Raw genomic sequence first — 121896 nt, 5'->3', positions numbered from 1 at the left:
ATATATATATATATATAATGGATAACATTCCAGAAGGTCCTGAACCTGAATCCGGTGCCTCACCTGAAGCTAGCCCAGCAAAGAAAGGAAAAATTAAAGGTAAAGGTAAAGGTAAAGGTAAAGGATCACCCAAGGCTAAACGAAGTCCAAAAGCATCACCAAAAGCATCACCAAAAGCTTCTCCAAGGGCATCTCCAAAAGCATCTCCGAAAGCTTCACCAAAAGCTTCACCGAAAACATCACCAAAAGCAGCGCGTAAAGGGACACCCAAACGAAAGCAAAAATCTGCTGGTGAGTATCAGACTGGGTAGAGGAAGGGAGGGGGGACAGCTTGCACGTAGAGGAGAAATGGTTTTTTTTAGTGAAGTTTGTGTATATTTTATTGCAGATTCTCAGTGATTGTCTGTACTATCAGGACTTTTCAAACCTTTTCCTTTCACTTTTCTGAAGAAATTTTTATGTGAACCTGGATATATAGTTATATAAAAAGGTATACAAATCAAACATTTACGGATAATATATCATAAAGAAAATTATTTTAAAACAATTCATTGGTATACCTATACCATTTAAAACAGATGAAAATGAACTGGTATAATAATGAGATATGTGTATTTGTTTATGTTCACATTAATAATGAAATCTTGGCAGAATATTTTATACTGCATGATGTAGAGTGTCTTCAACATTTTTCATACCATACTGGCATCCAGCCCTATACTTCGTTGACTCTCCTTTTTTCTCTATATTTAGGGACCACGATGGGGTGTTTGGGGGGTTCTTACCTACAAATTAAAAGGTCCCGTATTGCACAGTAGGCCATGTGCCTGAAACAGAGCCATACCTACTTTCCTCTTGTTCTCATAATGGTTTCATAGAATCACCAAATCACAGAGTTGGAGGAGACCCCAAGGGCCATCCAGTCCAACCTCTTATTGTCTTTTTTTTTAAATTTTATTCATTTTTATAAGATTTTCCATTACAGTGAAAGAGGGAGAACAATCATCATGATAGAAAGATATGAAATTTTGGACAGACCGTGAGGGAAAGACAGAAAGGGAAGGAAGAAATGAGGAGCAGGGTAGAAATGGTAGAGGAAGGTAGGGGGAGGGTAAAGGGTAGACATGTGTGCATTTGCTTCCGTTCAGTCCACAGAGGAGTAATCAACTCACTATATAGTTCTTTTCATTCCAGTTAAGATTCCTGTTCTTCTTGCCCATAGAACCTTATATGTCCAATTTAATTTTATCTTTCAAGTATTCTCCCAGGTATTTCCAATAAGTTTGTTTAGCCTTACTCTGGTCCTCTAATTGATACGAAAGTCTATCTGAGTCCTTAAAAGGAGCCAACCTCCTATTGTCAAGCAGGAACAACCAGTCAAGGCCCTCCTAATAGACTGCAATCCAGTCTCTGTTTAAAAGCCTCTAGAGCAGTGGTTCTCAACCTGTGAGTCGCCAGATGTTTTGGCCTTCAACTCCCAGAAATCCTAACAGCTGGTAAACTGGCTGGGATTTCTGTGAGTTTTAGGCCAAAACACCTGGGGCAGGCCTGTAGCGGGGCGGGGGTGTTAGGGGTTCAACCCTCCCCCCAAATTTTTCAGGTTAAAAAACCCTACTTTTTGGCTACTTTTGGCCTTACTAACCTTGCATACCTTGTATCTTATACCTTTTATGGAGCAATAAGGGACTTTGGACTATATTAAAAATGTTGTTGTTGTGTTATCGAACTACTCTTCATGATTTGCTAAAAAAAGTTTCAACCCCACCCCCCCACCCCCAATTTTTTTTTCTGGTTACGGCCCTGGGTAACCCACAGGTTGAAAACCACTGCTCCAGAAAAAGTCCTAAATCTATAGTCCTAGATCTATAGCAAGTTTCATTTGTTTTTTAAATCACTTTAACAACTTAGCTAGACTTAAAAAGTCTAGCTATTTGGCGAGACTAGTTACAATTATTTTGCAAATTCAGACTATAATTGCCAGCATTGTAATGTTAGTTTCTGTTTTGGTCACATTGAGAATATTGTGTGTCTAATTGCCATTCCTCTGTCTGAAGAAGGGGGGATATTAGCAGTCTAAATCAGCAAAGTACTAGAGCATTATCAGAAAAAGGAGGGGCTGAAGTGTCTGGACATTTTCTTTTAATTTGGAGAAGATAGAAATTCTTGGACGGTGGACAGATTTTGTAATTATGAACAGAAAGGGGATTTCCCACCCAACCCCATGTCATAATGCTAGGATGAACCAGATAAGAGAAGAAAATTATATTTTACAGATGGATTTTTCTACTTTTTGGTAATAAGATCGCTTCTATAGTTTAGGATTTAGATGGTAAAGGAGCTTTCAAAAAACATCTTTCGACTATTCAAAGGCTGCTATCTGGATAGCTCAGAGGTGGCATGATGACACGATTCCTCCACCTCTTTCTGCTATTGTCATTTCTAAATTGCCTAAATTGCACTGTACACAGAGCAGTATTGTACCTGGAAGTAATATCGTAAGTTATAGTTACAACATGTAAATTCTAGATGTTTTCAAGAATTATCTTTCACGAGATTTTTTAGACATGGCAATATCGACCAGGCATGGGCCGTCCAGGTGTTTTGGACTTCAACTCCCACAATTCCAAACGGCCACAGGCCCCTTCCAGCTTAAGGGGAAAAGGAAAGGGCCTGAGATTGTTAGTAATTGTGGGGGTTGAAGTCCAAAACACCTGGCTCAAGTTTGCCGGTGCCTGGTATAGACCATTGATCTGATGCTGCAGGACTCGTTTTCCGTTCTTATATTGAGACCACTTTTTCTCATTTCAGCCAAAAAAGAAGATGAATCCGATCTGTCTATGGCAAGCATGGGTAAGTTTTATGAGTGACAACAGATTTTGAAGACTAGTGTTCAGAATGCATGGAGGCCATCAGTAATGTGGAAATTGGGGAGGTGGCCTTTCTCTTCTCTAGCTGCAGGAGGGGGGCATGGAATCAATAAAACACAACACTGCAGAAAGTCTGAGGACTTTTGGAGACCAGGATTCAAATCCCAGCTCAGCCATAGAAGCCCACTGGGCAACCTTGGGCAAGATGCATTTATTCCAGTCCTAGTAAAGGCCAATGTCAAACCCTCTCCGAGACCTGAAAACTCTCTGATAATGTCACCATAAGTCTGACTCGACTTGAAGGTACATAATAGCATTTTTTTTTCTGTGTGTCAGGAGCGACTTGAGAGACTGTAAGTCGCTTCTGGTACGAGAGAATTGGCCGTCTGCAAGGACATTGCCCAGGGGATGCCTAGATGTTTGATGTTTTACCATCCTTGTGGGAGGCTTCTCTCATGTTCCTGCAAGGGGAGCTGGAGCTGACAGAGAGAGCTCAACCCGCTCTCCTCAGATTTGAACTGCTAACCTGTCAGTCAGCAGTCCTGCTGATACAAGGGTTTAACCCATTGTGTTACTGGGGGCTCCTAATGGCAAAGATTACAAGCATTTTCATAGTAATGGTGCTGCATGTAGCAAATTTGTTGTTATGTTTCACTTTAAAAGCAAACAAACTACAAACAACATTGTAAACGCCTTCATCTTGTGAAATTATTTTGGTCAGCCATCCGAGTGTGAGGAATTTCTCATTCCCTTTCAGAGTTCAGTGAATAACTGCAGTGCAGCAGGTACAAGGAAAGGCCAGAAATGAAAAGAGCTTAAAGGATTTATCAAATGTAACATATTACATTATAGATGTTTGCTGAGGGATTTAGATTCCTGGATGAGAGAGATTAAAATAGGATTTATTGTTTTGTCAGTTCTACAACAGGATTTTGAAGGAGTGGATACACCCTTGAAGCATGTGTACCTAAGCTGATCAGTATTCTCTAATTTAAAATTAATTTGGCTCCATAAATAGCCTCAAATATGTTTATCTGTAGTTCATTCTCTCGGAAACATCCAATCAGAACCCAACTGGAAACCATTACCTAAAGGACCTTTGCATTGGACTCTTATATCTATGTCTTTTAATGTATATGTTTAAATGGTCTTATGTTTTATCTATGTACTGTATTTTAACTGTTTTGTACCCTGCCTCGAGCTATGAGGAAAGGCAGTTGTTATTATTATTATTATCTTCTTCATCACCACCACTACACTACCAACACAGTCATAATCAATGGTTGGCTCACCAAGTACAATATGGCAACAGATAGCCTGTGTGCATTGCATTCTGCATCCATTCATTAGGATGGAAGACCAATGAGGGTAACCATGGGCAAAAGTGACTAAGACTTCTGCACCTTTAATAGTTGATTAGAATATTGGATTTCAGTCAATTTATTTTGCAGGCTACATCTCTTCTAAGTATCTTTCTCCATGTAGGAATTAAAGGTGCTCCAGAAACTTAGACTCAACACATATAGGAGGCAATCTATCCACCCATTACAGGCCACACAGAGTACTTTGCAGTTTGAAAATGTGCCACGCATAATTTATTTAGTTCTATACAACATCTGATCTAGCTGCAGGTGTCCCAAGGTAAAGTCTTGTTGTCAGTTTGCACCAATAACGGGAACATAAACTTCTCACACCATGGCTAGAAAGAGAAGGCAAATGGAGTAATATAATATCACTTTTCAGCAGCATGTCATTTTTGGGTGTTGAGAACCTAAATAAAAGGAGAAGCATGAGGGAAAATGGAGCATAATACTTCCATGAACCTTAGGAAGTATACTATAGATCTTATGCCGTGGTTTCTTTTGCTCATTTGGTCTCAAAGCTGCTACAACTTCCTTTTGCATATTTATATTCTAGTCTAGGGGTCCCCAAACTAAGGCCTGTGGGCCAGATGCAGCTTTCTAAAGTCATTGACCTGCCCCCCACCCTAAACTTTAGACAGGATCGCCCTAACTCTGAAACAACATGAAAGTTCACAACAACAGTTCTAATTACCTTGACTATCTTATCAGCCAAAAGTAGGCCCTCACTTCCCACTGAGGACCCCTATTCTAGTCCCACTCACATCATGTAACATTTTTCAGTGTTTCCCGGATATATGACTAATCTATTATGTCTCCACATATCAATATGCTTGTACATCTTCCATATATGCCATTTTTTTAGCATGCCAAGAATTTCCTTTAGAAGATTTCCTAGAGAAGGCCAGCTGAAAAGAACAAGCATTCCAGATTCTATCTAGGATTCATTCTAACTACTGTTCCTTTATGATATCTTTAAGTTGCATCTTGTAATATCTTTAAGATGCTTTAACATTGAAAATGCCAATATATGTAATAAAAGACAGCAAGATAATTTTGTGTATAAATTAAAAGTACAATGAAGCCATGCTCTTTTAATTAACAACTGAAACTTCAGTAAAGTTGGGCAGGAAGCTCAGCAACCTAAGAACCACAACTGAGAAATCCCTCTTCTGACTGGCCAGTAAATTGCATCTTTGATGGTGATGGAATAAGTACAGGGTTGGATCTAATGTTTTTGTCCTCTTCACAGAAGGGACATATATTCATAGAAGGAAAACTTCACACATGAAAGAAGCAGGAACAGAAAACTCTTTTTGCAAATGGAACAAAAACATTGGAAGCCAGCTATTGTTTGCAAATTTCACCAATGCTGCTATAAACATTCAACAGTCATTTTATTCCAGCTGGTTGCATATAACCAGTTCATTGTGAATTCCAAGTTGTAGCTCTTAATCTTCCATTAAATATATAAAATAATGTTTATACAGTTTAGTTGTCCAAGATCTTTTTGCTTGTCATAAAGTCTGTCTGAGAACTTTATCAGAGTATAGAATTATTCTGGAGCATAAGGCAAACCTCATCAAAATACCTGCTGAATTATTTGAAACTAATTTTGTTGTAGGCAGTATATATGAAATATGAGGAGATTATTGTTATATGTAACAAAATCAACAAGATACTGCTATGAAAAGTATGTCTTGGTTTAATTTTCATATTTTTTTCTAGTAATATGATATCAGTCCTTCATTTAGTCTTTCAGAAATGCTTTGAAATTTTTAGACTAGTTGTGACATTGTACTTGAAATGCAGTATGAGAAGATTTTTATATTGCTTATTTTATCAGGTCACCCAGAAATCTTCCCTTTGGTCCTTACTGAAAAAACCCAGGAAATATTTAACTGCCGGGCTGACAAAGATGTCACAGCTGAAAATCCTCATAAACTTGTGAAAAAAGAGGACATCATTAATGATATGAAGGCAAGAGCTGCCATTTCTGACTTCCACCCAATCAAAAAAATTATCTTGGTAAGTTGCCCTTCCTTTCAGATAAATATCACAAAATCTTCTTCTCTTTGAATGTCTCAAAGTAGGGCACTGCATCAAGGGGATAAGGATGGTGAGCCCAGGAGATTAAAGAAAATCCAGAGAAAACTTCCAACTGGCTGACCTTTTTGAAGAATTCAGTATTCAGCATGGGATGAGTAATGATGACCTAAAAAGAAATATTATTGGGGAAAGTTAATTATTTTTGTACTACCAGGACCCCTAGCTAGGTTGACCAATGGCTGTACTGGTTATGGGTTCTAGGTCCATAATAATAATAATAATAATAATAATAATAATAATAATAATAATAATAAAAAATCTATTTTACCCGCCTTTCCCCATGGCTTGAGGTGGGTTACAATAACAATGTTATAAGTAAAAACATGGACACTGCAAAAATTCAACAAGTATACATATTTCTAAAAAAGATCCACATTAAAACTACTTTGCTAGAAAATAAATATAACAGTACACAAAACAGACATCAAACAAAGAACACAAGTTTAAGATTCATAGTTAAAAACTGCGGAGGCCTCTCCAGAAGAGATGTCTCTTTAGATGGTTTTTAAATTCCGACTGCTGATCTACTTGTCAGAGCTCTCCTGGCAGGTCATTCCAGAGTCTTGGGATGGCCGATGAGAAAGTCCTCTAGTTGGTGATCACCAGTCGAGTTCTGGGAGGCTGGAGCAGATGCCCCACAGAGGACCTCAATATTTAGGGCAGATTGTACAGGAGAAGGTGATTCTGAAGGTAACCTGGACCCAACATATGTAGGGCACTAAAGGTCAAAACCAACACTTTGTACTTTGCCCAGAAACTAATTGGCAGCCAGTGGAGTGACCTAAGGATAGGTGTGATGTGCTCACTCCTAGATGTTCCTGTAACCAATATGGTTGCTGTATTTTGAATCAACTGGAGTTTCTGCACTTGGTACAAAGGTAGCCCAATGTAAAATGCATTGCAGAAGTCCAACCTTAAGGTTACGAACACATGTACTACCATCTTTAGGTCTTCCAAATCTAGGAAGGGGCATAGCTGGCATATTAACCACAGCTGGTAGTAAGGGCTGTCTTTTGGAGAGATGGATCCAGGAGCACTCCCAAGCTGCAAACACAATCTTTCAGGAGGAGTGTAACCCCATCCAGAACTGGTTTACACACCTCCATCCCCAGATTAGGATCCTTGATAGCAAACACCTCTGTTTTGTCTGGATTCAATTTTATTTTTTTCCTCATCCAGCCCCTGACCTCCTCCAAGCATTAATTCAGAGGAGACATGCTATCCTTAGCTGATGCTGTTTTGGAAGGCATGCAGAAATCTATCTGGGTGTCATCATCATACTGATAATGCCCTGCACCATGCCTATGGATGATCTCTCCCAGCAGCTTCATGTAAATATTAAAGAGCATTGAAGATAGAATGGTACCTTGTGGGATACCATATAGCAGCTCTGCTTTGGAGGAGAAGCTATCCCCAAGCCCCATCATCTGAAACCTGCCTGAGCGGTACGACCAGAACCACTGCAACACAGTGCCTCCAATGCCCAGCCCTCCCAAGCATTTCAGAAGGATACCATAGTCAATGTTATAAAAGGCTGCTGAGAGATCTAGAAGCACCATCAGGGACATGCTCCCCCTGTTGGTGTTGAGATAGAGATAATCCACTAAGGTGACCATAGCAGTCTCAACTCCGTGTCCTGCTCTCTGTGTCCTGCTCTGAAGCTGGTTTGAAATAGGTCAAGGAAGTGTGTGTTATCCAAGACTGCCTGGAGTTGGAGGACAACTGCCTTCTCATTCACCTTGCCCAAAAGGAGAGGTTAGACACTGGTTTGTAATTATTAAGGTCCAGGGAGGATTTCTTCAGCAGTGGTCTAACTACTGCTTCTATTAAACAAAAATTCCCTTTCCTGAGAGATGCATTAATAATGTCTTGTATTTGAGATCAAATTGCAACTCCTCCCTGGATGACCAGCTAAAAGGGATAGGGATCAAGAAAGCAGGTTGTCCTCCTTACTTACTCAAGTGGCTTGTTCACATCAACAGTACTCACCAATTGAAACCAATCCAGTGTAATTCCACTTGTAGAGTTACTGGACACTTCATTGTTGACTTCTCCTCCAATGGCATCATCTAATTTATTTATTTATTTGCTATATTTATATACCGCCGTTTCTCAGCCTAGCCGGCGACTCAACGCGGTTTACAACATAATATAACAATCAACAATATACAGTTAAAAGCATAAAAAAACATAAAAAACATAAAAACACAATTCATACATCAATACCAATCCAGTTCGACTCTTAACTAAAAACGTGATCCAGTTCGTCATCCATATTGCCAGTCGTTTAGTCAGTTACCATTCGTTGTATTGGGTTAACCAAATGCCTGCTTAAACATCCAGGTCTTCAATCTTCTTCGGAATATCATCAATGAAGGGGCTGATCTTACCTCCAAGGGCAGGGCGTTCCATAGCCGCGGGGCCACCACAGAAAAGGCCCTGTCTCTCGTACCCGCCAGCCGCACCTGTGAAGCAGGCGGGATAGAGAGCAGGGCCTCCCCAGAAGATCTTAGGGTCCTGGCGGGCTGATAGGCCGAGATACGTTCGGATAGGTAAGTTGGGCCAGAACCGTTTAGGGCTTTAAAGGCCAACGCCAGCACTTTGAATTGAGCCCGGTAGCAGATCGGCAGCCAGTGGAGCTGGTGCAGCAGAGGAGTTGTATGCTCCCTGCGCTCCGCTCCCGTTAGTATCATGGCTGCCGAACGTTGGACTAGTTGGAGCTTCCGGGCCGTCTTCAAAGGCAACCCCAGGTAGAGAGCGTTGCAGTAGTCCAAACGGGATGTAACCAGAGCGTGGACTACCGTGGCCAAGTCAGACTTCCCAAGGTACGGGCGCAGTTGGCGCACGAGTTTTAGCTGTGCGAATGCTCCCCTGGTCACCGCCGAAACCTGGGGCTCCAGGCTCAGCGATGAGTCCAGGATCACACCCAAACTGAGAACCTGCGTCTTCAGGGGGAGTGCGACCCCATCCTACACAGGCTGTAACCCTATACCCTGTTCGGCCTTGCGACTGACCAGGAGTACCTCTGTCTTGTCTGGATTCAATTTCAATTTGTTCGCCCCCATCCAGACCGTCACAGCGGCCAAGCACCGGTTCAGGACCTCGACAGCCTCCTTAGTAGCAGGTGGAAAGGAGTGACAGAGTTGGACATCATCCGCGTACAGATGACATCGCACTCCGAAACTCCGGATGATCTCACCCAGCGGCTTCATGTAGATGTTAAACAACATGGGAGACAATATTGAGCCCTGAGGAACCCCACAAGACAAAGGTTGTGGGGTTGAACAGGAGTCTCCCAGTAACACCTTCTGAGACCGACCCTCGAGGAATGAGCGGAGCCACTGTAAAACAGTTCCTCCAAGACCCATTCCCGCGAGGCGTCTCAGAAGGATACCGTGGTCGATGGTATCGAAGGCCGCTGAGAGGTCCAGAAGCACCAACAGGGACACACTCCCCCTGTCGAGCTCCCGGCGCAGATCATCCATTAAGGCGACCAAGGCTGTCTCAGTACCATGCCCCGGCCTGAAGCCAGACTGTGCCGGATCCAGATAATCCGTGTCTACCAAGAATGCCTGGAGTTGTGAGGCCACCACACGTTCCAGGACTTTGCCCAAAAAGGGGAGATTGGAAACAGGCCGGAAGTTGACGAATTGAGTGGGGTCCAGTGATGGTTTTTTCAACAGCGGTTTTATTACAGCTTGCTTTAAGCTGGCTGGAAAGATGCCTTCCCGGAGGGAGGCATTAAACACCACCTTCACCCACTCGGCCAATCCCCCTCTGGCCTCCTTCAGAAGCCAGGATGGGCAGGGGTCTAGGATGCATGTGGTAGCTCTCATTCCTCCAAGCACCTTGTCCACATCCTCGGATTGAACCAATTGAAATGAATCCATCAAAACCGGACAAGCAGATGCTCGTGTTACATCCTCAGAGACTGCCGTTAATATGGTGTCCAGACCAGAGCGGATCAAAGCGACTTTGTCTGCAAAGAACTGAGCAAAGGCTTCACAGCGAGCTGCCGAGTCATCAGGGCACCCATCCTGAATGGTGGGTTTTAACAGGCCTCTGACAACTCGGAACAGTTCAGCCGGACGGTTCTTTGCAGACGCAATAGTGGCCGCAAAGAAGGTCTTCTTTGCGACTTTTATTGCCGCGGCATATGCCCTTAAGAAGGACATAAACCGTGTTCGATTTGGCTCGCTCGGATTCGAACGCCACACGCTCTCTAGTTCCCTCTTCTTTCGCTTCAACGCTGCCAGCTCCTCAGTGAACCAAGGAGCTGGTTTAGCTCGGCTACTTGAGAGGGGACGTTCTGGAGCGATCGTGTTTATTGCCCTAGTCATCTCCCCATTCCAGAGAGCGACCAGGGCATCAACAGGATCACCAACCGAGGCGGCGGGAAATTCCCCAAGAGCCGTCAGGAATCCATCCGGATCCATAAGCCTCCTGGGGCGGACCAACTTAATGGGTCCTCCACCTCTGCAGAGGTTAGGGGGTGCAGTTAATCTAAAGCTGACCACCTGGTGGTCGGTCCATGGCAACGGAGAGATGGATAACTCCTCAACACCACCACCTTCCTCCCATCCCTGGCAGAAAACCAAGTCCAATGTATGTCCAGCACTGTGGGTGGGGCCAGATACCTGTTGGGACAGCCCCATGGTTGCCATGGTAGACATGAAGTCCTGAGCCGCTCCCGATAGGGTGGTCTCAGCGTGGACATTGAAGTCCCCCAGCACAAGCAGCCGCTGGGACTCCAATGCCAGGTCCGAGATCACCCCCGCTAGCTCAGTCAGGGAGTCTGTAGTGCAGCGAGGTGGACGGTACACTAACAGAATCCCTAATCTGTCCCGGTCACCCACCCTCAGGTGGACGCATTCAAAATTTGTTGACTGCGGGATGGGGGCCCTGGTCAGAAGAATGGAGTCTCTATAGATCACTGCAACCCCGCCTCCCCGCCCCCCGGATCTTGGTTGGTGCTGCACGGAGAAACCTGGCGGGCAAAGCTGGGTCAAATTCACACCTCCAGCTTCGTCCAGCCAGGTCTCCGTGATGCACGCCAGATCTGCCCGTTCATCCAGGATTAAATCCTGGATGAAAGCTGTTTTGCCATTGACAGATCTGGCGTTCAACAGCACCACCCTCAATCCGGGGGGACCGCCGACCTGGTTACACCAATTCACCATATCAGGAGACCGAGTTGGAGTTACTAATGTTGTTGTACGATCCCTAGGCCGAATTCGAGGTCTCCTTTTCCCGTATCTCCCCATCCCCACCACGACTTCTATGGGGGCTCCCCGACCAATGGAACACCCTCCCTCCTCCATGACGCAGTCTACCTTCCTATTTTCACCCCATGCTTCACTGCTGGTTATATGATTTATCACCGGTTTAACTCGCACTGAGATCTCCAATTCACTCCCCTCCTTACCTCTCCCGCAGGCAGCTAACAGCAGTGTTACAAGATACCAGGAGATCGGAACTAGCATGGGTGGTAGATGTTAGCAGTCTCAATAAAGCTACCAAAGTTCATAAAGTGCAGCTTGTGGTTGTATAAATCTTACAGTTCTTAAAGTGCAAAGGAGGATAGTAACACTCACACTAAAGCTACCAAAGTTCTTAAAGTGCAGCCAGTGGTTGTAGCAACCTCCCAGGTCTTAAAGTGCAAAAGGTTATTGAGATTGTTCTAAAGTGCTAAAATAAGGTGCGTCATGGAGGAACCCCAATTTCAGAAGCTAGGGACTAGCACCTGGATAGTAACCAATACAGTACAGGATAACAATTTAAAGTGCTAAAGGATTAAGGTGCTGATAATATAAAGTGCTAGAATTGTACAAAATAACAGCACCACCTAATCTGTTGGTAGAGATGTTAAGACACACAAAATCAAGGCAATGAACGACTGAAAATGGATCAAAAGGTGGATTGGTATTGGTCCTTCCGGAGATAAAGTTAGTGTCCGCAAAGATGATCAACGGCCGAAATCGGCCCGATGGTAAAGGATGGACACGCAGGTGGACAGCACAGTAACTTGAACAGCACAGCGGTCGGCACAATAGATTGAACAGCACAGGTGGTCAGCACAATAGATAGTTAGTCAGCACACGTCGGACAACCAAGGTCGGTCAGCACAGCATTGGCCTAAAGTTGGTAGCGTCGATGGCATACACAGTTTGGCCCCAGTGATGCTCTGGAGGGCTCCGGTCGACTAATCTGTGGTTTGGGAGGGAGCGTGCTCGGACCCAACTAGAGGTGGGCCTCGCTCCACCTCCACTCTTCTCTTCTGGGGAGCCGACTCGCACGGCTGAAGCAGCCAGATGTCCGAGGCTGCAGCTGGAACGCAAACTGGCTGGGCCGAGCAGGAGGGGGCGGCGTGGGTGAAAACAGCCCTCTCGGAGGTCAGTCTGCCAACCCGCTGGGCAGCCAAGCAGCCGAACAAAGCCTCCACTTCTCCGTCCAGGTACAACGTCCAAGCTAAGATTATCGAAGCTGGAGACTGGAGGGTGTAAGGGGGTCCAGAAGGGGTCCAGTAGCTGGGAGGTAGGGAGCTTGGGGCCAACAATGGCGGTGGCTCAGTTGTCTTCTCCTTTCCTCCTTCCCCGTTTGTTCGTCTTCTTTCTCCGACGCTCCCCGAACAGGTCTCCAAGCTCACTTTCGTGACCCTGGGAATTACTGTTTGTGTGGGGGGCGGTTTTTTTTTAGGAGTCCAAAAGGGGGAATAGAGCCAGAATAAGGTAAATTGAGGCCCCTCTCTTACCCCGGGAAGAAGGTTCGCTGCTTCTAAGTCTGCTCTTATGCAAAGGATTTTATTAAAAGCACCACAGTGGGCTGCTGAAGGTTCTAGCAATGGGTTCAGAGGGGAGGGAACCTGGGTTAAGCCTCTCAGCACTCTGAACAGCTCAGCTGGGCATTAATCTGCAGGCGCAATGCGTGCAGAGAAGAAAGCTTTCTTTGCTGCACATTTTGCCACCTTAAAGGAGCAAAGGTGCCCTCTATACCATGTCTTGATGCATAAAAGTTGAGTTTTTCACCATCTGCGCTCCAGTCTTTTTCCCAACTCTGGAAAGAGGTCAGCTGGCCTTAGCTGTCCAAGGAAGTCTCCGTTTCTGAAACAGGGCTAGATGAAAAATAACAGCTGATAAGTCTTCAAACTAATCAACATTAAAATAAAGTCCACTTGAAATCTTGAATTGTTTGTAATTACACAGGATTACCCTGGAGAAGAACTTCTGATCATATTTGATAGAGAGCTAAAATATGGACAGAGCTTTTATCTTATTGGAACGGAAGAGGCCAAGGAGAGTATTTTGAATGTAAGTCATTTTGAAACTGCATTGACATTTATTCCACATATGCCTGATAGCAATCTTGTGAGTAGAAATTGTTGAGACTGATATGATGTAAGACCACTTGAATAGTTTGTTTATTTGTATTTATTAAATATTTGTGCACCATCACTTTTGCAATTATTTCCCCTGACAGCCTCCAGAGGAAGAGGAAGATGAAGGAGAAGCTAAAGAGGGGGTCCAAGAAGAATATGTTTATAAGCCTCCAGTGCGCAAACCTTGGATTTCTCTGGGAAGTGAGAAGGAAATTGAAGAAGAATCATTTAAGGAATCAAGAAAAATGGTCAGAACTCTTACCTATATTATTCAGTCCTAATGTATCTGATATCTTGTTGAGCAATTACAAATATGAAACCTAGACTTATACATTAACCATTTGGTATTCATGTTTGCGGTTGTGGTAAGATTTGGAGTGTTGGGTCAGGGGATTATACAAAGTTGCACATTTTAACTAATACAATGGTGCAAGGTCTTGGCCATGTATTGTATGTCTACATTAAACAAGAGTATTGCAGGCATTACTTCAGAAAGTTATAAGGAATAGCAATATTTCTTTGATTATCCCACCCATATCTGCACCTCAGAGTTTCCCACATGAGAAGGAGGGTGCTGTTGCAGTTATATCCTGCTTGTAGGTTTCCCACAGACAATTGGTTAGTCACTGTGTGAATGTAAGGCTCAACTAACCAGCCCTTTTGGTCCGATCCAACACTGCTCTTCTGCGGTTCTCAGGGTTTGATTTCATGAGCCACAAAGAGAACTGAACAATAAGGCATCTTCAAAAGTGTGAATCAATTCTTAGAAAAATCCATGTGATGATTTACAGAAGAGAGATTTTAGATATATTCTTCAAAATATGGCCGGAATACTTGGAAACCCCCCAAACTTCTATAACAAATATATCCTCAAGATAATCAAAATAGCCTATATAGATTCTCTCTACCTACACTTGACTTTTCAGTATTTTGTTATATTAATCTTCTCTCTGCTGATAATTGTATACTTATTTGTATTTTAGAAGTCATCCTGCATGACATAATGGGATAGATTTGTCTTCAGTTTACAACCCTCCAGCTTGATTAGCTTTGAATAGCCTTGCAGCTTCAAAGCCTGGCTGCTTCCTGTTTGTGGAAATTTGAAGCTGCAAGGCTATTCAATGCTAATCAAGCTCTGCAATGCTAACACCTCCAACAAAGGATTCTCCCAGATTGGAAACATCCAGGCTTTGAAGCTGCAAGTCCATTCAGTGCTAATCAAGGTGGCCAATTGCAACATTCACACTTGCTTCAAACAAGTGTGCTTTCTCCCACCCTGGACATTCCACAAATATATAAACCCAATTTGCCTGGTTCCCAACAGCCCTCACAACCTCTGAGGATGCCTACCACAGATGTGGGCAAAATGTTAGGAGATAATGCTTCTGCAACATGACAATACAGCCCAGAAAACTCACAGCAACCCAGTGATTCTGGCCATGAAAGCCTTCAACAATGGAAGTAAACAGATTATTAAAAAGAGCAATCAAAAATAAGATAAAGAACCCTTACAATGCTGTTGTCAAACCATAATTCATCGAACAGACATTTCTGCAAGAAAAAATCCATTAAAAATATTTCCATTGAAATTGCAGATTAAGTACATGATATCTCGTCTACACAAAGAATTTGGAGCTCGGATTAAATTCCATAACAGAAATGCAACAACTGATAAACAAGGCTATGTGGAGTGTACATCTTATCAAGACAAAAACTTCAGTATTCGACAGCTTGAGAAACATCTAGCTATACAGGTAGTCCCAGAAGAAAGAGAGACAGGAACTCAGACAAAATGGTAAGGCTGAGACCTATAAAATCCCATTTTAATAATAATAAAGAAAATAATGTCTGTATTAATTAAGGACCAAATTAATTTTCATCCAATTCAGTTCAGTTTTGAGGCTTTGGTTGATTTTAGCTTGGGTTTTAGAGGGCTTTCATACCCGCATCATCAGCAAACAATGCTATCCAGTTGAGAATGTGCAAGTGAGAAACATAAATCAGACTAAGCATTAACAAGGAGATGTGCCATATAAAGAAGGATTGCCTGCCAAATGTTGTTGGGCTGTAACTCCCAATAGCCCTTGTCAGCTTAGTCAATGGTGAAGAACGCAGGGACTCTTGCATTCAATGACATCTAAGGAGCGGGTTGCAGAAAACACACAATTGATGTAAAGTATCTGTTCCTGGCCTAAGTGTTGTCAATGCCTCTTTTATCTGTCAGATACTTCTCAAGTTTATTTCATCTCCTTTAGGACCTACCCCCGAAATGCAACCACGCAGTATCATCCTAGACTATTTTCAGATGAGGAAAGGGATAAATATTTGTTGTCAGAAGAGCTGAAAAACTTTACCCTAGATGTGGCTCTCAGGTTAGTATCACACTCTTGTTATGTTCAGAACTGTAAGCACGGTTTCATACAATTTCACAAAATGGCTTGATCATGCATAAATGGGCTACAGCTGACCCATTCAATCAGTTGCTGAATGGTGAGTTGACACATAGGTAAATCTTATTGATTCAATGGGTCACTTTTTCAATCTTTAACCTTTGTGAAATATGGGACTATTTCAGTTTGAGGGACTCTTAATTGATTCTGCACCAGTGGTTCCCAACTTTTTTTGACTAGGGACCACTTGATCAGGCACCACTTTGACCAGGAAACACTCTCCAACATTAGTACCAAAAGGGTCATAAATCAGTTTTGGTCAACTTGAGATTTGGTTTGGTTATTTTGGGTGCTGATTCAGAAAAGAACATTGGATAGACCACATCAAGGTCTATCAAGACTGTGGCAAGCTGGCTGGGAGTCAGCTGCATTAAAATCACTACTGACCGAAAGGTCATGAGTTCAAAGCCAGCCCAGGTTGGAGTGAGCTTCTGACCAATTTGTGTAGCTTGTTGTCGACCTTTGCAACCTGAAAGACAGTTGCATCTGTCAAGTAGGAAATTTAGGTACTGCTTATGGCTAATTTAACTAAATTTACCACATGCAAAGAATGAGGAAGTACTTCATCAGTGTCACAAATGGACAGTGAAGCGACAGCTCTCCTGGTGGCCAGAATCCCCTCATGAAAAAGGTGGAATGTTAAATAGCCCCTGTGTGTCTGTCTATATGTGGTGTATCTATGAAATTGAATATTTGCCATGTATATGTACATTGTAATCTGCCCTGAGTCCCCTGCGGGGTGAGAAGGGCGGAATAGAAATACTGTAAATAAATAAATAAATAAATAAATAAATAAATAAATAAAATCAGCTCTAGTTTCTGATACAGAACATATGCCATCCAGTAGTCGCCATCTGCTCGCCCACAAAAAACATATTTAATAATTTAGAGCTGATGTGGTATGTCCAAGGTGGCTGGTCAGCAACAGGAAAGGAGTGGCAGGCAGCATGAAAGGAGCAGAAATAAAATTTTAAAAAAAATTAAAAAAAAAAGGAAGGAGGCTCGTGGGCCACATTTTGGTGGTCAGCAGCTCACAAGTTAAGATTGGTTTAGAGTTGCACCACTATTTAGATTGGTTTAGCGTTACATCAGTCTGTGGGTATCTATATAACACATGCTGGCTGATGCGATTCAGTCTATACAACACATGCAGGCTGATGCATCTGATCTCTGACAGCTCTACTTCTTGGATCCTCACCATTTGACTGGCCAAGGGAGCTTGGGGGAAACGGAAGGAGGCTTCGCTTCTCCCAAGCTTCCTTGCTGGTCACATGGGGAGGGATCAGGACATAGAACTGCTAGAGATCAAGTACATCCTTCTTTTTTCTATATTTTGAAGGAAAAATCCTGAGTGCTCTCAAGAACCCTACCACCACATGGTTATGAACCATTTTTGGAAAACTCTTTTTTGGAAAACCCATGTGCTGGATGAATCAAAGGATATCAAACCAAGTGGTGGTATGGACAAATGCATAACAGCATGTGTGTTGTCATGGATTTACGGATAATGATGCATCAGATTTAACCTCTCAGTGTGTACTCACAAGTGCAAATTAGATAGTTGTATAATGCATTCTTGGTCTTTGTAGCTTTGACATGTAGATCCAGCCTAGGTGGTGTGTAGGAAAAAAATCTGCCCGCATCTGTGGGAAACAAATGTCAGCCAAAGTTGATGGTAATGAGTTAGATGGGCTAATGCTGTGACTCAGCTTGATGCAGCTTCCTGTGTTCCTTTGACAAGTAGCATCTGATGTTTATTTTTTTTATTTACTCATACACAGAACCGAAGTAGCACTGCAACAAAACGAGATCATGAATGCCTTTTATGATGACTGGAAAGCCCTTGCAGAAGACGAAACTGGCTTTGTGGGCAAGGCAGATGTTTACCTGAAGGAATTTCAGTCCTTTACAGATCTCCATTTTCTCAAGGATAGAACTGTTAGTTGCATCTGCTGGCATCCAACTATTTATGGTAATTTTCAGTTCATTATTAGAAACATAATAAGATGCATTTTGGAATTTTTACAAGGATTGATTTGTCAATGAAAAATTAATTTGTCTTGAGATGAGAAAGATTTAATAACAATGTTATACTATACTAGCTGTCCCCTGCCATGCGTTGCTGTGGCCTAGTCTGTTGATCTGGAAAATAAAGTAATGAGAAACTCTTGGTTTCTAATATATGTTATTTCTTTATGGGCTTGTGGGTAAACAGAATTTCTTGCTGTTTCTTTGTCAGTGTTGATGTGGAGAGTGTCTGGTTTGCCCACCCTGGAACATGCAAGATATCATTGTCCTTCTTTAAGGGTCCCTTTCAAATCTATGATACTATATCTGTGTGTGTGTGAATCATATCTATCTATCTATCTATCTATCTATCTATCTATCTATATCGATGGCTGGATGGATCTTTGTCAGGAGGACTTCGATTACGTTTTCTTGCCCTGATGAAGGGAGTTGGATTGAATGGCCTTAAGTATTTTCTGTTGGTCATGGGGGTTCTTTGTGGGAAGTTTGTTCCAATTCTGTCGTTCGTGGGGTTCAGAATGCTCTTTGATTTTAGGTGAACTGTGAATCCCAGTGACTACAACTCCCTAATGTCAAGGTCCATTTCCCCCAAACTCCATCTGTGTTCATATTTGGGCGTATTGAGTGCTTGTGCCAAGTTTGGTCCAGATCCATCATTGTTTGAGTCCACAGTGCTCTCTGGATGTAGGTGAACTACAACTCCCAAACTCAAGGTCAATGCCCACCAAACCTTTCCAGTATTTTCTGTTGGTTATGGGAGTTCTGTGTACCAAGTTTGGTTCAATTCCATCATTGATGGACTTCAGAATGCTCTTTGATTGTAGGCGAACTATAAATCCCAGCAACTACAACTCCCAAATGACAAAATCATAATTTTTGAGTGACGGTCACTCCTTGTGTAGTGAGACATTTTGTTGCTGAATTTGGTGTGATTTCGTTCATTGGTTCTTTTGTTTTTAAGGTACTCATTATGCACAGAGCATTTATATATATATATATAGATGTAACAGATAATATTTGATAACATCTCTAACCAGGTTGCAGCAGTAGAAATGTATGAAATGCAAGTGAAATTGAGTGGTTACATCTGTGGTTTCTGCTTCAGTTCAGTTATGTCTTAAGAGGCAAAACACATGTTGCCTTGAATGTTACACTGCCATTGTGTGACACAGGGCACTGAAAGCTCCTCTTTCCTTGTTTGATTGCCTTCCTTGGGAAGAAAACCTAAAATATTTGGTGCTTTCTTTTACAGAGAGATAATTAATAGGAGCATGATGAAGGCTTATACCAGCAAATAACACATTTTTAGACTAAAGGGGATTTTCTTTTCTCTAAACACTATACCATGCCTGTGTGCCATCATAGCTGCCATTTGAGATTGATTGATTGATTTATCGTGTCAGGCAACCAAACAGTTGTATTGCATTTTTGACAGAACAAACAAACATACAAAAGACACAGAGTTTGCAAGCTTGGTAGTTGATTAAATGTCCTTTGACCAGTATCTGGCCACTTGGAGTGCTTCTGGTGTTGCCGCAAGAAGGTCCTCCAGTGTGCATGTAGCAGGACTCAGGTTGCATTGCAGCAGGTGGTTAGTGGTTTGCTCTTCTCCACACTCGTATGTCGTGGATTCCACTTTGTGGCCCCATTTCTGAAGGTTGGCTCTGCATCTCGTGGTGCCAGAGCGCAGTCTGTTCAGCGCCTTTCAAGTTGCCCAGTCTTCTGTGTGCCCAGGGGGTAGTCTCTCACTGGGTATCAGCCATTGATTGAGGCTCTGGGTTTGAGCCTGCAACTTTTGGACTCATTTGAGATGTTTAGAAATGACATTTCATAATTCTCCATCTCTAGAGAGGAATTTGAAGCTTTTTTCTGATTTGAGGTTCTCCTCTTCCCAAATTATATTATGTGGTACAATGTTTGCCTCAGTTTTAAGAAACATGGCAGTGCTTTTTCCCCCTCAGGGATCTCTGAAGTTTGTGGGGTGGGCACTGAGAGTTGGTGGTACAAGTGCCAACCCATCATCTATAGATTGCAATCTCTGCTGATGAGTTTCAAGCCTTCTTGATAACAGCTCAGATGGATCCACTCAGAAACACTTGAATATGAGTGAGTCTAGCATTTAGAAACAAACTACATCTGCTCCAAAAACCAAAAAACATTTAGTTTGTGGGTTGAGGGCTGCCTAAACATATGGAAGCATGTGATCTTATAAACAAAGAGCAAAAGAATATTTCAAAACACAAATCTCCCAATTGAGCCTGACAAGAATATGTTAACATGAAGGCACATGGCACCCCTAAGTGTCAGGACAGCAAGAAAAGGAAGCTGGGCCTTTTAACAATTTATAATTGGGTATTGTAGGCTCCTTCTACACTGCCATATAAAATCCAGATTAACTACTTGAACTAGATTATATGGCAGTGTAGACTCATATAATACAGTTCAAAGCAGATAATGTGGGTTATCTGCTTTGATAATTTGGGTTATATAGCAGTGTACAAGGGGCCTTAGAGAAGGAGGGAAAGGAAAGGGAGAGATTTTGGGGGTGAAAAGTTCCTCTGGGCTACAGAGTGGTATCTGTTTCCTCACTTGGCAGACTTGCTCCTCCATGCAAAACTTCTAAAATGATGCAACTCAGACCTGCCTTCTAATGCTATGTATCCCAATGGAGGAAACATGGAGGGGTGCAGGAAGTTGAGGCAGTATTACCTTCCTTTCCTAAAATGTTCACTTCTGAGAAGAATAAAAGGCATGCTTATCAAATGTGCAGATCATACCAAATTGGGAGGGGTAACTAATACACTAGAGGACAGAATGTCTTAATAAATTAGAGAGCTTGGCCAAAACTACACTCCTTACAAAAATTTTACTGTTCCAGATTGGTGCCAGCAATTAATAGCGTCATTTCTCTTATGGCCTAACATCTGCTTTATATAATAACAGATAATTATTTATAACTCCTCCTTTATTTTTTTTCCGTGTCAGGAGCAACTTGAGAAACTGCAAGTTGTTTCTGGTGTGAGAAAATTGGCCGTCTGCAAGGGTGTTTCCCATGGAATGCCCAGATGTTTTGATGTTTTACCATCCTTGTGGGAGGCTTCTCTCAGGTCCCCGCATAGGAAGCTGGAGCTGACAGAGGAAGCTCATCTGCGCTCTCCCAGGATTCAAACATCTGACCTGTCAGTCTTCAGTCCTTCTGGCACAAGGGTTTAACCCATTGCACAGGGGGCTCCATACCCTCCCTGTTATAATATTCAAACTCGAAATAAGACAGTGAGGCTGACTGGGAGTAGGTTCAGTACAGAGGGAAGAAGGGAGAGCTTTCTAATAATGTTTTATTGAGTTACTGAATTCAACCCAAGAAGCATTGATGAGTGTTAGCATTGAATATGCAACTCTTCTAAAAGTGCTTTGCTAATTATTTCTGACTCTGCCCATTTGGGATTTGACTTTGGATGTGACATTAAAAGACCCAAATGAAGAAAAAAACAACCCTACGTCATTGTTGCAAGTAGAATTTTATTTTATCTTTGACCAGGGATCATTGCAGTGGCAGTAACAGAACGCCTCAGTTATGAAGACCGAGTGCAACAATCTGGGAAATTACTCTTGTGGAAAGCACCAATTCTGTTTTGGAGTTTTACAGATCCTATTCACCCTCAGGTATTGAATAAAAGCACTTTCATGTTTCAGAGGTGTTTGAACAACAAAGCAGCAATCAAATGCAACATAAAGCTGTACTCAGATCTGACATATATATATTTCTTACCCGCTGTTTTTGATAAATATATTTTCTAGCTAATGCTGGAATGCCCTGAAGATATCTACTGCTTTGAGTTTTCTCCAAGTAATCCCAACATCATTGCAGGAGGCTGTATGAATGGACAGGTATGAAATCTATTCATTTTCCCTTCGTTCTCTTTCTTATATTTACACTTTCTACCTATGGTGTCTATATCTAGTAGTAGAAGAACATGATGCAGACATTATAGAGAATGTCATTGTATATAATGGGACTTCAGCATCCATGGATTTTGATATCGATTAGGTGTCCTGGATCCAAACCCTATCAGGTACCAATGGCCCACTGTATATTAAACTCTTCTATGGTGCACCTGAAGTTTAGATTAACTCTAAACTTTTATATCAGATGTTTCAAGATGAGTAAAATGTGTGTTAGGTCTTCCGGATTATCACGTAAGACCACTCAGAGATGTAGAACTTTTTAAAAACTCTTTGTTTTCTCACTCCAAAACTCCAGAATACATTGTCACATATAACCTGAACAAACCCACATTGTACAATGCATTCTGTAGAAGAGACACAGTTCAGCCTTCTTTCACGCAGCAAACATGTCAGCCAAGCAGAGCAATTTACCAGCTAAGGTCTCAACCTCTCTCTTTCCCCCTTCTAGATTGTACTGTGGGACATTACAGAATACGAAGAGAGGTTGCAAAATGCAAGGTCAGGCACAAGCAAAAGCACCACAATTAATATGGTTAGTACCTAATTCCATTTATCATTCATGTAATGAACTTCCTAATGACTGTTTGCCATTTTTGAATGATTCACACAAGGCACAAATGAATTAAACCACCAATTAATCTGAAGGCTCATTCTGTTGGACCCAGATGGAAGAATTAAAATAGACTTATACTCCATATCAATTATCTCTTTTGTGAAAGTTGGAAAAGTAATTGCTTGGGTCATAAATTAACAGAATAATCCCAATTGTATCTATTCAGAATAGATGGGAAATTTTACCATTGGAAAAAAAGCCTCTTTTTTTTTTGTTTTGTTTTGTTTTTTTGTTTTTTGCAGTGTGTTGTTGAAGGCTTTCATGGCCAGAACCACTGGGTTGCTGTGAGTTTCCCGGGCTGTATGGCCATGTTCCAGAAGCATTCTCTCCTGATGTTTCACGCACATCTATGGCAGGCATTCTCAGAGGTTGAGGACCCCTCAAACTCACAGCAACCCTTTATACAATCTTAATTTTTAAGCACTGCTATCTGCATTTCCTTGCTGTGTTTATAGTGCTAATAGTTTTGTTGTAGTCTCAATGTACATTTTACAGTTTTAAACTTTCCAGATTGTTGTATCTTGGAAGCATAAATAATTATGGACATTTTAGAAATAAATAAATAATGAAAAATACAGTCATTGTTACACATTTGATGGGGATGGGGACATAAGATCACCACAAAAGTGAAAAATCCCAAATTAAAAAATGATGTTTTTTCAGTAAAATATTTCTGGAAATTGCTAGGACTATGGTCAGCTTGTGGTGGAGGTTGACCATGGACTTGCACTGGAGGAGCTAGAGGTGCTAGAGCAAACATATTACAGCAATCCATGCATAATCAAATCTGCAAAAGTCAAACTGGCAAATCAGAGGTCTAACTGTATTCTAACAATATACTGTTCTTCCTTGCTCTGAGGGACCCAGAAGACTTCTAACAACATGGCATGTAAGCAAGTCAGAGGACTTGAGACTCTGGATTATCCATAGAGTAAACTGAAATAAGATATTCAACCCCAATTTTCTGTTTTACTGGGTGTGATTTATACACCAGAATTGACTGGGCATGAGAACTTCAGAGAATGGCTTTATAATTATACAAAAAGTAACTAAATCATATGATAGCTAGCTCTTTCGTAAGTACTAAAAAATTTTGTTCAATTCTAGCCAAGTTTCATGCTGGAGCAACAAGCTGCGAAGGAGCCACACATGGTGCGATATTGTGCAGTCTCATCTATAGAATATGGCCATAAAATGGTAATAACGGATATACACTGGCTGCCAGATTTGTTTGAGGTAAGATGTAACTATTAATAATATCATATTTGTGTGAGTAATGGATAAAATGCACTTACAATGAGCAGCTTAATACTAACGGAAACATAAGAGTTGGGATTAGGCACAATCCTCTTGTGGCTGATCTCAGATATATTGTGACAGAGCAACTTGCCAACTGAGCTACTCTGCTGGCAAAGATCTACCAACAAAAGTGGGCAAAGAAAGGATGGAGCAAGGGATAGACTCAGGGCGTCATCACACAAAAGGGAAAAGTGGGCGATAACGTATTCTTCTCATTGACTTCTATAGCGTTCTATCTTGAAAGAAGGTAGTGAATTTGCTCACATAGGATGTGCCTCTACCCATTTCTAGTTAAACTGTGCACATCATTCTTCATCACACATATATCCCCCTTTAAAAAATGTTGTAGCTGCACAATTTCAAACATTTGAAATTTTGCAATTGCACAATTATGGAAAAAAAATCTCTCTCCCCCTCCCTGCCCTCCTTGTGATGTGGACACTCCTGGATGACAGAAAGGAAGGAGGTGGTTGTTGTTTCCTCCCATTCCATTGTCCATGGAGTGCACATGCCACAGATTTCTTTCATTTTTTTTAAAAAAGTGAAATTGCAGAATTTCACATATTTGATATTTCACCATAATAGCAACAAAAAAGGAGGAAAAATTATTTACCAGCCCTGTGTCCAGTGAATGGACATAGAAAAAGCATTGAGGGACATGAAAAGACCACCCACAGGCATGCTCATATTGAAACATCAGAAAACAGGCCGAAAATGAGGAAATACACAATTTCCCATCCCACAGAAAAATACCAATTTCTAAGCGTTTCTAATAGGGAGACAAGTGGAGTTGATTCTAGCCCTTCTTTAAAATCTACCAGTTTCCACACACTGCAGAGGCGGTTCCACAGGAAACCCACAGTAAGGCTTTTGTGACATTTGATGGGATCCATGGGATTTTGTCTTTGAAGTGTGTAGAAACAGAGGCCACCCTCCATGTGATGAAGTCTTCAGTCAGACCAAGCACAAACCACTCCCTGAATATAGTATGACTTGGCTCCATCATTTTACTACCTCGGTTTTGAGTGGATCTTCTGCTGGAATTGGGGATGATGGGTGATTGCAAACTACACCTAGCAGTTGTGCATTCCATCTTGGAATGCTAAATACTATTTCGTTTGCTCTTTTCTTAGCTCAATAGAATGGGCACTGTGTTCGAAAACAGAGCTGGAGTTTCTGTACAACTTGCAACCTGTTCACCTGACTGGTAATATTTTTAAGATTTATTATACTGTCCTCACTTGGCAATAAACTCTCCAATATTAGTCTAATAATTAACTGTGCATTTGTATATTCTCTCACCAACCCTCTTTGTGGTCTGTTTACTTTAACACTTACACTGAAACTGATAACATCTGCACATGGAAAAAGCAACAACAATTTCTTTCATGCCACATAAGGATATCGCTTTCATACTACTTCAGCTGCCTTGGCTCTGTGCTATAGAAACTAGAAATTTTTAATTTCATTGAGTATTTAGAATTGTTCACCAGAGAAATGTAGTGGTTACCAAACTATACATCTCAAAGAGCCATAGAATTCAGTGTTGGCAGTTACTAAGCATATAGTGTTGGCAGTTATTAAGCATATAGTGCTATAATGGGATTACAGTAGCTCAGTTTCAATTGGTGAGTACTGTTGATGTGGACTAGACACTGGGGTAATTCAGGAGGACAACCTGCTTTCTTGATTCCTGTCTCTCTTGGCTGGTTGTCCAGGGAGGAGATTAAATCTCATGTACAAGAAATTGTCAATGCATCTCTTAGCAAAGGGAATTTTCCCTCTTGTTTAAAAGTAGCAGTATTTAGACTACTCCTGTAAAAGCCTTCCCTGGATCCCCAGGATCTTAGTAACTACAGATCCTCCACCTCCAGGCAGTATTGGATGACACGCACTTCCTTGACCCATTTCAAACTGGCTTCAGAGCAGGAGACGGAGGTGAGACTGCTATGGTCACCTTAGGGCCTTTCCACACAGCCCTCTATCCCAGAATATCAAGGCAGAAAATCCCACAATATCTGCTTTGAACTGAGTTATCTGAGTCCAACTCAGATAATGTGGGATTTTCTGTCTTGATATTCTGGGATATAGGGCTTTGTGGAAGGGCCCTTAGTGGATGATCTCCATCTAAACACTGAGAAGGGGTGTGTGTCTCTGTTGGTGCTTTTAGATCTCTCCATGGCTTTTCATACCATTGGCCATGGCATCCTTCTGGAATGCCTGGGGATTGGCGATTGGAGGCACTGTGCTACAGTGGTTCCGGTTATACCTCTCAGGTAGGTTCCAGATGGTAGCACTTGGGGATAGCTGCTCCTCAAAAAAGAAGCTGTTATGTGGTATCCCACAAGGTGCCATTTTATTCCCCATCCTTTTAAGCATTTACATGAAACAGCTGGAGGACATCATTCAGAGGCATGAGGCGGGGTGCTATCAGTTCATTGATGATACCCAAATATGGAATAGTTCTCCATGCCTTCCGAAACATGGAGCTAAAGATTTGTGTGTCTCCTCTGAATGAATGCCTGAAGGAGGTAATGGGCTGATATCTAATTCACAAATATCAGATATATAGCAGTAAAAGAAAACTTCTTGTTCTTTGCTGTTGTTATTTGGATTACAAAGTCTTACAAACAGAGAGGAAATCAAAGTTATTCACTACCAGAACAAAAATAAAAATGGGACATCTTGCAAGTGTCCATCAGGAAAATATTTCATAAAAGAATAAAATGGGTCATAGAAATGAGTACTAGTATATCCTCCTTAAGGAAAACTTCCTCGCTACCTAGCTTTCAAGCTAGCCATGCAGTCCTTACCATTCCCTCGTTGATTTTCTGCAGCATTGTCTATTTTTGGGATCTTCGAGCACATAGACCTACTGGCCAATCTTCAACTGAGAAGAAAAAAGATGAGAAGATACTTGCCCCTTTACCAGATGTACCTCTTACGTTTAAACATCTAGACCTTGTCTGGAGGCCTCTCCTTAAGGTATGGGGCTGCAAGGAATTTGGGAAGAGCAATGAAGATGTGTTGGTGACTGTCCTGCCCCCACACAAGCTGCTTGTAGGGAACAGATTGGAAACTACACAGAGGAACAGTAAACAAGGATTTAATGACTAATAAGAAGTTCTAACCCCCTCTCCTCCCGGATATAACTTACAAAGTCCTTGTGAAGAGAGGCAGAGTCCTTGCCAAACTGAGGTTTTTGACTACTTATCTTCTCTTGTTGTCTCTTTTCTAGTTGTCTCTTTTCTTATTATTCCTGTCTCTGAAATAACTCTGCTGCTTGACTTGAAATGACTCCGACCTTGACGTGCTACTTGTGATCCTGTCCAGTCTTCCTCTCTTTTTACCTTCCAATTGTAAAATAGCAAATTCTCAGAGGGACTACTTACTTACTTACTTACTTACTTACTTACTTATTTAAGCAATCCCTCATTGTCCGAGTAGGATAATCCTCCAGGGTGGGTCCGTAGGTGATTGTGGAGCCCTATTCTTGACCTGCATCTTCTCCCACAGTGAGGGCATTGGTTTCCAGGTGGAAGGCCTTCCTCTCGGCACGTTTCTCTCTTTCGCCCTCCATTTGGCCTCTTCAAATTCTGCAGCACTGCTGGTCACAGCTGACTTCCAGCTGGAGCACTCAAGGGCCAGGGCTTCCCAGTTCTCAGTGTCTATGCCACAGTTCAGTATCATTTTCAGGATCTGTTCTTTTCTGGGCACATTTTTAAAAAACGTAGCCACACAATTTTTCCATGGACATTTCCATTTCTATGTGTTCTGTATATTCTGAACAGGTAACCCTGGCCAAGACAGATACGGGTGCAGAATACAGCCCAACAAAAATTAGCCTCAAAGAAGAGCATTATCACACTAAAATTCAAGGTAATTTGTTTTTACATTTCATGTTTTTCAAATTGCATAGACTGAACAAGGCAGTTAAAAATTCTTTTACTGACCCTATATTTACTAACGCATTTTGGTGAGCAAAAGGAAATGTTTGATTATGCAGCTTTGCTATGGCAGTAATTGTGTCCACTTTATTTTGAAGATAAAACACAGCCACAGGTCAAACCAGAGACAACTACAGAAAAGGTTCCTTATAGTGAGATACAGCCCACATCAATGAAACCTCTTAAGCTATTGGAAAATATTACCAGCAGCTTTTTCGTTGGGACTGAAGTAAGTTGTTTTTTGGAGTAAAAAATACTGTTAATGACAAGAAACGTTTGGAGACTGTGGGATAATATGTCTCTGCGAAGAAATACTTAATGAACTGTCCAATAAATTATTAACCTGAATCAAGGGAGGATATTGGAAATACAGGTTTCTATTACTACTCTTTGTAGTTCTCTCCAGAACTGTAATGTTACTGAAGTCCCAGAGTTGCAAGCATTCAACTTACAAATGACTCGTAGTTAAGAACACGGGTTATTTATTTATTTATCGTGTCAGAAGTGAACCGAGGGAACAGTTGTAATGTATTTTAAAACACAAACAAAGTTAAAAAATCTTGGCATTATACTAAATGACCTTTGATCAGTAGCTGGCCGCTTGGGTTGCCTCTGGTGTTGCTATAAGAAGGTCCTCCATTGTGCATGTGGCAGGGCTCAGGCTGCAATGTAATAGGTGGTCTGTGGTTTGGTCTTCTCCACACCCGCATGTCGTAGACTCCACTTTAAAGCCCCATTTCTTAAGGTTAGAGCTGCATCTCATGGTCCCAGGGCGAAGTCTGTTCATCACCTTCCAAGTCACCCAGCCTTCTTGTGCCCAGGAGGGAGTTTCTCATTCGGTATCAGCCATGGCTTGAGGTTCCGGGTTTTAGCCTCCCCGCAGGATCATAACACATCCAGGCATTCCCTGGGGAATGTCTTTGTAGACAGCTGATTCTCTCACAACCAGAAGTGATTTGCAGCATGCAATCAAGAACAGAGGTGAGACAACAGGAAGTGAGAGAAATCTACTGCTCAGAATGGAAATTCATTCCTTGAAAGAGTTATAATGAGGAAAAGATGTCTTCACTGAAGCTTTGTCACCAATCCTTATTTCTACAACATGCTAATTTTTTCAAAATCCAGTTATCACAGGAACGGAAAATAAGGTGAAATCTTCTGAACAGGGCCACAGACAGCCAAACAAACACCACAGGGGTGTTAACCCTACCTTATACTACCTAAAGCTTGCATATATATATGGATGGAGTTACACTTTAAAAAAAATTGTTCAAACTTACAAATTCAGCTTAAGAACAAACCTACAGAGTCTATCTTGCTTGTAGCCTGGGGACTGCCTGTACGCCAATTTCAAGCATTTAAATCCAAACAGGAACATTTATTGGTAAGCATATGGAGATAGATCACTACTCATATGCAATTTCAGCAATGAAATGAAAAAATACACATAGTCTAAAGTGTGTTGTTAGAGGTTACTTAGAATCATCCTCCAATCACTTGCATTAGGTCACTATGGGTGATGCAATGGGTTAAATCCTTGTGCTGGCTGAACTGCTGACCTGAAGGTTGGTGGTTCAACTCCATGAGATAGAGTAAGCTCCCATCTGTCAGCTCCAGCTTACCATGTGTGTTACCTCCCACAGGATGGTAACACATCCAGGCGTCCCCTGGTCAACGTCCTTGCAGACAGCCAATTCTCTCACACCAGAAATGACTTGCAATTTGTCAAGTCACTTCTGACATGATTTTAAAAACTATAGTAGTTTGATATAGTTATGTAGTTTAACTGCCATAGTTCCATCCTTTGGAATCCTGGAATGTGTAATTTAGTGAGTTATCTAGACTTCTCTAGAGAGTGTTCCCTTGAACTACAACTCTAAATCTCTCTGGCAGATGCTACCAAGTACCTCAGGTAATTACAAATCTGAAGATACAATAGAATGGAGCCATGGGAGTATCAAGTTTCATAACTGTACATTATACACAGAAGTATAATGCGCAGCAGTTCACCTTGGTCGATCTGTTTTGGTTTCTTATTAATAGAGATCTCAGGACATATTTCTCACGTAGGGACTCTGTCTATGATTTCATCAGGACAGTGGAGTGTTGGGGAAGTAGTTGAGAGCTTGAGAAAGTTATTGTTTGGGCTGCAGCTTCCCAAATTCCCAGCCAGCATGGTCACTGTCTTTTCGGATTTATACCCTAAGACAGTGTGTATGGTTCAAAATGAAGTTCTGACCCGAAGGTTCATGTTGAGATTGTCTCAGATGAAAAGATCCCTTTGTGATGGCAGCATTCCCATCAAGTTGGTAGAACAAAGGGGCCCCTTATGTTTGCTCTGGATTTGATCCCTGTTTTAAGAAAGCAAAACAAAACATGACAGAAATCATTCCTTTGCCTAAGTTTATCTCTCTTGCCCAGAAACACAAAGCGTCCAAGCCAAAACATTGTTTTTTAAAAAATCACATAATGTTATCAAAGTCTTTCATGGCTGGAATCACTGTGTTGCTGTGAGTTTTCTGGGCTGTATGGCCATGTTCCAGAAGCATTCTCTCCTGATGTTTCACCCACATCTGTGGCAAGCATGCTCAGAGGTTGTGAGGTCTTTTGGAAACCAGACAAGTGAGGTTTATATATCTGTGAAATGTCCAGGGTGGGAGAAAGAACTCTTGTCTGCTTTAAACAATCAAACAGTTTACTCCATTATCATGTCTGGTTGCTGATGACACGATAAATAAATAAACTCCATTATCAGGTTTTTAGTCCAAATACACCTAATAATATTAAAGCAATGCAGGAAACAAGTTCTGATTTGCAAACATTTTTACCAGTTCAAAAGAGATCAAATATTGACTTTAAAAGATGAGCAGTGTTTCTGCATTTATTTCTCTATTGCACCGTCTTTCTTTCTTTGGTGATCTTACAGGACGGTGAAATTCTTTGTTCAGACTGGAAGATGGAAAGAGATGGAGATTCAGGAAGGCTACTTAGTACGTTTTATGTTTCTCAACACAGAGATTGCTGGGAGACCAGAGTCGTGATCATTTCATAGGCGAAGACTAAGAGTTCACATGCATCATAGATACTCATGTTCTTCAAAGGTTGCATACAATGACATTTTGAACCAGTGTTAAAAATGACTTTGCTGAAATTAGCAAAATTGCAAGTATGAAGCTGGAAGTCAGGCAAGAATCAACTCTTAAAAGCAGGGTGTTTTGGAAATTGCTTGAACCCTCATTCCCAAAAGCCCCTATCAGTCTGGCCAGTGGTAAGAGAAGATGCAGCATAACAGAGCAGGATGATTTGGCATCTGAAGGGAGACACGACCCCCAGACAGTTCTTACAAATATCAGCACTGGAGACCATGCACAGGAAGAATGGTCTTGGTGGTGCAATGGATTAAACCCTTGTGCCAAAAAGACTGAAGACCACAGGTTGCAGGTTCAAATCCAGGGAGAGTGCGAATGAGCTCCCTCTGTCAGCTCCAGCTCCTCATTTGGGGACATGAGAGAAGCCTCCCACAAGGATAGTAAAACATCAAAACATCTGGGTGTTCCCTGGGCAATGTACTTGTAGACGGCCAATACTCTCACACAATACTCTGCAGTATCTCAAGTCACTTCTGACAGGAAGAATGTAAAAAGCATCAGTCTTAACAAAGAAAAACTGTGTTAAGTCTGTGACTGTTACTATTGGAATCAGTAAAATGAAATTATCAATACATTTTTCGTGAACAAGGGATAAATAACTATTGCTATTGATTAGACATACACAAGGCTGTTTTTCTCTTTCTTAGTGAAGGGGAAGGAGGCTGAGAGCTCTTCAGATAGGCTGAAGGAGTAATTCACTACACATAGGTTAAGCCCTCATGATAACCTGATTGAGATAGGAAAGAAAAGTCCTTCTAGATTGCTCCTTCAGCCTCCTTAGAATGGCCATTTACAATGAGTGTCAACCTTTCATATCTTACTGACCATTTTATAGGTTGCAGGTAGGAAACTCTCATCTTGGTTGCATTAAATAGTTTACTTCTTCCTTCCATAAGGCCAGAAGCCAAGCAACGTACATATCATTCATGATGGACTTGTGCACACTGTACAGAGGTCCCCGTTTTTCAAAGACATCATTCTCACAGTCGGAGGCTGGAATTTTGCAATCTGGAAAGAAGGCGTTACGGTACATTGCTCTGGAGTAGTAATATCTTTAGAGGGGTGCATGGGGGTAGGGTGGGGGTTACAAACCACACTGTGTAACACTAAAATGACTGTCCAAACGTTTTTTGTATGATGTTTTAGTAGAAATGTATTGTTTTTTATGAAAAAAGTCCCTATAGTTAAATATAACCACCAAACTAGGCTGCCAAACATTTTGAACTATCAGAACAACTCTTTATCAGAAGAACACTGATTTATTTAACTATTACCCTTATGAATAGGACAGTTCTTAGATGGAAATTTGATCAAATATTTTGTTATTTAGCCCTTTATGTGTATGTGGGGTTTTAATTTTGCATTGCTCAATAAGAATTCCAACATTTTAAAGGAGTGTATAGTTTTATATTTCCTAATATCAATAAGAATTTTGATACACACGTCTCTTATTTCATCATAAAGTGCTGGAGCCCCCAATGGTGCAATGGGTTAAACCCTTGTGCCAGCATGACTGCTGCCTAAAAGGTCAGCAGTTCGATTTCAGGGAGTGGAGTGAGCTCCCATCTGTCAGCTCCAGCTCCTCATGCAGGGACATGAGGGAAGCCTCCCACAGGATGGTACAACATCTGGATGTTCCCTGGGCAATGTCTCTGCAGACGGTCAACTGTCTCACACCAGAAGCGACTTGGAGTTTCTTTAGTCACTCCTGACATTAAAAAAAAATCTTAGCGTGTTGAACCTGTGGACAATCAGAATATGTCATTTCTGTTCTGCTATATCATGATTCACAAAAAATGAAAAGAAAATATGCCTCACTGTGGTTGGGCCACAAAGTAACTTGGTAAAGAAAAGCAATAATTCGTAAAGATTTTTTTTTTGTGGTCATGTGGTTTGTTCAGTAAAGGAGTCTGATGTATGATCCATCTCTCCTTCCTCTTTTGTTAGCATACAACTCCAAAACATGTGAAATATCTGAGTTTGGGAATCACTGACTTATGGTATCCTATTAATGAAAGATCTCCAGGATAGTGTGTTGTCAACAAGCTGGCTATATGTGTTGTCAAAGGCTTTCATGGCTGTAATCATGGGTTGCTGTGTGTTTTTTGGGCTGCATGGCAAGCTCCAGAAGCATTCTCTCCTGATGTTTTATCCACATCTATGGCAGACATCCTCAGACCTTTCAGCCTCTGAGAATGCCTGCCATAGATGTGGGTGAAACATCAGGAAATAATGCTTTTGGAACATGGCCATACAGCCTGGAAAACCCACAGCAACCAAGCCAGCTATAGTCTGCATATATGCAGCTATGGCTTCCTTCATTGAATCAGCCCACTTCTATTGTGATGTTCCTGTTTTTCTACTGCCTTGAATTTTACGAACTATTAATTTAAAATGGTGGGTAAGTGTTCACATTCTAGAATACCAGAACACATGTTGATGGAGAATATTAAGAGAACAATTTCTATGTATATTCATTTTTTACTTTGATTTTCTGTTTTGGATTAAGAGTGGGCCACTCCTTGAGTCAAGCTGCACAGCCAAGAGATACACTGCTGGGCACTGGTCCTTATCAAGACCAGGCGTCTTTTTCATTGGAAGAGAGGATGGAAACATTGACATTTGGGACCTCTTGGAGAAAACTCATGAGCCATCTCAGACCCAAAATGTCTGCATCACACTGATTACTTACATCAAGCCCTGGTTTTACTCTTGTATGTCTGGACTGTATTTTTTATTTTGCTTCTCTGATTGTAACTTTGCAATGTCTTTAGTACAGGAAGGCTGTTATCCTGTTAGTGTCATGGACAGAGGTGTAAGTCAGCTTTCATGCCTATGCATGTCTCTCTTAGGTCAATGTAGGGTTGGTTTTCCCTTCCTCTACCTTCCCACCAACCAATGTTCCCTTCTGGACTCCCAACCCAGCCATTCTATTCCTGGTGCAGAGCAGTGAGTGACTGAAGGAGTATCTGGCAATATCCTTAAAGCCAGATACAAAATGATTACATCATCCATTGAAACATCCATAGGACTTCAGTGAAATTCAGTGAAGGATGTAATCATTCCAAGTGTGGTTACAGGTTCATAGCCAGATGTATCTCTAGTGCCCCAACACTCTCACCAGGTACAAAAGAGCCATAGGTTCCAGCTTATATGTCCAAATGTGTCTACCTCTATGAACCATCTCGGAAGTTAAGATCATCTGGGGAGGCCCCACTCTCAATCCCATTACCCTCGCTGGTGTGACTGGTGGGGATGACAGACAGGGTCTTCTTGGTGGTGGCCCCTCGGCTATGGAACTCCCTCCCCAGAGAAATTGGATCAGCTCCTTCCCTCCTGACCTTGAGAAAGAAAGTAAAGACATGGTTGTGGGACCAAGCATTTCCACAGTGATTCCTAGTGCAATGAGTAATGCAAGTGACAATTGGAATGGCTTCTGGAATATGCTTTTGGGCTGTCTGATTTTAAGTAATTGTTTTAAGTGATATGTTTTCATTATGAGATTTTAAAGTATATGTTGTTTTATTTTTATAAGTACTCTAGCCATTGGATTGTGACTTTGTCATGAGCCATCCTGAGTCCCCTTTGGGGTGAGAAAGGTGGGATATAAATATGGTAGATAAATAAATAAACTGTGGTAGATCTAGGGATCTAGCCGGCACAATATTGTTCCATGTGCACGACTACTATGCTACAGTGGACCATATAGAATTGTAGCCAAAAGGAGAAATCACCAATTAGCAAAAATGTGTTTTAAAAAAAGATAAAACCATTTCCAATGATACACATCAGTGCCAAATTCTTAGACTGGGAATATTAGTTGCATGGTCTATATTTGAAAATAACCGCTACCTGTATTAGGATTCTAGTTCAATGAGCTTTAAGCAAGAGACACTTAGGGACAGCAAATTCAGGTGGGGAGGATGCCATTTGTACTTGAAAAACTTTAGTTGGCCAGAATAAGTCAAATTATTTATTCTCAAAGTGAACATTTTATGATCTCTTTGTTAATTGTCACATTTACTGGCCTCAAATATTTGGCACCATTGTTGTTGTTTCATGATTGTCTGTAATGTCATCCTCTGTCTTCTCTTACAGCAAAGCAACACTTTCTAGCAGTATCGGATGACTTTGGTACTCTACATATTTTAGAAATTTCATGGACATTAAGCCATCCTTCCAGCAATGAGGTTTGTAACCTGTTCCACAAGGTCTTGGTGCTGTTGGAGTCGTGGATCATGGAAGGGATTTCACATGGGCTTTCTGGGCATTTCAGGTCGCAGTTTGCATGGCCATCTTGTGGCAGTCTATTGTATAGCAAAGATGTGACGCATTTTTGGACAACAGATAAAAGGTATAAAAGTTGCCAGCAATTTTCAGCAACTGGAAAAAATGGCTGAAGTAGGATCAGATAAGGACTATTTTAGGATACAAAGTTATGTGTTGGATGGGAAGCATGGCTTCACCACTGTTTGTCCCCTGAACAAATTCCCAGCAGCTGCAGTTGTAGGAGAACCACACACAAGGTGCTTCCAGATAATTATCTACCTTGTATCACATGGAAATTTAGAAAGGTTTAGCCTGTAACATTTGCCATTTTAAATCTTCTCCTTTCCTACTCCGTCTTTTTTACTTTCCATGTGAAGTCTCTTCAAGAAGTGCAAACTGAATAGCAACAGAATGACTTTTGGATGGAAGCAGTAGGAAGTGCCCATCAGGAAGCACCCAAAGTCTTTTATTTAGCCAGAAATTCAGTCATGCTTATTAATTAAGAGCCCTGCAAACTGTTTTTTTAAGGCAGGGGGTTTAATATTGACTGAGAAGAAGGGGTTAGAACTATGCTTGGGAGTCATCCAACTGCTCTTTTGCACTTGAGGTGGATGTATTGCACTGGAAGATATAATATACCTCTGTGGACAATGCCACAAAAAGTAAATACTTGGGTTGTTGTAGGTTTTTCCGGGCTATATGGCCATGTTCTAGAGGCATTTCTGAGGATGCTTGCCATAGATGCGGGCGAAAAGTCAGGAGAAAATGCCTCTAGAACATGGCCATATAGCCCGGAAAAACCTACAACAACCCAGTGATTCCGGCCATGAAAGCCTTCAACAATACAGTAAATACTTGAGCATAACTAGAAGTTAAATCATCTACAAGATATTGGGCAAGTGGGCTTATTAACAAAAGACCATCCTCATAAATGCACAGCAGAGTAACTTAAACGGTTCTGGTCCGGCTTACCTATCCAAACGTATCACTCCTTATGAACTATCTAGGACTTTAAGATCGTCTGAGGAGGCCCTGCTCTCGATCCCGCCTTCCTCACAGACACGTTTGGCGGGGACAAGAGACAGGGCCTTCTCAGCGGTGGCCCCTCGGCTATGGAACGCCCTCCCTAGGGATATAAGATCAGCTCCCTCCTTTCTAACATTACGCAAGATGGTCAAGACCTGGTTTTTCGAGCAGGCTTTTACTACTGGAGCATAATTAGATGAAAATGAATCATGGGATGCTTGACAATGTAATTGGATCACGATTTCAGTAAGGAGACGTTGAGGATTTGTTTTATGGATATTATTATTTTTATATTTTTAATGTTGAACTGTTTCTATAACTGTTTTATAATTGTTTTTAACTGAATCCTGATATTGTTTTGGCATCGAATAGCTGTTGATTGTGAACCACCTTGAGTCGCCTCTGGCTGAGTAAGGCAGTATACAAATGCAGTAAATAAATAAATAAATAAATAAAAAAATTTCAGCGTGGCCCAGTTCAAGTAACCCAAAGTGATAAAAAGAACAAAAACACACAAACCAATGGTTATCTCTTCCAAGGTTTCCATGACACAAATAAAGTTCAATCTTCATATTGGAGTTTTACATACGACAGCCTTCTCATATTGAGGCTTACCTCACAGAGAGGCTTCTCTCACACATTAAGGCCTACCTCACACTGTGAGGCCTTCTCATAGATTAAGCCCTTTCTTCTACTGAGGCAAACGAACACAGAGGCCTACTAATCTACAGGCACACCTGCTTATATAGAAGTGCAGCTTTTGCTGAGTCATTGCATCCACTTAACGCTTTTAGTGCTTGACTCACATGTTTGTAATTAAAAATACTTGTTAATAACTAATATTTCTGACACAAGATTCCAGTTGTAAGCCTCCCAGATGGATTGAATGGTGGCAGTGTTGTTTCTGTTGCTATATATTTAGTCAGTCATAATGTAAGTTACTCTGGGAACCTCAGCGTTCCAGTGTTCTTTATTACTTTGAGAGAGAAGTCAACCACCTGAAGTTTCGTGAGCAGCGGAAAGAATTCAGAGAGCAAGAAAGAGCGGCCCTGGAGCATGAAAAAACATTGAGGAAAATGGTAAGATATTCTTAAGAGGCTCAAAACAATGTTGTTAAAAGCTAACACACTTAAGATGTTGGATCCTTGACTATTGGTCCAGTATGGAAAGATCTCAATTCTTGATTTTACAAACAACATTGTCCTAGAGCTGGTTCACATAGCCGTGAGTTCATGGGTTTCTCCCAACCAAAGATTTATAGCTTTAGGGTTGCATTCAAAGCCAATTAGTTGTTTGTTTCTCAGCACAAGGCTTCCTATAATAAGAGGCATTCTCATGGAACGTCTTTGATTATTCTTCTTATTTGTATTTTACAAAATGTAATGTCTGCTAATGTAATGTCTTAGGAAAACACAGGAATCACCCACTTTGTGTGGGAAACTGGGATATTTGGACTTTTGAGTGGGTGTCAGGAGTACTCTCACCATACGGCTGGTGTATGGATCTGCAACTATTTCCAGAAGATGAAATGATGTGGCAAAAATAAAAATAACTCACCCAAAAATCTAACGCTAGGTAAAAGTGGGCTCTGAATTCATAACAAGAACCTACCATTTTCTGATATGTTTTGTAGACACCAAAGAGATACTACACCGCAACCCAACAACAAAAATACCTTATTTTAAAGAGAACTCTCCTTATATTCTGTCATGCACTGTTCTGACTATTCACAAAATTTCATCTAGTCCTCAATGATGGCAAGAATTATATAAAAAAGACTATCTTACTTACTTAGGTGATCCCTCATTGTCTTGGTGGTGGGTCTGTAGGTGACTGTGGAGCCCTATTCTTGACCCGTATGTTCTTCCACAGTGAGGGCATCCGTTTCCAGATGGAAGGCCGTTCTGGTCAGGGTTGGCTTGATGCACCTTCATTTTGGCACATTTCTCTCTTTCACCCTCCATTCATGCATCTTTGAATTCCGCAGCACTGCTGGTCACAGCTGACCTCCAGTTAGAGTGCTCAAAGGCTCAAAGGCTAGGGCTTCCCAGTTCTCAGTGTCTATGCCATAGTTTTTAAGGTTGGCTTTGAGCCCATCTTTAAATCTCCAAAACGACTATCAAGTACTCTGGGACTAGAGGTAGAGGATGCAAGTAGAGCATATTTAGCCATTGGTCCTTAGTTCATGGAAGATCCTACTCACACCTACAAATTGCTGTTGAGATAACATTGTAGATTGCATTTAATCTTTCTTGTTTAAATAACTGTAAAGAAAAATTAATGGTCTAAATACTGGCAATCTTTGGAGGCCCCCGTCTTCCAACATTTCACAGGACACATGTTGCCAAGGAACATCCAAGGATGGTCAAGATGATAAAGGTTAATACAAAGGGTGACTACAAGCGAGAAGAGTGTGCATCACTTTGCTCTTGCCTAAGCCTCCTCTCTCCCTTCTGAGTTAACTGGGAACGCAATAGTATGCATTTTAAGCTCAATATTACAGCAGTGGAAGTAAATCAGAGACAAATGGGAAAAGTGAGAGGAGAGAGAAATTTACTTTTTAAAACAGCTGAAAGAGTGGAGTGACAGAAGATTATTCAGGATTCTCAGAACCGTTGGAAGGTGTCTTTTCCCACATGCAGTGAAGGATGATAATAATGATAAGGTAAAGGTTTCCTCTGACATTAATTCTAGTCGAGTCCGACTGGGGGGTGGTGCTCACCTCCATTTCTAAGCCGAAGAGTCATGTGGCCAGCATGACTGCATGGAGCGCTGTTACCTTCCCGCCAAGGTGGTACCTATTTATCTACTCACATTTGCATGTTTTCCAACTGCTAGGTTGGCAGAAGCTGGGGCTAACAGTGGGAGCTCACCCTGCTCCCTGGATTCGAACCGCCAGCCTTTCAGTCAGCAAGTTCAGCAGCTCAGCAGTTTAACTTGCTGCACCACCAAGGAGCCCAATGATAATTATAATCAATTTATTCCTTACTCGGCTCTCCTAGTGGCTCGAGACAGGTTACGACATTGCCAAAAGACACACACAATCGTCTAAAAACATTTTACAAAATACACATATTAAAACATATTTACACAAAATACATATTAAAATACACTGAACAAAGTTTAAACATAAGACAGAAGTTTAAAATTGGTGATTAAAACTAGCTGGGTAGCTAGAAAGGATGGATCTGGTTTACTTCTAAAATGTTGCTGGGTGTTTTAGAAGCAGAGTTCTCTCCAGGGACATCAGATACTTCCTTCAATGTTCTTGTCGATAACACTGAGTACTTTTCCTTCACTTGCAGAGACCACCTGGTGGCCAACGATCGAGAGAATTAATGGAAGAAAAAACCCAACAAGACTATGTTGATTATTTGGAACTAGAAAAGTCTGTTCTTACACGACTTGGACAACTGAAGGGACCGGATAAATATAGCCCATCAAGAACTGGTTAAATTTGTGACTAACTGTTCTTGTATTCAGTCTTCCACAATATATTTAGCATTACTGTGATCCAAAGACACGTGAAGGGATAGTAATTTGAAATACTGGTTTAGGAATCTACAGGGAGGCAATACTCACTGCCCTTCCCCTTTGCTAGCCGTTTTTAGCTTGTTTCACATTGGGCATTGCCCAGAATCCCAAATAAAAGAGGGAGCTGTATGTTGTTCTTCCTTACTTTGCAATAGGTGTTATAAATGTACAAGTAGGCAATCATTAATGTATTATTCAGTTGTGTATTTATAATAAAAGCAAACCTTTTTGCATTGTGGTTGAGTAGTATTTAATACAAATAGCACATAGACTCATCATTATATAGTCACACCTATAAAGTAAAGACAGGAAAGAAAGGGATTTTCTAGCCGCCCAAAACTGATATTAGCCATCCGTTTTTGTCCAGACTTGTGAGGGGGGTTGTATGCAACACAGTCAGGGTCAGCCTTGAACTGAGTCCTTGCCTTGACCACTAAATTCAGCCACTCAGCAGCTTCCTGTTTGTTGAATATAATATAGTGTAGTGCTTTGGGTATTGGACTAGGACTCTGGCTTAAATCCCTACTTGGTCATGGAAGCCTCTTAAGTGACCTTAAGCAAGTCACACTTTTTCGGTCTTAGAAGAAAGCAAAGAAAGCATTTCTGAATTCAAGAAAATTCCAAAATTATAGTGTCACCATGCATTGGAAATGACTTGGAGGCACACAACAACTCTCTCCGGTTAGCTTTACTATATAGTAGAGTCTCACAACCTTCACTCATCCAACGTTCTGTATTATCCAACGCAGTCTGCTTCCAGCATTGCAGTGTTCAATACATTGCAATGTTTTGGTGCTAAATTCATAAATACGGTAATTACTATATAACATTACCGTGTATTGAACTGCTTTTTCTGTCAATTTGTTGTAAAACATGTTGTTTTGAAGCTTAATTTGTAAAATCATAAGGTCTCACACATTATTTTTGAAATGTAACTTTATTCTGTCCTCCCTACCAAGAAATGTAATTTGTGGCAGTAGATGGCAGGAGATGGAAGAAAGTACTCTCCTGTACTTTCTTCCATCTCCTGCCATCTATTGTCACAAATTACATTTCTTGGTAGGGAGGACTGAATAAAGTTATATTTCAAAAATAATGTGTGAGACCTTAGTGCCATAATGTTTCTAGTTATGGACTAACAAAGTAGCTACTAGTAAAGTAAACTTTCTAGCTACCTATTGAAAGGACACCAACCCACAAATGTGCATGGAAAATGCCATACTTTTGGTCTCTGATACTGTCCCCATCTGGGATCTCCTGCCCAATAGTGCAGGCAGGTTGACGTATGCAATGTGCCACCAAATCTAATGTGCACCTCCATTTTAGTGATGTAATTTAGCAGCAGCAGCAGCAGCAGCAGCAGCAGCAGCAGAAGCAGAAGCAGAAGAAGAAGAAGAAGAAGAAGAAGAAGAAGAAGAAGAAGAAGTGTGCATTAGATAGATTTGAGTACATATGGTACTATATAGCTGCATTCTATAGAATCATGGGATCTGTGAGTCCTCAGCTTGAATGTTTTCAATTGTGCATTTCACTGCCTTATAGGAAGGCAATCTTGCTTACTTATTCTGGCTCTAATTTTTATACGTTCCACAGTAAGCATGAAACCAGAGCGTAGCTTCATAACAGCAGCTGCTTAATGACTTATTTCCATTTGAAGAAAAGAATGCCAAATTTGGCAAAGCACAAGATTTCTCTGGCAGAGACTTCGACATTCCTCATGAAACTACAAATCCTAGGATTCCAGAGGATATAGCCATGCAAAGGGTGTAGAATGAAAGCGCTTTAGACAGTATTTACCATGTTCTCATATACATAGTGAGAGGCAGTAAGAGGCAAAAAAAAAAAAAGGATCTTTTCCTGCCCCTATTCTCCACTCCAATGATAATTTAGGTAATTGCTGCTCTCATCTGTAAAACAAAAATAATTTCACTCCTTATTATTACAAAGGACCATGTGCATCCATTTGTCCTTGTACTACTGGCTGGCCCTTAACACTGGAGGTTTGTGGCCTGGCAATTGAGCTACCAGATGTGTCCCAAGCTTATCAGATTTAGAGATTTATGCTGTAAAAATCCCGAGAATCTACTTTGGCACTGGAAGTTTCAAGCTATTTTTAAAATACCCAGGCAAAGCCATTTTTCTTTTACTTTTTCAAACAAAGCTGGACCACAAAGCATTTTTTTCTGCAACCTTTGCAAAAAAAAAAAAAGACTCCCAAAGGATCCAAAGAATGAATTCAAAGGTCTAGCTCAAATGAATAAATATGTGGAGATTCCTGTCTAATCATTTGGGGTTAGGAGAGAGGCTGGAGCAATAAATCTGGGCTTCATTGTGCCTAATAACAAGGAGAGACTGAGATAGAGGGCATCATTTAGTCATCTTGATCAAATCTCCCAGGGCATCATATGGAGAAACTATCCCAAACATTTTAGAGAGACACTTCTGTAAAGTAGGACTTAAGTGCAATTGGCTGTGTGTGAATTTAAGAAGTGGGTTGGGAATATTCATGTGCATTTGGAGTAAACCTTGATCTGTTTCGTGTCCCAGTTTTGAGAGTGGCACCCAATCAGTTTCGACTGAGCCTGCCAAAATCGGGGCAGCGGGGGGGGGGGATTTATTTTCGGGTTTTGGTGCTGAAAGATCTTTTTTTCCTGCCCATTATTGGGGTGGGGGCTGCCTACCCGGGCTCCCCTTCCCAGCATGTACTTTTGAATGGGGTTTGTCTCACCATCTCAGGAGTTGAAGGGCTCAATGGCTGGGGCTGAAGACCCATCACATTTGCTGCCAGTGGCCTTGCTCCGCAATGTGTCCAAAGTGCCTGGACCTGCAAGGGCTTTCAGCCAAGCACCGAGAAGGGGTGCTCCTTATTTGGTGCTCTGCTGCAGGCTGTGCCAGGCATGGGTGCATAGGCCCAAAGCCTACACCCATGGGCCCAAAGCGCTCAAACCTGGCAGGTAAAGAGTGCTCCTTACTCAGCATTCGGCTGCACTTTGGACCTAAATGCATGACAATAAATCCAAAAAGCAGGCTTGGAACTGGTACCCGCTCCTGCCTGCCTTTTGTATCAAGTTTATTTTTGTTCCAGGAGAGGCCTTCCCATTCCGTGCCATCCAAATGGATGGAATGAAACGGAAACACAAATTTCGGACCCATGACTAGTAGGGAAGAAAGTAGCCAGCATGTGAAAAGAATGGCAAACGAAAAGTTAAAGAGCACATACGGCTTCCAATTGTAGATTGTAGCTCTAAGCATACAGGAAGTGCCATTAACATTAAATAAAGCAACTTGGCTCTTGGGGAATGCATTAGAACTGAAAGATTGTATAGAGACAGAAAAGTCAGAGAATGGCTATTCATTCTATATAAAATAAACAGTGAGGTGACAGACAGGCAGGGAAGGATAGCCAAGGAAAGGGATGGAAAGCAAAGGAAAAGGAGGCACAACACTCCATCAGGGTGGGCAAGAGGTGACCCCAGGTCTACGTGTTTTCTCCCAAAGTTGTTTTTATATCCCCAGACTGTGCAGTCTCCTGGAAGACTACGAGTGCAGAATTCACAGCAAATCTTATACCACAACTTCTGTTTCTTAGCTAGTTTCAAAGGTATCACAAGATCCTTCTGCATACTGATACCTCAAACTAACTTCATTACCATATATACGGTAATCAAGTTAGTCTGAGATATCAGTATGCAGATGTAAAAGTCAACATGAATAAATCGGGGAAGTTTTGGATTTTGATGTGACTTGTGAATGTCATTGAAAGCTCCAACATGGCCTTGAGTCCAGCCACCCCTGGCTTCCAACACCATTATTGCCCCACCTAGGCATTAAAAAGGTTAGAAGTGGTGTCATGGCGGAGAGAGTAGAGGGGTCAGTGCATCTTTTAGGCTCTTTTTAAGACAGATTAAGTAGTCACCTTTCACCGCTTTACTTCGAGAAAGGAAAGGCTCTTTTGTATAAGAGTTGACCTGCAGTACTCACGTTGCCACACAGATAAGTTGACCCATGTTTTGGGGTTGATTTTTAAAGTATAACTTTAACTTATACATGAGTATCTAGGATATGTCTTTGATTTCTACTCATATTGCAAGAAAGACTTGACCAGGGACCACTTGAACAGGGATCGCTCTCCAACATTAGTACCAAAAGGATTATGAATCAGTTTTTGGTCAACTTTAGATTCAATTTGATTATTTGGGGTGTTGATTCAGAAAATGGCATTGGATAGACCACATCAGTTCTAGCTTCTGATACAGAAAATATGCCATCCAGTAGTCACCATCTGCTCGCCCACAGAAAGCCATATTTAGTAAACTAGAGCTGATGTGGTAGCAGTAATCTTTTGTGGGTAGTCAGGCTCTCCCCTCCTGACATCCTCGTTGCCTTGGCACTATAAGAGGGTTTTGTGAGACCAGTTGCTCTCATTGCCACATGATTTCAAGGCAACAATGTAGTAATGGTGAGGCCACGGACCATATTTTTGTTCTTGTGGACAACTGGTGGTCCACAGACCACAAGTTGGGAACCAATGCTTTAAATTGTGGTTGCCATCAGTCTCAGTAAGCTCTGGCTAAAAGGGATAGCAATGAAATCACTCCAAAAACTTGCACAAGCGATAGATCCTTCACTGTTCCAGGTCAACATCATGACACTGAATTGGGAGTCCTGAAAAATTAATAATTTCTCTTTTAATATGATCTTTGAAACCAGACACATGTAGAAATCACCAAGCACTATCTCTTCAAATAATTGCAACATTTTGCAAAATACAATCCATTTTTATTTTTATTTCATGTTTTATTCAGAATTAACATTTATAGTTCAAAAATAATCCACTTCCTGTACACATACTTAAAAAAATACATCAGCTTATCAATAAATGTTTCAGGTTAAAATTTATGTTTTAAAACAGTACCATAATTATTGAATGAATGCATGTGTGTATTGCCACATTAATAATAAATTAATAGAAGGAGACTGGACAAAATGATGACATATCTATTTAGAGGTACATGAGGCAAAAACTGTGCACCAAATTCAGTCATCCTATGGTAAATAAATAACTAAAAATAACAATAATCAGACAATATATAGGAACAAGATAAATAGCACTTGAACCAGGGCCACAAGAAATGAAAGGGGTTGATAGTGTCATATGAAAAAAGCAAATTAAATTCTACAGTGTAGAGGAGGGTGCATTTCAAAATGTTCTAGAAAAGTTCACGAGGTCCCTGGCTAACCAGTGTTTATAAAAGATTGCTGTTTAAAGCACTTACTCACCTGCATTACAAAACCAGATTTCTTTTATGAGGCAACTGGTTGTATAATTTTTATTGCTTGGATCTTATTGCTGAACCAAAGACAAAGGTTGAGTTTTCATTTAGACTTGCATAAGATTTGAGTTTGCTTTGGTTAACTAATAAAATATTAAACATTTTTGAGCAAATTCAATAAGGGTTTATCACATTGACCCTTCCAAGGGCAAGGCTAACAAGGTGCCAATACTCACTTTTGACAAGTTAAAACTGTAAATCCATCATCTTTATACTGAATACATTTAATATTTCTGAAATTAAAGCAAAAACTACAAGCTTCAAATGTCTTTAGGGTTTTAGATGTATTATGCTTTAAAAGGCACACTTTCAAACAGACTGAAACAGCTACCCGTTCCCCCTAGAACTCTCTTAGCTCATATATCTGCCAATGATATAACAAGAACTAGGCTATTTAGCAGAGGCAACAGAGTAACTATATTGCTGCTGGATACTATATGATCTCCTTTCAAACATGGTTGGGCAAATGAAGAGCTGACCAATGTGAATTTTGGCACCTAACAGAATGGCAACATGAGGCTTGCATGTATGTATATACAAGTTGAGCATCCGTCATCCAGAAATCTGAAATCCAAAATACTCCAAAATCCAAAACTGTCCACATGTGTTGCTAAGATGATGATGCCTTTACTTTCTGACAGTTCAATATACACAAACTTTGTTTCATACGCAAAATTATAAAATGACCTCCAGACCATATAAATGAGGTGCATATGAAATATTGATTAATTTCATGTTTAGACCTGGGTAGCATTGCCAAGGCATCTCATGTTGTGTATACAAATATTCCAAAATCTGAAAAGGTCCAAAATACAGAACACTTCTGCTCTCAAGCATTTCAAAAAAAGGGATGTTCAACTTGTAGTCACAAACAAGCATACTACATGCATTTCAACTGAACACAAACATGCATATATCCATCTAATTTCTAATCTGTAAAATCAATACACTTTTCTGTCTGAGATACATATAATTTTGTAGTTAGGCACTGCACAAACAAGTAATAAATCCTAAGACCTATCCTATCTGCTTGTGAAGGTAGGGCACATGATCACCTGAAGATGTGTTCCCACACTCTGTGTCTTCTGTGTACACAGCTACTCCCTCTGACTACAAAATACTCTATCTGCAGATTCATAAGGGCTGACAGCTCCAAGAATCCGATGGTCAATATGGCCATTGACTATGCTGGAAACTGTAGTCCTAAAAAGTAACTTTTCCAACTCTAACCAGCAGCAAGTCTGAACATATAAAATGTTACCCTAAATTGTCTACTAAGAGTGCCAGTCTAGACCCACTTTCCTATTAAGGCGTAGGCAATATTGAGTTTAGCAAGGCATAACTTCTCAATAATTATGCTTGGAAACATAGCTACAAGTAAGTTATAGCCCGCAAATGCAACACTTCTTCTTTAAGACAGGGAGATTTGGCTGACCTGAACAATGACAAAACTATGTCCTTCTTCAAGATCACATGCAATGGGGTGTTCCCATTGAGAGGGCAATTTTGAGCTGTACCGTTCAGACTAGTCAGCACAAGATAAGGCAAAAGCACTGTATGTGGAAAGATCTTGGGGTTAGGCTGCACATGATCCTGCAGATACATCTATATTATTCAGTCCACTGTTTTAAGTTCTAACAGAAAATAAGTCAGGACTTCAAATCCACAGTGTCTTAAAGTCCACTTTTTCAAAAATGTGTATCTAATGTATCTAATTATCTCAAATAAAGCCAGGGCCACTGATAGCTGCTTGAAACTAAATATATTATTGCTTAGTTTATTGTAAAATTGCATCTAAGATTTAGAAACATCACTAGCATGTTTATTTCTTGGTATGCATTTTAGTGCACCTTTGTGAGCCACTGTAATATAAAACTACGAACTTTGGGGAACAGCCAATCTTATTTTCTCCAGTATCTTTAGGAATGCCTATGATGGTAAAATGAGCCAATAAGAAAATGGTTTGAAAAAGCATACTGCGTTATCTGAACTAATTAAGGTGTTGGACGCTTTGCAACAGGAGTAGGCATTATGAGGTCCTTCAGATGTTGCAGGGCAGCAATTCCCAGAATTCCTCACCTTCGACAAAACTGATTATGGCCGATGGGGATTTGCAAAACAACATCATCTGGAAGAATGTCCTGATTCCCACTGCTGCCTTAAAGAAATGTAAATTAATTCCTGAAAGGCAAATGAGGTGATGTTGCACCAGAGAAAAGTTGCACCAGAGAATCAACTTCTCTCTGGTGCAACATCACCTCATTTGGCAGTCCATCAGATAGACGTCTTTTAGAAATTGTGTTATTATTCAAATCCAATATGCTTTTTTCACAAATACCTATATACAAAGGACATGATCTTTCCAGGGTTGCAAGCACAGGATCTTGTACAGAGAGTCTTGTGTAGGGTGTAACAGAAGCCTTTGTCCACTCTTAAAGATTTTAATTTCTCAGCTGAGATGAGACAAAGAGGACGGGTTATGGGACCTCCTACTATTTCGAACAGCTTGCATCCATGTATGTGCTCTGTGGTAGGAAATGCTATTCCTTATATTTTGTTATGCATAATGTTTTTCCTCCATGTACAAGTGCCATACTGAAAGCAAACCGGACAAAACCCAATGTTTTTAATATATAAATATGTACAAAACAAAAGTTAGAAAAATATTTAATTTTTGCAGTTTTAAATAATTGCTGGAAAGTGTTAATACAGGAATACAATAATATTTGTACAATTAAATTTTTTCATATATATAGATAGATATAAAAAGCATTTTCTTTTCATAGCAGCGTTTGCATTGCAAGTGAAAAAAGGTGTCAAAATATGGCAGAACATGATCTACCTAGAGTTTGTGCTGCATGTAATCACAGAAGCAGCAACATTAATCCTCCCTTCCGGAACAACATCCGTATCAGGGCTAAAGTTTCAGGAACAAGGAGCACTGTTCCTATGTAATGTAGACAGAGATGATGCCTTGCATATCTTGCATAAACTGTCGAAATTTCTTAAGTGCATAGTACTGTGAAGGAGAAGGAGAAATTCTAGAATTGTTTGGCAAGTAATAGCACACCGTTTTAAACCCAGAGGGTCAAGCTGATGCCTTCTTCAAAAGAGAAGGAGGGAAGAGGGAAAGACAGAGCAACAGATGTGTAATGTGACTGCATTAACCCTTAACAGTGGATCCAAGCCACTGCACAATGACATTATTATACTTGCACCTGACCCAAGGTTGCACAGCTTCATCCCCTGTTGAGGGGAAAGGAGCAAGGAAAGAACCTACCAAGAAGGAGCTGGTGCAGAAGGCTATTAATAACGGATGTTGAGCTTGTTTTTATTGAGTTCCCGTTCCAGGTTTCCTATGAGGGTATCAATGCTCTCCTGCAAGTCTTTGAGGTTTACTCGGTGGTTCACAGCCGAGTCCATTGTCTGCATGGTCAAATAAGCCTGGAACGTCTGCTCTTTGGACGTGCAATTGGGGTGTTCAATCAGCTTCTCAGGAACATCAGCTTTGTTGCCATCATCCCCACTTTCCGTATCCTCTGAAGGGACATCATCATAGTCTGCTTCGCTCAGGGCTTCCTTGGGGCTTGCAAAGTAACTCTCCCCACAACCACTCCAGTCTCCAGCATAGCGGTTACTTGAAGGGCTGTCTAGCCTGGCCGTCCTGGACCTCAGGATCCCAGACATCTCTGAACTGCTTAAATTCAACATCTGAGGCCGTTGTTTCTTAGGTCTCAGGTAATTCACTGAGGACTGCTGCTCAGCTGGTGCAGATTCTTTGGCGCCTGAGTGTTGCACTAAGACAAAGAACAGTTGTAATACATTAGTCGAGAAATCAACAGCACAGCATTTACTATGAATTCTGTCCCCTAGTCTCTTCACTACACAGTTTAGAACATGCACTTTATACATGCATACCTGGCAGCCAATACAATCTACTTCATTTGGTTTTGCCACTAGCCAACAGTCTTATATTAGGAGATGAAAAAAGCCTAATAGAAAAAGATCCTATTTTGAAACTACCATGCCTTAGGCTATCTGTAAGAGTCCATCAAACGCTAAGGTGCCTTGATCAACTGTGCAAGTTAATCACAATCCACAACCAAAACACAGATCAAATAAGAGCCAAAGAGCTTCCACAGAAAGCAGGCACAGCAGGCAACATTAAACTAATTGTCAATGTAGTTATTATTCTAGAAAACTGCCCTTTTTTTTAATCCAAATGTGTGCACAGCCAGCTGAAACTTCTCAATGTTTCTTTCTAAGCAGCCATTAACTCCAGGTCAGAGGGAGGAAAAATACACTTCAACACACATTTGGTATTTTTATTACCTGAACTCATGGTTTTTACAGCACAAGAAATTAAGTCTCTCTTCTTGTTACCGGTTTCCTACAGTAAACAGTACAAATGTTTTATTGACCAAAGGGTGCTGCATAGTTCAACGGTAATAGATCTTTGTCCTGTGGATAACTATGATGTACGTACTCTTAACCATATCCTTTTTGTTTCATTTCAGCAACATGACAGCTGCTTTATACAAATGAAAAAAATCACTACTGCTGCCCAGGAAGCTTAAATCTATTTATAGGTTTTGATAAGAGAAGGGGCAAAGGAAGGGCCTTCTAACAGATGGTTGCACAGAAGGCAATCATGGTCTCTTCAAAGCTGGAGAAGTTGAACTCAATCCTCAGATCATAATAAGGGCAGAGGAGCTCCCTAAATTTTGTTACCGCTTGTATTGATACTGTTTTGAGATATCTGTGAGCGAGTGTGCTACAGTTTGGCGATAGTTGAAGTAAATTCAGGGGTAGAAATTGTAGATTTCACTAATCCTCTTGTCCCAAAACTGTCTGCACAATTTTAGAACTGGGTGGGGTGGGTTAGTCCAAGCCTAGAAAATGGTATCTTCAACGTCATGAAGTTAGAAGATAATAAGCAGAGGAGGAATGGATCTTGAATGACATGAAGACCCTAGGAAGAGGGAAAGAGTAGGCTACAATAGGGGTGCAGGCTGATATTTCTTATTCAACCCATATACCTGCTTTTGGAGCTTCGGACATGGTTTGTGTGCCGCATCTGAAACTTACTTTTAACAGGAAGTCAACATGGTCAAACATAAGCCTTTACCACATACTTGACAAATACATTAGTAATCTGATGATTCAGTGCTGTATCTACCTACAATTTTCGGGGAAGGGGTACGCTTCCTATCATTTTCTAAAGTTGCATGTTCAGCCATTTGGCACTCATTTAATATGTTCTTTTCTTTAGTCAAGAACCCAAGAAAAGAAAAAAAATCATAGCTTATTACAGTTCATATGTATTTTGTTTTTTTTTAAATTAGCATTTAAACAAATCTGAAGATAATTCACATTGAAAAGTGATTTATGTATAATTTAAAATATTAAATAAATAAATAAAATATACTCTCCTATGTTCCAAGTGAGGGCAAATGTCTCTGTTTCAAAACTATTTTCATGACAATGTCTACTATTACATTTTATCACTATTTCAACTGTGGAACTTCTTCAAAAAAAAGAGGTCAGGTTAACTCTCATCTTTCTATTTCCAAGAGGACTATGATATTTCTCTATTTATGATAATTCTATTTCTCTCTCGTCCTCAAAGTGGCACATCGAATAAAAATGGACCTCTTGTTCAACAGTGAGTTCTTACTTGTGAAGGTGCTGTTTATTTATTTATTTGATGTATTTATACCCCGTCCTTCTAACCCCGAAGGGGACTTAGAGCGGCCTTATAATGGACAATAATTCAATGCCATGTAAAACAAACATATAATCAAATAAGGTCAAGGAAAAACTTTCTCCCTGACATTAAGTCCAGTCATGTCGACTCTGGGGGTTGGTGCTCATCTTCATTTCTAAGCTGAAGAGCCGATGTTGTCTGTAGACACCTCCAAGGTCATGTGGCCAGCATGACTGCATGGAGCACTGTTACCTTCCCACTGGAGCAGTACCTATTGATCTACTCACATTTGCATGTTTTCGAACTGCCAGGTTGTCAGAAGCTGGGGTTAACAGTGGGAGCTCATGCCACTCCCCGGATTCGAACCTGAAACCTATGAGTTAGCAAGTTCAGTAGCTCAGCGGTTTAACCCACTGCACCACCGGGGACTCCCAATCAAATAAACATACACATGAAAACATAGAATTAAAAACATATAAATATTAAAACAAATTATTAAAACAACACAATTTGAAATCATATTCCAGGAGCCATTCCAGTCATTACTGCACATATTCCAACTTTGCTGATTGCACTGTGTTACTATCTAATTGCTCGGTACCATGGCCATGTTCTTAATTTCTTCCTAAAGTTCAGGAGGGAGGGAGCTGATCTTATTTCACTGGGGAGGAAGTTCCACAGCAGAGGGGCCACCACTGAGAAGGTCCTGTCTCTTCTTCCCACCAGCCACACCTGCGAAGAAGGAGAGCAGGGCTTCCCTAGACCATCTTAACCTCCGAGATGGTTTATAGAGGGAGATACATTTGAACAGGTAAGCTGGGCCAGAACCATTGACTCTTCTTTTATATTTAAATTATTTTGTATCCTTTCAGTTACTAACAATAGAGCCCAGGAATGTAGCGATGAGGACGAGAGAGAAATTGAATTCTTAATAAATATTTTACTCCCCCTAACTTTCTAGCATTACAGTAACTTTAAAAGTCAGTTGAGCATTTAGAAATACAGTTTAGGTATTCAAAGCAAATGGGCAGGCAAAGTGAGCCAAGATAATGTGAGCATAGCAAATGTGAGAAATCTAAGGATGTCAGAAATTGGTGGAATGAAGGAAGATTTAATCTTTACTGGGTGAGCAATGCTCTCATCCTTCCTCATCACAGCTTCAAATCTGTTTAAGCCATTGTGACAATTCTAACAGCCATCAACCGAAGGATATAATTTCATATTTCAAATAAAGTAATCAAAACATTAGTTATAGAAAAGACTTACAAAAAAAAATCAACATTTGTTGTAGTTTGCCAAGGAATCAAATCCTCCACATAACTAGGATGCCACAAGCTGGAACCAAACTTATGAAAGCGTTTATCCTAGCTACCACTTTCTGAGATGATCATGTGAATAAGCTCTCATTTGAGCCGAAATGTCTCCCTGCAGAAATGAGTCTTACTAGATTTATGGAAAGTCTCTTATTAGTCTTTCTGCTTATTTGATGAAAGCGGGGGAGGGAACCTGCACATCAACAAAAGTTCTTCTGTTTAGGCTTTGCTCTCTTAAGGCAAAAGGGTCATGTGTTAAACCTTAAGTGCCAGCTTTGTTATGCTTTTTGACTGAACAAGGATCATGTGTTTTCCATTTATAAAATAAATAAAAACCTAAGGAGCTGAACTAGAGAGCAAGTGCAGTTATCAAGTTTTCCAAATCCATTGGGGGATTAATGCTGGAGAGCCCAGACTCTGGCTCCTTCAGAAGAACAGAGCTCTCTCTCCAATGTTTAATTAAATTTAATGAACTTCAATTTAATTAAAATGTTGAATCTTTAATTAACGTAGACTGCATGGTACCATGCACCCACAGGAGGTTCTGAAAATATCTCCTTTGTGACACTGTTTGTGGTTTGTGTTGTTATTTGTGGTCAGTAAATGAACAGTTACATTGAAGATTCCTTTCCAGAGAAAACCCTCTTCCAAACATTTCATTGTTTATTTATAATTACAATGCATACATCTTGTCAATCAGAAACACAAAGCTTATTCACTATACATCTTATCTTGGGAAAGCATGTGATTTCTTCCAACATCAGGAAAATCCCATATTCTTATTCCTAAACTGACAATCTAGCCACCCTGAATGCAAAGATCTTGAGGGTATAGCTGGAGCAGACTCATGTGCCTTCTCAACGACTTTCTTAAGAATGTAAGAGTAGCTATGCTGGAGGACTAGGCTCAAGATTTCTAACCAGACTATACCCAGCAGATTGGAAAGACCTAGCTTTGGAAAACTTCTAGGTGGAGAGCTCTGTTTGTAAGGGTTCTTTCTGAGAGGATTTAGGAATCACCATTATGGACTGAGTTATGAAGAAACAAGACATACAACAATAGAAGACAGTGGCAGAAGCTCCGAATATCAAGGGCAAAGACAAATAAGAAGACACATGAACATGAACCTCTTCAGAAGATGGACACATGGTGCTAAGAGCCTTGTTTGGAATACACTGTCAGTGGGGATGATTCATGATATTCAGATGTGTGGTTCTAGATGCGTTGGATACATACAGCTTTTAACTTCTGAACTTGGTTGGAATAATATCTTCCCTACCTGGAAAAGATCTTGAGAAATAGTGTGTTGCTAACACACAAAAAGACAGAGACCAAGAGCACACACTTATAATGTTGTTGAACACTGAGTGAACCCAAATGTGGATAGTAAAAAATAATTCATATAACTCTCATTTATATTGTTACACCAGCCAGTTGTACACAGTTACTCGTTTCCTATTGGTATTGTAATGGAATTAGGAATCACTTATTTTATTATGCATCACAATGGGATTACCAGTGGGTAGAACAACGTTAATGAATACTTTAGATAGATTTTTAAAAACCTAATTGCCATAGTTGATGGCAAAACTTGGAATAAGATGAGATCAGCCCAGCTGACCTGCACATGCTACTGCCTTTTAACCCATTCTACCATTGATAAGTATGATCCATTTGTCAAGAGCAAATGGGAAATTGGCCATTCTCTTCTTTTGGATCTGAACAGCCAATTGGATCTCTTAAATCATGCAGAACATCATCCACTACAATTAAGCAATCTAATTAGCCTACTTTATTTGCTATGGTCACTTCTTTGGCTCTTCATCACTACCTGTAACAACCCAACTGAACAGCAATGAATGTTTAGAAATGTCACACATTAGAGGACTATGTGCAATTAAAACATGCAATCCTTGTTAAGCTACCCTCCAGGTATTGACTGGGAGGGGAACAAGGGAACTAAAACATGAGAGCAGGATTGAGCGAAGTGCAACCTTCTGTTTTTGTTGAATTATAGTTCACCTAGCATTCCTCACCAAGTTAGGGCTGATGGGACTTATAGCCCAACAACATCTGGAGGAACACAGATAGTGCCCTGCCACCACAGAGCCTTAATCTTCTTTTTACTTATCACATCTTTTGCAGACCATAAACAACCAGTAGGAGAAACAACTACTCTTGCCATTAAAAAAAATGCTGCTCTGCTTTTCATACAGAAATTCCAAAGGATTATTTCATAAATAATTGAAATAAAAATGAGGACATTATAGGACATAAAATGACAGGGGGGGGGGGGGTTCAATGCAGAGACTAAAGTTGAATTATAGTTCACGAGGAAGTTCAAACCTATCATCATAGTGACCCAAACAAAGATAAACAGATTTTTTTATCCACCCAAGGATTTTACTGGATTACCAGTATTAAGAAGTCTGTATTATTATCATCAGCATTGCTTTTTGAATTATCATTATCACTGCAATGATTTTAAATGTAAGTATCAGCTTGACTGTTACAGTCTACAATTTTGGATTTCAATTTCTTCTGAACTCCTAAATCAGAATATTTCCATCCAGCCACATTAACATGTGAAAACATATATACATTTCACCTAAGGAATTTCATGAAACCAATGCAATGGGACTATGGACTTTGGGGTAAATTAGCTGATCTGTAAGATGAAGGTGCTTTGCTGTTTCTAATGCAAATAAAACTTGTTCTGTGCAATAAGACATTTTACCTGGCCATAACTGGAGTAGGTAATGTAGGACCTCTATGTGTTTTTTGAAATCCAAGGCACTTGCGAGTTCTTCTGAATCAGTGAAAACTCTGTTGTTATGATTGGTTGTTTCCTGGCGCTGGCTCAGTAACACAGGCCCAAAACACACTGCTAAGTTCTGACAGGTCATTCTGTTTACTTCGTGGTATGAAGCCACCAATTTCAGATGGTCCAACAGCATCTTTAGAGTGGCCTTGAAACAAGATAAAATAAAGTTTCATACATCATCATCATCATTATTTGAAACACAACAAGATGAGTCCACAGCAAACAAGATCATTCTGCTGGCTGTTGTATTGGATCACATATCAGACACTTCCCAAGTGTCTAGGACTGTGTGATGTATCAGCGAATAATGTGTGCAGTAAGGTGGTCTTTTGCAGCTGGCAGGTGGTAATTTTGTCAGCACTGATTGTGTTTAAGTGCAGGCCAAGGTCTTTGGGCACTGCACCCAATGTGCTGATCACCAGTGGGCCCACCTTTACTGGCTTGTGCCAGAGTCTTTGCAGTTTGATCTTTTCATCCTCAGGAGTATTGTTCTTTGAATTCTGAATTCAGAAGTCCCAGAGTAGCTTGATGTGTTCATTCTCTGTAACCATTATTATTATTATTATTATTATTATTATTATTATTATTATTATTTGTATGCTGCTTTTTTAACAGAAACTCCAAGTGGAGAACAGTGCTAAAAACAATGCATGTATATGTATATGTTTATGTATATATATATAAGTGTATTTGGTGGGGGGGGGGTGTATACATACACACACAGAGAGACATTCTTATCCTTTCTATAAGTCTACTGAAGTTGGTGAGACAACTTTATTTGGCACCTGTAAATTTCTGAATACTAAAAATGGATCTCATGTTTTTTTTTAAAGTATTAACCATTTTTATTCCTCCCACCTGTTTGAATTTTATACATATACATTCATTCATAAACATTCTGTATTAATGGTTATTTAACTGTAACTCCATGCTGCATAACGTATCCATTTTTCTGTGTTTGGCTACCAAAACTTTTGCAGAAGCAAGTATATTGAAGCTTCCATATTAATTAATGTTGCACTATACCAAAGTCAGGAAGTAACATACGTTCAAAATGATCTCTAAAGGAAGGAACAGTAGTGGAGATTTTAAAAGTTCCTTTTTAGATTACAATTCCCATGATTTCCCCCAGTTTTTCCCCAAGGTCTGATCAATAACTGTATCAAAACTTTAAGCAGAAATCACAATGTTAGATTTTATATATTGTATATTAGATTAGATTTAACCTTAATAACCATTCTTTAGCCCGAGCGGCACCAGGAGCAGTGTGTAGGAGCTTTGGGGGTACAGAAAGCCAACTGGTAAAGACCAAAACTGAAGCTATAATGACCAGAAATAGGTCTCTGGGATTTAAAGTAGGAGTCTTTCCCAGTCCTACCTGGACTTGTTGCATTTTGAACTGAACATAGGCTGTACTGACAAGAGCATGGAAGACTTGCAAGATTACAAAGTAAATAAAATATAATGTTTTCTCTTTAAGATGCCCATCCCAGACTTAAAATCTACAGTACAATCCCATCCCAAAGGTAACAAGGAAAACAATTTGATGTTGGTGTTAAGTAATGCCCATCTTTAATTTAATACTTGGCTAATGTCAAGTAGCAATGAATTATTAACATTCTCATCTTAACCATGTTTACTCAGAAGCAACTCCCATCGATTTCAGTGGAATTTGCTGTTAAAACGTATGTTTAGGACTGAAGCCAAAGCAGAAGGATGAGGAAAGTGTAGGATGCAGAGGGGCTCATAAGTGGTCCTTTCTGTAAGGCTCTGGAGTCAAATAACTGAGAAAAAGTTGCCTCTGTCTAGCTCCCTGTCTATAAAATGGGACAGTGAGTTCCTTTTACCAGAGCCCTTCCGGAAAGAAGGTTAGAATTTCACACTGCAATAAAGTATGTGCTGACGGCATGTAAAATTAATTAAGCAACAGCTTTCAGACAGAGGTGCCTGAAAATTATAGCTGGGCAGAGGGAAAAAGTCACCATCTGGGAGCTTATCAAGTCAATAAAATTATTTTTCCCTGAGATATCCAGGACAAGCACATGACTGTTGACTGATGGTTAAATAATCACTATGTTCCACTTTGCTCAAAATCAATTTGTGTTTCCACCAACAAAGCTGAATAAAACCCTTTTGTTTATTTTTAGTCATTCACATTTTACAGACAGTGCACAATGCCATTCAATTTCGAGAACATTTGAGAATGTATTGCTTGCTATGTGAGGCAAGCATTTATTGGTTGCACACAACTAGCCAAAGTTGAGGTGCTTGACAGGGATCGAAAAAGGAGCACAGATGTCTAAGGTGATCTTATCTTTTAACCCACTGAAGAGGAGCCCCCGGTGGTGCAGTGGGTTAAACCCCTGTGCCGGCAGGACTGAAGACCAACAGGTCGCAGGTTCGAATCCAGGGAGATGCGAATGAGCTCCCTCTATCAGCTACAGCTCCTCATGCGGGGACATGAGAGAAGCCTCCCACAAGGATGATAAAACATCAAATCATCTGGGCATCCCCTGGGCAACGTCCTTGCAGACGGCCAATTCTCTAACACCAGAAGCGACTTGCAGTTTCTCAGGTCGCTCCTGACACGACAAAAAAAAAATCCCCACTGAGGAGGCAAGTCACTATTCTTTTAGCAGCTCCACTCTTTAATAGACTGTGTGATTGTACTCCAGAAGAAGCCCGCCTCTAAAGTCTTCCTTGCCTGAGAAAACCCTATGAAATTCATGGGGGTCACCATAAGTTAAAAAGTGACCCATACATCACTGGCTGCTTCTGGAGCCAAGTATAGTCCCAAACAAATTCTTATAGCCACAGAGGAGAATACAAATGAAAGAATAATAAATAATTACAGCTTGCAATTGGGTATTCTGAATGAGTTGTATCTTTGAAAATGTGGGTTAAAGTTTTAACTATTTCATATCAAGAGGAATTCATCTATTAGAAAGGGCTTGTGCTTCCCTGGGCATCACCAGGCTGATTTGCCTACATCCTGCAGCAATGTTTGTAATCACCCCATTGTAAAATTCGCATAGCTCATTAGTGAGGCCACATGGCTCAATTATAAGCAATGCCAAGAGGAAGATCTGACAATCAGTTGCAACATTCACACTGGCCTCAAACAGACAAGAGTTCTTTCTCCCATCCTGGACATTCCACAGATATATAAACACCACTTGTCTAGTCTCAACAAACCTCACAACCTCTGAGGATACCTGCCATAGATGTGGGTGAAATGTCAGGAGAGAATCCTTCTGGCCATATAGCCTGGAAAATTCACAGCAACCAGGAAGATCTGACATTTTGTAAGCTATCAACTATACATCAACAATACTTACCTTCTCAACCTCTGGGAGGCAGTCTAAGAGAGCCACTGTATGATCAGAATCACTAGGGTCATTCTCACATCCATTGGCTATCATTCTCAAGGGCTTTTTCCCCATGGCATCCAAAACGGCTTCATAAAGTTGTTTGGTTATCAAGGGAGAAGGCAACTCTCTTAAATAATCCTTGAGGACACCTTTATAAGAAATGCAAACAAAGGTCAATGAATATAGTAGAAAGTCATACACCAGCAGGCAACTACGTATGCAAACAGGATCCATATGCAGAGAGTATATGGCAGAGCTTGGAAAAGATATTCAGGAAGGTATTATAATTCCAGCTCTCGAGTCATTATGTAGTCCAAAACATAACATTTCCAGGCTCTGGCACGAGAATGTCACTTTAGGCGCTCCAAGAAACACCACAAGATCTCAAACCAGGAATATGACCAGGTTTCTTTTTTTGCTCACTACCAGATCCTGCAAAAACAAACTACCAAACTGAAAAAAAGCCTCTAATTCTTTATTTTACTTCTTTGTAGTGGAAATTCTGTGTGCTTATTGATGGAATACAATAAATAAAATACCTGAAAATTACTTAAGATGGACAGCTTTCATAACAGAAGAGTGTTTGCAATTTCAAGATCTATGTTTTATTAGTCAGAATGCAATAGGCAAGATACTATAACAATATGCAAGACTGAGAAACGGAATTCTTCCAAAATGTCTAAAGGTGGGCATATTTTGCAGCTAATAAAACTGCAGGTATTGATCCCTCTGTCTTAAATGTGACAACAGTCCCCAATATAGGAGAGCACTACATAGGTGATTCTTCCAACAGTGGTCTGAAAAGGCTAGGTCAATTTTATCACCATGTTCCATTGCTTGCCAGGTTAGATCTAAGATACTATATGCTACAGAAATATAGTGTTGTGCTTGTGGAATACGGCTGGATCAAGGAGCCACTGTATATTCCTCGAGAACACCTACTATTGGCAACTATTGATCTCCCCCATTGGAGTTGGCATTGCTTCATTGAGTAAGTTTAAGGAACAGATAAAAGTTGTTGCCCACTGAGCCAAACCCAATTATGTTCTACCACACTAAATGTTTTCCCTTCTGACAGAAAACTAAAACAGAAAACAAAAATACATGTGCAAATACTTTTTAAGACAATAAGAACTCAAACAAAAGCAAGTTTCATGAGGTTAGGTGGAATCTGTGGTATTAATGTACCTATGGCAAGAATATTTTAGATCTCATGCACATAACACATGTTAAATATAGAAGCACACTGAGTCCAAAAGAGAGAGAGTGAACTCTAGTGCTTTGGTTCATGGGAGCACACTAGGGAATTCTAAAGAACCTCAAGAAACTAGAAATCCCAAGATTCTGCAAGATGGAACCATGGCAATAATGGGGGCATTGAACTGCTGCAATAATGTAGTTCTTATACACTCTCACTTTGAGAAACCTGTGTGAAATAGCTTGGGTGAAATAAACCACACACTGAAATAAACTCTACAACTCAGACTTTGAACCATTCCATCCCTTGTTACGTTAAAAATACACCGCTTTTCCATCCATAATCTATATTTTGTGCTACATAATATCCAAGCAACTAACAATGATCAAAATCTCAGCTCCTTTTTAATTAAAATACCTTTCTATAGTTCATCCATCTAGGCAAGCACAACCTGCACTTTAATAAATGGCACCATTTAATGCAGAACGAAAACAAAGAGTGGGAAGTCAAGATACCAATTTAAGTATCTGCCAAAGAAAGGACCTGTTAATCCCCAAACCATGACAGAAATACCACTGCTGAGTGTTCTTTAACAAAGCAAGACTTGTTACGAGCCTCAATGTGCCTACCACAAATCCTGCCCTATGACCCAACTGTAATGTGAACTGTGTTAATTGAAGATGTTGTTAAGAGCAAAATCCTCAACAGCAAAGCAAGGGATTCTCTCTTCATTCCTTGGTGGTGGAGGAGGGGGCTCAAAATACCCCTCGACTGTGTGATTTCAGACTGTGTGATTTCAATGTCAAAGAATATTGGCCCCAGACAGAATGGAAAGGCTAATTGTATAATCACAACATGACAGTAAGCTGCTCTTCTTGTACTTCCCAGCCACAAAGAGGCCCAGAAGACTTAGATCTAATACTTGAGTCTGGAAACCCAATTGGTAAGGGATGATAGTTTACTGGTTATTTGCAAACCTAAGGACTACATTATTTCAAGCCAAGGGAGTTCACAAATTAATATAATCTAAGATGTCCAGGTGGGGCAAATATATTGTATCTATTCCTGTTTGCCCCCCCCCCCCCCGTTTGTAATTTCTACTATTTTCTGACAATCCCCAACCTCAGTGCCACATTTTATTCTCACTCTCCAATGGGTTTTTTTTTTCAATTCCCAGGCACATTGGTACAAACATGTATTATTGTACTGTGTTGTCGAAGGCTTTCATGTCCAGAATCACTGAGTTGCTGTGAGTTTTCCAGGCTGTATGGCCATGCTCCAGAAGAATTCTCTTCTGACATTTTGCCCACATCTATAGCAGATAAATTCCCACAGGCAGGAAGCAGCCAGGCTTTGAAGCTGCACGGTTATTCAATGCTAATCAATCACACTCGCTTCCAACAGACAAGAGTTCTTTCTCACAGCCTGGACATTCCACAGACATATAAACTCCATTTGCTTAGTTTCCAACAAACCCCACAACCTCTGAGGATGCCTGCCACAGATGTGGGCGAAACGTCAGGAGAAAATGCTTCAGGAACATGGCCATATAGCCTGGAAGACTCACCACAACTCAGTGATTCTGGCCATGAAAGCCTTCGACAACACATGTTTAAAGGCACTTTATGATGTGATTTTTAAAAGCAAAGTTTTGGCTTGGACACTTTGTGTTTATGGGCCTGGAAAACTCACAGCAACCTATTCTTGTATTCTTTTGGATTTTTTTAAAAAAATGTGAATTCTTTCAGTACAGCCCCTTCTGGTTTGCTGGAATTTCCCAACCACTTATTCCTTTTTTTTAGTAGTTTTTAAAAATTGATTTCTTAAATCTATAATGAGGCTTTTCTAAAGGGTTTTGATTATTTATAACATCAGAACATGGGTTGCTGAGATAGGAATACAATATTGCAGATGCTGCTGGGAATTGCCAGAAAATAGTCTGGCACAACAGAAATTTGGCTATTTTCTTTTTAGAAACCCTGAGAACTACAACAACAAACACTGCAACCTCTTCATACATTTGCTTCATCTGAAGGAGTTCTTTCTCTTCTCCTTTTTCCCTCTTCTAAAACTTTTTGAAATAAAAAACAAGATGGAAAATTGTGGCCTTTCAAACCATAGAATCACTTCAGCAAACAACATGCTGATTTTCAGAAGGGGAAGAAACCAGGAAATGTATAAAACCAAGAAATGCTCTGAAGAGCATTCTAAAGAATGAAAGGAGTGGATGCAGTAGCAAAATAACCATCAAAACCCAAGGAGCTGTATGGTGAAAACACACACTTAAAAGCCAGTTAAGAAGTGCCCCAAGCCAACCAAATTTATCTTGCAAATTATGGGTTTTGGAAATGTTGCAAAGGTGAATAAAGAACCTCAAGAAAAGTACCACCATCATTCCAACAGAAATAAAAATATGTTGTGTAAACAATTCTGCAAATAAATATTCAAGTGGGAGGAAAGGAATGTCTCCTATATTTTCGGAAGCACTATTTGAGACCTCTATTAATAGCATCGACATGGAGCTATGCAATCAAATCACCTGGTATTTCCTTTTCAAAACACTTTCTCCTGCTTAATTCCCAAACAAAATAACTTGTGAGCCCTCTGACCCGCCCCTTACCCCCAAATCCTTTTACCAACTGAGCCCTGGAAGAGATGGCAGTTATTTTTATGGGCTTGCCTCTCCTGACAGCTGCGTTTTTCTTGGTACAACCATTGTCCACTCAAAACTAATTTAGGCAGCAAGCTGAAAACACATACCTCCCCCAATCCACCTCATTAATTTCTCATTTTTCTGACCCGCTGAACTGTTAACTGTATGATATGCTTCACTCCAAGAAGAGAGTTCACATGGCTGGGAGCAGACATGATGCAGCAATATCAGAAGCCCGGCAGCTTCCAAATCCGGCAGGGTGCATTATCCCAAATCACATGCGCAGTTAATTGCGTGTAAGCCAGTGCCAGCCAAAGGGGCATTTCGCAGTCAAGGTTTAATAATTAAATGTGCATTCCTTGACCAACTGGGGAATTTCCAAAACAAAGCATGCCTTGAGAGTTGGTGTCTCTGTGTGTATCAATGCCACAGCCAAACTAAAATTTAAAAAAATAAAAGAAAACATCACCAAGCAAGAAGCAGCAAAGAGTTGTAATATTAAATTCATATGTGTTCTCTTAGTAATTTATGCATCAGCTTCAGCACTAAACTTGTGCCAATCCATAGCCCACTCATTTTGCTCACACATATCTTTCTCTTTAAGCAAGCCTTTGATTTTTAATCATATGGCAATAAGGCATTTCAAAGTAGTATATTTTGTTTTTGTTTCTGCCTTTTTAATTATGTTCTAAACACATTTATAACTGTATTTAAGCACTCATTTTTAATTTTTTTGTTACTTTTGTAAAACAAGGTTTCGGAAAAACCTTTAAAGTATGGTAAGCTGCTTTGGGCCCCATTCTGGGAGAAAAGCAGGGTATAACCTAAATAAATAAATAATATATAAAGTTCTGTTTAAGTCTACAGAATAAATCATACAAAAATAGACTTTGGGGGATTAACAATTCAATCACCACACACAATCCACACATTGGATTCACTGGATTATATCAGTTGGAAGGCAACTTTTAAAAGAAGAATGGAGAATATCCCAGTATAGAAGCTCACCATGCTGCTATACTGTTTGGAGAATTCTGGAAACTACCTTGCAAAGCAGAACCTTTTCAAACATAGATACTGCACCATGTTTTATAGAAATCACCTGTCTGCTATTTTCAGGCACTCTCAAACACAAAAAGCATAGCTTCAAGTAGTATACAGGCAGTCCCCAAGTTATGAACAAGATAGGTTCTGTAAGTTTGTTCTTAAGTTGAATTTGTAATTGGATTTTGAAAAAAAAAATCACTTGTTGTGGAAACAAGGATTGGTAAGGAAGCTTCAGTGGAGACACCTTTTCCTCATGATGATTCTTCCAGGAGTGAGTTTCCTTTGTGAAGAGTAAATTTCTCTCCCTTTCTGTTGTCTCATCCCTATTCTTAACTATGAGTGGTATGCAAGTCAAATGTTTGTAACTCGGGGACTGGTTGTATAGATTAATATAAGGGCTAGAAGGCTAATTAAAATTAGGTACATTCACGAGGGACTGACGAATTAATGTTTATATTAGTCGTGTTTGGAATGAACATACTTCTGAATACCAAATACTGGGGCACACAAAGTAGAAGGTCTGTTTGCTCCCATACCTTATTTTGGTATGGGAAATGTGCGTCTCTTTTCATGCCATTGGGACACAACTCCCAACATCCTTAACTGTTAAATATGCTGGATAGGATTGCTGAGATCTGTAATGAAATATGATTTGTGACCCCTACTCTTCTTATAAGCTGCACCAGGCTGGCCACAGTTGCAACCAGGTGTTGGACACAGTGGGCTCTTGGTTTTATTCTACAGGGTTCTTCTAACATTATCACTCCTCTGCATATTATAAAAGCAGAAGTGAGGTCCACACACAAATAAAAATAGCTGTGCAGGCTCAAATTAAAAGAGGCAAGATTACAGGAGGCATTCTCCTTGCAAAACAGCTGTAATTCAAGTACTGCTACTTGAAAGACTGCACCTCACAGGAAATTCCAATCTTGAGATTTATAATAATCCAAAATGAACAAGGAGAATAAGATGGGGAATTTTCCATTTAAAAAGGGAATCTAGAAGTACTTTTATTCAATAATATGAAAATTTAAAATTAAAATGATATCAGATGAGACTCAAGGTATTTTCAAAGTTATAGGGCTCATCTACACAGGACACAGGCGTCAAGGCAGGGGTAAATCAACTTCATGGCGTCCTCATGATGCACAGGGACCTTTGCCCAAAAGCCTGCCAAGGCTATATCAACATTTTTTAAAGTGGCTGGATGCTCTATAGCCAGCTTCTTTAACTTGCAGCCCTCCAGTTGCAGTTGGGTCTCCAACTCTCAGAAGCCCTAGCCAGCTTGTTCAATGGTAAGGAATTTTGGGAAGTGATGTCCAAAACACCTGGAAGGCTGCAAGTTGAAGAGACCTACCCTAGAGCTTCCCCAAAGCTTTGAAGCTTGCCTGTACTTAATGATAGTGTGAACAGCTGTACTGGTTCATACTTGGAATAGGCCACAGCTGTTCACATGGTCATCTTGCTTTCCCCAAGTGTGAGTGGTCTGGGGTCAGGTGACTGTCCTTGGCTTAGTGCAACAACTGGGGACAAAACTGGAGGTGGCCATTGCACATCACATCCACAGACATTGGCCAGAGTGACAAAGTGATTGGAGAAGGGATGGGGGAAGATGAGGGAGCAATTCTTCTTTTACCTCTCCCTCCCTCTCGTTATTTTGACATTGCAGCCAGTATCAATGGTTCCAAAGAACAATGACGATGGGTAGTTTCAGGCCAAGTGGTCACTGCTAAACCAAGGAGGGGAGGGTAAGGGTGGCGGTCCAGCAGCACTGAACTGAGCTTGGCAAATTCATGCTCAGTGGGTTCTACTAAATCAAGGATTAGATAGGAAGGTTAAGTGTAATGGTCCAGCAGCACTGAACCAAGTTCAGCACTGCTGGGCTGTGTATACTCCATCCAGCCACTGGGCAGCTCAGTGCCATGCTGCTGTCTATGCAGGCTCCTTGGGTGCTCACCCAGAGAACCGCACTCTGGATCATCACTGATGTCACCTGAATCACAGATAATAAACTGTTGCAGCATGGAGTGCTTCTATTCAGAACTGCAATCACTCCACTCTTTTCCATTCCCTTCCCCACCCCATTTTTATGCTCCAACAAGCATTCATACACCACTTTTTTATCCTATCAGAGTCCATCCCCCCCCCCCCCCCCTCTGTTCAAGAATAGGTTAACAGCTGAAGCAGAGAGAAGCCATTCCCTCAGGCAGCAGGTGCTGGGAACAACAGTGTTAGCACACTTGACATAGTTCCTGCACTCCAATCAAATACTGTCTACTTGTCTTGGCCTCCTTAAGTCATCTGAGATTTTCTGTATAGGAAAACACTGCAGCATTTCCAGTGAAGTGACACTCTAGTGGCAATCTAGATGACTTTGGTACATTGAATGGAGGTTGATGGTCAGAAGGATGGTCTTTGTTCTGTGTATTTTAATATATTTAATATATTTTAATATATGCATTTTAATAGTATTATATTATCTGTGTGTTTGAGCCATGTTGTACCCTGGCTTGATGTGAAAGATAATGGATTCCCTTGGATCAGAAAGCCAATTGTCCACTGTCCCAATGGTACAAGAGTGAGAGTGATACATATACTTGTTTAAATATACTTCAACAGACAAAGGTATGTGTGTGAATACAACAGTTTTACATGAAGAGGAGTACATTCATCTGTTAAAAGAGAGAAATAATGGAAGTTTCTTTAATAAGAAAGAATACTATTCATATATGAACATTACAACCTCTTGTGAAGAAGAGTATATTCATCTTTACAGAAAGAAATAAGTATATCCATTAAATTGTGAATGCAGTCCGTATGTTTCATTGTACCCTGGCTTGAGCCATGAGGAGATGCAGATAACAAACAAACAAACAAATATGTTATTATTGTCATTACCTTTTGCCTTGGGTGGCAAAAGGTCTTAGGCTGACCTTGATCTTGGAAAACACTGAAATAATCTAGAAACATTCTAGAAAATAGCCACCTCTATCTTTGCTATCTTTTTTGCATAGAATCTCTCTTTCTAGTCGTTTCCATGGAATAAGATGTAAAATTAACCAGCAGATCTCAGACAGTACCACATTATATACAGGAATAGCTAGGGTACTTTGGAATAGCTAGGGCACTTTGAGGAGCCTGAAAAAAAACAAAATACAGGCAGTCCCCAAGTCACAAACAAGATCGATTCTTTAGTTGAATTTGTTTGTAAGTTGGAACAGGTACATTTTTAAAGTGTAACTTCATCTCTCTCTCTGTGTGTGTGTGTATATACACACACACACACACACTCACTCACACACACACACACACACACACACGGAGGGAGGGAGGGAGGGAATGCTTGGGATACAGGAAGATTTAACATCCTGTGGCGCTTGTTTTGATATCTGTGCCCCCATTCAGGAAATTTCATCTCAATTTCTGTCCCAGCAATTATTAGATTTTGAAAATTTTGGCTTGTGGAAACAAGGAGAGGTGATAAAGCTTCCGTGGAAACACCTTTTCCCCATGATGATAACTCTTTCAGGAGTGAATTTCCCTTCTTAGGAGTAGATTTCTCTCACTTCCTGTTGTTAGCCTCTGATCTTAACTAAGAGTTGTTCGTAAATCGGATGTTTGCAACTTTGGGACTACCTGTATATAATGTGGTCCTATGTCAGGAATTTCACAATGGTATGCACCCAGTTTTTATTTATTTTATTATTTATTTAAAACATTTATATTCCGCCCTTCTCACCCTGAAAGGGACTCAGGGCGGAGCACAGCATATACATGGCAAACATTCAATTTTTGTGGTGGAGGGAAAAAAAGTTTTTCCCTCCACCACAGATGCCATGGGAAGCAATGACCTTGCTTTTAGAAGGTAATGTAGTAATAGTGCTAATAAGAATATTAATACTAATAATTTTTAGCCTAGAGTAGAAACCAGATTATTAATGCTAATGGCAATAAAATGACCCAACCAGCATTAGGTTATTGCTTTAAGGATTTGCTCATACGATATTGGACTTATGTCTCAATTTTGTATCATTAAAATTAAAACCATCTTTTTCAAAGGGACATTCTGAACATTTTAAGTATACTATATATTCACTTCTCCCTTAAAAAGCAAATCCATTACCTGTTATCACATTTATATCTGGGTATTGGGTTTCACAGAGAGTAACAGCTTTGCTATCTTTTTCAAATGCTTCTCGGAGTTCTTTCTTGACTGCTGCTGAGCCACATAAACGGTACAGGCCTACAACCTAGGAGCAAAATCATAATTTTACCACACAGTCCCAGTTTTTGGACTAGAAAATGCAAAAAACTGTAACTCAAATATCAAGTTAAAATACAGTTTTAAACATGCCTAGCAGAAGGACCAAGATGTGAGCACAAGAAGCTGAAAGACAAACATTAAACATCATTATCTGCTGTCTTGAGAAAAAGAAAATGTAATTAACAATGTTGAAGCATACTAATGACTTTAAAACAAAGTAAATTAAAATAAGACAATGATATACTGATATAATTATTTGCATCTACATATAGACTCCACCAGTCAACATGAACCCCCAGGAGAATCAGATTGAGGCTATTTACAACTAAGAGGGTTGAAACAGGGAAAACATACGAAGTAATAAATAAAGTACAAAGAACAGGTATTTAAGGTTCATTCTAGGTCAAAACTTGTTTTTAAAATTAACAAAAAATTAGATCACAAAATAATAGGGTGTAACGTTTTGTTGTTTCATGGCAACGGTATCATTTCATCTCCAAGGTCTTTCTAGAGAGCAATTTGTTCTACAACTACATGCTCCAGTGCTAATGAGAAACTGAAAAAGAGATGCGGCAAGGAAGAGGTAGTTGCCATGGGCAACTATATATAACAAACAATAATATCTTGCATGGAGCTTGCAAATAACTTCTCCTCTCCCCACATTGCCTGCCTGCTACTGGGTACAAGGAAACCTCCATTAACCAAGTAGATGTGTTTCTGGCTATTTACTTCTTTAACAGAAAATCTGGTAACAGAAGCATAAATAGGATTAAAAGAACAGGGATGCGTTTCTACACAACACAAAACAAGTTTCAACAACATTTTTTTTTAAAATTAACTATATACAGAACATCTTATGCCAGTGGTGTAATGGGTTAAGCCCTTGTGTTGGCAGGACTAAAGACCGAAAGGGAGAGCACAGATGAGCTCCCTCTATCAGGTCCAGTTCCCCATGTGGGGACATGAGAAAAGACTTTCACAAGGATGGTAAAAGATTTTTTTTAAAAAACACCCGAGCATTCCCTGGGCAACGTCCTTGCAGACGACCAATTCTCTCACACCAGAAGGAACTTGCAGTTTCTCAAGTCACTCCTGACATGAAAAAAAAATCTGGACATGAAACAAACAGGTCAGGTATGCCTTGCAAAAGTAAAAACACCTCTAGCAACTACTTGATGGCCCCTTCCAAAATGTACTCAGGAATGACTTTTTCTTTCACTTACCATCACTTTTCTTGTAATTTCTATTTCATTGGCCATACTCATATATCTCTGTGTTGTTGTTTTTGATCATATTCGGGTTAACTGGCAACGTAGGTCTAGCTCCACCTTTCTCTCACTGCCCACACGTGAGATTTCAATAGAGGATTTCTGGAGTTACCTATTTACCTTTCCTGTTGTAATCAAGCTGCACTAGGATTGGCCAGAGCAGAATCCCCACTTTTTCCCAGCTCAAGCTTCAGGAACCATCTACACTGCAGATTTATAGAAGGGTGACGCCACTTTAATTTCTATTGCTCCATACTATGGAATCCTGGAATTTGTGGCTTGTTAGAGAACACATGAGCTCTCTAACAAAGAAGCTACAAATCCCAGAAGCCTATAACATTTAGCCATGCCAATTCATGTGGTGGCAAACTGCTATACTTTTACAGTGAATCCTTTACAGTAGATATACTAATGCAACTTCCCCAAATCTCCTTCAAATGCTAATGTTGTTTTAAAAAATCCTTCCAATTAGAACGATGAGGAGGAAGGGAAGAGGGCTGTATAAGTTTAAAATACTTTGTAGAAAAAGAATCAGTAGCTAAGCCTCTGTATTTGGGGAAGCAAATGTACCCCTTGCACCTCAATATGGGCCCTTGGGTCATCCACTGCATACGTTTTTTAAAAAATCACTTGCTATTCACATAAATAGCATCCTTTCCAATTCAGTCAAATGCCATCGATAGACTCTTCATACTCAAAATAATATTGTAAATCTAAGGATAAACAACTTGAATCTTCTATCTGTTCATCCAGTTTAGACATGCTGAATCTGACTGATTCTGAGTTAAAGAATACTTTCCAATAGGACTCAAATAGATTTGAACCTAAGAATTTCCCAGAAGAAATGAAAAACCTCCATTGGTCTTTTATGAGATTTCATTTAGTATCTGGGAGACAAAAATGTTTTTGGGCATCATGATTTCAACATTTTTACATGCTGTGGGCTGTTTAGATGGGATGCAAGTCAAATAAATACAGCATATGCATATGTTACCTAAGGGGGTGAAATTCAATAACTCCAATTTGCATAGATGATGCAATAAGCACTGATAGCAATTATATTCTTCAACTTATGTAATGATGGAACAAAACATACAAGCCTGCCCTGCAAGTCATTTCTCCATCAAAACTCTTTACTACTATTTCAATTTCCACACTGAGACCTTAAAAAACTAGCTTTTCAGTTTTGTCAAGAGCAAGATCAGGTAGATTTCATGTTTGTAGATACATTTGGGATATTTAAGAGAATGCTTTCCCCAGAGACAAAATATTGACTTAGACTGGATTTACACTGCCAAATAATTCAGTTTCTGAATCCAGATTATCTGTTTTGAACTAGATTATTTTGAATCTACAATACCATATAATGCAGTTTAAAGCAGATAACCTGGATTCAGAAACTGGATTATATGGCAGTGTAGATGGGGCCTTAGGCAGCAAAATCAACTAGATACTGTATTTCTTGAACCATACACTGCCATGCATAGCAATGATCAAGGATTCTAATATGACCTTAATATTGAAGCAAATCCTGGACAAAGCAGGCAATTAGGCTTCCTGTTTTACAGATGAAAAACAAGGATAGTGAGAAAATAGCAGTAACTACAAACCAATTATTGATGAGATTTTCGTCCCCCAACTTTCATACTGGAAATCAGAGGGAGGTTTGGAAAGCTACTCGAAATTGCCAGAGATCTAACAACTAATCTACTGTATGTTCCTGGGTCTAGATAAGCAAAAGCCAAACATTTTTCAACTACTATTTCCCTATACTAGATTTCAAAGTCTTAAGAGCCAACAGAAAATTAGCAAACAAAGCAAATGTTTTGACCTCCTATAAAGTGCCAATTCTTTTAATCATTTCTCCATTTTATACAATAAAGACAAACCATGCTCTGAGAAAAACACGACAGTTTAGTCAGACCTTACACAGGGTAGGCAATTACATAACACCCAAATGATGAAAGTGGAGGGATATTAGGTGTACTCAACAAAGATATGACATTACTTGTAACATATATATGATACAGGTTGAGCATCCCTTATACAAAATCCAAAAGTCCAAAAGACTCTAACATCCAAAATTGTCCACATAGATGGCTGAGATAAATAGTAGCACCTTTGCTTTCTGATGGTTCAATGTACAAAAACCTTATCTCATGCACAAAATATTGTATAAAGCTATCTTCAAGCTATGTGTATGATATGTATAGGAAACACATGAATTTAGAATTTAGATTTGTGGCCCATCTCAAAGATATTTCAATAGGTGCATATATTCCAACATTTTAAAAAATCCAAAATCCAAAACACTCTTTTTGATCACAAGAATTTTGGACAAGAGACACTCAACATGGAAAGGCTTCTAACACTGAACATGAAATACATAAATAATAATATAGGCATTATTTCAAAACCCATCTCTACCTGACAGCCTCTTTTTTCAATCTCCATAATACATTTCTTCATCAAGAGGGGTACCATCAAGCCTACGTTTTCCTTCTCAACCACTTTCCGAGCTTCAATCCCAAACATTACTGGCTCTTGCTCTCCATCTAGTCCATTGAGAGAGTTTTCCCACTGCTCCAGAAGGGTCAGCTTGACATAAATTAGCCCCCTAGGCTCCAACTTGACTGCCAGCTGATGAGTCCTTGTCACTCGAAAAAGAGCAGGAAGAACCACCGTACCATGGCAACAAACTCGGTTTTTCCTTGGCATGGGCTCCCAACTGAAGACCACCAATTTCAAATGCTGTGCATTTTCTATTTCTATGTTGAAAGTGTGGTCCATGTCCAGAAATGTTGTCCGGCATGTAAGCAAGGCAGTCCTCGCTTTATTAACTGAATCTACTTGGATTGCACAAAATACATCTTTGGAGTCCATTCGAGGTGGTTTCAAATCCTCTGCACCATAGAAGTGAATGCTCATGAGTCCAGATATATACTGGGAACATTTAGGTTGGTCAGAAAAACTATAGTGCCTAAAGGCATCTATGTCAATGTCTGTCTTGTTGCCATTGCTGCTTGGGAATCCTTCTTTTCCTTTCCCAGCTCTGCCTTCACCAGCATGTTTCCCAGATTTTGCTATAAGCTCAGGAGAGTCTCCATCGCTGAGGTAGCCCCCTTTGGAGGAGGATTTGGAACTCCTGTTGTTTTTCTTTTTGTAGCTATGTTGGGAAGATACACTGCTATCAAGATGATATCGACTTATAACGTTCCTGCTAGCAGCAGCAGCCAACATGTTCCCAGATGAAGGTAATGCTGCATGGCCCATGTCCTGGCAATTATGTTTGAGCAACGAAGGATTGTCCGTACTATTATGGCTTGAATTTCCTTTGACACTCAGCTTCCTGCTGAGCTCAGGCAACTTTTTCATTTTCATGGAAAGTTTCCTCACTGTTCTTGGGGATTTTATTTTATCAGGGAAAGACCAGTTTATTGAACCACCTTTTTTCAAAGGGTTAGGACTCGGAGGCGAACATTCGGCTGTTGCTGTGTCAGGTTTGCTTGAAGACACTACTCCGTATCCTTTGAAGAAAAGAAAGGAATACATTTTTTAAAGAACACCACATTCAAAATGAATACGATAATACTTTAAAACCATAAGGCTTGCATGCCTGGAAAAGTACACATGCTATTCAGTAAGATGCTGAGTAGCAAGCTTTATCTACCCAAATTTTCCTGTGAACTTTATTTTGCAGAAAAAGCAGGCAAAGAAAAGCTCACTTACTGTTTCCTTAAGTAACTGTGCATGACATTAAAAATCCTCAAGTGAAATTTAAATAAACCAATCCCTGCTACTCATATACTAATTTTTGTCTTCTCGCGCATACAATTAAATGCAACAATTTCAATTGAGCAAGTCTTTTGAAGACAGAATTGTAAACACTCTCTGTGCTCTAGAGCTCTGAAAAGGAACAGAAAAAATGTATAGCTAACTGTGCCTTTCACCATCCACTTGAAAACAGCCCAAAATGCTAGTTCACAATACTTTGCTCCCTTCCATTTCATCTTGGAAAATATCTATTTATCCCTCCCCTTGTTTATAAAAGGATGGAGGTGGAAGGCATTTGGAATTAATTTCTCCCAAGAGTTGCAACATGCCTTGTCTTTTCAAGCCCCCAAGTGCTTCCTTCCTGTCTCACACAATGCCCCTTTGTGTTTGTCATGGAGACTTGCCTGCTCCCAGGTGACAACCACCTAGGAACTAATGAAGTCTCCACTGGAACTAACAAAGTGCGACCAACTTGTTTATTATCCAGGATAATTTCATGAAAAAACAAAAGCCTCAATAATAGAAGTGGAAAAAAATGAAAGCTATAAATTAGAAGCTGTACATATCCTGGTTGTGTTCATACTTGAGCATACACTAAGTTTTATCACTGAAAGAAGAAACCCAAGCAAACCTTTCACTCCTAGACATCCCTCTTCTCTGATTTGCCTGTGAGATCGAAGGCTTTCACTTCTCTTTTTCATTAAGTGTAGTTCAGCATTATAGCAGAGCCCTTATGAAAGCACATGGTATAAACAAAGGTGTTCTCACGATGATATTTCAGTTCAGCAGCTCCACATCACTCAAAAATATGCACACTCCCAAACAAACAAAATACTTTACCATTTCATATCTTTTATTTTCACAAGCCAGTCCTCATTTTTGCAAAGACCATATTTTGATCAGAGCAGAAGTGAAATATCTGGAAACATTATTACTGCCAAACAACACACTCTCAAGCAGGTGTTTTAAATTTATTATTTATATAATATGATATCTCACCATTCTTCCAACAAGCTAAAAATAGACACAACTTTCCTCCCCATTCTTTTTATATTTATAACAATCCTGGAAGAAAATGACTGGCTCAAGGTCCCTCAATGTGTTTCCTAGCTCAGTGGAGATCATGGATCTCGCAAAGGCAAATTCAAGACTCCAATCACTACGCAATATTGTCTCTGAAAAAAAATTACAATCTTTCATTGGCTTAAGAAACATATCTACTATTAATCCAAGTTAGCTCCTCTGCTCAATCACTTAGTAAGAGGCAGAAGCACTTGGGAAAGACAGAAAGGGAGCTGTCCATGGGTCAGACAAAAAAAAAAACCATTATTTGCCCAGCTATGTTTCATGCTTATGGAAAAGATGGGCACAAAAAATGTATTCCTATCTAACATCAGTTGTTAAATGCCAGGTCAGATATCTTCTTTCCCACAAATTTCATTTCCTTGTGTGATAGAAACAAAGAAATAATCAGAATGTTTAAGCAACATTTTAAAAAAATACTCTTGGACTTTTAAAGGATATTCTGCTTTGGAATTATCACAGGACCAAATAGGTATAACTCAGCAACATCTCCAGATAGTTCAATATTCTTCCTATTTCTACAATCCAACGCTGAAGCTCAAAAAAATCCTCAGCCAGTTATCTGGCCTTTTATTAACTTGGGTAGCTGGAAAACTTGCTTTCCAGATACAAATTCACAAGCAGTAGACTTTGCCCCTGCCCCCAATCCATTTGGGAAGACAATACTGCTCAAAGTCTGTTTTCCAGGAGCCTCAATGAATTTTCTTGTTTCTCCCAGTTGCTGTGTTTCTATTGAAGTTGTTTCCTTACATGGAATAGACTATTTCTAGCACGCCTGCTGTGCTTTTCTGGCAAGCATCTCGTAAGAAATGTGGTATTTGATAAAACTGGACAAAGGCTCCCCTTGTACTGCAAATCACAGCACAGTCCCACTGGTGGGCTGCTCTGAAGCATTCTATAGTAATGAGTGCCATGCTTTAGCCTACTAACATTAATCTTCTTTTTCTGTCAGAAGCCTCTGGCAAAGGCTTAGAAAAGCGAGCCAAGATATTAAAAAACTTTTCCTAGTTTTCATTAGGATGGAGAAGTCAATCTAGCATTCTTGACATTTTGCATTTAACATCCGGTGGTTTCAGCATTTCTTCTATTTAGCTTAAGTGCTAGAATGACAAATGATGCCAGAAGAAGAGAAAAAACTCTTACCGGAATCCTTCATGGCAATGTGGCATCCAGGTTTTGAATGTGTGTGGAGTCATTTCTGTTGCTAAAGACCTGAAGTCAATGATAATTTTACCATATGTTCCTGCAAGGAGGCTCAGGTTTACATGTTGGGCTGTGTCATTTTCTTACATCTTTGTTTTGTTTTAAGAAAGAATGAAAGAACATTGTGATTTTATAATACACTCAAAGTTTTATGTGCTCAGTATATGTTTTATTCTGTTAATTTTTACTTTCATTTTTTATTTGCTATTGGTATGTGATGTTTTGTTTGCCTTTGAACCATGTTTTCCTTGTTTGTCTTCCTTCCATCACTGTAATTTGTTACATGAAATACTGTAAAATCTCTCTAAGAACAGAACACATGCATGGCGAGGAGGAAAAATTAATGATAAATGCTATGTAAATAACAGGTAAGTTTTAAAAAACAGTGGCAGTATAAAAATGAATAACATTTTTTCCCTATGGCACTTCAGCTATGTTATTGTTCTGAGTCAATCCATAAAATCTTATTGCAGTACAAATGCAATTCTAAACACAGAACAATGAACATCATATAACAAATGCACAAACTGTGGTTTTGCTACAGGCCTCCACAACACTAATTGAACAGAAAACCAATACATTGAAAAAGAGAACTGCTGTTAAAAGCCAGACAGTCTTTATATACAAGAGTGCTGATAACTGTGCTAGATGGGGTTACACACCCCCTGAAGACACAGGTTCGCAGCTTGGGAGTGATCCTGGACTCATCATTGAGCCTAGAACCCCAGGTTTTGGCGGTGGCCAGGGGAGCTTTCACACAATTAAAACTTGCACCAGTTGCACACATACCTTGTGAAGTCAGACTTGGCCATGGCGGTCCACACTCTTATTACATTGAGAATAGATTTCTGCAATTCGCTCTATGTGGGGTTGCCTTTTAAGACTGTTTAGAAGCTCCAAGTGGTCCAACGGGTGGCTGCCAGATGCAGCATACAGGGAACATACGACCCCCCGTTACATCAGCTCCACTGGCTGCCAGGCTGCTACCGAGCACAATTCAAAGCCCTAAATGGTTCCAGCACAGCTTACCTGTCCAAACATATCTCCCTCTATGAACCATCTAAGAGGTTAAGATCTTTTGGAGGCCCTGCCTTCAGTCCCACCTCCTTCACAGGTGCGGTTGGTTGGGACAAGAGACAGGGCCTTCTCAGTGGTGGCTTTTGAACTCCACAGTGAAATTAGATCAGTGCTCTCTCTCTTGGCCTTCAGAAAAAAAAGTAAATACATGGTGTTTGGACCAAGCCTTAGGTTAGTAAGCAGTGCAAGAAATGAACAGGAATTGTGTGCAATTGATATTGGAATGCTCTGGAATTTCGGTTTTTGGATTATGTGATTTTAATGTTTTTAAATTAATATGTTTTAATTCTATGTTACAATGTCTAAACATGGTTTATGTTTTATGCTTTAATATGGTTTAATATTTTTAATTCATAGTTATATGTTATTGTTGTTTTTATGTTTTGGCTTATCACGTGTATGTTGGGCATTATATTTTTGCCGTGACTATGCTGGAAACTGCTTTGAGTACCCCCAGGGGTGAGAAAAGCAGTATATAAATACAGATAATAATAATAATAATAATAATAATAATAATAATGGCGGCAGGTACTGTCTGTGTAAATGATAAAATGTAGCATTCAAAACAAAGTTATGTTCATCTTTTGTGTACTGCAATTACAGTTGTGTTTGTATTGGCAGGTATTTGAACTCTTGCTAAAGGAAGATTATTTGAAGTATACACTGGAACCTAGGTTGCCCCACTGCAAGTCCAGTGCTATACCCAGCTGACTTCACTCTCTCACACTTTTTCTGTACCTGAAACCAAGCATCACTGTACTTCATAAATTTAGATCAGCTTTCCTCCAAACAAACCTCATTTATTGAACTAAAGTGCATTTAATCCAAAAAGTCAATCCTAATTAAATTAGCATGCATTCAACCCTGAGGAGAAGCAGAGATAGAATGACTTAAATTAACCACAGAAATCAATATGCAGCGGCCTCAATAGCCCTTTCCCCAGGGCACTAGATCAATATATCTATTGGCTTGCACTGAGTGCTTTAATTTGACCAAACTTAAATGAAGAATGAAAAATTTTAGTGAACAAGTAAAAGCTCAATGTGTTTTTGTATCTTTAAAGGAAATTGATAGTTTAATGGTGGAGAGCATCTAGGGTTTAGTGCCTCCCCATTTGGCTAGTAAAGCTCCTTCTTCTCCCAAAATTCCCATTCTTTTGCCTTGTCACAAGGAACCACTGCTAAGGCATATGCAACAGTTGTTCTAGAAGAGTCCCCTCATTTTTACTCTTGGGAGATGTGAGGGAACAACTCAATTGGACCACTATATCAGGGCACCTGAACCCTATGTGAATTTTGTATCTATATATGGCAGGCATGGGCAAACTTTCTAACTTGGAGGCTGCATGGTGGGCCAGAGTGGGGTGGGAGGGAGAAAAGGGGCTTTCCCCAAGTCCCCTCCCTGGCCTTTCCTCCCCTCCCTCTTCTCTTTCAGAAAGTGAAGGAAAGATGGGAAACGTTTGGATCCCAAAAGGGTTAGCCTTCGTCAAGATGAAGGTGGATGGGAGAGAAAAATGTATCCATTAGACCGCATATTGCCAACTCCTGATAATATAATCCTAGAATCCTAGAGCTGGAAGAGACCCCCCCAACGGCCATCCAGTCCAACCCCCTACCATACAAGAAGACACAATCAAAGCCTCTGTGGAAAAGCTTCCAGAGAAGGAGACTCCACCACACTCCAAGGCAACCTATGTCACTCTCCAATAGCTCTTACTCTCATGATGTTCTTCCCAATCTTTTCAGTCGAATCTCTTTCCCTACCATTTGAAACCATTGCTCCTCCTGCTCAAGAGTTAATTTTCCCTTAAAAACTCAGAAGCTACAATCCTTAAATTAAAACAGGAACATGTAAAATAAAAAAGAAAGAAAGCTGTTTATCCAAATATGAACTTCAGGAAAGGATAAAAGAAAAAGAATGCTCCTTTCAGTTCCTCCCACACTGAAAGTACTACTTTCCTGGCTTTCTTCCTTCCTTTCTTTTTTAGGAAGTCTTAAAGATACTAGGTGTAATTCTGTAAACATTCTCTCCAAAGGCCCCAACAGTGAACACTATAGTTAGGATTGAAATAGCGAGACCAATAAAGAAACAACCTTATTTTATTTTGGGAAGGCTCACAATTGTCTAAAAAAAAGTTGTACTTGCAGAAGACGCTATCATGTTTCTTGTCAAAAGGAAAACCGGATGCTTAACTCTGGAATGTATTTTTAAAAATGGCATGACAACACAGCAAAGCTCTGAAGTGAGAAAATAAAACAGTAAAGTTTAAGTGACTTAGAAGCAAGAAGACCATTAAACAGCTTGACGCCAGCTGACAAGGCAACTGCATGCAGCCTCCTGCAATAATATCGTTCAAGGCCCTCCTTTCAGTAGCCCTTCAAGCAAAGGTTTATGTTTAGAAAGATTTAGAACTGCATGCAGAGTTTAAAGGGAAAGTTGATATCTATATAGAAAGAAGTCAACATGTTCCTTACCTCCCAGTGATTTTAACAGTCCGGGAGAAGGAAAAAGAGTGGACAGATAGATTTTGAAAGTATATATTTCAGGCCAGCAGTTTCAGCGCATTGAGCATTTCACTATTTGACCAGAAACTATTAACAAAAGGGAGCAGGAGGAAACACACACTGAAGATTAACATTAGGAAATTAGGTAGATTCCTCAGGCAGAAAGCAGCCAGGCTTTGAAGCTGCAAGGCTATTCAATGCTAATCAAGGTAGCCAATTGCAACATTCACATTTGCCTCAAGCAGATGAAAGTTCTTTCACCCACCCTGGACATTCCACAGATATATAACCACATTTGCCTAGTTTCCAACAAACCTCACAACCTCTGAGGATGCCTGCCAGAGATGTGGGTAAAACATCAGGAGAGAATGCTTTTAGAGCATGGCCATACTGCCTGCAAAAACTCACAGCAACCCCGAGATAGGTTTGTTGGCATTGTTGCACAGGCCATGGTAGCTTCCATGTTGGTGGGGAAATGAATCTGCTCTGGATTCAGGATGCTACATCCTACCCCAAAATACATTCAGCACCTTGGAAAGGTCCTTTAAAGTCAGGTCTAAAACATGGAGCATATTCATTAGTCCACCAACCTAGCAGTCTCCAGCTACTGTTATATAAAAAAGGGACATCAGCAACTATGTATGTCCATGGTCTGTGTCGGAATCCAAGGAAGAGTTAAAAAGATGAAAACCAATGTACACTTTTTTTCCGAGCTCATCTTTAACCATGGTTAACTAAACTTGCAAGGAAAGAGGACAGTATAGCAACTGAGCCTGTGGTCATGAAAATAACACTATCTATAAATCAGTCATCTAGCTTAGTTTTTACTCACAGAGACATCCAAGTTTCCTCCAGAACTGACTGATACTCCTCTTCAGTTAGTATTCAGGTGGCCACTAGACAGAGGACATTAGCTACAATGTCAATCCATGAAAATATACTGTATATACACAGCTTCATAATAGCTCCATATGTCACACAATACTAGATGTTCATCCTAACAGAGCATACTCGCTCTGTTGCCCTTTATGTGGTAATTTTGTCTAGATGAGCTGTCATTTCAGCTTTGACTAAAATTAACTGTAGACACCTTAACAGGATTAAAGGAATCCCTAAGTACTCTTTAGCAATAAAGCCAATTATTTAGCAGCAGGGACTCTTCTACAATTAAAGCATTCACTGTGATCGCTATTCAATGTGTATCATACACATAGAAACAAAGCTGTGTTTAAAACAACGTCATTAACTCGATACTCAAGAAATACTACAGGATAAATACACAACCAAATTCATCAAGGTTTATTATTGTACCAAATTGAGAAGCAATTTTAGTTTTGTTAAGCAACACATTTTCTTCTGTGGCGTAAAAAGCATCTAGTTTAATTTACTATAACAAAAGACTTCTACTAAAAAGACGTTACTCTATGAAACTTGATACAGAATGCATGCAACTTTCCTGCAGAGATTATACATCATCCCAGCTGGAAATAAAATCCATTCTTAGAAACTCAGCAGTAGCCAAAATATTGATTAGCATTCCACAAGAAAACCATGACAATGCTGTGAAAGAAAATTTCTCAAATCTGCTCCACCAAAGACCTGAATACACAATTTCCTGCATCATAAATAAAAATAAATACGATATTTCCATTCCTGGAACTGCAGTTCTGTATGCAGACACTGTGGAACAACTTCCACTAAAGTGGATGGCGTTTTCCTCTGAATTTATTTATTTATTTATTTATTTATTTAATACATTTCTACCCCACCCTTCTCCCCACAAGGGGACTCATGTGTACAGGTATCCTCAAAAACAATCTCTTTTAACATATTATATTGAAGCTGTGGTGGTACAATAGGTTAAACCCTTGTGCCTGCTGAAACTGCTGACCTGAAAGTCAGCTGTTCGAATCTGCGAGGCGGGGTGAGCTCCCATCTGTCAGCTCCAGCTGCTCAGGCAGGGACATGAGAGAAGCCTCCCACAGGATGGTTAAACATCCTGGCGTCACCTGGGCAACATTCTTGCAGATGGCCAAATCTTCTCAAACTAGAAGTGGCTTGCAGTTTCTCAAGTCACTCCTGACATAGAATAAAAGTATTATATAAATTGAACTCAGAAATTGACAAAGTAAAGAACATTTTGGCTACATTAACTACACAAATATCAATGGGCAACCTCATATAGCAGACCATATTGAGGTCCCAAATAGATTACTCCAGCAAAATCAATTAAAGGGACCAATGGACATTTTTCTTTTCAAGGAAATGAACCAACACAGAATGCATGTGAGATCAAGCCTCAAACAGGAAAGAAAAAATACAGTGATGCAGTCAAATCAGTAGTTGTAAATAGCATGTATCAAATACATAATGTTGTCAATCACTTAATGGGAATTTAGAACAATATGAGAAAATAGCACTATGATACATCCAAAGCAATGTACCCTTTAACAATAGAAAACCCATTCCACTGTGATTTAGCACATCCCCCTGAAGACGCAGGTTCGCAGCTTGGGAGTGATCCTGGACTCATCGCTGAGTCTGGAATCCCAGGTCTCGGCGGTGGCCGGAAGAGCTTTTGCACAATTAAAACTTGTGCGCCAATTGCGCTCGTACCTTGGGAAGTCTGATCTGGCCACAGTGGTCCACGCTCTCGTTACATCCCGAATAGATTACTGCAACGCACTCTACGTGGGGTTGCCTTTGAAAACTGTTCGGAAACTTCAATTAGTCTAGCGGGCGGCATCATACAGGGAGCATACTACCCCTCTGTTATGTCAGCTCCACTGGCTGCTGATCCAATTCCGAGCACAATTCAAAGTGCTGGTTTTGACCTACAAAACCCTATATGGTTCCGGCCCAGTGTATCTGTCTGAACGCATCTCCTTCTACATCCTGCCTCAGAGTTTAAAATCTTCTGGGGAGGTACTGCTCTCGGCCCCACCTCTATCACAAGTGAGATTGGTAGGGACGAGGAGCAGGGCCTTCTCGGTGGTGGCCCCTCACTTGTGGAACTCACTCCTCGGGGAAATTAGGTCATCGACATCCCTCCTCTCCTTTAGAAGGAAATTAAAAACATGGATTTGGGACCAGGCCTTCGGGTAATCTGGCGGATAGATAAGGGACAAGCGACGACTAGAATTGATGGATTGGACAATGTGGAATTTGAATTTATGGACTCTGAGCTGGTAAACATTGAGCACTGGATTGTTTTTAGGGATTGTGACGTATAATGGATTGTTTTAATTATTTTAATTACTGTTTATATGTTTTATTTTTTACCTTGTTGTTGTGCCGGCATCGAATTGTGCCTTTTTGTTAGCCGCCCTGAGTCCCCCCTTGGGGGTTGAGAAGGGCGGGGTAGAAGTGCGAGAAATAATAATAGTACATTAGACTGGATCATCCCCAGCAAGTTGTTGTTCAACCTCTCACCTGACAGTGAAGGAAACATGCAGAAACATGATGCATGCTGCCCCGAAATCCTCAATTGGACAGAGATGTATATTCAAATATATTAGAATAAAAATAAAGATTGAATTATACTCATTTCAAGCCTTGTGCTCACAGAGTCATTAGGCCTATGATTCCCAAATGATACTCCTCCTTAACTCATTTGTACTCCGTATTCACAGCCACAATGTTATTTGGGGCTATAGAAAGTAGTAGAGGTCTAAGGTCACAATAGTCAAATCTGGAGACTAATTATTTTTACTGAAGTTAATTGCTAAAGTGAGAGTAAAAAGCCTAAACCTGTGATTGAATTGTCACCCTGGTAGCTGAGGTCCTTTCATATCAATGATGATAATCACTCAATACTTCTGTGCATCATTCAGTGGCAAAACTGAAAGTCTAAAGCTAATCTGAGAGGCAATCACTATTGTATCATTCTGCAACAAGAGTAAGTGATTCTTACTTCAGCTCTATTGCCACTCACATGAGAACAAATCCCACTCAATTCACTAGATTGTCTTTCTGTTTAGATATCTACAGAATTGCACTGTTATAAAACAATCCCTCTGAAACTACTGGCAAATTAGCAGCACGGATAAAAATATATTTTAAAATGCAGTGCTACATTAAGATTCAAGGACTGTCTTAGCCAGCATTTGTTAACACATGACCAAGATGACACGACAAGAAGACTAAGGTGGGATGTTGACATAAGAACACCTTTTGGCTCATTTGGCAACCAGTATTGAGAAGCAATATAGCCATCATAACAAATAGGCACAGTTCTATCCTCCATGAATTTTTGTCCAATTCACTTTTAAAGATGACCATATTGGTGGCCATCATTCAATCTTGTGAAAGTGAATTCTGCAGTTTACAGGCAATCCCCAAGTTACAAACATTCAACTTACAAACAACTCATAGTTAAGAATGAGGGTGAGACAACTGGAAGTGAGAGAAATCTACCCATAGGAAGGGAACTTGTATCAAGTCCAAGTTCATGTACAAGTCCAAGTTCATGTTTAAATCCTGAGATTTGATGGCAGATCGCACAGAAATTGATTGGTAACATATAATAAAGTGGCCCATAGTTAACCCACAATGTGGTCTTACTCGTGATTTCATTGGTGGGAGAGCAAAGGGGGTCTCCATTGAAGCTTTCTCACCAATTCTTGTTTCCACAACAAGCCACATTTTTCAAAATCCACTTGTCACTGGGTCAGAAAGTGAGGGGCTATCTAAAGCTAAAAAAACGTGTATTTTTAATTGGAGTTGAACTTAAAAATATACCTGTTCCAACGTACAAATAAATTCAACTTAAGAACAAACCTACAGGACCTATCTTGTTCATAACTTGGGGACTGTGTGTACCTATATACTATGTAACAAAATGTTTTATATGACTCCAATCTCTCATCTTTTTGCTGTACAGGATAGCAAAAAGCAAAGAAGTGACAGAAAAGCTTCACAGGTGCCTGTATACAATACATTATTCTATTTTTTGTTAGGTGTCTGGAGACACTTAATACATTTCAACCTTACCTCCTCTTATTTCTGCTTTTTCTATAGTAAATCATTATAAACATAACATTTCCTGACAAAAGCAGTAATTCTAGCCCATTGGACATTATGTTTGCCATTATCTAATTTTTTTTTGTCATGTCAGGAGTGACCTGAGAAACTGCAAGTTGCGTCTGGTGTGAGAGAATTGGCCATCTGCAAGGATGTTGCCCAGGGGACGCCCGGATGATTTGGTGTTTTATCATCCTTGTGGGAGGCTTCTCTCATGTCACCGCATGGGGAGCTGGAGCTGATAGAGGGAGCTCATCCGCCTCTCCCCGGATTTGAACCTGCAACCTGTCGGTCTTCAGTCCTGCCGGCACAGGGGTTTAACCCACTGCACCACCAAGGGCTCCGCCATTATCTAATGCAATGTTGGGATTTGTGCATTTGCAAATTCACCAGTTTCTAGGGGTTATACTGGGGAGAAAGGAAATGCATTTAAACCCATGCATGATTCCACTTTCCTTAAAACAGTGGTTCTTAACCTGTGGGCTGCAAACCACCAGTGGGCCACGAGGATGAAAATCTAGTCCACGAAATTTCTTCCTCTTTATTTTATTTTATTTCTGCTCCTTTTGCACTGCCTGCCACTCCTTCCCTGTCGCTGACCATGGTATATGTTCTGCATCAGAAACTAGAGGTGATGTGGTCTATCCAATGCAATTTTCTGAATCAGCACCCCGAACCAAATCTAAAGTTGACCAAAAACTGGTTCATAACCCTTCTGGTACTAATGTTGGAGAATGGTCCCTGGTCAAAGTGGTCCCTGGTCAAAAAAAGGTTGTAAACTATAAAGATCAACCTAATGTTTTAAGCATAGTTATATCAGTTTAGAAGCACAACAGAAGCTTACTTTTGTTATAAGTGGATTATTCCAACTAATGAAGACCCTATCATGGTCTTGGCAAGAGCCAGAGGTCATTTCTCATTGCCTTCCTCTGAGGCTGAGGGAATGTGAGTTGTCCAGTGCCACCCAGTGGGTTTCAATGTTTGAGCAGGGATCTGTAGTTTGGTTTCACAAAGTCCTAGTTTGTCCAGCACTCAGCCTAGAACAAGGGAAACTGACTATGCACTGCTAATTGGTTGCTGCCCTTCAATGTCTCCAAGCAAATTCTCAGTCTACACATAGAGCACGTTTGCTCCTTAACAAATGTTTTAATACTTTCTTACCCTGGTACCGCTTTCTTACCCTGATCAACATCTGTGTACCATTACTTCCCCAGACATACATCAAGAAACCAGGCAACCTAAAGCAGGGGATTAACTCAGATGCACGCATGAATGGTGTCATATTTGCTAATCACTCAACTCATGCAGCTAAGCTCTATCAGTCCTGAAGATTGTCCTCATACAATGCAATCATATAAATGGCTACATAGACATACATTCTCCTGACATAGTCCTATGTGAATGCAAGCTTGTACATTCATGCAGTAACATCATTTACTCTATTCCAGTATTCAGGCTGTAAGCACCTTTTTATAGAACACAAGCAGATCCATACATAATAGATAACTGACTGTGCTGTTGCTATGTATAGTAATTTGCACATAACAACATGCAAACTGCCTTTAAGGAAAATTTGAACATTTAGGGAAATTACTGTATATACTCATATATAAGTTGACCTTAAGTATAAATCAAGGCCAAGTTTTGGGACCAAAATAACAATTTTAATATGACCTGTAGATAAGTCAAATGTCATTCCACAGATAAGGCAAAGACCAAATTCCTCCATAGGGGGCAAACCACCCATGGCCACCATCTCCATTTCCCCATCCAGGCATTCAAAAGGGTCATGGGCAAAGCCACAGTGGAGAGTAGCAGGGATTGGTGCCTCTTTTAGGTTCTCCTGGATGGACTAAGCTCTTGCCATTCATCACTCTACTCAGATAAGGGGATGGTTCCCTTTTTTTTGGTAAGAGTTTAAGGTACAGTACCCACACTGAATGTGGATAAGTTGTCCCATGTATTTGGGGGCAGGGGGTGGGTGGCTTGACAAATATTTCTAGAACTATAGATTTGTATCTAGGGTAAGTTCACTATGAACAAAGCTGGTATCACCTAGACAGGAATGAAAAATGTAATATATATAAATATTGCCAGAGATCATGCAGCTATAAGCTTCTCTTACCTGCCAAAGTACCTTTTAATGTAGGGCTGTCATCTGTAACAAACCCGGTCAGAATACTGCATGTGGGCTTTGGCTTGTGTACTTGCAAATGTTCCATGGAATGCACACAATCTATCTGATTAACTTCCCTTGGCTGAGTGTTTCCAGTGGAGTCCGAGAACTGTGGAAGGTGTTCATTATGTCTGGCCACTTTAATTAGACAGTTCCCAGAGGGCAGCTTGTAATTAATGGCTTGAGAGTCAGAGCGATCAGCATTTCCACTTTGGAAACAAGGGAAGTCAGGCTCATCATCTTCAGGGATAGGATTATACCATATTTCTCCTTCATCATCTGCATCATTATCTTCGCTGAAATCCAAAGCATGGTTTTGCAGTGTCAAATGGTTCATCCCATTCTCAGCAGCATGTAGAAAATTGACTGTTCTTTTAGGGCTTTCATGCCCTAGCAGTTTCTTGGGAAAACTCCGAGATATCTTCGGCTCAAGCAAGGGACTTGGAAATTTCAATGCACGGTGGCTTTCACCTGAAGTTTTCTTATAAGTATTTCCTTTTTCCAAATTTGATACCCTTGGAGAACTTTGATGCAGCCAGTTCCGCTTCTTGGACACAGTGATGCTTGCAAACCGGGGCCGGCACTCAGTGCCTTCATTGGCCTTAAAGGTCTTAAGTTCCCTTCTGCTCACAGAAGGTATGTAAACATTTTCAATCAAATCTGTAAAGGGATGAAAAGTTAAATGCATTAGTCCAGACTTTAAGTATGCATTACTGGAATCTATGTTACACAAACTTCCCTAAAAAGCTGCCCTGGAAATTCGATTTTAGCTACCAAGACAAGAAGGGTCAAACTTACCCTGCAATTGTAGAATATCAATATATACAGTTTAATTGTGACAGATTTGCTAAGCAAACAGACAAGTGGAAATAGAGGTTTAAAAAAAACCCACTAACAAACATATGACTTGCTCACTGGTTTACACCACAGATTGAATGCTTTTTTAAAAAGTCAGGTAAGTATGCAGCAAACGTTTTTCTCAGTCTTTGTGACACATCATTAATTGCCGGTGGTGCAATGGGTTAAACCCTTGTGTCAACATGACTGAAGACCGACAGGTCGCAGGTTCAAATTTGGGGAGAGCATGGATGAGCTCCCTCTGTCAGTTCCAGCTCCCCATGCAGGGACATGAGAGAAGCCTCCCATAAGAATGGTAAAAAATCAAAACATCCGGGTGTCCCCTGGGCAATGTCCTTGCAGACAGCCAATTCTCTCACACCAAAAGTGACTTGCAGTTTCTCAAGTCGCTACTGACACAAAAAAAGTCATTACTTAGAAGAGGCTTCATTATGTGGTATTATGTGCTTTAGAAATCTGGTTTCGTTTCATATTTGCTTCCCCCTATCATTTTCAGCAGAGCCCCCGGGGGTGTGGGTTAAACCATTGAGCTGCTGAATCTGCTGATGGAAAGGTCAGCGGTTTGAATCCAAAGAGCGGGGTGAGCTCCCACTGGTGGGAAGATAACAGTGCTCCATGTAGTCATGCCAGCCACATGACCTTGGAGGCATCTACAGACAACGCTGGCTCTTCGGTTTAGAAATGGAGATCAGCACCACCACCCAGAGTCGGACTCGACTAGACTTAATATCAAGGGGAAACCTTAACTTTATTGTTTTCAGCAAGTAAATTGGCTCCAGACTCAGACATAAGTTAACTCATGCTCTATTGATTTTAAATGGTTTGTTCTAAGTATGGTTGTTTTTAAACCTACAGTTGAGATCCTATCCAGTAAGTGGATAGCATAAATCTTCAGAGGTGCAACAATGCTGAAATAATACTGGGTCTTACAGTTACACAATGAGATAGAGCAACAGATGACAATGCCTTAGCTTGTCCGATTGTGCTGTGACAACAACATCTGCACAACCCTCTAGAAAATACAACTATTTCAATAATGGTATTTACACCAATAGTAAATCACCTTACAGTCAATAGCTGTAAGGATTATTAAAGCTGCTTAATAGGTACACAGTCCTAAAGTCAGCCAATACAGCTCTGATTGCATTTTTAAAGGAAAGCCCATAAGTGAGGTTAATAATTGCAAAAAGTGTTTACAAAGGCTGTACTTTTTAAAAGACAATATACTGAAGCACTAGGTATCAATAGAAATGTTTTAATGCTGTATTCTAATTATATTTACAAGTGGGAAAACTGGCCTTCAGATGGCATTGAACTTGCTGGAGTTTACTTCCAAGTAAACAGTGAAGGATCAAGCTGCAGATATCTCTTCCGAATACTACTCATGTTTACTCAGAGGCCCAACGGATTGTAGTGGAACATATGCCAAGTGTGCCTAGCCCAATACCAAGTCTGTTTACTTAGAGGAAAGTTTCACAGGATCCAACAGAGCTTACGAGGAGCTCTGTAGCCCGAGTTTCACAGAAGGCCAATTCAGATTGGGTTTGGAAACTACAATCCAAAGGAAAGCAGAAGACACATCAGAATCCCATAAAAACGGAATCAACACTTCATAACTTCAAATTATTTCAAACACTGAAGGCTCCATTTACACAGCATAGTTTAGCAGAGTATTTAAGTGTGTTTTTGTGCCACTTCAAGTTTTCAAATAGAGGCCACTGTACATGGAAAATGAGGAGATTTTTAAAAATTGTGTGCGTTTGTGTGTGTGAAAGAACCTACTAAAAGGAGTCAAGCAGCACACTACACATCTGTCTATAAGGCCTGAAAGGCTCTACTGTTTCACACACATATAAAGTCCTGATCAGAGCAGCACTCAAAAGAGTCAAGAGTTGCTTGATTTTTGACTACATGCAATATAGGTGTAGCTTGTGCATATTATACAACAGTGTTTGTGTGTGTGATTAAAAGGCAAACTGGTAGTATTTCCCCAAATTTATCTTGGATCCGAGATGGATGTAGCTGATATATATGTTTTACTGGAGTGATTAAAAAGCTGAACTGAAAAAGATGTAAGACGAAAAATGTTATGCTTTTGCTCACATTAACATGCGTGTGTTTGTTATCTGGTTTGGCATGCAGGTATTTCATGGATGTTGTTTCACCACATCACCAGGGAGAGACCCCATGGGCTGGGGTGAATGTAAGAGGCTGCATATTTTGACAGCTACATCCTCAAATATGACCAGATTCACTGACAGCAGCAATGTGTTCACATAATTGCAAACGATACCACGGCCGTGTCTGAACCTGCACCACATTCCAAGAACAGACATCGCAACAAGGGGAATCTGTCCCCTCCCCAAGATTTCATACTTTACTTACATTTCTTGATAAATGTTCGTTTATGATACAGTGTAGTTAGCATCACCCACCAAGACACAAGATTCTTGACTAGTAAAGCTTTCATCCTTCTCTATGCAAAACGTATGAAGAATGAAAAAAGCCAAATGTAATTAAAGAATCACAGAGTGTGCTTCAGTGTTACATCTTCTCAGGGAGACCTTGGAAAACTCAATTTTGGGGTACAACATCCAGAATCCCCCAGCCAGAAGTCCCATGCCAACCTGGGAATTCTGGAAGATGCACAAAAACAAAATCCCTCCTTATGCACAAACTTGCCATCCCTTACAAGTTAACAAGCTAAAGAAAACTTGGCAATACTGTTACAAATTTTAAATGACTAAAGTTAGCAGTGAATCCTGCTGAATATCTCATTGAATTAACTCTTCTAGTGTGGGCTGAAAGAATGCCATTTAACCTGAAATAGGCCATATGCAATTACTTCTCATTTGCACTTTGGATGAGTCACATACTCTCAGCCCCAGAATGTCTAATGATAGATTACTTTAGGGCTCCCATAAATTGGAAATGACTTGATGGAACACAGCAAATTGGTTATAGTTATTGTGAGGTATGTAATATGTGAAAAAACCGCAGGAGCAACTGTGTCTATTAATGCATTCTTCTTCCAGTGTCTCGCCAAACACCTTTTATTATCTAATCTTCAGTTTTAAGTTTCTGGACAGAAGATTAGCAGTATACTAAAGAAATATTCACCAGGAAGTCAGCTGTTTTAATTTCAATTCAGAAATGAAGATAACTTGGGGAAAAGTGTTATTATATTGTCCTCTCCCTTAGGTTCATGATCAACAAGAGTTTTGGGTGTGTGGGTGTGTATAGGAATATGTGTTCCCTTTTAATTAGTTTAATAAAGGTATAGCCTTAATAGTGATAACAGAATATACATCCAGCCTGTTATTTATTCCTCCAAACCATACTAATAGTGATCTGCCTCAGAAATTGTTTCTGATTATATTTTATATTTTTAAGCAAGCAGACATGATCCTTGTAAAATAAACTGAATTGCCCACTGCATAGTGAAGGTATTTTATATTTCATTGTATTTAACTATAACCCAGAAGCCACTATTCTGTGGAATGAGAAACATTATCTACATATCAACCTATGGTTTGAAAACCAGTCTATTTCTTTTACTCTGACTGTTCAAGCCTGTACAATTAACAAATACCTTGTGATTATATGTCTTCTAACTTTCGTACGCCTGTAAAACAATACACAGAATGTAATATGATTGTACAACCAATACTTAGAATGTTTTTGCTAATTATATTTTTCTGAAGGAGTGTTATGCAATAAACGCAGGAGGATTTAGAGCAATGAAACTTTAAACCAAGCATAATCCTGGAACAGGACTTAAAACAAAGCTGGGAGGGGAAAGCCACCCTTGAAGAGCACTTTCCACTACAGCTATTTTAGTTGCATTGGAAAGTTAAAACATGAAAGAAGCCCTACTAGAAAGTAGCTGCTTCTCGTAGTTAATAGGGACCACACACTGTTAAGAGGGCAAGAAAATAAGTACTTAAATTCCTACAAACTTAACTTTGAGGAGGTTCATAAATTATAAAAAGCACAAGCACCTGGTAATGTGAGTATCCTTTTTACATGAACACGAATACTGCAAGAGACTAGAATCATGCTGCACCTCTGTCTGAGCACCTGGGTTTTTCAAGCAAGATCTAAAGAGAACACTGATATTGCTAAAATTTTACCAGGTTGGAAAAAGAGAGAATTTTGATAGATATCTGTGCTGAAATGCTCTGCCCCTGCAAAGGAAAAACATGGTTGTCTTCTTTTGTACCTAGTCATTTTAGCAAGATCCAAAAATATTCACAGTTTCACCTAGCATTCTCAGTGAAACATCATTATGAGAGCAAGGTAAAGATTTCCCCTGACATTAAGTTTAGCTTTGTCAGACCGGGGGGGGGGGGGGGGGGAGGTGCTCATCATGCAGTCAATGCAGTACCTGTTGATCTACTCACATCTGCATGTTTTCAAACTGCTAGGTTGACAGAGCTGTGCCTAACAGCCAGAGCTCACATCGCTCCACGGATTCAAACCACCAGCCTTTCAGTCAGCAACTCAGCAGTTTAACCTGCTGCACCACCAGGGGGCCTATGAGAGCAATCTAACGACATATAGTCAGCTAAACCTGAAATCAGGGGGCATCACTTTCAAGTAAATTTGTAGCACAATCCTATACAGTACAATCCTATACATGTCTGCCAACTAGCCCCAATGGTGGTTGCTCTCATGTATGTAGCTTTAGCTAAGAATATTTGATAAACATCACTATGCTTACATATTAGAGTAGGGCTAACAGTTAAGAGCAGCTTCTCAAAAATCTTCCTACAACAAACAGGTGTTTCCTCCTACATTTTAGAAAATTATGTCCAAAGAGGTTAACAATACTTTCATTCCTTGCAAAGAAGATTCTGAACATATGATTCATTTTCAAAACTACTTGAAAATGTATAAACTAGACCCACGATTATGTCTATAATTTAAAAAACAGCAAGAGAACAAAAGCAAGTTGATGATGCCAAAGCATCACAACAATCCTGTGGGTTTATCTGAACTATTCTAGCCAAATGTTGCTTGAGAAAATGAAAAGAACTAAGATGCAATGACAAAAAGCATGTTAAAGGTTCACCAGTAACCTTTTAATTGCATAACCATATGCATTTTAATTTGAAGCCCCAGTGAACATACTCCAAAGCCAACATGAGCAGGGTTTAATAATATGGATGGCTCTGGTAGAATCTGTGACACTACTAAGCTTTTATTTATTATTTTTTATTTATTTATTTCGGACATTTGTATCACGTCCTATCTCGACCTCCGCAGAGGGACTCAGGGCGGCTAACAACCAGCACAACATGGTGCCCACAACCAAAAACATAAATATACAAAAGCATAAATATACAATTTAAATAAAAACAATACAAAAACAGTATAAAAACATTCAAAACTACTGGATTCATTTCCTTTCCGAATGGTCACTACTTGAACTGCTCTCCTTATGATCTCTAAGTACTGGTGTTTCCGAACACTGTGGAAGGCACCTGATCTGTTACAGAATTTCCACATCTTGCTCCTTCCATCCAATTTGATGGCAACTGGAAACCTGTCTGCACAATCCAGCCAAAGTAATGCCCCACGCTTTGCAGTGTACTGATAAACACATGCTGAAATATCCATAAAACTGTTTACTTTAGGCTGACTTCTGCTCCTTAAGCCCCACTAAGCTAAAGGCAGTAGTTATCATGTCAAGCAGGAACTGTCAATAGATCAATACTTGTTTATTTTTTAGGGTTAGCCCTGAATTTATTGACTACTAACTTCATACTAACTTGTCTGGAACTACACAATGTAAGATATTTATTGTGCTCTGAGTGAGACCCTGTTAGGTGTAGGGGTTAAAGTATGGGACTGAGACCTGGGTATCCAGATTTTCCCAAATCACCACCATACCATGAAACTCTCTGAACTAGTCTCTCTGCATCTGACCTATCCAGGATTGTTCTGAGGATGAACTTGAGAGAAGGAAAGTCATATACTGCTTTGTGCTCACTGGAAAAACTGCAAAATGGAAGAAAATATTGATTTTAAGTGTAAGCCGATATAGCAGAAAAGGAACCAGAATTCAATAGATAATACCATTAGCTAAGTTAAGTGTAACAAGCTATGTGTTCTGTTGAAGTTGCACAATTTCTGAGGTAAGTTTACTGCATACTGTAGACTTTCTCAGTGAAAGAACTATTTGGACAGGAAACAAAATACAGTACAAATATTCTTTATCCCGCTTTCTTTTTTAGTCAGGATGTACCTTCTCATTTCTGCAAATAAACACAAGACTTTTTGCAGAAATTTTGGGCTTCAAAGAGGAACACATACAGAGACTTGGGAACTAGGTGGTTTACTTCACATGTGGGAACTTGAATAAGTGATTTATTAACTCAATTTAGTAGTGCATAGATGATTAATATATAAAGTAAAGTATTTTCTGGAAGTGCCTGTGCTGATCAGGCAATCTTTCTTAGAATTTCTCATGCTTTAGGGCACACAGAAAGAAGATGAAGAACTGGTGCTTGACCAGGTACGTGAGTTTTATTAGTCCCTTCCCCACATTTTTTTTTTTTTTTTTGCCACTAGAGCGGGTGTTTTCATGGACAGTTCCAGTTTTCAAGCTACTTCTTTCTTCCAAAGCTATATAAACTAACAGTTATAAAATGTTAAATTCCACACAGATTTTAACGGAAACACAATTTGAACAATCAATACAGTCAACACTCTTCATATCTGTTGGGGTCTGGTTCCAGGACCACTGTGGAAACCAAAATCTATGGATGCTCAAGTCCCATTATATACAACAACATAAGTGGTGCAGCAGATTAAACCACTGAGCTGCTGAACTCGCTGATTGAAAGGTTGGTGGTTCGAACTTGGGGAGCGGGGTGAACTCCCACTGTTAGCTCCAGCTTCTGCCAACATAGCAGTTCAAAAAACTGCAAATGTGAGTAGATCAATTGGTGGGAAGGTAAATGTGCTCCATGCAGTAATCCCAGTCACATGACCTAGGAGGGATCTAAAGACAACACCGGCTTTCGGCTTAGAAATGGAGATGAGCACCACCCCCCAGAGTCGGACTCGACTAGACTTAATGTCAAAGGGAAACCTTTGCTTTTTTTTTTTTTTTACATAAAATAGCAAAATCAAAGTTTGCCTTTTGAATGTGTAAAAAGGCTGAAGTAATTGATACTTGAATCTGTGGATATGGAGGGCCAAATTGGGAGAAAATGGTTCAGAACCAAGCACAGTATCTTGTGCTATATGAGCTCGATCCATCCTCTTGCAGCAGGCCCACTAGTTTGAGTGAGGCGTATCATAACTAAGTGAAGTCCCATGGATGGAAACAGGTTTGTACTGAGACTTCTGTATATTTGCAGTGTAGAGAGTGCTGCTATGCTTCCCTCCGTTGTTTGTTTCTTCCCTCCATAATCAGAGAAAGAATGAGAAGTGCAAGAGGTATCACTGAAATCTATGGGGCACAAATTACTTTGTGCCACTGGGGAGGAATTATTACTCATTGTAACTAGACTATGAATACTCTTAGTAACCCAGTAAAGGCTTAGCCTATACAAGCACGAGCATCATTTATGTGCTTTTCTCCCGCCTATGAATTTGGCATCACATTTGCAAATGAGGATTTGGCATGTAAAATCTGTAAAGTCCCTCCTCTCTTATTTACTTGCTTTCACATGCCTTTTATGTTAACTTTACACAATCGATGGATACAATCATCCATGGCTTGATTGTTTTAAAAATTCCAAAAGGCAAACCTTGATTTTGCCATTATCTATACGTGACACCATTGTACTATGCCATTGTACATAAAGGAACTTCAGCATCCACAGATTTAGGTATCCCCAGGGATCCTGGAACCAAACCCAAAGGGAACCATTGCACTGATTGTCTTCAGTTACAAACAACCGATTTACAAAGAACTCATAGTTAAGAAAGAGGGTAAGACAACAGGAAATTAGATAAATCTACCCATTGGAAAGGAAATTCACTCCTGAAAGTGTCATCATGGGGAAAAAGTGTCTCCACTGAAGCTTTTCCACAAATCTATGTTTTCACAACAAGCCATTTTTTTCAAAATCCAATTATCACAGGGATGGAAAGTGAAGGAACACAGAAAGCAAAACAAACTTCTCAGGGATGTTAACCCTTCCTTATGCTACCCAAAGATAGATAGATAGATAGTTATTTCTAGCTGGAGTTCCACTTCAAAAAGTACATGATTTGACTTACATACAATTTCAGCTTAAGAACAAATCTACAGAATTTATTTATTTATTTACATCACTTATATCCCGCCCATATCAGCCCGCAGGCGACTCAGGGCGGTCAGAACCTATCTGGTTTGTAACTTGGGGACTGCTTCTAATGCTAACATTCAATTTGCTTTAGGAGCCATTGGGTACATTGACACTACTTCAACCACCAAGGCTCAATAGTATGGAATTGTTGAAGTGGGTAGAGAGGCTCCAACACTCTTTGGCTAACAACCTTGTAAAACTGCAACTCCCGTGATTCTGTAATATTAAACCATGCCAGTCAAAGTAGTACCAAACTGCATTACTTCTACAGTGTAGATCGGGCATGGGCAAACTTCGGCCTTGCAGGTGTTTTGGATTTCAACTCCCAGAAATCCCAGTCAGCTTACTGGCTGTTAGGAATTGTGGGAGTTGAAGTCCAAAACACCTGGAGGGCGAAAGTTTGCCTATGCCTGGTGTAGATGTAGATGTACCCATTGACAGAAAGGGGTTTTTTTTATATGTGCATGTGCTTTATTTTATTGTAATTTATACTGTGTTCACTTTTATGTTTGTTTTTAGGCACATTGTGCCATCTGTAAGCTGCACTGAGTCCCTTCAGGGAGATGGTGGCGGGATATAATAAAGTTGTTGTTGTTATTGTTATTATTATAAACATAACAAGATTAGTACACAGCAAACAAGATCACTGTGCTGGCTTTTGTATTTGATTGCACGTCGGACACTTCCCAAGTGTCTAGGACTGTGTGATGTATTGGTGAACAATGCCTGCAGATCTAAGTAGGGTGGCCATTTGCAGCTGTGAGGTGGACATTTTGTCAGCACCGATTGTTTTTAAGTGCAGGCCAAGGTCCTTATGCACTGCACCCAGTGTGCCAATCACCACTGAGACCACCTTGACTGGCTTGTGCCAAAGTTTTTGCAGCTCGAAGTTTAAATCCCCATATTGTGCAAGCTTTTCCAGTTGCTTCTTGTCAAACCTGCTGTCACCTGGAGCCGAAGTGCAGAACACCCGGAGGGCTTAAGTTTGCCCATGCCTGGGCCACACCAACACCAAAGAGAGCCCCCACCCCACCCCCCGAAACGGGAGTTCATCTCAACTTAGTGAAAAGTGAGGGTGGTTTTCCCAGGGACCTTCCAGACAGACCCAGGATCTGATCGCGGGTTTTCTGCTTTAGACTGGATTATATGAGGGCCCTTCCACACAGCCCTATATCTCAGAATCAAGGCAGAAAAATCCCACATTATCTGAGTGGGGACTCAAATAACCCTGGTTCAAAGCAGGGCAAAAGTATGATAGCTGGGACCCAATGCTGGTTGTGCAACGCAGGTCAGAATTAGAGAAACGAAGACGTTATGTATGTGTTTACATACGATATCCGGACAGGCTTAAGCACTATGCTTGGCTGTTTGTTGTCCCCCACCCCTTTCTATTCCCCCTTTTTCTGGTGAACTATCTTGCCGCAACTGGTGTCTCTCACCAGATGTGCTGTCTCAGCATTGGGTCCCAACTACCATACTTTTGCCCAAAGCAGATATTGTGGGATTTCCTGCCTTGATACTCTGGGATACAGGGCTGTGTGGAGGAGCCCTGAGTCCACACTCAGATAATGTGGGATTTCCTGCCTTGATATTCTGATATAGGGCTGTGTGGAAGGGCCGTGAGTCCACACTTTGATAATGTAGGATTTCATGCCCTAATGTTCTAGGCTACAGAGCTGTGTGGAAGGGCCCTGAGTCCACACTCAGATAATGTGGGATTTTCTGCATTGATATCCTGGGATACAGGGCTGTGTGGAAGGGCCCTGAGTCCACACTTAGATAATGTAGGATTTCCTGCCTTGGTATTCTGGGATATAGGGCTGTGTGGAAGGGCTCTGTGTCTGCACTGCCAGATAATCTGGGGTATAGAGAAAGCCTGGACCAGATCCTGGGCTCCTCTGGGGCCTGCCTGGAAGGGTCGCCCAGCGTTGGCCAGCTCTGGGGAGCGGGGAGGAGGCCTTACCTGTCAGGAAGATCCTTTGGTCTGAAGGGGGCGGCGGGGGAGGGGTCCCCTTGGCGGGAGGGGGAGGGCAGGGCGAGGAGGGGGTCTCCCCGGCAGCCCCTCCCCCTCGCCCTTTGATGGCCAGCGAGAGCAGGCGCCCTTTGTACATCCACTTCTGCAGCTTCCGCACCGTCAGCGCGGGCGGCTTGAAGGAGGCGGATGGGGCTGGGGATGGTGCCGGTGGTGGCGGGAGGCTCTTTTCCGTGGGCTCCTCGCTGGGCGGCGGCAAAGGCGGGTGAGGCTTCGGTCCCCTTTCCCGCCTCCTCGGGTCCCAAAGCGCTTCATCCTCTTCTTCTTCCTCCTCCTTGGCGGGCCCCACATCTGCTCCTTCGCTGCGGCTCCTCCTCAGGGAGGTCTTCGCTTGGGCGCCGGGGAGGCCGTCGAGGCTCTTGCTGAGCCTTTTCCGAAGAGGAGGAGGAAGAGGAGGAGAAGAAGAAGGGAGAGGAGGTGCGGAGCATCCCTGGCGCTGGCTGTCCGGGAAGGACCAACTTGGCGGCGGAGGCAGGCCGTGCATGGCGTGGAGCAACAGCGCGTAGGCCTCCTGCAGCTGGATGCGCAGCCTCCCCGCGCTCTCTCTCGGCTTCCCGCCTTGGACGCCTTCCCCTCCGTCGGGCAAGTTGTCGTAGTAGTCCTCCTCCTCCTTCTCCTCCTCGAGGAGCCTCGACGGTGGAGGAGGAGGAGGAAGAGGAAGAGGGGGGAGCCGTGGCCCTCCTTCTCCTTCCGCGCTGCTTTGGGGCCCCGTCGCAGGCTCCATCAAGACGTTGCCATGGTGACGCCTCGGAGGGGCTTTGGCGTCCCCTCCGCGGGCTTCCCTCCGGCCCCGAAGCTTGGAGAGAGTCCGGCGCAGAGGGTCAGCCATGCCGCCTTCCGCCTGCTTCCCTTCAGGGCGCCCTCCTCGCTGCTGCTGCTGCTGCTGCCGTCGTCGAGGGGAACGGGGGCGGCCCTTTGCCTCCAGCTCCTCCGCCGCCGCCGCCCATGGTCTCACTCGGAGGGGCTCTCTACCTCCTCCTGCTGCTGCTGCTTCTGTTGCTGCCTCGGCTGCCCTCCGCGCATATTTGGCATAGCTGAGCGGGGTGAGAGGGCGGCTGCCACTGCGCATGCGCCGCCGACAGCAGCTGGGAGCCCCTTCGCCAACACCACCTCCTCCTCCTTCTCTTCTTCGGAGGGCGGCACGTCGAGGAGAGCAACAGGCCGCGTTCGCCGACACACACACACACACACACACACACACACACAAGAGAAGGAGGTGTTCCCGCAGTCGGTTCCCTCCCAAGGCAGTGGCGCCCAACCTCCCTCGAGCCCGCCAGGTGTGCTGGACTTCAGCTCCCAGAGTTCCCCGCGGTTGGCCAAGCTGGCCGGGGCTCCTGGGAGTGGGAGTCCCAAACACCTGAGAGCCCACTGCTCACCTGCCTTCCGGGTTGTTGTTGTTGTTCATTCGTTCAGTCGCTTCCGACTCTTCGTGACCTCATGGACCAGCCCACGCCAGAGCTCCCTGTCGGCCGTCACCTCCCCCAGCTCCTTCAGGGTCATGCCAGTCACTTCGAGGAAACTACAAGAAAGGAGATTCCACCTGAACATTAGGAAGAACTTCCTGACTGTGAGAGCCGTTCAGCAGTGGAATTCTCTGCCCCGGAGTGTGGTGGAGGCTCCTTCTTTGGAGGCTTTGAAACAGAGGCTGGATGTATTGTCGAAGGCTTTCATGGCCGTAATCACTGGGTTGTTGTAGGTTTTTTTTGGGCTATATGGCCATGTTCTAGAGGCATTTTCTCCTGACGTTTCGCCTGCATCTATGGCAAGCTCCTCAGAGGTAGTGAGGTCTGTTGGAACTAGGTGTGAATGTTTCAACTGACCACCTTGATTACCATTTGATTGCCTGGCAGACTGGATGGCTGTCAGGGGTGGTTTGAATGCAATATTCCTGCTTTGTCGAAGGCTTTCATGGCTGGAATCACTAGGTTCTTGTGGGTTTTTTCGGGCTATAGGGCCATGTTCTAGAGGCATTTCTCCTGACGTTTCGCCTGCAGGTGAAACGTCAGGAGAAATGCCTCTAGAACATGGCCCTATAGCCCAAAAAAACCCACAAGAACCTAATATTCCTGCTTCTCAGCAGGAGGTTGAACTGGATGGCCCATGAGGTCTCTTCCAACTCTATGATTCTATGATCCATCCATCTTGCCCTTGCCTTCCGGGTTGGCAGCTCCTATTTGTTTACATTCTTCTTTTCCCCAATAAAGGGACTCACTGAAGCTAACCCAGGCGTGGGCAAACGTCCGCCCTCCAGGTGTTTTGGACTTCAACTCCTACAATTCCTTTTTTTCCCCGTGTCAGGAGCAACTTGAGAAAATGCAAGTGGCTTCTGGTGTGAGAATTGGCCATGTTCCAGAAGCATTCTCTCCTAATGTTTCGCCTGCATCTATGGCAGGCATCTTCAGAGGTTGTGAGGTCTGTTGAAGACAGACCTTGAAACTACTAGACCATTGGATACTAATCAAGTTGGCCAACTAGAACATTCACACCAGTGTCCCACCCTGGACATTCCACGGATATATAAACCCCATTTTCCTAGTTCCCAACAGGCTTCACAACCTCTAAAAATGCATACACTGTTCCCCTACCTTCCGGGTTGGCAGCTCCTATTCATTTTCCTCTTCCTTTCCCCAATAATGGGACTCAGTGCGGCTAACCCAGGCTTGGGCAAACTTCAGCCCTCCAGGTTTTTGGACTTCAACTCCCACAATTCCTTTTGTGTGTGTTTGAGAGAGAGAGAGAGAGGAGCAATTTGAGAAACTGCAAGTCACTTCGGGTGTGAGAGAATTGACTGCCTGCAAGGACATTGCCCAGGTGACACCTGAATGTTTGGATGTTTTACCATCCTTGTGGGAGGCTTCTCTCATGTCCCCACATGGGGAGCTGGAGCTGACAGAGGAGCTCATCTGCGCTCTCCCCAGATTCAAACCGCTGACCTTTCAGTCAGCAGTCCTGCCGACAGAAGGGTTTAACCCATTGTATCACTGGAGGCTCCTACCACGTCTAATAACAAATATAAGATAAGATTATTTGCCTCCAGAGTTCTTTCTCCCACCCTGGACATTCCACAGCTATATAAACCTCACTTGCCTAGTTTCCAACATACAAGATGTTTGGATGTTTTACCATCCTTGTGGGAGGCTTCTCTCATGCCGACACATGGGGAGCCGGAGCTGACAGAGGGAGCTCACCTGTGTTCTCCCCAGATTCCTAACAATTCCTAACAACCTACCAATTTATTGTCAAAGGCTTTCACGGCTGGAATCACTGGGTTGTTGTGAGTTTTCCGGGCTGTATGGCCATGTTCCAGAAGCATTCTCTCCTGACGTTTCGCCCACATCTATGGCAGGCATCCTCAGAGGTCTGTTGAAAGCAGACCTTGAAACTGCAAGGCCATTAAATGCTAATCAAGGTGGCCAGCTGGAACATTCACACCTATCTTCAACAGATAAAGAGTCCTTTCCCCCACCCTGGACATTCCACAAATATATAAATCCTGTTTATATAGTTCAACAGAAAGGAGTAAATCATGAAAATAAACAAAATCCAACTACCAGTATTATAAAAAAAACTCTAAAGTCAGGCAGTAAATAAAAAGCAACACTCAAAAAACGGGAATTCCAGACAAGAGTCAATCTGGGCCAGCTAGCACCCCCAACACAGGATTCCGCCAGGCAGCAACCAGCCAGGCTTTGAAGCTGCAAGGACATTAAATGCTAAGCAAGGTGGCCAATTGCAACATTCACACTTGCCTCCAGTAGACAAGAGTTCTTTCTCCCACCCTGGACATTCCACAGATATATAAACTTCACTTGCCTAGTTTCTAACAGACCTCACAACCTCTGAAGATGCCTGCCATAGATGCAGGCAAAACGTCAGGAGAGAGTGTTTCTGGAACATGGCCATACAGCCTGGAAAACTGGTATTTGGGTGCGGTTTGTTGCCAAGGCTGCTGCTTCCAGTTCCCTTTGGGATTACTTTACCATCTGGAGGACAGGAAGAGATCTCTGTGCCATGCCCCCTGTCCATGACAAGGTTAAGCCGGGCCACTGCACAGTCACACAGTGTCCCAAGGGACTGGGATTCTCTCGCCAAAGGAAAATTGCAAGAAAAGGTCAGAGACAGCTCTGCAGTTTATCTATGAACTAGAAAAGTCAATGAATTACAGTTTTTTGCTCAGCCTCCAAAGTTGTGAAACTCCTAGACCCAAGCGGCTGTGGTTATGAAATTAGAGATATTTGCATTAGAATCCTCCATTTGCTTTCAGTGAATGAGTGACAAGGTTGGTAGCATTTGATAAAGCTACTTTCAAGAAGGAATTTGCAGAGTATTGATTATGATTCATTACTGATATTTAGTATAGTTCCATATCAAAGCAAGGAAATCACAGTTTCTTTAAAAATATGATCCATTCCTTCTTTCTTCTGCTAGATACATTTCTGTAATTCACACAGTATGACAGATACATAAAAATGCTGTGGAATATATCATCTAAAAACTAAAGCGGCTTTAGTTGCATTAGCAGTGTTTCATAAGAATTGGCTTGCTGTGAGTTTTCTGGGCTGTATGGCCATGTTTCAGAAGCATTCTCTCCTAGCATTTCACCTGCATCTATGGCAGGCATCCTCAGAGTTGTGAGGTCTGTTGGAAACTAAGAAAATTGGGTTTATCGTGTGCAATGTCCAGCATGGGAGAAAGAACTCTTGTCTGCTTGAGGCAAGTGTGAATGTTGGAATTGGCTACCTTGATTAGCATTTAATGTCCTTGTAACTGGACCACTCTAACAACCACCATGTTAGACTACACAGAGAAGGTATCGAAATCCACAAGAATGTCAACAATTTCAACAGAAAGGAGTAGGCTATAATAATGAACAAAATTAAAAAATTCAAAAAACGTGAAAATCAGGACAGCAAATAAAAAGCAACACTCAAAAACAGGGGAATTCCAGACAAGAATCAATCAGGGCCAGCTAGCACCTCCCAACAAAGGATTCCCACAGGCAGCAACCAGCCAGACTTTGAAGCTGCAAGGCCATTCAATGCTAATCAAGGTGGCCATTTGCAGCATTCACATTTGTCGCAAGCAGACAAGAGTTCTTTCTCCCACCCTTGAGATTCCACAGGTATCTAAACTCTACTTGCCTAGTTTCCAAAAGACCTCACAACTTCTGAGGATGCCTGCCATAGATGTGGGCAAAATGTCAGGAGAGAATGCGCCTGGAACATGGCCATACAGCCCAGAAAACTCACAGCAACCCAGTCATTCTGGCTATGAAAGCCTTCGGCAACACATTTTCATAAGAATTAATTTTCTATCCCTAATAATTATATGTCAACCAACATTTCTGGGAAAGATATCAGGAGCACCTGGAGATGGTGCAGTCGCAAAGATTCTCTCCCCCCCCCCCTTCCTTCCTCTTATTTGCTTTTGTGGGAGACAACAAACAAGAGGACAGCTGGCCTCATATCACAGCAAATGTGCCGTGGAATTGGTCACAAAGTGGTTTTTGAGGAAGAGCCTTTTGATCAAGCTTCACAAGCCAATCTTAAAAACTCTCGCACTCACACACAACAACATCTTGGGAGCTCACTTGACTGAGGATAACTTTGAAATAGCGGTGCCAGATGTCCCTTGTTTAAAATGGGTAGCCTCTATGTAAGCCCTTCACAAAACTCCCCACAGCCAGCTGATTTATCATCTGCCAGTGGAAACTTTTAGTGCAATCCAGTCTGTCAACAGCATGGTAAATGAAGCCAGAAAACCAAATTGTGTCACCGTGGGTCAGCCATTCCCTCAATGCTCACTTTCAAGGCTGAAAAATAACCATGGCAATCATTTAGCCTTCAATATTCTTTCATGGAAAAATGACAGCAAGAATGTGTACCCAGGGATAAAAATGACAGAATCAGGAAAACCTCTGGGTTTGATTTGTCAGTATTCTGCATTTTCATGAGATGTGGTCATCTGCTAAACTGGTCTAATAGGACATTTTAATAGACCCATGTTATTAAGTCAATATGAAATTTAAAAAGTAGTCCAGAGAATACTTTCCTTCATTGGGACTGAGTTTTCTTCTTAGTTCTTATTCAGCAGATTAGGAAATAACCCTGTATCTCCAGTGTATCAAAATTTAGGAGAAGGCTCACAAAGTGGATGTTCTTCTATAACATGTTACTTAATCCTTGAAAATGGAATAGAGTAAGTCTTTGGTATCCACTGGGGTTTGGTTCCATGGCCTTCATGGATACCAATATCCATGGATGCTCAAATTCTATTATATCCCTTATATAAAATGGCAGAATCAGAGTTTGCTTTTTGAATTTAAAACAAATATTTTTCAAGCTGTGGATAGTGGAATCCATAGGAGGAGAATATTTGGATATGAAGACCAACTATACTTCTCTTCCAGAAAAGAGGGTTTGAAACTAGTCTTCTACTGTCATGATAGTTTTTTGTCTCGAGCAGGGATGGGGAAGGTGTGCCCTCCCCCACTCCGGATCTTGTTATTGCTGTATGCCTTCAAGTCATTTCTGACACGTGATAAACATATCATGGGCTTCCTTTAGCAAGCTTTGTCCAGAGGAGTTACAGCAGTGCCTTCTTCCAAAGCTGAGGAAGGGTGGCTTGTCCAAGATCACCCATGGGTTTCCAAAGCTGAGTGGGAATTCAAATCCTGGTCTCCTAAAGTCTTAGTCCAACACTTCAATCACTACACCACACTGGCTCATCATCTTGTCATCCTTAGCAGTTACTATGACAGATGGGAGTTGCAGTTCAGCATCTGGAGAGCCACACACTACCCAACTCCTCTAATAGTTTGAGTTATATATTTATCACAGGTTTAGCACACCTTTGCCTCCAATCACTTACTAGCAAATTAATTGGAATTACTACAGACCATTGGAAAAAGGGGGGAAAGGGTTCTCATTTGCCTTGTAGCAGCCTATTTGCTGAACAGAGAGAAGTGGCAGACCATTTCCTTCTTTCTTCACTAACTCAATAATTCACCTGCACATGATTCTTGATCTTTTGTATCTAGTGGTCTTGTTCTTCAATGCAAGACTTATAGACTCTCTTATTGGATGTTTATAAGAACTAGATTTAACACTCAGACCTAGACAGAAAAGTCCAACAGCTGTGGATTTTCCTCAAAATAAATACTGTATCAAAAGAATTTGGATAAATGCTGACAACTGTTATTAAAATCCACATTTCTTGTTATTAAAACTGTTATTAAAATCCAAACTATTTTTCACAGCCAGAAAGGCCGTTGACCTTTCTCTGAGACCCAAGCAATAGTTTCAGTCTATCTTTTCCAATATATCCCTTGGCATTTGAAGGAAAACATTGCTGCAGGTCTTTGTTTTCTTTTACAACAGGGAGAGCCAAAGGGGGAGAAATAACCTTGTATTTACCTAATGTGCACCATTTGAACTTGGCTTGGGAGAAGAAATGTGATGTAGTAACACGTGTCAAAGGACTCATTATCTTCTACTAACAAGGGACTAATAATGTACCTTGTTTTCATGCCATAACCCAAAAACAGCAGAAACTCAGGAGTTCTCCAATCCATTCACATGTAACATTTAACACATTTTTTAAAATGTTCATGTGCCAACAGTGTGCACAGCTTTTTATGAAGTGTGTGTATAAATGCCGTATATAAATATAGGTTCCTACACTGAAACAATTTTTTAAAATTCCATACCTTGGCTGAATCATTAATCAGAATGGAGGCTGCAATAAAAAAAAAGTCAGAAGAAGACTAAGGCTGCATCAATACTGCCATGTAATGCAGTTTGAATCTGCATTATATGATCACTGTAGACCATATAATGAACATATAATGCAGATTCAAATTGTATTTATGCCAATGTAGATTTAGCCTATGAGTAGGGAAACTAGCTATGCAGGAATTAGGTAAGATCCTCAAATATATGTCATTGAATAGTATTATATAAATGTATGTCATTGAATACTAAAGTCAGGATTATCTATGCCATCATATTTCTGATTTCTGTGTGATGTTGTAAAAGCTGGACGGTGAAGAAAGCAGATCAGAAGAAAAACAACTCATTCAAAATGTGGTGCTGGAGAAAAGTTCTACCGATACCGTGAACTGCTCAAAAGATCAGTAAATCCACCCTAGAGCAAATCAAACCTGAACTCTCCCAAGAAACCCAAGATAACGGAGTTATAACTGTCATACTTTGGACCTATCATGAGAAGACCTGCCTCATTAATACAGGCAATAATGGTTGGAAAGTTGGAAGGTAATCGATACGGATATAGAGCAGGCATGGGCAAACTTCAACTCCAGTAAACTGTTAGGCATTCTGGGAATTGAAGTCCAAAACACCTGGAGGACTAAAGTTTGCACAAGTTTGCACATGCCTGGTATAGAGGAAGACCACACTCGAGGTGGATAGATGCAATCAAGGAATCCATAGACCTGCCTCTGCAATACCTGAGCAGATGAACTGGTCTGCTCAGATACTGCAAAGACAGAGTCATGGCTTCGTCGACTGTGTTTGTCCATCATAGGATGACTTGGTCTCCATTCATTTACCCAACAACAATAATAATTGATACTAATTGATACAGTGAGAAGAGAAGAGAACAAACAGAACAGTAATAAACTTGGGGAGGGGAGGACAAAGTAGCCAGCCTAAGAGAAGAGGAAGTTGTGAGCAGATGATTATATAGACGTAAATTGATCTATCACTTGGTTCGTGAAATTGCAAATGTATTTAATTATATTTATTGATTATATATCTATATCCCATCTTTCTTCCAAGTTGCTTAAGGTGTCATAAATAGCTCGCTTAATTCACCCTCCCACTAACTCCTATCAGGCAGTGTGTGAGCATTTACATTTGGATCTATCCTAAAGGCACCATATCTCATCTGGTCTTGGAAGCTAAGCAACGTTGCCCCCAGTTAATACTTGGATGGGAGACCACCAATGAATACTAGGTGCAGTAGGCTAAATTTCAAAGAATGGAAATGGCAAAAAATGTGAAAATGTCATAATGTGAATTTGTTGGTCTGTGTTTAAATGTCTGAATGTTCTTGTTGCTTGTGTAGATGTAAATTAGGTTTACCCTTTGACTTATATTATTTTGTATTTTTATATGGCATTGAATGTTTGCCTTTTTATTTGTTGTAAGCTCCCCCGAGTCCCCTCCGAGGAGATAGGGCAGGATGGAAATAAAGTTTTCATTCCTTCATTCCTTCATTCATTCAAAACCATATCCAAGTCCTCCTTAGCTAAGAAAACCCTATGAAATTGATGGGGTCACCATAAGGTGACTTGAAGGCAAATACACAGATACTAAAGTCTAATTCCATGTTCATCACCCCTTGCTGGACACTATAGAATACTTGCTCTCAAATGTAGATATTGGCTCCAAGTATTACTTTAGAATATTTATCTTTGCTTCAGATAGAAATCACCTTTTTTATAGGGGAGAGAGAAATTACAAGGTTAGTAGTAAGGCGTTGACTGTGATATTTAAGCTTTCACATCACATATTTCAGATACAGTCATGCTAAAGCACATTCTGGTATTTTGGTAAGAAGAATATGTAAGCAACAAATATGTTTGAGACTAAGTTCTAAATGGTGGTATTGTGTCCTGGCTTAGTGTTAGGGTGCCCTCTATGGGGAAGAGAAATGTTTATTGATCTAATGTAGATGAAACCAACATCTGCACAAATATATCTTGTACATATGTATAAGTGAACTCTAGCCCTTGTTTTCAATGTCAACACAAGAAAGCCCACTGCATCAAAAAAGGAATCCCTCTCAATACAAATACAGAACATTTCTTCTTAACTTTTGGAAGGCTATAGTTAGTCCTCAACGCGGTTTTTCAATGCATCGAGCTTTCTAGATTTGGCATTGGAATAAGGGTTAAAGTTCACTTATACATATGTATGTTTATTTTATATTTTGTTTCTTCAGTGTGGGTTTAGTTAGTCTGAATTCATTAAAGTGTGGCAAATATGATCAAATAGAAGAACGGGGGAGCCTTTTTATTTTTTAAAAAAAGGTGAGAAAAGATATCTTGAAAGAAACATATGTGGCATATGACATCAGAGTTCTAAAATAGTACAATGTGCAGTCTTGCAAGAATAGTATGCATTTAAATAATGCAAAAAACAGCATTTCCAATATAAGCCAGAAGTTGTGAAGCCAAAAGAGAGAGAGAAGGGAGGAGGCAGATAGGAAGAAGAAACCGACTCAACATTATTCAGAGATAGCCTCTAGCTCATTATGGGGTGTTTTTACAAGGAGACCATATTATACGATCCATCATTTAGCTACAGCTCGGGACTGGACATGGAAGTACCAAAAAATGTCATGATTTTAACATCACTGAATGCATTGTAAAAAATGTATTACAACTACATTATTATATTCCAGTTTTTGAAAACCTTGCTCAGTAGTTAATGTTATGCAGCAAATAGTCAATTGATTTTTAATGTACTGTTGAAGGCCTTCATGGCTGGAATCACTGGGTTGTAGGTTTTCTGGGCTGTATGGCCATGTTATAGAAGCATTCTCTCCTGACATTTCACCTGCATCCATAGTAAGCATCCTCAGAGGTTGTGAGGTCTGAGATCTCACAACCTCTGAGGATGCCTGCCATAGATGCAGGTGAAATGTCAGGAGAGAATGCTTCTACAACATGGCCATACAGCCTGAAAAACCTACAACAACCCAATTAATTTTAATTAATAAATGATTCTTTATGATAAATAGGTATTTCCAGTTAGCTTGTTTAAGAGCAGAGCTTAAATGGAGAAGATGGGATTTTTTTTCTCCACTGTACATGATCTAGTCCAGGAGTTCCCAACCTTTTTTGACCAGGGAGCACTTGACCAGGGATCACCTTGACAAGGAACCACTCTCCAACATTAGTACCAAAAGGATTACGAATCAGTTTTTGGTCAACTTTAGATTCAATTTGGTTATTTGGGGTCCCAGTTCAGAAAATTGCATTGGATAGACCACATACATTCTAGTTTCAGATACAGAACATATGCCATCCAGTAGTCACCATCTGCTCACCCACAGAAAACCTGAATAATCTAGAGCTCAAGTGGTAGTAGTAATCTTTTGTGAGTAGTCAGACTCTCCCCTTCTAACATCTTCATTGCCTTGGCACTATAAGAGGGTTATTTGAGACCAGTCACTCTAGTTGCTGCGTGGTTTCAATACAACTGGGTAATAATGGGGAAGCCGTAGACCATATTTTTGTTCTTGCAGACCATTGGTGGTCACGGACCACAGGTTGGAAACCACTGATCTAGTCAATACCAAGCCCTTTTAAGTCCTCTTGATTCCATCAAGAAAGCAATGAAATGCTATTATATGTCACAAGTGAGAGAATATAACCTATATTTCCTAACCCAAATGTATTTGTGAATATGGTAATTGCTGGTAGTGGTGCTTAGACCAACTTGTGTGTAAACTAATATGAAGCGGTAGGGGAGGGAAATTGTTGTACTAACTGAAGACTATTTAATTTTTAAAAAAGTGACAGTAAATATTTTATGGAATTGCCTTCTGAAGCATTATCAACCAAGGTAGAATTCCTTGTGTTTGATGCAAAGCCACAATATACTTGTTTCAGTGTTCTGCTGTAAGAGCTGCATTTTATTTGCTGCTGCAAAAGGTGAACAGCAGCTGGTTCCAACTATTTTATCCCATACTTAAAAACAAAACAGTCTTGCAATGTCACACATTCCATATTGCTAGGAATTTTATTTTAGAAGATATTCTTGATTAAACTTGTTCCTTTTTTAAATAAACTTATTTCACAAACTTGTGATAAATAAAAAAAAGAAAGCCAAGGACCAACTCAAATTATTCCTAAAAGATTATAACTTTTGAAAAACTTAATTGTGGCATATCAGTATCTGAAATTGGTCGCTTCCAACAAGCTGATGTTTGCAAACCCTCTTTTTTAAAATGTTAGGAGAAACGTTAACAACCTCGCTAAGAGCCAAGTAAAGTGCTTTAGAACCTTATCCTTAACAGGGCAGTCCTTTGCATATCTACTCTGAAGTGAGTCTTATTATTTAGTTCTGTAGGCTTACTTCCAAACACATAGGTGTAGGAATGCAGTCAATGTCTCCTGTAAAGTTCCTGCAAAATTGAATAACGATGGCCAACCAACTCTGGGGAGAAATGTCTGCCTGAATTTTGAAACTCCCCTCAGGAGTTTGTGGCTTGATTCATTTTTCCATTAAAACAGCAGTGCTAAAATGTCTGAAAACATGCACACGCACCACATATTTCCTTAATAAGATGCAGATGGAGTTTTGCCATTTTCATATTTTCTTATTCAGTCTCTGCTTGCATTTTCAGGTTCCTCAGCTATCAGATATGGCACCAATGACGGGAGAATATTAATAACTGCTATAGGCATGAAATCCAAGACATGTGCTAAAAGTCTTTGCTTGAGCTAAACTCAGTGATATTGGAACAACAAATGTGGAAATAGTTTCAGCCTACTGTCCTGATCCCATCGGTTGCAGAATAGTTCCATTCTCACCTATGGGATTTCTCCTGAGTAAGTGGTTTTATGGATCAGAGCTGACATAGGAGAATTGAGAAACAGAAAATCAGCTAAAGGCTTTCAAGGAAAGTGAAGCAGCAGTTCTGACAAGCTGATATCAAAAGCAAGGTCACCTTCATCAGCAGCTATTTAACTGATGTATGGAAAAGTTTCAGTGTGTTGTTTAAAAAAATTGACAAACAACTTAGGGTGACCTTGTTTTGTTCCCAGGCTCAGTTTTGTTCCAACGCATCATTCTTTCTGCAGATCAAGCCTTTTGAGGCACCTTGGCTGTCTTTCATCAATAGCATTTTAATGACACCTTTTGTATTTGAAAATCAATATTGCTTTCAAAATTACCAGCTGTGCTCCATTTAGCTACCTACAGCTTATTAGATTTTTAAAACCTGAATAGTATTTAAAAATGTCCCTGTGTTTGCCAGATTATAATCATTATTCAATGAAATGAAATGACAGTCAACGACTGAAGGTTGATACTTATGTTGACTTATCCCAGTATGTATGACTGACTACTTTTTAGAACATTTTGTTTTTTAAAAAATTTGAACAGCCACTCAGCTTAGAATAGGAATTTAGGAAGCTGCCTCATTCTGAATCAGACTATTGGTCCATTTGACTTAGTGCTGGCTTCACCAGGTATGATCAGACTTCAGGATTGTCAAATATAGATTTTATTTTGTACCAGATTGCTCATCAGCCAAAGCTAGGAGCAAAAGTGTGAACCAGAGCTGGGACCAGTTCCTTATTGAATCCCATAGCAGATTTTGTGGCCAAGAAAGCCAGTGCAGTTGTGGATTGCTTCAACGGAAGTTTAGTGTTCAGATTAAGGAAAGCAATGTGTGCGCGCTTTTAAGTCACTTATCATCATCTTGCCCAGTGTGGAATATGTTTCACCATGTTAAAACAGTGGCTGTGGCTCTTAATGAGACATGCCACATTATCACAGAATGTCTATGCCCAACACTACTGGAGAAATTATACTGTTTAGTAGGTATTGCGCCAGCTAACATCCATCAGGAATAGCAGCCAGCAATTAAAGGACCAAGGGATTGACATCTCCTTCCCATCCTCTGTTTGAATATCAGCCCACAATCCAATATTTTAAATCAAGAACTAGCTTCTTAAGATCTGCAGAGATACTCACAGGAACACCTCAGCAAGCAAGAGTCCAATAGTGGCAGGTTAAAGCCTGGAACCTCAATCAGTGGCTGATACCAGATGAGACACTCACTCCTGGGCACACAGAAGACTGGGCAACTTGGAAATTGTTGAACAGACTGCACTCTGGCAACACGAGATGCAGAGCTAATCTTAAGAAATGGAGCTACAAAGTGGAGTCCACGACATGCAAGTGTGGAGAAGAGCAAATCACAGACTACTTATTAAAATGCAGACTGAGCCCTGCCATATGCACAATGGAGGACCTTCTCACAGTGACACCAGAGGCACTCCAAGGAAATTTAGTATAAAGCTAAGTTTTAACCTTTTTTGTTTTTTTTTTCTATATTGCATTCTCAATTTACTTCTGACACGAGAAATAAATAGTCACTTGTCAAGTTATGAGACCCCCAAAATTTTCATAGGGTTTCTTAGGCAGAGATAAAGAAGGCAGAATTTCCATTCACTAATTGAATACCTTTAACAGCCCTTAATTAAAGGTTGATCTAAACCAACAGTAAGAGTACGGATGTGACAACAATTCAATAAGAACATATTGAAAATCTCTTCCACTTATCTGTTAGAATGGGCATTTTAAAATGTCCATTGTTGTAGTTATTTAGTTATTGTTTTGCTTTTTCATGCTATGGGTACATGAAAGTGTTGCTTCACAACATTTACTATAATAGCCTTGAATGGGGTGGGACTTATGAGAGCTTAAATCCTTCAAGCCTTAAATGTGTTGTTGCTCTTTCTGCATTTCATCATTTTACTAATTAGAGAACGTTTTTGTCTGGGAGCATATGGGTGGACAATTTCAGCGAAGGACACACACACACACACAGAGACATGAGGATTGTAAACAAGGAGGAGAATGAGAGTAGTAGAAACCTCACTAGCAAAGTCCAAAGCTTATACTCAGACTGCCTGAAGGCATGTGGAATTCTACGTCTGTTTACTCTGCCATGCAATTAAGCAAATGAAATATTTCACATGTGAGTCATAGTTATGTTAGACATATGCATCACTCTTTTTATTTAAAAAAAATCTTTACGAAAACCAGGAGGGGGAAAATCCCATTCCATAGATATTTATGAGCTTATAATTTAATTCCTTGACTCTGGGGCCCATTTCTTTCCCAGCAATAGCAAAAAGCTACAAAAGCATTCTGGAGTATGGGCATGTATATGTTTGTATAGAATGTCTTTTGCATGTTCAGCAGTGAAGCTCTCAGGTTCAAGTAGGCTGAAAATTAGCAAAAAGAATGTCAGTTGTTTGTAGAGACCAATATTTAATAGACTGGTTCAGTCACTTCCATCTGCAAAATCAAAAACATGATTCCTCCCCACAATGTGCTCAAGGGGACTGGGAAACCCCCCATTAAGTGGAAAATGGGAAAAGCATTCTGTTGTGCATGCACACATGGTTGCTTATTTAATGTTGGACTTCAGCCTCATTTTTGGGGTGCTCAAAACACTTCAAAGGCAATCCACAGAACCCTATATCGCTTTTGTTAAATGTAGCTTTACATATACAGTAGCCACTATATCTGTTTTCACTTATCCATTAGTTCATTATTTTTTTTATTCACTTGGAGCTTCCTATACAAACTACACCCTCTACTTCCTACCCTCATTTTTTGTCCCATTGAAAATACTGTAATATCTACACGGGCTCAGGGAACATTTCCTATGCAAGTATTGTACCATACTTAGCTAAGTAGCTAAATAGCAGAGGCATGAATGTTCGTGAATATTGAAAAGATTTGTGTCAGGACAATGGTAAGGTTCATAGTAATGTAATAACAGCCCTATATTAGATAAAGATACTACAAAACTGCCCAATTCTAATAAGCTAATTTATGAAGATGTAAGCTCCAGTCAAGATTAGTACTTGACACAACAGTATAATACAGCTCACTATTGATATTTCTATAATACATATGAGACATGATGTGGCCAAAGTACTTCATCTTGGCCTCTACTATTCTTCCCTCCAGTGAGCAGTCAGGCTTTATTTCCTGGAGGATGGACTGGTTGGATCTTCTCGCAGTCCAAGGCACTCTCAGAACTTTCCTCCAACACCACAGCTCAAAAGCATCTATCTTCCTTCGCTCAGCCTTCCCTATGGTCCAGCTCTCACATCCGTAGGTGACTATGGGGAATACCATTGCTTTAACTATGCAGATCTTTGGCCACATCACGAGAAGAAAGGAAAGCTTAGAGAAGAGTATAATGCTGGGGGAAATTGAAGGAAAAGGGAAGAGGGGCTGACCAAGGGCAAGATGGATGGATGCTATCCTTGAAGTGACTGGCTTGACCTTGAAGGAGCTGGGGGTGGTGACGACTGACACAGAGCTCTGGCGTGGACTGATCCATGAAGTCACAAAGAGTTGGAAATGACTGAACGAATGAACAACAACAACAACAACATATGAGACATAGTGGCTGTTATTGCCTAAGGCAGCGTTTCTCAACCTGGGGGTCAGGAGCCCTGGTGGGGTCGTGCAGGGGTGTTAGAGGGGTCGCCAAAGACCATCAGAAAACACAGAAAAAACTGAACCACCTCAACTGGGCTCTCCAGGCCAATGGATACTCCACCTCAGACATCAGAAGAGCTGCAAGACCAAGAACAAGCCACGAGAGTAAAGATGAAGATCCACCCAGAGGAAAAGTGTTCCTGCCATACATCAAGGGAACCACTGATCGCATAGGAAAGCTGATGAGGAAACACAACATACAAACAATCTACAAACCCACCAAGAAAATCCAACAAATGCTACGTTCAGCAAAGGACAAGAGGGATCCTCTCACCTCTGCAGGAGTCTACCGTATACCATGCAGCTGTGGACAAGTCTACATAGGGACCACCAAACGCAGCGCCCAGACACGCATCAAGGAACATGAAAGGCACTGCAGACTACTTCAACCAGAGAAGTCAGCCATAGCAGAGCACCTGATGAACCAGCCTGGACACAGCATATTATTTGAGAACACAGAAATGCTGGACCACACCAACAACCACCATGTCAGACTACACAGAGAAGCCATTGAAATCCACAAGCATGTGGACAATTTCAACAGAAAGGAAGAGACCATGAAAATGAACAAAATCTGGCTACCAGTATTAAAAAACTCTAAAATTATAACAGCTAAACAACAGAGAGGAAAAAACCAGGCACAGATTAACACCTCCCAGCAACAGATTTTCCCAGGCTCAGGCAAGCCTTCAAATGCTAATGAAATGCTAAACATTCACACCTAACTGCAGCAGGGAAGAGCTCCTTGCCCCACCCCAGCCATTCCACAGATATATAAACCCATTTTTCCTACTTCCAACAGACCTCACACCTCTGAGGATGCTTGCCATAGATGCAGGCGAAACGTCAGGAGAAATGCCTCTAGAACATGGCTCTATAGCCCGAAAAACACCACAAGAACCTAGTCATTCCAGCCATGAAAGCCTTCGACAATACAGAAAACACAGTATTTTCTCTTGGTCCTGGGAGTCTCTCTGTGGAAAGTTTGGCTCAATTCTATCGTTGGTGGGGTTCAGAATGCTCTTTGATTATAGGTGAACTATAAATTGCAGCAACTACAACTCCCAATTTTCAAGGTCTGTTTTCCCCAAACTCCACCAATGTTGACATTTGGGCATATTGAGTATCCATGCCAAGTTTGGTCCAGATCCATCATTGTTTGAGTCCATGGTGCTCTCTGGATGTAAGTGAACTATAACTCCAAAACTCGAAGTCAATGTCCATCAAACCCTGCCAGTTTTTTTTTCTGTTGGTCATGGGAGTTCTGTGTGTCAAGATTGGTTCAATTCCATTGTTGGCAGAGTTCTGAATGTTTGTTGATTGTAGGTGAACTATAAATCCAAAGCAACTACAACTCCCAAATGACAAAATCAACCCCCCTACACCCTACCAGTATTCAAATGTGGGTGTATTGGGTATTTGTGCCAAATTTGGTCCAATGAATGAAAATATATCCTGCATGCCAGATATTTACATTATGAATCATAACACTAGCAAAATTACAGTTATGAAGCAGCAACAAAAATAATTTTCTGGTTTGGGGTCACAGCAACATGAGGAACTGTTTTAAGGGGTCACAGTATTAGGAAGGTTGAGAATCACTAGCCTAGGCAACTTGATTTACTTATTATCCTCATATCTTTTCTTTCCACCTATTCTCCAAAATTTTGAATCCTCCCAGTATGCTAGAGGTCCAATTAGATTCAATGACTACAAGGTTGAAGGCAGGGACTGAAATCAATTTATTCAGCAGTGGTCAGAGTAGGCACTGAGGGATAGCAATCTCCAAATCCATCATGTTTTTCAAGTTTTTTTAATCGTGTCAGGAGTGACTCCTGGTGTGAGAGAATTGGCTGTCTGCAAGTACGTTGCCCAGGGGACAAGAAGACCCCAGGGGCCATCCAGCCTTTGCAGTTGTTGTTGTGGTTGTGGTTGTGGTTGTTGTTGTTGTTGTTATGTGATCTTGTTTGCTATGTACTAATCTTGTTGTGTATCTAACAACAACAACAACAATCTCACAGACAGACTACAAATAGAGGCATAATATTGTTGCTCAGATGATCCATTGGAACTTGGGCCACAAATGCCATCTGCCTGTGACAAAGAACTGGTGGGATCACAAGCCTGAAAAGGTTACAGAAAATGAACACATCAAACTACTCTGGGACTTCCGAATTCAGACTGACAGAGTTTGGAGCACAATACTCCTAACCTCACGATCATGTTATAAAACCAAGTATGGATCATTGATGTTGCAATCCCAGATAACAGCAGGACTGAAGAGAAACAACTGGAAAAGCTGACATGATAACAAGGATTTAAAGATCGAACTGCAAAGACTCTAGCACACACCAGTAAAAGTGGTCCCAGTGGTGATTCGCATACTGGGTGCAGAGCCTAAAGACCTTGGCCTGCGCTTAAACACAATCGATGCTGATAAAATTACCATCTGCCAGCTGCAAAAGGCCATTTTACTGGGATCTGCATGCATTATTCACCGATGCACCACACAGTCCTAGACACTTGGGAAGTGTCCAACATGTAATCCAATACAACAGCTAGCATAGTAATCTTGTTTGATGTGTACTAATCTTGTTGTGATAATGATGATGATGATGATGATGATGATGATGATGATGATGATGATAAGAGTAACCCAGTCCAACATGTTTCCACCATAAGGAAGGCCCCACAGACTGGGCCAGTGGCTGCAGAGAGGGGGCCTCTCTGCAGCCACTGGCCCAGTCTGTGGGGCCTTCCTTATGGTGGAAATGGGGCGTAGGCTGCACTGATGGCATCAGGGCTCCACATGTGGCATGCTTCCTAGGAAGCGGGAAGCAGGGAGCGACCGCCCCCCCCCCCCCCCCGGAGCCCCTGACAGTGTTTCACAGAGCCCTAAAAGCTCCCCAGGGTACAGTTTAAGAACCACTGATGTAGAGAATTGCACACATCTGGGAACATGACAAACAGAGGCAATTGGTGCAGTTGCAGGATCTGCAGTTTCATTGGGTGAAGGGGCTTGTTCATACCTGACTGCCATTCTGTCTGTTGTGTAGATGTGAGCCAGAGGACATGTGGTGATTGTGCATACTTAACTTACAAATGGACAAGGTGTGGAAAGAAGGTCTAATTAAATTTTCGGTGAATTTCCAATGTTCCAACTGGGAGACCTTGTCAGGCCTTTATGGTTGACCTTTATGGCATCCGATTTTGGGGGCTTTTTCAATAACACTCCTGAGGTCAGAGTGCTGTATGATTTTGGCTCTCCTTTCAACTTTATCTATGCAAAATCTCTGTGAAATAGCACAAGGTAAAGGAGAGTGATAGGTTAAGATCATCCTGTGATTTTTATAGCTCAAAGAGGAATAGAACCTCTAAGTAGTCAATCGTGATTTCACATCTGAAAAAAAGATACACACATGCCCATTCACTGTCATGGCTCACTTTCTGATAGAAAAAAGTGGCATGAGTAGGCAGTCTTTTTTCCCTAATTATTCCAATAGCTTTTTAGAACTGAGGTTTTTTAAGGAATGGGGTTTTCAGAGAACACTGTATGGTTTTAATTATGCTGTATTTTAACTATTTTAAAGTTAATTGTTTAAAATGATTTTAGTATACTTAACAGTTTAATTATATTTCAGTGGTGGTGTTTGTATGTTTTTAGTTATACAGCAATCATTTTAACTACTAAGTCATCTTGAGTCCCATATTTAGGGAAAAGATGGGTTATAAATGAAGGTAATGCTATAATAATAATAACAACAACAAGAAATGCTAAGTAGATTTAAGGGAGACAGATAAACAAAGAGAGATTGTGAAACACAAGACATGATTCACAGCAAGGAAGACTTCTTTCACAACAGTCACAGCAGCAATAGGGAACTTCCAGTCTGTGTTTCAGTTCTGCCCGTCGGCATTATTTACCTGGCCTAACAGCACCTTCTGTAGTTTTCAGTGGTTGACAATAATTCAGCATTTAAAGTAAGCAATGCACTTTGTAAGCTGCTGCATAGAATGCAGCTGTGCATTTTGCACTTTCCACAGAAGTGTTCCTTACTCCCATCTGATAGTCATTTGTTTCAGCAAGGCATGGTGCTCCAGGGTGCTTAATATAAGAAAGGTGGAGGAGGACAATTACATGAGACATAAATCGTTCTGCCAATTAAAGGAGCCAAATGGATGTGTGAAGGAAAAACAAGACTCCACCCAGTCAGAAGATGGTGTAGAATGATTTGAATTAGCCCAATAATGGACAAGATCTCTATGCAACCAAGAATATCAGAACCTAAAAGCATGGATACCTTTCTATAGAAATGATCACGGACATTCTGACATTCTTTTCTATACTCCTGTTGAATATCCTTTGTTCTGCCAGTTCTTTTGGTTTCTATTTCCCATTAATCACATCTAGCATATCCAGTCATGGGATTTATCTAGTTTGTCAGACCAAAGGTTGCTGACCTTTGCATTCACACACAGTAAACTCCTTATAAACTAATTTTGGTTCATCCTTCTTTGATATTGCTTTTGTTTTCACCATCGCATATCACCTGTAAGCAAAAACACCACCAACAGGGAGTTCTTTTGGATTTCCCAATTTAGGCACCAAAACATATTCACCTTTTTATGTACAGTAGAGTCTTGCTTATCCAACTTTCGCTCATCCAATGTTCTGTATTAGCCAACGCAGTCTGTCTCCTGCACAGCTTTTTCAATACATTGCAGTGTTTTGGTGCTAAATTCATAAATACAGTAATTACTACATAATGTTACCATGTATTGAACCGCTTTTTCTGTTGATTTGTTGTAAAACATGATGTTTTGGTGCTTAATTTGTAAAATCATAATGTAACTTGAAGCTTTAATAGGCTTTTCTTTAATACCTCCCTATTATCCAACATTTTCACTTATCCAACATTTGCTCGCCGGTTTATGTTGGATAAGCAAGACTGTACTGAACTAAATTTTCTTTTATTCCTTCCTGCAGCCTTGGGCTCTTCATAGTAATCCTGCTTTTCAAATGAAGATGCCTGTTGGACGTTTTAAAGGTCAAATATATTCAAAGTATTTGCATTCCTACTATGGATAAAAGCACCGTCTTACTCTAATCTCCTCTCTAATACTTTGATTTCCCAGCCATCTCTCAGCACAATCTTTCTTATTAATTCCCACAGAAATGACAATATTTTGGTATAATGTTTGGGAAAGGGGAAATACCACATTGCCGGGGATACAAAGTTGGTTTGTAAACTAATGTGCCATTTGAAGAATTATGGCAGAGGTCCAGAAACCACTAACTCGCAAATAGTGCAGCTGGCCTTGCTGGTGAATGGCCTGTTTCATGCTAAGACACAAGAAATATTTTTAGAATATCCTACTAAATCTGATAATTAATGCCTGTTGCATAAGATATTCAGTGGTCTCTGTGAATGAGGTCAGAAATGCTGCCAGTTTTAAAATATATCTGTTTGTAATCTGTTACCTATAAAATAAAGCAAGAGGGCTTTAGTCTTGTAAGGTGGCTTACATGAGCATTATATAAATAAATCTTATTGCTTACCTCATTTCTGCCTTTCTGCAGGCACAGAATGCAGCTCTGTATTCAGTTCTACCAGATAGCCAGTTCACTGGGAAGAAGGACCACTCCTTCATTTAAAAACTAACACAGACCCAAAGATAAATTAAAATCCAGAAGGAGTTTATCTTTCCTTATGAACCATCTAGGAATCTAAGATCGTCTGGGAAGGCCCTGCTCTCAATCCCGCCTTCCTCACAAGGGCGTCGGGTGGGGATGAGAGACAGGGCCTTCTCAGTGGTAGCCCCTCAGCTGTGCAACTCCCTCCCTAGGGATATTAGATCAGCCCCCTCCCTACTGACTTTTAGAAAGTGAGTAAAAACTTGGCTCTTTGAACAAGCGTTTGGAAATGCAGTGGAATAAATAATTATGAAATAGGAATAATGAGCACAAAATGCTAGACGATGCTGTTGGACAATGGTTTTAACAGGACAACACTGGTGATGATATGTTTTAATGGTTTATACGGTTTTTATAATATTAGGTTGAATGTTTTTAACTGTACTTTATGAATGTATGGTATCAAATTCTGCTAATTGCTGTAAGTCGCCTTGAGTCGCCAAAAGGCTGAAAAAGGCAGGCTACAAATGCCGTAAATAAAATAGATAAAATAAATATAGTGGTTTAAATGCCGGACTATGACTTTGGGCTATTTCTGCTTCCAAACATGACCTCTAAACCTGTTGACCACATGAGCTTATAGAGCTTATAGAGCGAACAAATGGGAAGCCCGGTCTTAATAGTGCAGCTGGGGAGGGAGTGGTCTGGAAAGAAATCCTAGATGGATGTACCTATGGGGAGTGGTGATGTTTTCTTTGGAGCTGAAGCCACAAAATGTTTTCTCAGGCAAAGGAATGTTCCATACGATATTGCCATATAAAGATTGGTCTCTACAAAATATTTCCCCAAGCACCAGATTCCTCAAGGAAGGGATGGCGAATATGATCACTTGAAAGATGGTGCTAGAGAAATGTTCCACAGATACCATGGAATGCCAGAAAGAGCAGTAAAAGGATACAAGCCTGAATTCTCTCTAGAAACCAAGATGACTAAACTTAAGACCAATATACTTTGAACATATCATGAGAAGACATAACTCACTAGAAAAGACTTACTTACTTACTTAGGCAATCCCTCGTAGCTTGAGGATGATGGTCCTCCAGATGTGGTGTCTTGTCAGTGGGTCCGTAGGTGGCTGTGGAGCTCTATTCTTGATCCGAATGTTCTCCCACAATGAGAACATCAGTTTCCAGGTGGAAGGTGGTCCCCATCAGGGTTGGCTTGACATGCCTTCCTCTTGCCATGTTTCTCCCTTTCGCCTTCTATTTGTGTCTCTTTGAATTCTGCAGCACTGTTGGTCACAGCTGACCTCCAGTTAGAGTGCTCAAGGGCCAGGGTTTCCCGGTTCTCGGTGTCTATGCTACAGTTTCTAAGGCTGGCTTTAAGCCCATCTTTAAATCTCTTTTCCTGTCCACCAACATTACATTTCCCATTCTTGAGTTGGGAATATACTAACTGCTTTGGGAAATGGTGACCAGGCATTTGGGCATGACCAGTCCAGCGGAGTTAATGGTGGAGGAGTATCACTTCAATGCTGGTGGTCTTTGCTTCTTCCAGCACGCTGACATTTGTCCACCTGTCTTCCCATGAGATTTGCAGGATTTTTCAGAGGCAACGCTGATGGAATTGTTCAGGAGTTGAATGTGGCATCTGTAGACAGTCCACATTTTGCAGACATATAGCAGGATTGGGAGGACAATGGCTTTATAAACAAGGTCCCAGTCCTCAAACACTCTCTGTTTCATCCTGAAAATGCTGCACTAGAAAAGAAATAATGCTTGGCAAAATGGAAGACCGTGGGGGAAAAGGAAGACCATGTTACGGATGGATAGACTGAAAGAATCTGCATGACATGTGCAGGGCTTATGATAATAGAGTGATTTGGAAGTCTGTCATGTGTAGGACTGCCATATGTTAACAATGACAGCTGTTAACATCAAGAACAACAACAGGAATGTGCGGCCATGGAAATCTTGAGAGATGTGATGTTTTGTTGCCTGGGATAAGACAGTTCTCCCAGTTCCATTACAAAAGCCAATTAGATTAGCAATTGAACAACTTGAACAGTTGTAATGGAATAACATCTTCCACTGTTTCTGAGAGAAGCAAGCTAGCTTAAAGAGGGCAGAGTAGACTGCATGGCACACATAACTCTGTCCTCCAACATCTCAACCTGCTTGTCTGGTACCCAGCAACTGCTACATCAGGAACTACCCCATTCTCTCTGGTGGACCACAACTCTCACCAGCCCTTGACAGCATGGCCAATTGTGACAGATGATAGAAACTACAGGAAGAACAGCAGGTGGATGTTTGCTATTGCCTGTTCAATATTTGGTCCTCCAGATGTTTAGGTCTTTAGCTTCCAGAATATTTCAGGTGGCTGAGGCTTTGGGGAGCTAGAAATCAAAAAAATCTGCAGAAACAATATCTGAGATCCACTGATTAAAGTTATAATCAGTGGATCTGATTAAAGTGAATAAAGTTATGAGAAAAAGGTGTGAGCACAGAGGTGTGTGTGGCACTGGAGAAAACAAGAACTGACCACTTCTCAAGGAACAAAGGTTTTCTTCAGGACATGTGAGAGAAAGAAATAGTTGTGGGAGTATATACATTTCCATGTTTTGACTTCAGCACATGGCATATGAGCATGCATGCACACAACCAATTGTGCTGAAGGATGAAGGCTGCAATGTGTCTGGAGACTTAGTGGTCATTGCCAAGCAAAGGCTGGATAGTCATCTTTGGGGAGAGATACTCTTATTGATGTTTACTCCACTGAGCAAAGAAGAAATCGAGATGACTGATATACCCCAGTTCCCTGATTCTATAATAGTCCTGTAGTTATACTTTAGTACTGGTAACATGAATAACAATACACCAGAAGGGAAAGAAACAGAATTTATCCCTTTTAAGCAAGATTGCATGACTCCATCTGTTTTGGTAGTGGATAGGAAGGGCTATTAGACA

General features: G+C 40.7%; 2 protein-coding genes across 4 annotated transcripts; one reads left to right on the top strand and one right to left on the bottom strand.

Moving 5' to 3' along the window:
* Nucleotides 1-214: 214 nt before the first annotated feature.
* DNAI3 (dynein axonemal intermediate chain 3) lies at nt 215-40175 on the top strand. Its single transcript, XM_060772656.2, has 22 exons — nt 215-291; nt 2809-2850; nt 6075-6256; nt 13540-13644; nt 13814-13960; nt 15308-15507; nt 15968-16084; nt 17944-18134; nt 21729-21853; nt 21989-22078; nt 22605-22688; nt 23877-24005; nt 25202-25275; nt 26906-27053; nt 27860-27947; nt 28114-28244; nt 30942-31005; nt 32061-32191; nt 33674-33878; nt 35263-35354; nt 37416-37538; nt 39765-40175. Exons 2-22 carry the CDS (start codon nt 2838-2840, stop codon nt 39912-39914), a joined length of 2589 nt encoding a protein of 862 aa, XP_060628639.2. The 5' UTR covers nt 215-291; nt 2809-2837; the 3' UTR covers nt 39915-40175.
* A 7802-nt stretch (nt 40176-47977) lies between these two features.
* On the bottom strand, nt 47978-98196 carry SYDE2 (synapse defective Rho GTPase homolog 2). 3 transcript variants are annotated; one of them, XM_060773855.2, is made up of 8 exons: nt 96938-98196; nt 85760-86470; nt 71399-72498; nt 67563-67689; nt 58509-58690; nt 55084-55315; nt 49659-49716; nt 49058-49123 (listed from the first exon to the last, which is right to left on the bottom strand). In XM_060773855.2, the coding sequence occupies exons 1-7, from the start codon at nt 98073-98075 to the stop codon at nt 49706-49708; spliced, it is 3501 nt and encodes a 1166-aa protein (XP_060629838.2). In that variant the 5' UTR covers nt 98076-98196; the 3' UTR covers nt 49058-49123; nt 49659-49705. The 3 variants fall into 3 exon arrangements, with proteins under 3 accessions (XP_060629837.2, XP_060629836.2, XP_060629838.2); XM_060773854.2 differs by lacking the exon at nt 49659-49716 and having other exon boundaries at nt 47978-49123; nt 85772-86470; XM_060773853.2 differs by lacking the exon at nt 49659-49716 and having other exon boundaries at nt 47978-49123; nt 96938-98090.
* Nucleotides 98197-121896: the final 23700 nt, after the last annotated feature.

This window comes from Anolis sagrei, chromosome 4 (genome assembly GCF_037176765.1).
Source record: "Anolis sagrei isolate rAnoSag1 chromosome 4, rAnoSag1.mat, whole genome shotgun sequence".
NCBI classification, from domain to species: Eukaryota; Metazoa; Chordata; class Lepidosauria; order Squamata; family Dactyloidae; genus Anolis; species Anolis sagrei.
Note: the sequence above shows the minus strand (reverse complement) of the source record. Positions and strands in the feature narration are given on the sequence as shown.

Bases quoted from the DNA above. Each gene is read 5' to 3' on its own strand.
- SYDE2 (XM_060773853.2), bottom strand. From the start codon at position 98,075: ATGCGCAGTGGCAGCCGCCCTCTCACCCCGCTCAGCTATGCCAAATAT. The intron at 86,471-96,937 runs GTAAGGCCTCCT...ATCCCTTTACAG, and splicing joins CCAAAGGATCTTCCTGACAG to ATTTGATTGAAAATGTTTAC. The intron at 58,691-67,562 runs GTAATGGATTTG...TTTCTTATAAAG, and splicing joins AGATATAAATGTGATAACAG to GTGTCCTCAAGGATTATTTA.
- DNAI3 (XM_060772656.2), top strand. The intron at 16,085-17,943 runs GTTAGTATCACA...ACTCATACACAG, and splicing joins ACCCTAGATGTGGCTCTCAG to AACCGAAGTAGCACTGCAAC. The intron at 22,079-22,604 runs GTATGAAATCTA...TCCCCCTTCTAG, and splicing joins GAGGCTGTATGAATGGACAG to ATTGTACTGTGGGACATTAC.